This window comes from Rhipicephalus microplus, chromosome 1 (genome assembly GCF_043290135.1).
Source record: "Rhipicephalus microplus isolate Deutch F79 chromosome 1, USDA_Rmic, whole genome shotgun sequence".
In the NCBI taxonomy this organism is placed as follows: domain Eukaryota; kingdom Metazoa; phylum Arthropoda; class Arachnida; order Ixodida; family Ixodidae; genus Rhipicephalus; species Rhipicephalus microplus.
This window is the reverse complement of record NC_134700.1, coordinates 295,872,687-296,016,865: the sequence shown is the minus strand read 5'-3', so window position 1 is coordinate 296,016,865 and position 144,179 is coordinate 295,872,687. Positions and strand designations below refer to the sequence as shown.

Genomic DNA, 144,179 nt, shown 5'->3' with positions numbered 1-144,179 from the left:
ACAAGCGGGAAGCATGCCGCGACAGCGTCCCACCTGTCAGCGCGTTCGCGCGGCAAGCAGCGGCGAGCTGTCAACATTGTCGGCGCCGCAAGATTCTCGAGGTACTCGCCACGCGCGCACCCACCGGCTCGCAGCTTTTTCACGCCGAAAGATGGAGAAAGGTGGCATGGGTGAGATGATGCCCACATGAGGAGTGGACTCGAGCGTTGCGAGCGGTGGGGAGAGTGTAGGGAGAGAGCGCTGACACGTGGCAAGCGCGCCACATGCGAAGGCGAGAGACCTCACCGCACACTGCTAGGAGGACGTGAGCTACTTGGCACCGATCCAACACCTGCGGCGAGGAGAGCGGTGCGGACGGAGAGACAGCGTTACAAAAGCTATTCCAAGAGATACCTGTCAGCACCGCAAGATTCTCGAAGCGCGCGCAGCGCGCACAGTTTCAAAGACAATAGTCTTTCTTGGGGACCTTCTACGAAAAAAATGTTGGTCTGTTTGTTTGTACATTTGTCTGTTTGTCCACCCTTACCGATACCTCAAACGGCACCAAACGGCCAACCTCATCCGCAGTGCCCACCAAGATTGCTCAAGATTCAACGTTGATACTTGTGCAATTGTCCATTAAAGCAATTATTGCACATATCTGAGGCACAATAACAACACGTCGGTGTTTTGTATGTGTGCCTTTATACTAGAAAAGGCACACACAAATTATTCTAAGGATCACGCTGCGCAGACAGTGCAACGCGATGTTCAAAAAGGTAAGTGCTTCCAACGCTTTGCTAAGACGACACGGTGGTGGCACCTGTCCGTCGCCTTGCGTTCCACACCTTATAACTTCCGAGACAAGCGCGCATCTTTCTCCGCGGCTGCGCACACCTTCCTTCGTTTTCGAACTGCCAGACGGCGTTCGTGTCTAACGTGCCTCGATGCGCTCGTTCGCCTCCACTACACGCTCGAGGCATCAACAAAACGCCTCCAAAGTACCATTCACCAATTTTCTTACGCAGAACATCAAATAAACGTTTTGTTCTTTCTCTCCAGACGCAAGATCGTCTTTCGACGACATATGCAGTGTAACATGCAGACTCGGGGCCAATTTTAAAGACTTTAGTCTTTTTTGGGACCTTCGGCGCAAAACTTTTGGTCTGTCTGTCTGTCTGTCTGTCTGTCTGTCTATCTGTCTGTCCGTCTGTCTGTCTGTGTGTCTGTCTGTGTGTCTGTATATTTGTCTGTTTGTCCACGCTTAACGGCACCGGGTATTGAAACGACCGACCCCATCAGCAGCGGCCACCAATGTTGCTCAAGATTTAGCGTTCATACTTGTGCAATTGTTCATTAAGAAACAATTTTTGTGCATGTCTGTGGCACAATAACAACACGTATATATTCTTCATGTGCGTCTTTTACTTGACAGTCATACATAAGTAATTTTAAGGACTCTAGCGCTTATCACGTTGCGCTGACCATGCAACGCTTGCCCAAAAAGGCGAGTGCTTAGAACGCTTTGCTAAGACGAGACGGTGGTGGCACCTACCCGTCGCCTTGGGTTCTACGACTCATCACCTCTCAGACGGGCGCGCACAGTCGTCTCAGAGCCACGCGCTTCATTTTCCAAGAAAACTGCCAGATGGCGCTCATGTCTCACGTGTGACGTGACTTGATGCGGGCGTTCGCCCCGCTGCACGCTCGAAGCACTATAACGCAGCGCCTCCAGAATACCATTCACAGATTTTCTTGCGCAGAACATCAGATAAATATTTCGTTCACTCTCTCCACACGTGACTATCGTCTTTCGACGACATTTGCTGAATAACTTGCAGATACGGGGCCAATTTTTTAAAAGACGATAGTCTTTCTTGGGGACCTTTCACGCGAAAATTTTGGTCTGTCTGTACATTTATCTGTTTGTTCACCTTTAACGGCACCCCAAATGGCATCAACTGGTAGGTGTTCTGTGACGATACTCCAAACGGCCGACCCCATCCGCAGCGCCCATCAGTATTGCTCAAGGTTCAGCGTTCATACTTGTGCGATTGTCAATTAAAAAGCAATTACTGCGCCTATCTGAGGCACCATAACAACATGTCAATATGATGTATGTGTATTTTTTACTATAAAAGGCATACATAAGTAATTTTAAGAATAGTAGCCTTTATAACGCTACACTGGCCATGCAGCGCTTGCATGAAATGGCAAACGTTTTGAACCACGGAGGAAGGAAAGGTAGGAGAGGGCATGCCCAGCCGGCCAACGCCGACTAAATTTAGTCGGCGTTGAGCCGGCGCGCGGCGTGAAAAGTGTGGCGGAAATGACATCACGGCGGCCATATTCACTGGGCACAATGGCGGCGTTGCTATGGTTACGTGTTGCGCAGTGGAGCTGGTCTAGCAGTGAGCGGCCGCGGCTGGCGGCGGCATGTGTATGTACCTGCCCAGGTCTCGTGCTGAGCAGTGGCAGACAATATCCGTGCTCTGCGCCGCGTTATTGGTTACGCAGTGTTCTCCTGTCAGTTACTGTACTCTTAGCAACGTTTTCAAATCCCTGTCCATCACGGGGTTTCAACAGTGCGTAGAACGAGTGCATATCCATGTGTCGTGCGGCGGATGAAGCAGTTAGTGTTCAGCGAAATTGCGTTGGGCACCATGACGAAGCTGAACGACAACGAACGCCTTGCAGGTCAGTGGCAGTTGAGCAGTACTCCTGCTTGTGACAACGGACGACGCTGTTGAGCCGAGCAAAACGCAGTGAGGACCATGTGCACATACGTAGTTTGGTGTTGTGTGTGTACAGTAACAACTTTCATGTGCGTATTAAAACACCTTTTCTGTTCCGCTTTGTACACTCTCCACCAGCATTGCATGTAATCTCAACGTAACAGCAACCACGTTCAAGTGTCACTTGCACCGTGCTCAAAGTTACCACGGTCGCAGAATGCTGACACCGGTGAGTTTCACGTGGAACACGCACACAGTGGCCGGACGCTGCGTCGGCCACGTGGCGGAATGCAACCGTAGAAGGCGCACGACCAATCGTGTCGTCTGTACAGTTGCTGAATTAATGACGTGAAAACACTCGCCGTTGTCAGTGCATCTAGCGTGTGTTCTCTTGTAGTTGCTTCGTTGTCGGCGAGCCGTTACTTCCTGTTATAACTCGGACGAAATGATTTCACCGAAGGTGTCGCGCTGGCTCAGAGTAATGAGCCCCGTTCCATTAGTTTCGGATCGTCGCGAAACACGCGCTGCGCAGCCCACGTGCTTTTCGAGCCGGAGAGGGAGTCGCGCCTTCTGCTTTACATTCGGATTGCAACAGAATCGAAAGTTGGGCTAGTTGGATATGCATGGTATAACTGTCAGTTCAAGCGCACGAATAAACAGAAAGAAAGAGAGGACAAGCGCTTTCTCGCAACTAAACTGTTTATTAGAAAGGGCAGAACATTCGGATGTAAACAAGAGATGATAATTTGCCCAATCAATATGGCCGACTTCCGGCTTCATCGCGGCTTAACGAGGGACGTCAGGGCGTCTCCTACCTTTCCTTCCTTCGTGTTTTGAACGCTTTGCTAAGACGACACGGTGGTGGCACCTACGCGTCGCCTTGCGCTCTACGCCTTATCACATCAGAGACGGGCGCGCACGCCGTACGCCCCTTTTTCCCAGATAACTGCCAGATAGCACTCATATCTCACGTGTGACGTGACGTGACCTGATGCGCTCGTTCGCCTCCACTGCACGCCCGAGGCTCTCTAACGCAGCACCTCCAGAATACCATTCACCGATTTTCTTGCGCAGAACATCAAATAAACGTTTTGTTCACTCTCTCCAGACGCAAGACTATCGTCTTTCAACGAAGTTTGCGGTGTGACATGCAGATACGGGCGCAATTTTTTTTTTTTTTTCAAATGAAGTTGTATCCTCCTCCCGCCGGCTCGCGGCTTCTTCTCGCCCGACAGATGGAGGGAGGGAGCGCCGGTGAGATCAAGGTGTTGGTGAGATGATGCTTACGTGAGAGTGGGTGTGAGGAGAGGTGGAGACGGTGAAGCGAGAGAGAGCTGACACGGGATGAGTGCGCGGAAGGCGAGGGAAAGACGTCAGCGCGCACTGCTAAAGCAACGTGAGGTACTTGCCACCGCTCCAACACCTGCGGCGAGGGTTGGTGCGGATAGAGGGACAGCGTTACGCAGCATAGAGAAAGAGCTGCTTTGCACCCAATAAAGATTCGCAGACTCTGCGGTACCTAAAAGAGGACTGCGAGTCCCTCTGTTCAATGGGCATCCTCTGTCTCTCACTGCCGATTAGTTGCGATTGACATGTTTCAGTGGGAAACACCGGTCCATCACTGCGGACTTTACGCCTCCCCAGGTTTCTCTACTGCGCAGCAACGCGATGAGCGCCAGCGTCAGCGTCACCGCCAGTGTAAGCGTTAACGCCCGCTGCTTCGCACCGCCACATGGTTCCCTTTAGCCAGAGATGGCGTAATTTTTTTTCGCCCAGAACCAACGCAGCTAACACCGACGCCAGAATTTCTGCGAGACGGGCTCTTTAACGCTACCGCGTTATATCTACTAAAGCGGCCTTTTTTTTCCCTTGTAAAGCCCGAGGTAGTTTTCATCAGGCTGAGGACGTACTAATTAAGATAAAAGCCTTTACATCGAACTGCTGTATTACATTTAAATATTTCACGTCACGCTGGGATCTCAGTCACTGTTGAATTGCAATACTAAGCAGGAGCTCACGAGTTCGATGTTGTCCACATGGGACTTTTGTGGGAAGCATTACGAATACGCTTGCATACCTTGAATTTGCACGGTCAAGATTATTCCAGCGCTCCGCTTAATCCAAGTGACTCAATAAACTTGTCCACGATTCTCCTAACTATCATTGAGCACTGACTAGTTAGCGGTTAATTAAATAGCACAGACGTGCGCACAGGAAGCACGGCAGATGGAGGGTCAACCAGGCGTACTTGTGGTACATGTCGCGCTTAAAATTTTATTGGCTTGACTACACGCTCGTCCTAATATACACATTGTACGCATGGAGATTAAACGATTTGTTGCTTTAGATGAAACGTTAATTTATTCCGACACTCTCATGTTCAGTAACCACCACTAAACTAACCATACGAATTGAAATATGCTGATCATCACAGCCGAGGCGACTAACTCGCCGTGAGCGGAGAATGGTAACCATGCAGTTGACATTGGATGCGAGACAAGATGACTTTAACGGTTCCTTACGCTTGACATGAACAACCTCATAGATATATAACCAACACGGGTTTCGCCACTGTGCATGCGTTGTCACGGCGGGACGCATCTGCAATACGTGCACTCCCGTCTCTCTAGTCACTTCATAAACACGCCGACGTCACACTCGATGCGCGTGCGAGGTTTAAGCGGTGATAAAGTATAATTAAGTGGAGCGCGGGCGCAGCGAACTTAAAGATGAATCACGCCGTGCTACACACCGTGACAGGGTCTCGACCCAGTCACGAAGGCGCTCCACTCAATCTGCAACGAGAGAAGCGTCCTGTTTGCCGAATGAAGGCGGCCGCGCGTTCAGTCGACGGCGCCGCAACGTTGTATTCACGCATCAATCGAATCGGTCCACATAGCTCCCTCCTACAATGCGCGTGACGTTTGCAAGCCTTCTCGCCCAGTTTTTTCTTACTGTTATGATAGTTCAAAGAGCATCTCAGGATCCGATGGCGCCTTCGCATGCGGGGGAGATTGTTAAGCGAAGGGTGCCACAGGCAGAGCAGCTGCTCCTCAGTCGGCTACTTATAGGGCACGGGGAAATGAGAAAGGTAGCACGGAAGTGGCGCTCCGTTCAATGTTAGTCATCGGGCTATCGTTAAGCTGGGGTCATTAAACGCCATGGGCTTGCTGCAGGAAAAATAATGAACAGATTATATAGTTGGGCGTCCACAGACGCAGCCTTCCAGCCATTTTCAGTGGCAGACTGCGTCCGCAGAGCCGTTGCGGCAATAAAATCTATATATATATACAAAAAAAGAGTGCACTTTTGCCCCGGGGTGCCGGCGATAGAACCACAAAAGTGATTAGCTATTACCATTATTTATTGCCATTATTAAGAGAGCAGTGACCTCTACACATACACTCAGCAGCTTGTTACATTCGATCTTTGCATGTAAGATAACTGTGCCTCTTTTAGGGGCGAAGCTCCTTACGCCGTGGGTGGTATGTCTCGTGTCGTCGTAGTCGTCGTAGTAGTCAGTTGCATTGCATTGAATATCAATAAATCGGTGTCGCAGCATATCCACGGAATGAATGATGACGAGTGGGGCGAAGCGTCCATCAGTCCATCCGTGCTCCGCCCCAATCGTCATCATTCCCCTCGTGGATATGCTGTGATTTTCTTCATTTAGTTTGACGAACTGTTTTTTATGATTATGGTGATAATATAATTGTCGGAACGATCGCGAAGTTTACTCGGCTTCAGGCAGCACAATAGTGTTTTCGCGGCCTTCTACATGCAATAACGCGTTAGCCCCAGCAGTCTTGCCTTTCGTGTTTCATCAAGGGAGTGAATTCTAGCTTACTGAGCTCGTCGCTGTGTTCCGAAATTCGGGCAGTGGCATAGTTGCCCTGGCGAGGGGCTAACGGCTTTTGTCATCATCCATACCAAGAGACTCGCTTGCAAATCAAAATTTCATAGCTATATTTTTTTTATTCAGCGGTAGTGGAACCGAGTTCTTGTGCGGAATATGTAAAGCCTGTTTTCGCGAAGAACTCAATAACGCCGAATAATTGATGTCGCAAGGCGTTCCGCTCTGTTGACTTCACCGCTGCTTTGTATACGACGACGCAGGCGTAGTAGTGGGAAGTAAATGCGTTGCTTGAATGAGCTAACGAGTTCTACGAAGACTGTGTGTCATCCAGAAGCATTTACGGCTTTCGCGCGCCGTTCAGCGTTCATTATCGAGTACTGTGAAGCTGGGCCGTCCAACGGCAGTGGGCTTGCTGTGCTGTAGACTGTAGTACGGTCGGCCACAAAATAACAAGGGTTATGTGAGCACGCAGCGACATTGTCGTTGAATAGCAAACCATGTGTTGTCGACGGCATAGCTCTGATGGTCATAGCTATACTCTGGAAAGCAGACGGCTAAGACAGCAATTTCGCCACGCGTTCACATGGTCATTCATTTTGTGGCGGGCTGTACATTTCACTTTCAAAGCATAGTCTCGACTCATGAATATGAGAAGCATCTAGTATATAATAATAATAATAATAATAATACCTGGGATTTTACGTCCTTAAACAACGATATGATTATGCGAGATGCCATAGTGGAGTTCTCCGAAAATCCGAAAGTTTTGACCTTCTGGTGTCCTGTGATGTGCATTGACATCTCACTGTACATGAGCCTCCATTTCTCCATTTCGCCTCCGTCGGAAATGCAGTCGCCGCAGCCGGGATTCGATCCCGCGACCTGCGGGTCAGCAGCCGAGCACTCTGTTCCACCGAGGCGGCATCGGATAGGCATAGATCAAGTGTTACTTATAATGTGCGTGTGTACTTATTGACTTCAATGCAACTTGCTGCTTAAGTTTGAATTTCTGTGACACCCATCTTTCTGTTCTTCCATGATGAAAACAATGAGGCAGTTCATTCTTAATATATATATATATATATATATATATATATATATATATATATATATATATATATATATATATATATATATATATGTACGCTGCTACGTGCCAAAGGCGACAACTTCACGTAAGTGGGGAATCTTGAAGGCAAAATAAAGGCAACGCTATACGAACAGGGTGCAGAGCAGACATAAAATTCTTCACCACATTCCTAAAACTGCATTTTTCCCCTTCAAGCGCAGCAGTGTAGCAACGAGCCCAACTGAACGCGCTAAAGAGGAAAATACACGAAATCGCTGGTGGAGACACATAGGAAATCTTTGGAACGACAACAACATCTGCGTGTGAGTCTAAAAGTAGAGGTATGTAGCATCGAACGTCAGCCGTCATGATATACGCGCCTCTCTTAAACGCAGAGATTGTCTCTAGAAGCGCTGTTGAAATGGTGTTTACGTTCTGTAGCACAGACAAGGTATGATTGCCCAAGAAGACAAATTTAAAAAGTACAAGAAGAAAAGACGCATACCAAGCTGACGCAAATAAAAAAAATAGTTTTGCAATAAACAGTTCAACTAGTAAGAGTTGATATTGCCGTAGAATATCCTACGCACACATTTATGCCCACGTTCTACCCTCCGAATACAGAATAACACATCGCTTCGTGCAGGCACTTGACTGCTCGTCAGGCGCTCTTATCTATTTCAGCGTCTGTTGAAGAGTATTTTAAAGCAAGCTGTTCGCCTTTCACTGAGGGTGCTTCCTAGACCATGCATGGTCCAAGTAATTTCTGTAACGAGATGGGGCACTTGTCCAAACTTGCTAGTTATTTTCTAGCCTTATTCTTTCTTTCGCGTAATTTACGCTTTCCAGAAGCACGCTTAAAGCTTGATGACCGCTTGCGTCATTCTAACGAAATGAGAGATCTACTTGATATCGAAACGTTCGGCTGCTGACCCGCAGGTCGTGTCATCGAATCCCGGCTTTGGCGGATGCATTTTCGATGGATGCGAAAACACTGTAGGCCCATGTGCTCTGATTTGGGTGCACATTAAAGAACCCCAGGTGGTCGATGTTTCCGGAGCTTTCCGCAATGGCGTCTCCCATAATCGTTTGGTGGTTTTGGGACACATCAATCAAATAGTCGGTCTCGAAACGTTGGTTATTCGACCTAAATACTATCTCGGAACGTTCTGTACTCCCCTTAGACTCGATTCAGTCAGACAGATAGGCCTTATCAAGTAAGATATCTAACATTTATTTGACTTCATTGCAATTTTCATACATATACATAGGTAAATATCTCTCTTTCTCTTTTTTTTTTCTCCTCAAATGCTTAAGTCGCTAACTTTGCCGTGGTCATATATCGGCTACTTCCCACCCTCTTTTTGCGAATCGCATGTGTTTACTCAAGACATAACAACGTTTTCGTCTGTTGGGTCAGAACGATATCGCGGTGCTGAAAATCTACGGACGATCAAGCTGCTGCTTCCGGGTTGTTGCGTGGAGTTATGCGACCTAGATATCGACAGCTTCCATAGCACAGTATTGTTTCGCGCCTCCTGTCGCTAAACGTATGCAATGACGTGGCGCGAAAACGTTCTGCTTTTCCGACAACAATGAAGCGAAGATTATAGTGACGAGGCAACGGTGCGAAAAGAAAAAAAAATGTATCGACGAGCCGTCTATTGTTGACGGCGGGATGACAAGAACAGTGGAACGACGCACACACGCGCAAGAAAGAAATGCAAGCGAGAAAAACTGAAGTTAACAGAAAAGCCGGCACAAAGGAAAATCATGCCACTACCCACATTTTTTTGCTTTCCCGGCACGAGAGCGGACGAGACAACTGAAGCCACGGCCTCACGTTCAAGGCTTCCGTGAAAAACCGGCCTTCCGACCTTGGCCGACAGTCTGCCGGTATATGGCCGGTAGCGTCGTAAAGACGGTGCCATCACCACACCTTCGGAAAAGAGGCCGAGAAACGAGGTGCGTTCGCGGACGAACCCGCTGGCACATTGTACGCGCACCATGACAGCAAGTTTACCACGCAACCTCTTTAGCAATAAGTTCCTAGCTACACTTTAGGACATTTCTGTCATGGACGCAATACAGCGAGGTTTTGCTTTTACCAAAAGCAGTACACCAATTACTTATAAGGTCAATGCGCTGCATGTTTTCTGAAATATATCGCTATGGTTACCATTGTCTTGACTTATAGCCGAGGTGCACGTGACACCTGTGCATCCCGCCAGGTGCGTCGAAGGACAGCTCTGGGCCGCTGTTTGGGAATATGGGAGGAAAGGGTCATTAGGTGCACGGCGCGAGAATATCAAGAAAACACCAGTTCACGTTCATCCGTTGCAGTAGACGTTCAAAGAGTCGCTATCGTCCGAGTTTGTCTTCCTCTTCTAGACCACACTTGCCAGAGCTGTCACTGTCGGAAGGATTCTTTACGGGGCACCTGTGTATGAGCTGTGCAGCTGTACGATTTCACTATCACCGTAATTCGCACTCCTTCACTCTTTTTCTTTCACTCATCTCCCTTTCCACTACAAAGGGCGTTACGCTAGAACCCATGTTCTTACGGTCAACCTCCACGCCTAAAACAGTGTGCTTATTAGCCTAATCATGAGCCAAGTACGTGTTATTGGAAACGAACTTGAAACTCGTAACTTAAACTTGAAACTGGGAAGCAGTGCAGTAAACGTCCCCTATACTTTCCCTGACTTCGTTTTACATGCTAATTGTTATTAAGGTTCTTTCAAAATAAGCCCTCAAGCAAGCCCTTAAGTATGCACTTCTTTCATTCATAGCGATGGTCTCGTTCTGGCAGTCATGGTGCCTTCAGATATTATACGAAAGACTATTGGTTAGCCGCCAGCTCGTAATAAGATAACGTGCTACGTGACACCAAACAGACAGAAAAAGGGTGTATGCAATAAAGTGGGTGGGGGCATAGCCGCCGAGGTAGCTCAGTTGGTAGAGCATCGGACGCGTTATTTGAAGGTCGTAGGTTCGGTTCCTGCCCACGGCAAGTGATATCTTTTCATCCACTTTTCTTTTTACACGTTTACATCACAAATAAGTCATGCACGTAACATATCCTATACTTTCCTTGGCATGACTGTCTGTCAGATGTCATTAATATTGTGTGTAACACAGAAAACGTGCCCTGAGGTATGCACTTCTTTCCTTTCCTCATTCACTCAGCCTTTTCCGTAGGTTTCAACTTAGTAATGCCAGCAGCACGTGTTGCTACACCCCCTCCCCCCCCCCCCCCCAAAAAAAAAAGAAACTTCCGGTAACTCCATTCATTACTCTTTAACACCGAAGCAGAAATGTTGTGTTTTAAGTTGTGCTAGAGTAAATTGTGCTCTTTCTCCGCTCTCAGATAAAAAGAAGACGCTCAAATTTATAAGGACTAACTCTTATGTTTTATCTAGCTTAAAAGAAAGTGTACATGAAATGTTTGACCACACACAGGGAGAAAACTGTTGAAAATTATCTGACTGCTCGTTATCTGACTGCTCACCAATACTGCTAGGCTAGGCGGCACACAGAACCGAAAGCCGTCCAGAACCACGGTTCACTGCTTTTCCTTACGGAGTACTCGAAATGGTTCAACACTTTTTCTAAACACGCATGTGTTTGAAAGCAGCGATAAGATCTTGCTCCTTGATGCCTTGGTAGTATGCGAGGGCTTATTGTTCAGCTCTCTAGCTAATGATCACGTACTGCATGACGCCAGCTGGCAATGAAAAGAGTGTACCACACCCGTAGTCTTGGCTACGAGCGGCGCTAACACTCCCATGTTTTCATGCACAGAACATAAGAATCCCATAAAGTGGAAGAGCGGTCAACATCCACCGTGGCTCAATTTGTAAGAGCACTGGGTGCGTAATCCTAAGGTTCTTGCCGGCGGAAAGTTATCTTTTTGTTCCCTTGCCACATAACACGAAAGTGCACCAAAAGGCCCACTCACATCGACAGTTCACACGTTAATAAACATCTACACGTGTTACACAGGCCCAGGGAGGCATGGTTTGCGGACAAAGTTAAGCAGAGTCAAATAGCTTTGCTTGATCTGCAGGCCCAACGAGACACTCATTCCAGCGGAGCCCTGGACAGAGGGCGCGACCAGAATTGCCTGCATTTACCTTCTCTTTCTTTCCGGAATAAAGTTTCTTCCCCCTCCTTATTCGTTCTCCTAATTTTCTTCGTGCACAACAATACACTTGAAGCAGCACCATCAACATCTCCTACAACACCACTGACTTCATCATCTCCTGGTTTTCATTAAGGTTCTGTGGAATACGTGGTAAGTACTTTATCACACCCGTTCTAAGGCGAATAAGTTCCTGACTTGTGCTCTGCGCTCTCCAATGTTTGTGATTGATCTAGATTCACGCCTTCCCTCTATGTCTTTCAACTGCCCATTTCAATTCCCATACGCAGGATAGCACACTAAGCAAATTGTAGTAAACTTCACTGGTTGCTCTCTCTCCTTTTATTAGTGTTTCCCTCTTCCTCATCAGTATTAGGATTAGGGGCATATTGATCTTCACCTGCCCACATATATATGCCTCGGCTCTTCTTCAACGCATGGCCGGATATGCAGGTTGCCAGCCAGATAAAAGCATAAACGCGCCGCTTAGTGGTGCGACGGTCCTTCGCGTGTATGTATACCTTGTGGTAGCATAATAGCGCCGACTTAACGGACGCAACGGCGTGTGGAGGAAGAGATAGCGTCGACTCCATTGTCGTGCCGACCGAACGACGTCTCAACGAATTCTCCTCACGTCGTGGCTGACGCATACACCCGGACTCGACTGTCGCGAGGCCGCCTGTGACTGTACCGCGGGCGGAACCACACCCCGGCGGCTTTAGAGAATTTCGTCGGCTGTCGACACGGGCAAAAACAAAAACGTACGCGTATACGTGAAGGTGGTTGTCGGCCTACGTATACCCCACGTGCTGTTGTGTTTTCCTCCAAGGTTGCAAATCGACGGTTCCACGTCGCAGCATGCACGAGTCACACGTTTACAAATTTATTAATCTATTCGTTCAGTCGTGATACCCTCGACACTTCTTTGTGGAGCATTATAAAACGGAGAGGGTACATTAATTTTGTCGCAAGCTATACGGGAGTGTGACTGAGGAAATAACGTGTCAAGAAATTTAAGAGGACGCCTGAGAGGAACACGAAATCAGCGTCGCCTGATAAAACGTACTTTCAAGGGTATATTTCCTCTAATTTAGCTACAAGACCATTATCCCTACAAGCGAAGCAATCGCGCATTGAATTTCGCGCCGAAGCACTCGCGCGAGTGCGTCCATTTGACGGCATGTATGTTTTTACATTTTAGCTGCCGCTGTGCAGTTGTGCAGATATATATCTTTATAATTTTATTCAAACTTTCATTCCTTTAGGTCCACACATAATCTGCTATTTGTGTGCGTGTATGTGTTGGGGTGTAATTGACATATTTATGCTGGTCAACACCTAACTTTTCGCGCGCGCGCGCGAAAGGTGTGTGTGTGTGTGTGTGTGTGTGTGTGTGTGTGTGTGTGTGTGTGTGTGTGTGTGTGTGTGTGTGTGTGTGTGTGTGTGTGTGTGTGTGTGTGTGTGTGTGTGTGTGTGTGTGTGTGTGTGTGTGTGTGTGTGTGTGTGTGTGTGTGTGTGTGTGTGTGTGTATTACCCTCAGCGGCGGTCTGGTGGTTAAAGTACTCGGCTGCTGCACGTACGTCGCGGGATCTATTCCTTGCTGCGGCGGCTGCATTTTGGGTGCACCTTAAAGAACCCCAGGCAAAATGTCGATAGAAGCAACCTGCTATGCAAAGGCCGCGTGATTTGCGACGGCAGTGCACATTTAAACATGCCAAAGTGGCCTAAATTATTGGCAGACCACCTCTGCACGGCGTCTACGGCATCTAGAAACGCTTTGCGGCGTTAAATCTCGTGTGGTGAACGAACGGATGCCGTAAATAGCCATGTCGAAATAGCGGGAGCTGGGGCGGGGACTTAAGGCGGCTGCTTCACCCATATTTCATTTTCATTTCATTTTTTACAGATTTACTTCTCTGTCCTGTTGCTCTCGTTCGGTCTTCAAACCTTCTCTTGCAAGAACAGTGAAACAATTACTCTTTTTTCCTTCTTTTTGTGTGAGATTTTTATGGTATGTTTGCAAGGACTACTTCGTCCTTGCAAATATCCCATTACGCCCCATCACCAATCCGCCACTTCGTCGACCATGAAGCAAATACTGTTGAGAACTAGCCAATATTAAATGCAAAATGGCCATGTACTTGCATCCAGGTACGTGTTAAAGAACCATAGATTGTCCCACATTGTCTAGTCTTTGTTTGTGCGTGACCACCTATAGTTCCACCTTTGCAAACTGCCCACTACTTCATCCTTGCAAACATCCCACTATGCACCATCCCCGATCCACCACTTCACCCACCATAAAGTCGTTATAGTGAAGGGGGAACGGAAGCGGCGTATAGCTATCACTTACGAATTGTAGAATTTCTTGTATAAATATACACAGTATTTGTATATATAACCCTCCAGCGCTTCGCCCCACTCATCATCATTCCCTCCTCGGATATGCTGTGATTTTTTTAACCTCTTCGACCCACCTAACTTTCTGTCTCCCCTCATGCGTTTGACTTCTCTGGGAATCCAGTGAGTTACCCTTAATGACCAGTGGTTATCCTTCCTACGTGCCTGGCCCATGTCCATTTCTTCTTGATTTCAACTATGATATCCTTAATCCCGATTTGTTGCCTGACCGACTCTGCACTCTTCTAGCCACTTTCCTATCATTTTCTTTTCCATCACTCACTGCGTCGTCCTCCATTTAAGCTGTACCCTCTTTGTAAGTCTCCAGGTTTCTGTTCCGTAGGTGCACCGGCAAGATGCAGTTATATACCTTATTGGTGGTTAGTGGCAGATCTCCATTCATGATTTGAGAATGCTTGCCGAATGTGATCCACCCCATCCTTGCTGCTGTTTTCTGCCGAGGCGGTTGCACATTACTTTAGTTTCGTGCATATTAATTTTAAGACCAACTTTTTGCTTTCCGTATCCAGTTCTGTAATCATGAGCTGTAATTCGTCCCCGAGTTCCTCATCAAGTCAATGTCATCAGTGGTTCGCAGGTTACTAAGATACTCTTCATTAACTCTTATTTATAACTCTTCATATCTAGGGTCCTGAAAACCTCCTGTAAACACGCGGTGATTTGCACTGGAGAGATCTTGTCTGCCGGCCTTAAACCTGGTTGATAGTATGAATATGCTCTATTGTGGAGTAGCCTGTACGAAATCCTGCTTGGTGCTTGGTGGTTGATTGAACTCTAATGTCGCCTTAATCCTATTAGCTAATAATTTTTGTAAATATTTTGTAGAGAACAGACAGTAAGCTGATTGGCCTGTCATTTTTCAAATCCTTGAAGTTTCCCTTCTTATGGATTAATGTGACATTGGCGTTCTTCCAAGATTCTGGTACCCTTCCTGTCAAGAGACACTTCGTATATAATGTGGCCAGTTTTTCTAACACAATATCTCCGCCATCTTTCAAGAGGTCCGTTGTTACCTTATCCTTACCAGCGGCTTTGATTCTTTGCATTCCTTCTAGGAATTTCCTTACTTCCCTTGTCGTTACTGTTAAGATGTCGAATTCCTCTGAACTATTAATGTTTCTCACGATATCACCCTGGTGTTTCTGGTTTCTGTACAGCTCTCTGTAGAACTCCTCCGCCACCTAGACTATCACATCCATATTGGTTATGACATCGCCTTCCTTGTTCATAAATGCATACGTCTGATTTTTGCGTCTGCACAAGTTATCTTTCACATCTTTTAAGCTTCTGCCATTTTTTAAACCGCCCGAATTCTCTCCATGTTACTCGTTCTGGTGTCGGCTACTTTACGCCTATTGATTAACTTCGAAAGCTCTCCTAGCTCTATTCTGTCAGTTGCATTTGAGGCTACCATGGTTTGTCGCCTCTTAATAGGATTTTTCGTCTCCTGAGATAGTTTGCCAGTGTCGTGTCTGGTAACTGTACCTCCGACTTCCATTGCACACTCTTTGATGATACTGGTAAGATTATCGTTCATTGTGTCAACGCTAATGTCGGTTACCTCATTTAGTGCTTCGAATCTATTCTGAAGAAAAACTCTGGTGTACTTTCCCTCTCACCACTAGTTCATTATTAAGCTTATTGCGTATAAGTTTTTGTCTTTTCATTTAAATCAAGGTGAATACGAGCTCTTACTATTCTATGGTGACTGCATCGGATCTTGCTAACTACTTCTACATCCTGTACGATGCTGGGGTGTGCATACAAAAGTGAGGTCTCTTTCATATTTAGTTATTTAGTTTCACCATTAGGAATTCGCAACGTCCACTTACGGTTAACTCGTTTCCTGAAGAAGGTATTCAAGATCCGTAAATTATTACGTCCTGCAAACTCTACTAACAACTCCCTTCTGGCATTTCTAGAGCCGATGCCATATTCCTCCACTGCACGGTCTCTGGCCTGTTTCTTGCCTACTTTGGCATTAAAGTCGCCCATCAGAATAGTATACTGAGACTTTACTTTACTATTTGCTGACTCTACGTCTTAATTGAAGCGTTCAATCAAATGATCATCATGACTCTATGCAGGCTCGCAGACCTGTACCACCTTCATTTTGTACCCTTTGTTACACTTATTCATGATACTTGCCACGCTCTCACTGACGCTATAGTACTTGTACATTTTGCCAGCGATATTTTTGTGTGTAAAAAACCACAACCCTAGTTCTTTTCTGCCAACTAATTCACGGTAGTATAGGACGGGCCCGTTCTTCAGCAATGTATAAGCCTCACGTGTCCTCCTCACTTCACTGAGCCCTATTACATCCTATTTGCACCCTATAATTCCTCAAATAGCACAGCTAGACTAGCATCACTAGATAGCGCTCTAGCGTTAAACGTAGCCAAGTTCAGATTCCAATGGCGGCCTGTCCGGACCCAAAGATTCTTAGCACCTTCAGTTGCGTCGCAGGTCAGACCGCCACATTGGACAGTTGCCTCGCATTGTGAGTGATGCAAACTCGTCATTACTTTCGCACGAATTTCTTGCCTTTCGCCGCTTTCTAGAACTATAGGAAATAGTTCGCTCCTTACCTTTTCATCCAGCGTTATTCGGCTAACCGTAGGTGTAATTACTAGTACGTATATCTGACTCCCGACTGAGGGCCATTGTCTAGTTCTATATCTATTTACTAGAGTTTTAATTACTATTACCAAATGCCAACAAAATAGGATACAGCCTTAAAGGCAGCGCCTGCCTATTTTTCAGCACTTAGAAACTTTTCGCGTTTAATTTTGACGCACTCCGACCACGCGCGACATATACGTTCAACGTAACTATGACATAGAAGTAGCCGATTAGCTCGCAAAACAGGAGCGCGGAACTTGTCAGTTGTCAGGAAACGTCATGTCGAAGTGCGACCACTCGAGGCAAAACACCGATATTGCGGAAATTTTGAAGCCAACAATGTCACAATCGAGCGAGACAGGAAGAATTTAGGAAATAAGAAACGCGTGAGAAGAAGGGTCAACCAGAACACTAAACCGGCCGAAGTTCGCATGGTTAGAGGCTCGAAACCACGCCGTTTTTATTATTTTCTTTGTTTTTTAATGGCTTTCAAACAGTTAAGAAAAGAAGGCCAGGCGAGCTACGAGTCAGGTGACGTTTGGAGCTGATAGGTGGTCATGTGGTATTCTACAGCGCTAAGAAAGTGCAACAGAGAGTACTTTGAGATAGCGCAGTAACCTATAAGCATGTAATGACAAAATTCGATTCGAATGCAGATACTGGACCATTCGAAATCGTATATTTAGTTAAAACGCGTGATGAAGTAATCGTTAAAAAAAGAAAAAAAAAAGAGGTGTAAAGCGCAGCCTCACTGGCGACCACCTGCCAGTAATGCACTCCCTCACTAGAGTAGTATTTGTCACCCTGGTGCAGTAACTGTCCACAACCTCTCAAAAACACAACAATTAATAATGCATTACCTATCGTTCAAGTAAGTATTAGCACGAGCGCGTCTCCATGTCCTCTTATTTTCTGTGAAATGTGTCGACCTTAATGGTGCGAATAAATTATGTATATCACTGAAGTGCCAGCACGAGCTATCTGCGCTTCAACTCCATATTAAGGTCAGTATCGTCGATCACAGAATTCGAGGCCTTCACGAATTAGTAAAACGGTTATCAAACCTGCTGCCTGGCACCCTCAGACCCATTATATTAGTTTAGCTTATCATGCGGAGGCCTAATTGCATGATGAACGTAAGTGGCGTGGTTGGAAATTATTCATATTTATTTCATTTCGCAGTTAAAATAAGGAAAGAAAGGATTTCGTAGACATTAATGATTTAAACATAATAAATTACCTAATGAATAATAAATAAACAATAAACGCGATAGTGATATTCTGTTCCTATTTCGTACTTGAAACAATTCGAGCATGAAAACTTTTCGAACTTGCTATGCACCCACTACATGGCCTTAAGGGTGCAGTAGCATGTGTGCCTTTTGTAGTGGGGTACTGGTTTTCAACCACTGAGCCATTATGATTATCACACATTCCGGCACCAATTGGCAATGAACGCTTGTACCACGCATAATTGCGGCAATATTTCTGTTGTGTTGCGAAGCACGTATACAGGACGCGGGTGTTTGAAAAGTTACTTTCATTGCATTTCACTCGAAAACAAGCTCTTTAACGTTATCGCGTTAATAATCATATATGCGCCTTACGTCCCAAAACCACGATACGATAATGATGCACACCGTAGTGCGGGGCTCCGTATATTTCTACTGTCGGATGTTCTACAACGCGCATGGACATCGCGTAGTACACGGGCATCTATGATTTCACCTCCACCGAAATGCGACCGCCACGGCTGGGATCGAACCCGTGACCTTCGGGTCACCAGCCGAGCACCTTATCTTACGATTCACCGTGGCAGGCCGAAGACGTGAGATGTTATAGAGAAAACGACGATGGTGTACGACATCCGAGACGGTAAATTGCCCTTGTGTATTTCTGCTAATGGTTAAAAGGAGAGGAAACGATGACGCATTATAATACAGAATACACAAACATGCAATGTCTCATATCATCGACATTCACACTGATCGTCCAAAAGAAAGAGCCAGAAAAGGTGCGTTTGCACTCACGTGGAGGATAATGTACGAATCTCCAGAGTAGAAGCTCCCGTACATCTTGGGGTCGACAGGCTTCACCTCCAGCTTCTGCAACCGCAAAAAAAAAAGATATTGAAGAGAATAAGGCGCTAAACCCCAAAGCGGGAAAAGACAGGTACGACAAGCATCGCAAGGTCAGAGTTTCTCGTAATGCGAGTGTTTGATCGAGCGCGCGTTTGTAGGCTTCAGCGGGCATCGCCCAGGCTTTTCGCGGTATAGCTGCTTGAGAAAGGCAGACTCGGCTGCACGTTTTCAGGTTTTTATTTTCGTTGTTTCAAGGTCGTTTGCTTTTGTTCGAATGCCATACAACCGCACCACGCTATCTTCCTGAATTGCCGTGTTAGCTCAGCAGCCAAGCTACGGACTATATATACGGCTACGATTACCGGCCACGTGCCCCAGTTTAGTGGGGACAAAACGAAAAAAATCAAAGTGTGTGCTTAGGGTTAACTGTGCATTAAGGAATTTTATATGATCGAATCCTATCTATAGTCACTCAGAAGGGCGTGTCTGGTGATGCATCGTTGTTATCACTCATAAAAAAGCAGCATTTGATAAGTTAGGTTACGCTGGCTGCCAATTTGTCCAGTGTGCAGACTATCTTTATGCTGCGATTTAAAGGTGAAAGCAGTTTTCACTTCATGACTATTTAAGGGACGAAGAGAAGATAGCAGCTCGTAGAAATAGAGTCGGATTGTTGAGCTTTCGATGCATGGTAATGAACACAATGTATCTGGAAACAAAAACATGTCGCGCCACCCTGCAACAGCTTGCGTTCTTTGAAACACAAGAAAGCGCATTTTCCTGTATGTTTGTGTATTTTACCTCTTTTTCTCAATTCAACGAAATCGATATGTGATGTATGCCGTGCTCATTGCGCTGTATTACGATCATTAGAAGCGAATGTTTACTGATCCTCATTACCATAAGAAGAATGTATGGAGAATGCATGTTAAATATACGCAATAAACAAATCCTCGTCTCTTGTGTTAAATCGTTCATCGATCAATTAATTAATTGTGAATACAGCAGTTGGTCTGTGTTGTTATTACAAAAGTGGTTGTTGGAACCTCTGAGTTGTGCTCCACCAGGGGCACTGCAACGAAGCTTAGCATTTCCGACCACACAACACAACGGACGTGTAGAGTAGTGCTGCCGGTTTTCTCGCCATCCCTGGCTCATTGTTTGACGCTAACTGAAAGGAAACACCACACGAAACAGCTCTGCAATACGGCATGCAAGGATACTGAACAAACTAGACACAACCCTATTATAGGGAAGAGTCCGGCGTCTCTATTAGCGCCCTACTTTGCTGTGTATTGTGCGTTATTGTTAGACGAACTCGCTCTGCGTTGCTGATGTGTACTGCGCCTTTCTGGTCACTTGTATTGAGAATCTACTTGTCCGATTCTTTTTTTTATTTAAAAGAAGTGGTGTATTTAGCATATCATTGTTTAGTACTTAGTAACACACAGCCGCTGTACACATCTGTTTACAGCCATTTTTGTGTTGACATTACACTGCTTAATAAATTTGTACGTTAAAGCCATTATGCCTAGCTTCTACAGGAGTTACAGGAGTTCTACAGGAGTTTAAGTTAACTGAGAGCAACTCTATATATGCCACAAATATTTGTTCGAACCTTCTGGTGATTGATATTATTCGCAGTTGCCATCTTACATTTTTACTTACTTTTTTTCTATAACTCACCCTGCAACCTTCATTTTGTTCATGATCGCTTTCACCGTCTTAGCAAGCACATAACATGCTACAAAACCTGTTAAGCTCAAAATTTATGCCAATATCTTCTCCTATTTAACGCTTCAACATTCATAATGACGGATTCATGCCTCACGTTCATGCTGATGCTACGCCCTATTAAGCAGCGAACTTTGTGCATTGTGACCTTTGCAATAGCTCGTATAAATACACACACTTTTGCTACTGTGTGACTATATATGAGCAAAACGAATCCCTAGCTCAGTAACCAATCGCTTGATTTGGCTGCTCATGCTATAGGCCGTATAGCATTCATCTGCTAGAAGTGCAATATTTAGCAGCACGTAAAGCAACCCGAGGTTAACACTTAATCTTGAGTTTCCCATCATTTACGGTCGGTCTCACAATTCTATCGAGGTTCACGGAAAGGCCCATAACTTATTATTCTTTTATCGCGGATAATTGACAGGGCTACTTTTTGTTCTTTATTCCACCAAAAATACCAAAATGACTAGCGTTAAAATGTTTATTGGATGGCACTCGTTGAGAATGCGAAATGGAGACAGTCAAGGCGGAGCACAGACTTTCCAAACGAGCAGCGTTCCTCCAGAAAGAATACGAAGAGCACGACCTGCTATAGCGTTCCAAGGTTCTCTGCACAGTGCATTCACGGATCAGCGGCCTCATCGTTGGGCTATTAGCGCACTTTAAGATGAACGTCTATTTTTAGGGAGCCGCGCGTATAAGACATTCTCACTGCATCAACAGAACGTTTCACGGCGACGCCATGCATGCGATGCCCCCAGACATCTTGAGTAACCTGGCTCAAACAACGGTCCATTGTCTTCACTTTAAGTGAAGATCCACCTTTTGCAAGAAGTCTGTTAATGATTGTTCATTACCTGACGGCACAAAAGAGAACGCCGTCTGTGTTATGACGAGGCTATTGAAACAAACAGCTTTTGCAACACTAAAAGTCACGTGTCGTGCAAATGAGCTGTAAGGCGCATTCTAATTCTACAAAGCGACCGCGACGGGACTCAGCTGCCAAATTTTTACCGAAATACGTGTGTGTACAAAGACAAGTCAGACTGGCCGCGAGACGCTCTCAAGCTCCAGCTGCTTAGCCGCTAAAGCAACCCACTGCGCGAGGGATGATATTTAAAGGGAAACGGCTGGCAAACAGTTTACAGCGAAGTCACCGGCAGCGCCGTCTTTTCGCGCCTTTCCATTTACATTCGGACGTGCGAAAACAAACACGACGCGACGAGAAAAAGTCGTGCTTTTTGTTGCCCCACGACAGGGGCGAACCGCGCCAGAGGTTTCGTGATGGTCGGGTGGAACAGGAAGAGAAGAAAATAAAAATGGAAGCGATGGAGGAAGCTGGGATGTCCGGCGTGCGTTAGGGTTGGTATGCGTCCGCGCGAGTTCTTTGGCGTCGACGGCTCAGGATGGGGTGGCGCGCACGATGCCCTTTAACTTCGAGGGATGTCCTTTTTCCGTCGAGTGCCCTTTCGTATGGCGGCGCAATGCGCGAATGGCTTCACACGCGTGCGTGCGCACGCTCTCTCTCTCTCTCTCTCTTCGTATGTATAGTACAATGACCGCCGCCATCGATAAGCGAGGCAGTAGACGTTCAATCGAAAGTCGTCCACCTCTTTGCTTTCTTTTAGGGGCGAAGCTCCTTAGGGCGTGGGCTGTGCGTCCCCTGTAGCCTGTATGTAGCCACCTCTAGTTTAGTTCTTGCAGTGTTCACTAGATGGCGGTACCGTCCCCTGTATGTAGCCACCTCTAGTTTAGTTCTTGCAGTGTTCACTAGATGGCGGTACCGTCTCCTGTATGGCATTCATTCATAAAAGTACAGACTGGCAAAGGGTCAAGCAGGAGTGCAAGGAACATTTATGGCTAAAAGGGAAAGTGGCAGGTCAAATGACACTCCTTGGTTTCGTGTACTTGTGGACGGGAGCAAAGGCCAGAGAGGAAAACCAGGCAATGGTAGAGTGTATATCAAAGGGCATTCAGGAGTTAGGAAGAGAGTGCGAGATAATTATACTAGGAGACATGAATGCGCACATAGAAGATATAGATGGGTATACCGACCCGACAGGCAAAATGATCATGGATATGTGTGAAAGGCTTGATCTGATCATTTGCAACAGTACCGAGAAGTGTGAAGGGCAAATAACATGGGAGGTAGGAAGGCTTCAGTCGACGATAGATTATGCACTGATGTCACATAGGATGTATGATAAGCTCAGGGAAATGCACATAGATGAAGGTGGCTCCAGAAGTCTGGGTAGCGATCACAAACGTATCAAGCTAAGTTTTGGAAGAGCAGTGAAAGTGGGAAGGAGACAAGATGAGCAACTACAGGAAAATTTTTATCCAGAAAGGCAAATTGAAATAGCCACTAAACAAATTGAGAAAGTAATCACGGAGGATAATAAGACAGTGTGGACATACACGAATCTAATTAGACTCTTTGAGATAGAGCTTGCTAAGACGCGTAACAAGTCACCCCGGAAAAGAAGACGCAAACCCAAAAGTTGGTGGGATGAGGAAGTTGAGAGAGCCATAGCAAAACTCCAGGAAGCCTCTAGGGAACACAGACGTGCTAAGCAGCAGGGTGAACCGACAGATGATGTGGATAGAAAATGGGCAACCTTTCTAAGCTGTAGAAGGGATGCATCCCTTCTTATCAATGAAAAGATTAGAAGGAAGGGAGCTCAGTGGCTGGCAGAAGTACATAAAAAAGATAGAAAGGCAGCTGCGAAATTTTGGAACCATCTAAACTCCCTAAGAAATGAGACGAGCCTAGAGCAGAACTTTATAACTACAGCCCAAGGTGCTAGGCTAGAAGGGGACGAAGCTATTGAATATATAAGAACAAGGGTGACAGAAAAATTTCAACAAAGAAGTACTTTATGCACCACAATAGACAAAGACGAATTAAGTGGTGCAATGGCTCCATTTTCACAACAAGAGTGGGAAAGGGCTGAGAAAAGGGTTCCTAGTAGTACATCAACAGGCCCAGATGGCATTCCAATTAGGCTGATAAAAATATTAGGTCCGAAGTCTAAGCAGGCTTTGAGAGAGGCAGTGAGTACAATAATAATCGATGGTGAAGTTCCCGATGGATGGAAACTTAGCAGGATGAGCATGATCTATAAAGGAAAGGGGGACAAAGCTGACATAAACAATTACCGTCCTATAACAGTGACATCAGTGGTCTACAGGCTGGCGATGCAGATTATAAAGGAAAGACTGCAGGCGTGGATAGAGGATGAGGGGGTGCTGGGGGAACTGCAGAATGGGTTTCGGAAACACAGGAGGTTGGAAGACAATCTGTTCTCACTGACGCAGTGCATCGAAATAGCAGAAAAAGAACACAGGCCCCTGTGGCTAGCATTTTTGGATATCAAGGGAGCGTACGATAGCGTGGTTCAAGAGGAATTGTGGGGAATACTGGACACACTAGGCGTGGAACATGTAGTCACTAATCTTTTAAAGGGTGTCTATAAAGGTAACAAGGTAGTTATAAAGTGGGAAAAACAGGTATCCAAGCCTGCAGAGGTAAAACGGGGGCTTAGGCAGGGGTGCCCCCTGTCACCCTTATTATTCATGATGTACCTACAAGGATTAGAGGCAAAGTTAGAGGGAAGTGGACTGGGCTTCAACCTCTCTTTAGTCAAACAAGGAAAACTTATTGATCAGGCACTACCAGCATTAATGTACGCAGATGATATAGTGCTAATGGCCAACAACAAGGAAGATTTGCAGAGATTGATGGACATCTGCGGTAATGAGGGAGATAGGTTAGATTTTAGATTCAGTAGGGAAAAATCAGCAGTCATGATTTTTAATGACAACGAAGGTAGTGAGCTTAGAATACAGGAGGTCACGCTAGAGATAACAGATAAATACAAATATCTGGGCGTATGGATAAGCAATGGGACCGAGTATCTGAGGGAACACGAAATATACGTGACGACTAAAGGTAACAGGAATGCAGCAGTCATGAAAAATAGGGCACTGTGGAATTACAATAGGTATGATGTTGTGAGAAGAATATGGAAAGGGGTCATGGTTCCTGGGCTGACGTTCAGCAATGCGGTCTTGTGCATGAGATCAGAAGTTCAAGCAAGATTAGAAATTAAGCAACGTGGAATAGGTAGGCTTGCTTTAGGAGCTCACGGGAATACACCAAATCAGGGAGTACAAGGTGATATGGGATGTACATCATTTGAGGGCAGGGAAGCTAGCAGCAAGATAAAATTTGAGAAGCGATTGAGAGAAATGGGGGAAGAGCGTTGGGCTAGGAAGGTTTTTCAGCTACTTGTACATGAAGAATGTCGATACAAAATGGAGGAAGCGAACCAGGAAGTTGACTGGTAAATACTTAGAAAACAGCAGGTGGCCAAACCAAAAAGAACTATCGGTTAAGAAAAAAGTGAAGGAAACGGAGACTGACATGTGGTGAATGGGCATGATTAAGAAGTCCGCACTAGAGATCTATCGAACTTTTAAGCAGGAAATTGCCAAGGAAAGGATCTATGATAATACTCGTGGTAGTTCTCTACTGTTTGAGGCCAGGACGGGAGTACTGCGAACCAAGACATATCGGGCCAAATACGAAGGGGTCGACACAGTATGCAGTGCGTGTGGAGAGGAAGAAGAAACTGCCGAACACTTGATAATGTTCTGTAAAGGGCTTCACCCTATAGTTCAGGATGATGGCGCAGAGTTTTTCAAAGCACTGGGATTTAGGGACAGCGAGGGCAAAATAGACTTTAAGCGGGTAGACTTAACTAGAAGGAGGTTATCTGATTGGTGGCTAAAGTCAAGGCACGAGTGAAAATTAAACCCTTCACTGCGAAGTACGAATCCTCAACTTCATTATTTAAAGGAAAAAAAAGATAAATGTAATGGTTAGTTCACTAAGTATTACGGCTATGTGGCGGTAGCCGCCGCCCGATCTAAAGGGTACAGCCACATCCATCCATCCATCCATCCATGTAGCCACCTCTCGTTTAGTTCTTGTAGTGTTTACTAGATGGTGGTACTTGTAGCTGATGATTAAAAGATGCAAGATGTTATAAACTAGAATGCGGTACTTGTAGTTGATGAAAGACGCGAGATCTTATAAAATAGGAATGATGTCACATATGGCGCGTGTCATTGGTTGAAGGCAATCGTTCGATTTAGTGCGGCGACGTACGCTAGGGGGAGCGATGTAATAAAATCGAGTGGGCAAAATGTACAGAGGATTCATGGTTTACCAGGTTTACCTCCGGAGCTTCGCCCACTCATCATCATTCACTTCGTGGATATGGCGGAATTTTTTCGTTTAAGGGCCCCCACTCTCCTAGTTCGTATAAGCAGAGCCTTGACCGTTGGCAAGTCCTCATTTGCGGAACGCAGTACTGTTGGCGCAGTGTTTGTGAATATACTTAGCGGGAAACCCTTTGGTGCAGTCTCGGCGACGTGGTTGCAGACACGGGAAAAATCACCATACGCCTACTTGTAGCGGGACAGACAAGCGTTATAAAATGAGGAAGTGAAGAAGTCGTCAACAGAGAAAAAACAAGGCCATTTATTTAACTGATAGATTGATTGATTGATTGATTGACACAATTTATTACATCTCCCCACCGTCCACTATCTCTTCACCATCCATGTATATCTTTATCAGGCGAGCGTTAAAAACAAACACAAAAGCAAGTGTCGTCCTGACCGCCATTTCGCAATAAAATGTAGGCATTTTTAAAGGTAAAACAACACCTCGCGCTTATAATACGATCAAGTACCTACTCGTCTGTATGTCACACGCGTGCCATGTACGAATATGAAATTGTTTGGACGGCTACTACTTCAAAACAACTCGCCGTACATATATTTGTCACCTGTCCAGTGAGGAAACTCTATCCGTCTCCACGGCTGAACCTAATGAAAGAACTTGGGCACCTTTCGTGCATCCCTTGTCTATTGCTTTTGTACAATTTGGACACCGTAATTGGCTGAACGAGCGAGCGACGGAGAGAAAACGACTCTGTATCGACGACGGCTCGGTGCTAGAAATCCTCGTGGGTGTGCGCTTTCTTAGCACCTCAACCTCTCTCCTCTCTCATCGGCACTTGCGAAAACTGCATAAGTATGTCTCCGTTCACGGTCACTGGCGTTAAGAGTCAATTGAAGCGTGTTCTACGACGCTGCTTTATATGCAAGCATATACCTCTACCGAAGCGCCGAGCGAGTCGAGCGACCGCGAGCGGTGCGTCCTGCGACCACCGTCAACAGTACACACGAGCCTCGCGGGCGTGTGGATAAATAATGAACGCTTACGTCGCGCAGTGTTATGCACAGTCGCGCAGAAAACGGCATGTCACGGCGAGTAATGTCCCAGCCGCTGGAGCTTTTGTTCTTTCTCAAGTGGATGCGCGTTCGAACTATTCGTACACGTGTGTGTGCCTGTGGATGGAAGGGGCGCAGTCAGGCTTCCCAGCTGAGGCGCTGCCCTTCCCATCGAACGTGCTGAGTACACGTGCTTGCTGCCCCATCTTTGGCGCAGCTCTTCGAGCAACGTTGGTTTCGTGCTCAATGAAACGTGAGCGTCGCGCATAGTGGAAATGCAGGAAGGTGGGCGTGTTGAAAATTATGCAGTGTAAAGCGCGCGGCTTCCATCGTTAGCAGTGGACACAACACCGGATGCTTGAGACATTTCTGTTATGGTCTACTGATAGCTCGCACGTGACGTCGTCGACACAGCGTCTCAGCGTACTGGTACTCCCTCATGACGTCTTCGATGACGTCAAGACTGGTACTTCGATGAATGGCGTCTTAGACGACGTCAAGGCAGCATAGCTGTACGTGTCGGTTAACCCGCTTCGATCAGATAAAGACCCCGCTGAGGCATTTTTGATTCCTGTGTAGGAAGAACGAAAAAATGGGCACGCAAGCTACAAATAACATTAACGTTACGTCACAAACTTCGCGCCCCATCACACTGGAACATGGACGTTTCATTAACGTCAGTGAAAACCATCTTTAATACGAGTTCTTGATTATTGGTTGCGACGGTCGAGTGCAATCAGGAACGGTTATGAACAGAACGTAAGATTGTCCTTCAAAATTCGTTTGCACGAAAAAGCAATAAAAGAGAGCAATACACCTATAGACAAAATTATCACCGGTTCGCATTGAGATGTGAATCATCAGCTCGTAGAAAACGTGCACAACACAATTACACACAGCAACGCGGACTCATGTTATACTTGCCAGATATGACGAACCAGTACCATGGCGTTTTTAAATGGTAGAGAGGAAAGTACTACTTCTTTGCACAGCAGTAACGTTTATGTGCCTCACCATGGGCAGGCGCGTATGTGCTCCACAAGTGCTCTCGCTGGATTGAAAGAAGAGGCTATGTAGGGCGAGCACTTTTTCTCTCTGTTCAGGCGTCGTAAAAGTACATACGCGCATCAGTATTTGAAAGCCCGAAACAGGTGTTTGCTCGTATTTCGAGCAATCGGGCGAGCGAGCTCGCAAACAGCCGTCACCGACTCTCTTCGCCAAGAAAAAGCAGTCACAGAGGGAAAAGGTCTTTTCTTTCTCAAACGGCCTACCTTTTCGCTTTTCTGATAATATGGTCCGAGGTTAGGCAGTATACACTAATTTATGCAACACTTCAGGGAGCACGCGTCGCAGCGTTGTCGCGTGTAGCTGGGCGACGCGGTGTGCAAGATCGCATAGAGCAGCTGAAGGCAGAGACCACCTTCTCGAGAAGAGCCGAGTTGGGTAACTTCGTTAAGGAAAAAACCCCGGCGGAAACTGCTAATCAAGCCCACTACGTTCCGCTGGGGAAGTTAAAAACAGCACACAAATATAGACAAGGACAGAGGAAGAGACGACACCGCGCTAATGTCGCCCTCCTTCTGTCCTCGTCTATATTTGTGCGCTGTTTTTACTTGATTGATTGAATGATTGATTGATTTGTGGGGTTTAACGTCCCAAAACCACCATTTGATTATGAGAGACGCCGTAGTGGAGGGCTCCGGAAATTTTGACCACCTGGGTTTCTTTAACGTGCACCCAAATCTGAGTACTGTTTTTACTTCCCAAGTATGAACCACCAACTAGCCCAACTTTCGCTATTGTTGCCACTACGTCCCGCACTGAAGAAGACTTCTCGAAGCGCTTGACCACCGCGTGCTGTGTGGTGAGCCCCCGTATCTTTTCGCGCTACATCAAATTAGGTTGTTCGGGAGGTTCACCAACAAGCCCACATCATGTTTCGATTCAATCGTTCTATTTTAACTACTCCCTCTCAAGTTCCCTCTCGTTCCTCGTGTGATCACATACCGACGCAGCGCTTCATTGGTTACACGTATATACTATATATATCGACGGCACGGTGCGTCCTTAGCGCCGCATAAAAGAAGCAAAAAAAGTAATGCCCCATCTGCTTGCTAGCGGGTGATGTAGACAAAACAAAAAAAAGAATGCGGCCCCAAGCCACAAATTGTTCACAGATGGGGGCCTCAGGTTGCACTTGCCGACCATTGCAAGTCGCATTGAAGCTATTGGATCACGCATCACCCCCTTCGGCTTCTTCTGTGAATAGCGTCTTTGGTGTGCCGCCTGGCGCAGTGCCTCTCAAAGGGACCCCCGTCAAGTGACACGCCACCTGTCAGTATCAGCGTGGCGCCTGCGACTTCAGTGTAACAATCGGTGTGCGTTCTTTGTTATGGCTTCACTATTAGACTCGTGCTCTTGATTTCATGAAGGATTTCTTTGTTAAACTTTTAGAACATTTTCTGTGCTTCCACGGTTGACAGCTTATCGGAGCGGCTTCACACTCATTCCTTGACTTGTGTGCAACAGTGTTTTATATGGCGATTCACTCCATCTTGCGTTCGATTTCGTTTTCATTCACAGGCCCGCGCAACACGAAGCCGCATACCACCACCCCGATCGGTGCGATGGATGACAAGAAAAAAGAAATAAAATAAAAAGCCGTTACAGACTATAGCTCCGATTCTGTCAACAGGTCATGGCCAATCGATCACAGTACACGCCCTTCACAGTGCATACCAGAAAGGAACGATCACTTCTTTCTGCCACACTAAGGACAACTTGAGCTCAGATCAAGAAACAGCACAAAAACATGACACCAGACAAGTCTTGGCGCTCTGTGTACCTTGTGCCGTGTGTTTGCCCTATTTCTTGTTACGTACGAACAATCTCTTCCATTTGTAATCGCCGTAGGTGGTCGGAGCAACGCCCTGACTCTGCAGCGGCCGCATGACCCGCTTGTCTGGTGTCTATGTATACATCGAGCCCTTAGTCGTCACCTCAAAACAGTGACTTAGTAGGTGCTTGGCTGAAGTGGCTGAGTGGTAAAGCTGTAGACGCCACAGTAGCGTTCTCACTCCATATCTTTCCCACCACCTGACGCGGTATACAAACAGCACCAGCTTCACAAACTTAATTGAATTATGTCAATACTTATTTATTGGCACGATTTTACTGATTCTAGCCCTTCTTGCAAGTAATACAATAGACATATATATCAAAAACCTCGCGCGCATGTTTCGTCGAATGACCATCGATAACCTATCTGTATCGTATAGCGAAGTGCTGATGCCTAAACATGATGACCTGCCGCATTTATTCATTCTTACCTTATCAGTTAGATACATAATTGAAACTGTTGTGACTCAGCGGCAATGTACGATTTACGTTGGATATCTGACTCATCGGCTGCTGCCGACAGTCTTTATCTGAATAAAGGCTAGCTGACGAGAAACACAGTTTTCAGCAGCCGCAATACAAGGAATTATAATACACATGCAGATCATGGAAAACTGCGAAGGTCTGTGCTATATTTCTGAGCTTTATTAAATTACTGTCATCATGTTCAACAGTGCATTTTCGGCGTAACTATAGCTTAAGTGGCATTTGACAGTTTAAAGGCCGCCATGCAAGCGACATGTCAACTTGTGTCCGTACATACATTCTCTATCCTTCACGCTTTTTCTGGCGCTCAAAATTTTTCATTAAAAAGTATGGCCCTCACAGTATATGCACTTAGTGCGATGTCATTTTTGTAAGTCCTAATCTTCGTTCATACATACCTGCTTATATGGGTTTGGTTGTTTTTCAGTGGGTCCGTTCATCGCGACCTCATGGCGGTTTGGTCTACAGGGGTGGTGAAAAGTTCATGTGCCATAGAGATACATGGGCCGACGAGCCTATAGCGGCCTCCGCGGTAATGTGTGCGGCCTGCATGCTGCTGTTCAGCAGGTCACGAATCTATATCACTTTCGAATGACAGCTCATAAGAAATAAATAAATACCGCACTGCTCACCTACAAGTAAAACTGCACCGGTGAGCCGGCTCGTATTACTGACGCCGCCTCAAATTCCTTGTGGCAACATCTATAACGAATTCGGCGAGTACCGGGTTACCACCTCTGATTTCAAGGCTTCCAAGACAGGCCTATGTTTATTATATATAGACGAGAAACCAAAAAACGGCTGATGGTTCGTCCTATTCCGGAATATCATAGGTTAAATAAATGTTCAGTGCAAATGATAAAATAAACACACACACAAAAAAGACTCGTTAATTTTGTTCTCTCCTTTACTTTAAATTCTTCGCGTTTGAATCTATTGCGATACTACAGTTTCGCACGATACGCTTGCAACTTCTCAGTTTTCATTGCCATATACCGTATTCACTGTAAGCTTGAATTTTCCTTTAACTTCTAGTATAACGACTGGCACCTCGAGTACAACGCCGCTAAAGACTGCCACAACAACTGCCGCTAAAGTGCAATGATGGCTCTGAATATAGTGAACTAGAACACACACACTCACATCTATGTTCTATGATGTAAGTGTAAGAGTCTAAACTACGTTGATACAACTCAACCTGTAGACACCGCAAGCGATTGTACGTGCATTACTTAGATTTTGCCTTGAAATCCGTGAGTGTCTTTACACCTACACAGCCAATTAACAACACGTAGTAGATGTTCACTTGATTTACCGTGCTATAGCATGAACTCGATGTGTCCAACAGCGGTTACGTAGAGTCACTTTAAGCATGGGTGACGAAACTGGTCGTGCCCAGGTATCTATCTATCCACCAGACTGAGCGAACTCAGATGTCTGCCTTCTCATTACTTCAACAAGAGTCGAGCAGCGAGCCAAACACAACCATGCTAATTGACGATGCACGAAGCGGGAAAGAAAACTCGCACAGGATAAGACGAGCGGAAATGTCACGTCTATATACTTGGAGCTCACGATTGGACGAGTTAATGGACAGAGTCGTGACAGGTAAATAAGAGAAATGTATCTCACGCATGATCCTGTCTCTACGTGGTGCGCGTCGGGAGTACATGGCATGCAAAGTATCATTACGACTTATTTTTTTTTTGCAAGTACGACTATATTATTATTTACTTGCAAGGCTATATCTTAGAAAGATTCTTCAAAAATGGTCATGATAGTGGCGAGCCCACGGTGAACGTCATAAATGGGCATGCTGTATATGTATTTTAAAATGTATAAGCTTAATTTAACAACGAGAGTGACAAATTATAGTCGTGACATTGTACTGTTGTATAGGCCGTAGTTATAGTAAAATGTGTTTATAGTATGGGTTATAGTATAGTGTTTATGTGTGTTATAGTAAATGTGTAAAATGTGGTTACCGATATTAAAATGCGTACGCCCCAGAAGCCAATACATCAGTAAACGTCTTCGTGTCTAAAAAAAAATCTGGCAGCTTCGCACTAGCGGTGTCAAGCCTTAAGGAAAAAGGCAGCCTTACTTGTTTCTCTTCACTTTCTCTTTCTTTCTATTTGCTCCTTGTATCTCTTTCCCGTCTCCGTTTCTTTCTTTGTCTTCTCTCTCTATTATATATATATATATATATATATATATATATATATATATATATATATATATATATATCCCTTTCTCACTCTATCTTTACTTCTATTCTCTTTCTTTTCTTTTCTTTCTCTCTTGGTATCACTTTGACTTTTTTTGGTTTTTTTTATATCTTTTTCGTGTGTGTTTTCTCTAACAACTATTTCCCTATATTTCTGTTTGTCCATACAATTCTAACTTTCTTTACGAGCTCTTTCCCTTTGTTTTCCTCCTTCTTTTTCTCCCTCTCTCTCTCCTCTCTTTTTCACGCGTTCGAGTGGAGTGTTCGGTGGTGGGGCTTGCCCCATTGCTGGGGCGCACACCCACCTGTGGAGCTTTGCGCTAAGCATGCAAGAGTAGATCGGGCTATAGTTGTACTCCTTCGAGCTGTGCACGACGGAGACGACTGAGTGCAAGCTACGGATAGCTTAAACAGTTTCGCGGTTAAAATCTTGTAGAGTTTTTTTTTTTTGATACTTTAACCACATTTCGGCATCAAGGACGCATATACTGGGTCTGTCCCAAAAGTACCGTTTTAAATGTGAATGATTTCTTAGCGAACTTCGGCGACTTTGAGCGTATCTATCTATCTAGCCGCTTACGTTTGGGTGATCTCGTGGTGACCCCTTTAACCTGGCGTGAACCAAAATTAGCATGGGAGGGAAATATGGTTTGACGAATATGACGCGCTGGTCAAGACATGAATAATGTCACAATCCCATCGCGTACGTCATCAAACACTTCTCGCCAGACAGTGGCACATACTCACGGCGGGTATGTGCCGCTGGTAAGCGGGTCTGTGCCACAGGTGATTGACACTTAGTATATACCCAGGAACGACGAAAACACACATGGGCAATATTAACACGCGAGCGTTAGGAAATACCCGACATCGGTAGCGTTGACCCGACGAATGCAAAGAACAAATGTCAGGGTCCCAGCTGGAATCGAACCCAAGCATTCTGCGTGGCAATGAAGCATTTTACCACAGAGCTACGCCAGGTCTAGGAACTAGTTTTCAAAGAGGCGCTAATATTCGTGAAACGTCAATAGTGGTCGCAGTGCTGCCTACCCAACTTTATAGACAATACATATCTACTCTTTTATACAGCCGTCACGTCGGGTTAACGTCAATTGAGGTTAGTTGCCATGCGCTAAAGTTTATTTGTGTAGCAGTGTCCAGTGCCAGCATCCTCGCGAGCATCAGTGCTTTATATCAGCTTCTGGTGTTGTCAATACGCATGTTCCAGTAGGCATCGTTGTGCAACTGCAAACAACTGTTTATATAAACGTCTGCAACTATTCAACTTAATTATGTGCGTGCAACGTTTGCATAAATATTTAGCGTCATTTCTTGGCGTGTCGCTCAATAAAAAAATTGCAACATGGTCACCTTCCTTCCGCATGCTTCGCATAACGTCGATTCCCAGGTACATGGGATCTGCCGAATTTTTAAAATAATTTATTCATTATCAGTTTGCAATCTTTTCAGAACTTCTCAAAGTACTCTTTCCCTGGTTTATTCTACCGTTGCCAAGGCTTCACCCAATCATCAACGAGAACCTCCTTCAAGTAGATCGTCGAGGATTCAGCGTCCCGTGTAGAGTTCTTTTCAGGGTTCGTTTAATCACTGGGGACCGAAAATGTCTAGTGGTTCCAGATCGAGGCCGTGGAGAGCAGCTTTTCCACACCCATATTGGCCTGCAGCTCGGAGATAATCAGCACGGCGTCCCCCTTCCTTTCGTCACGGCTTTTGGTATCGCGAACTTTCCTCATAAGTCGACCATACGTCAAGACATAACGAACGATTTTTTTCATTATCCCACGCTCCTCCGCAATCATCCGAACCCTTAATGCCGATCTAGTACTTGACCCAGTCCCTGCCCCGAGTCGTCCATTTGTAATTTCGATGGCCCTCCAAAGTGTTCGTCGTCGTCCACAGACATCATACTTCCCAGAACCTCCTGTTCTACATGGAAGTGCGTATTTATTTGTTTGTGACGTCACTGTGGGCTTCCTGAGGCATTTTGAATGTCTCTGCTATGCTTTTATTCAAGTTTCACACCAAAGTTGATTACATGATACTGCTGCCAAATCTCGTCCATTTGTTGTTGTTGTTTTTTTTTTTTCGACGAGGATGCAGTATATACCTCCGCGAAACGGCTCTACCAGCTTTAACAACTGCTCGCAGGCAACCTATATTAGACTCGTTTCAAATTAGTTTATATCCACTACTAACTTTTGCACGTGAAGTGCCGCCCGCAAGGTGGCACTGCCGACTACTAAGAAAAGTTCCGGGAACTTTTGGCACACATCCTGTACATCAAAGCATTCATTGGCAGTTCCTGTCATTCGTAACTATGAACGTATTCTGCATGAAGGCAATAGTCGCCACGGGCAAGGAGTGAATTTCAGCTTTTAATATAGTGCTCGTTGCGTACCGCCTCGAGTATTTAGCATTCCCGTTAGCCTCGACTTGGTCTTCATTACAGATGAATTGCTTAAAAAGGATACCCGAAGAGACACACGGAGGCAACGCGGAACGAAATATGGCGATATTCCGACCCATCCCCAGTGTTTGCCAGGAATGAGGTAATACTGATAAAGAGTTATCGCTAGATGCGACTCACAACGTACGATAGGTGGTGCAGAGGAGTTGCCGTTTTCAATGCGATCGTCAAGACGTTGCGAATATTTTATTCAGAGCATTGCGATAAGCGTCGTTCCGTTTAAAAGCTCACAGGACAGGTATCTAGGAAAACGCTGATGAGACATATGGGACAAAATAAGAAAAAATGGTCATTCTGCAATACAGGCGTAATCTCATTTGACCTTTTCACACCGCGCCTGGAGATTCGCTTTGAGGAAAGCGTGAAGCCCCATCAAAGCGCTCTGCGCCACGGTCAAGGTGAACGTATTCCTTCTAACTGCGTTGAGTACCCGCGTCCCTGCATGAGGCTCCGTACCAAACTATGCTGTGCCATCGAAGTGCTGCAGCATTTCAATAGCAAGTTCTGCACCTGTAATCTGCTGCGCCTACGATGATGTCTGATGTGTACCCGCTGCGCGACTCCCTAAATCCGTGCAAATACATCCCATATAAACTCACACAGGACCCCTATTTGCACACGTTTTCACACGTTGGTCTATTAGGCCCATTATATCGAAAGTGCGTCGCAAAGCAATGAGGGTCCTTCAATCAACATTTTTTTAACCATGACGTTCGTGGTGATGTGGCTAAACCAAGAAATTTCAAAATGCTTACGAAACACGAGACTTACTTCGCTGCCTTAATTTTTTTTTTTTTTTGCAAATGGAATCAAGATGTGTATCTGTTGACAGGCAATTTTACCACTCCTCCTTCATTTATTATTATTATTTCAATAATATAATAATATATTATTATTATTTCAATGAAAGAATAATAGATTTGCATGCCTCACTGTTCATCTTGATGTACTCCTGCCTACTCAGAAGGTACTAATGTTGCCGAGGCAGGCATCGAAGGCTGCTGATGGCTGTTGTAATGAACTAAGTTATATCAATAAGTATTAAATTTTTTCACATTTTTTGAAATTTATCAACTCTTCGTACATTTTAGACTGAAAACACAACAACACGAAAAGCTATTTTTCTTTTCGTTTGGTTTATTTGAGTTCATTCCACACCATGAATTCCGTATTAGTATTCACAGCTGCGTGAGGCGCTCTCTGCTCGTTATTCTTTCTCTTTTTTTCTCTCGCTTCCTGCATAGCCTTCAAAGAAAGGAAACATTAAACAGCCTATTTGAGAGAGAAAGTCGTAACCGAAGTTATATTTTCTGTATACAGCTGGAAGAACAAAAGGTATACACACCATGCCATAATATTGAGCGAATTAGGCCATCTTGCCAATCAACTCCTTTCAAGCATTTTGAATTTACTTATTTCTTGATCGGTACCTTTCTGCGAAAATTCGTTTTATACCAGACCATTCGCGCGTTTCGATTTATCTTTGTGCTTTCTCTGCGAGAGTATTACTGTCTACGTTGACATTGCGGAGCCACATCCTAGCTGCGAGAAGACGCCACAAAGAAGCCAGAGAACATTAAACAAGTGTTAGGCAAATATTTCCGCGAACAGTTATGTAGAGATTGACTACGGTATGCCTAAATACGATAGTGAACCGACAAACTAAATGGAACTTGAAGTGTATTCGCCACGGTGTTGTCCTATGGCGATATTGTCGCATTCCCGTATACCGATATTCTCATTACTTTCGCGCCTTCAATAATAATAGCCTCAGATAGAGGATATTTTCACTGTTCTTGGAACGGCTTGAAAAACGTGACACGCTCAATCAGCATATTTCATCCTACCGCATCTGTCACTCCAATCAGTGGTGTCAGCGGTGATGAGAGCACAAGTGGTCTATTTTACCTGCCAAGCATACGTAATTGTAAATACCACTTAGCGAGAGTATAGAAAGGGAGGCGTTCAGTGACCGCGGCTCACAATACACCTCTGCGTTTGCTTGTGTAATAAGAATGCGTGGTGTTTTACGCCGCAGTACCACAGGGGATGCCGTAGTGAAGGGTTCTGATAGTTTCGATCATCTAGTGTTGTTTAACGTCCTCGCACAGTACGAGGGGCTCCACCATTTCGCCTCCACCTAAAGTCCGGGATCAAACCCTTCGGATCAGCAGCCGAGCACCCTATAGCAGCTACACACACCACCGCGGCGGACCATTTGCTTGTACAACTCTTACATTCCTATTTCCGACCACTGTTGCTAAGATACCGAACTGTCATCTTTGCTACTTGTAATAACTAACGCATATAGAGTAAAACCCGGATATATCTCATATGAAGGGGATCACCCCCCCCCCCACACACACACACACACACACACACAAAGGATTTTTTAGAGGCAGTTGGATATTATACACATCGAAAATACATTCAAGGGGGTGTTACAATTGTTCGATACATGCAATAATTCACTATGTACGAGTTCTATATATCCTTGCTCGACTGCACTGTAAATTTCAAGTGTCAATTCCGTGACAAGCTGCATAGCGGCTTTTTTTTTTTTTTTGAGGCTGATAAGTAGACGTAGAACTCTTATCCTGCGACGGACGTCGCGTCGTATGGTACACAAAACAGCATTTTATGCGACAATATATTGTGATGGAGAGGTTGACATTCCGTACAGATGCTTCGCGGGGCGTAAGTGTCGCAAAAGCGCCTTTTTAAAACCAAATGAACGCCTTTTGCGTGCTGGCAGGGTGTTATTTACGGCGCGTAAAAGCTTCAGTGGGCACTTTTGATTTTGAATACGAGCACGAAGCTGGACTGTTGCAAGAACCGCGCCTTGTTCAGAGAGATGAAAAAAAAGTTCAGAGAGAACATAAAGAGAAACCAAGAAATACAATACAAAAGAAAAAAATAGAAACATCCCAGTATTTTTTTTTTCTTTTACGTTGTGAATCCCATACGTCTTTCAGTAAATAACGCTTTGAGCCCGACTATGTAGCCGCAAATTTTAGTCTACATTATCGTTTATAAATAGACAAAAACAATTAGGTACACAAGCTCGACACAGAACGATATTCACGAGATGATGCAATTGGCGGAGTACCAAGACAGCAAGAATTAACAAGCACGAGCAGCTTGATTCAAGTTGATTGCTCCTAATCATCCCAGCTAAGACATCATAAGTATACATGGTTATTTGGTAACATAACATCGTTTTCTAAATTAGTTCCATATCCAACCTAAATAAGATACTGCACCTAACTCATAACTTAATTCTTCCATGCAGTTGTAAACAAATGACCACGTAAGGCTCTTCCATTATCTACTTAGGTACGTACATAATATATTACTGACTATCAATGACCGTGGAAAGCTGAAGTTGGGCCTGGTGAAATTCCTGCCTCTCATGAGATTGCTCAGATACTCGCTCAATGTACCTCGATCCGCTATAAAATGTTCAATCATTATGTTGATTCACTTCATTCAAGCAAATATGATCCATTAATTGATATATCCTCACTGATAATTAAATTCCAATACATATTTTTAAAAATCCATCGCTATACAGCGCCATGTAAAAGTCTCCCGCTGTCAACATTATATTCTCGAGCATCACTGTGCAGTGTAAAGCTCAAATCAAGTAATTCCTGCCGCTCAAGACAATGCACGTACCTCGATCCTCCAGATTGTCAGGCCAGGCTGCACACCGACTCCTTGAAACGCCGGATCTACCGTGACGCCCATGTTTTCTTGCGCCGCCTGTTCTTTTCTTTTCCTTTCGGATCACACAAGTGAACTAATAGCGGCGGCTATACACACTCGGCGCGTGCGGCAAAACAGTAGCAGACGACGCGCAATGGACGACACTTAGCGCCTGATCCGAAATAACGCTGCGCTGCTCAGCGAGTCGACGGCAGTTATCAGTCACGTTTCTCAAAAGCCGCAACGAAGAAATGAGTCTACAGCGACTGCCTGCCGGCAGCTAAATAGGCCGGGGGAGCTGGTGTTGCAGCCGGTTCACACGCATGGCCCCTCATGCATGATCAATGAAACAGTGAACAAAAAATGCCCGCCGGATGTTCCGAGGAAGCCTTTGTGCCTACGGCCCTCTAGAGGCCGCAAGCGAAGCTGACTCGGCAGTGCGCTTTCTTGGGATCCTCAGTAGATGGCGCTTCAAAATATAATAGGGACAGCAATACTTTCTTTGCCTTTTATTAAGAGTTAATTTCACCGCCCCGATTTCTCCACTAAATAAAACTTCGTTATGGTTTTATCAGAGAGGCTTTAAAAATGACACGGAAACACCACGATTTTCAAAATGGTTGTTAAGCGATTGAGCTTGTTGGAACGCACGCATATATTTATTCCAAACAGCGCAGAAACCGAACACAGATGAGACAATACAGGCGCTGATTTACAACTGGATGCAGGTCATGGTAAATCAGTCGCTACGGTGTTCGGATGGTGACCTGAAGGTCGCGGGTTCGATTCCGGTGGGGGCGGTCGCATTTCAATAAAGGCAAAATGGCAGAGGCCCTTTCACAGTGTGATGTCAGTGCACGTCAAAGGGATATCGTAGAGTAAACCGCCTAAAAAACTTAATTTGTGATTTTGACACCAAAACTTTCACTGTACTCTGAGGAATAAACCTGTGGACGCCCGACGTCGAGTGGCCCCTCCAAGCGGTTTGAATGCAGCGCTGAATAGAGTTACTGTATATGCTACCTAAAGGTAACATATACGGTAACTCTATAGCGCTGAAGTGTGCCGCGCCATCTGGCGTAAGCAGTATGCGCACGTGTAACTTCGCTTTTAAATGCGAAGTATTAAACGCGAAGCATTTCATAGCGAGCTTCGGCGACTTTGAACGTATCTATCTATCTATCTATCTATCTATCTATCTATCTATCTATCTATCTATCTATCTATCTATCTATCTATCTATCTATCTATCTATCTATCTATCTATCTATCTATCTATCTATCTATCTATCTATCCGCCTACGACTTATAGCTTTCCTGGCCGTTTCAATAACGGTATTGATACCAAACTTGGTATGTCATAAAATGACTTTATGAAGAACATATTTGACTAGTCATAACATGAAAAACATGACATGTATGTCATGAATGTCATGATTTACATTTCATGGTCGTGCAGCTCTTGCGGTGGTTTTGTTCACATGGCATGTTGCAAAACTGGTATGGTATGGCATGATTGCATGGCCAACACAAGCGACATACTCTAACATGAAAATCATGACATGCGTGTCATGTAACAACAAGACTACAGGCCATGCTCATGATGCGCTAGCGTCACATATACCAAATTAGGTATTACAGTACGTGAATGGATGACGAAGGTATGATACTGGTGGAAACATGATAATAATGAGATGCGTGTCATGTAACAACATGACTACATGTCACGCTCCTATGATGCACTGGCAGCCGTTTTGCTAGCCTCACTTATACAAATTTTGGTACTACGGGACGTGAATGAATGACGAAGGTATGATACTGGTGCAAACATGATAAACATGAGATGCGTGCCATCTAACAACATGACTACATGCTACGCTCATGATGCGCTCGCGGCCGTTTCGCTAGCTTCACATTGTAAAGGGTAGGAAGTTGATGATGGCAGGAACGGCGGGTATCTCTTTAGGGTAGCTGGCACCCCGCCGTCGCCCCGCCACGGTGGTCTAGTGGCTAAGGTACTCGGCTGCTGACCCGCAGGTCGCGGGTTCGAATCCCGGCTGTGGCGGCTGCATTTCCGATGGAGGCGGAAATGTTGTAGGCCCGTGTGCTCAGATTTGGGTGCACGTTAAAGAAACCCAGGTGGTCGAAATTTCCGGGGCCCTCCACTACCACGAGTGTTGAAGATTGGGCGAGTTGGTTCGTCGTACTTGAACTGGTATAGCGCCGTTTCTTCTTCCCCGTAATGCGCTATACCAGTTCAAGCCCTCCACTACGGCGTCTCTCATAATCATATGGTGGTTTTGGGACGTTAAACCCCACAAATCAATCAACCCCGCCGTCGTCCGCATAGGCGATCTTCGCCAGTGAGGAGACGCGTTCGTAAGATAGAACGAAAGATTTACTTACACTATTGAAGAAGGAGAGGAACTGTACAGGGATCCAGAATATCCCTCAATATGTACAACAGAGGTTCAGCTCATGATTCAGCAAGATTCAGCTCTATTTACAAAGATGCTTCGGCTTTTATAGCCCACCGTCACCGCCGTCCGAAGAAGGCGCTGATCACCCCTGCCTAACAGCAGGGGCTGAAGTCTTAGTGGTCCACCCACCGGAAAGGGTGCAGATATTGCACCACTCGGCTGGGCAAAACAGTTCAATGGTAACAGGAACGCCCCACGCAAACAGGCACCTGGCCTATGCCTTGAAGGCACCGCAGGGCGAGGAGGTAGAGTGCGTTTCAGCGCGTCCGGCATCCCTCTGTCACGAAAAGAGGGAGACGCAGTGTTGTCGGGGTAACGCATCGGCATAGAGTGATGTTACTTTGTGGCATCGGCGTGAAATGCAGCATGTCACATTTCGCGCCGGTCGCCGTCGGGCCGCGCCGACGGACGCTAGTCGCGCGTGGCGTCAGACTAAAGAGTGCTCGCGTTTTGCTAACGTAGCGTCGCTGTGCCCAGTGTGCTCGAGCGTCAACGCTACATAGAGTATATTGGGCCTTTCATGATGCGCCCGCGGCCTTTTTGCTAGCTCCACATATACCAAATTTGGTGTTATGTGACGTCAATGGATGACGAAATATAGGACTGGTGCAAACATGATAACCCAGACACGCGTGTCATGTAAGAAGATGACAACATACCACGCTCATAGCGTGCTCGCGGCCGTTTTGCTAGCTCCACATATACTAAATTTGGTATCACGTGACATGAATAGATGACGAAGGTAAACGATCGACACATAAAAACATTATAATCATGACACGGAAGTCATGTACAGCATCATTTAGCTCCACCTCGTAATGTTGTCCCTATTTTAAAATGGCATATCAACATTTCTCATTCATGCTTCGCATATCATCGCTTCCCCTGTACGTGGGATCTGCCAATTTTTCTCAAACTGCCCTTTCTGTACATTTTTGTAACTCCAATGTTCCTGTTCTCAAAAAGCATTGCTTTGATATCGATGAAACTTTGTATGCGTGTACTGCAGCAAGTTAGAAACAAAATGAAAAAGTGAAGCTGTAAAAAAATTACGCAACAATACACACCCTCCGTGCGTTGTGCAAGCAGTATTCACTTCTAACAAAACTTCATGAAAAATCCAATAGTTTTAAAGCTGAGATGTAACCTATCAGTCTCTACAACAACACAGCTAAGTATGGTTACATTCCTTTCGGCAGTTGCAGAAAAAATGTTCATTGGTTAAACGAACCCCATTTAAAAATTCGGAGTGTGCCATAGGAAGGATAAGCAACCTAGGCTTAAAAAAGGGTGTCGCTTGATACCCAGTGGTATTTTTTGTGAGCAAGTAAAATTTTATGTGAATACTTACAGCCGTGTCGAAGATAATACGCTAAAACTGACCGTTTAACCAGCCACCATACCCGCTCCATTAACACGAATTGACAAGTCAAAATTTTTGGAGCCCTCCACTACGGCGTCTCTCATAATCATATCTTGGTTTGGGACGTAGAGCCCAAGATATTATCATATTTTCTACACGGTGTTATTGTCCGAACGCGAAATATATAGGCAGAACAAGACAAGCGAAGACACGTTATAAACATGATAAAAATGATCAATAGACGTAACAGGCCATTCAAGGCGTTAATCTTGTAGATATGTGATTTCTTAGTCAGGTAACTGCATGGTCGGTGAACTGACCATGAACATTCATAAAAAAAAAAAACTACAAGTGCCTTTAAAACGGAGCTTCAATGATATACAATTTTGATTGATACATGGGGTTTAACGTTCCAAAACTACCATATGACTGTGATAGACGCCATATGGAGGGCTCTGGAAATTTCGGCCACCTGGGGTTCTTAAACACACTTTAACGTGCACCCACTTTAACGTGCACACACTTTAACGTGCAATCTGAGCACACGGGCCTACAGCATTTTCGCCTTCATTGAATGCAGCCGCCGCAGCCGGGATTCGACTCGCCACCTGTGGATTCGCATTCGAGTGCCTTGCACTAGTCCACCGTGGCGGGGCAGTTTTACAATTTCGGATGCTGGAAATGGTACGGGAAAAAAAAAAAGGGGGGGGGGGGCTTTTATCAGTAAAATAAAAAAAATAGATGACTAACTTTAATCCCCGATGATTTTAGGTGCTTGCTGGTATACTGATAATTTAGCCTACGAGAATATATATTCCGCGCACCTCCACCACTTATGGGACCACGTACGGCACGGCAGTAACCAGATTATAATTTCAATCCAGATGTACGAGCCAAAGAGGCCCAGGCCGCGTGACATACGATGATGATCACTACCAACGCCTCCTAGATTTCCTGTGCCTGCCGGATGAGCGCTAAACGCCGGTCATCTATGGCGGTACTGCCTACGTAGAAATAAGGGTCTTTGTACTTGGCCTTTGAGATCAGCCCTTTTGGCGTTTGCTACTAATTTTAGAGGATGCCTTGTATTTAAAAAAAGTTGCTAGCTGAATGATGGCGTCATTTACGTAGATTTATTTATACTTACGTTTACGCCTTTTAAATACTTTTTTACGTTATTTTTGTTTCATATAGGCTTCAAAAACGTAAAAACCTACTTGAAGACACCCCTACTTGAGTGGCGCCACCACCGCAGTTCCGACGACCGCCGCTTCCCAAGTGACCGCCGATAATCCGGCAGGCACGGGAAATCTAGGAGGCGTTGTCACTACAATGGTTTGGTCATACAGATGAAGATGAGGTACATAGTCAGCGCTCACAATATATATTTCTCTCTTTCTTTCTTTCATTTTTAGTTCTTTCTTTTTCTTTTGTTTTGTGGATGCTCGCATTGGTTTTAGCGGTGTGGCAGCTTGGGCTAGTTGGTGTTCACGTGAGTGTGTCGCGGGTGCTGATGACTTGTAAATAACTGAATGCAGGAACAGCGCAACCTAGAAGTAGTTACTTCGTAACCACGGAAGCGAAAAAAGCAAGGACAGAAAAGAGTGCTGACTTTCAACAAAAATTTAATATCGGAGTGGTGTACATATATAGGCGAAAATCAGCGCTCTTTTCTGTCCTTGTTTTTTTTTTCGCTTCCTTAGTTACGAAGTAACTACTTCTAGGTTGCGCTGTTCCTGCATTCAGTTATGCCCTACCAACTTGCCCAAGCTTCCACGCTTCATGACTTGTAAAAGCTTATTTTGGAAGCTGCCTCCTTCCGTGGACCATTTCGTTCACCGTTTTGTCGTATGGTGATTCACAGCGCAGTCACTATGATCAGTGCTTTCTATCAAATATTTAGATTTTGTTTGCTTCATAGATTATGCGGTACATTGCGCTCGCGTGCTCGTAAAAGAAACCGAAATTACAGGGCATACCGCAGCGCTACCGCAGCGCTGACTGCTAGCGCCCTCTTGTTTGTCAATAATTTCTTCTATGAAAGCCAGATGGAGCCAGGGGCTGGCGGCGCGCCAGTGGCCTACACACCCCGTTAGATAGTGGCCGTGCACTGGGGATACCCGCTTACAAGGTCCCGGCGAATACATTATAGCAGTTTACCGAAACCAAAATTGGTCTGACCGCCAGGTCGACACTGATACAACGCACCCAAAGCAACTGAGATCAAGCGACGTGCTGCTCGGGGCAAAGTTTATTGCGGTACTAGGCCTTCCAGCGACGCTGGCCCCTGCATACACGGGTGAGTGAAAATGAAACCAGCCTCTTTAATTATACGTTCCCCTGAATTCTCAACCGCGTCAAAATTGTAGGAGTAGGCTCTGCCGTGACCCTGCTTGGGTCTCGAATACCGGAAGAGTTCCAGTTATCGGTTCCTTTTCTCAAGCTATGGACCCATCTAGCATCGCGTGATACGTTTGTAGGAGGCACCTGTCACAGCTCTTCTTGGCGTTGAGCGCCTGTGTACAGGCTGTCATGAGCAACTGCACAAGTGTAGCTTGTTTACGTCTTATTAGCGCTGAAGTATCGTGCTTGTCCTTCATAAACGAACACCTGTTGGTGGCCTAGCATTTCCTCGTCAGCGACTATGGTTCGTCGAACCGATTTTCTTTTCCCCTTTTCTTTCTTACTTGTCAGTCATGTGGAAACAATATCCTACCGGCTCACTCTGCGAAACCGTTGAAGAGCGGCAGGATGTCGCTGCCTGTATTGCTCACGCTAGATATACGATAGCACTATCCTTTGGCTTTCGAGGGTGGGGTGTCAGGTCTGAAGGTCGCGTGCACTTGGCATCGAGTAATTACGCTAATTGCATTTACGCGATCGATACGTGAACATCGGTGAATGAGGTCTACGTCCGCTACCTTTACCTGTCACTTCTTGCAGCCGCCATAGAAAATATTCTTTTTTTTCTATCTAACTTAATACGCTCGTCGAGCTGCACACTCTCATTTATGAACATGCAAAACACCGCGGTCCCTTATCTTGATCTTTGGCGTTTTTTTTTTTATTAACTTATTCAACACGATTGCGCTTTTGGCTGAAAGACTTGATGAAGGTGATCACACTTGCAAATACTTGTACAATGTACGGGAGTAGCACGAGTGTGAATGGGTTAACATTTCGGTAGCATAAGTAGGGGATTTGTTACAATTTCGTATCACTTTAGAGGCCTACCTTCTGCTGTATTACTGCTCAAGTTTTTTTGTTTGATTTTATATGACGGCACCCTGAAAGAATAAAAAAACTATAACAAAGCATGCACTTGCGATACACTTGTTGAAAGCTGAGTTCACCAGAGATAGTTGAAGCCGTTGCATGGATTCTGTATGCCATCAACTTTTCATATTTATTACCATAGAAGTGGCAATTTGCAAGTTGCCTATTGGATCCGGCAAAGCTGACTTGCTGTATGTACTATTATTGCAGCTGTATTTGCATTGTGCAACATATTTCACAGCCTGTCCAAGCGCTGCTGTGCTGAATGTAGAATGATGGAACAGCAGCTTGTGCAAACGGTAGCGGACCATCGTTGATACGAAATATAGTTGATGTTTTCTAATGGAACACCTGTATGTAGCCTTCTTTTCCGCTGTGCACTAGTTGGATTATCAGTTTCTAGCTTGCTGAAAATTTTGCTGATCCAGAAAGCTTGTTTCACCGACATGTTACTGCACAATTCTGGAAAAACATACCCTGAAAAAAAATATATATTTTTCATCCCTGTGTAAAGACCAAGGCAGCGTAACTAGTACGCAGTCTTTCAGTTATTCGGCTACTGAAACCCAACTGTGTACTATGGCACGCCTCCTGATTGGACCATTGTTTTGGCATATAAAACCCGATAATTTATTTTTCAATTGGGTAAGCAGAAACTTTCTTGTTGTTGATGTGCTCACCAGGGCCAGAATGTTCATTTTGTTATTTTTTTATATACCTATCGTAATGTAGACAGTGTAAGTTCGGAAGCTAATGCTTTGTGTTATTCCAAATTTTGTATGTTTGTGTGATAAGGGAAGGGGGGAGGAGGTTTCTTAATTGCCAGCCTCAGAATATTTTCGTGCTAATTTAGCTTATTGCATACCTCTACTAATTATTGCTCTCTAAAAAAAAAGATTTGCAGTCTAAAAGATACCAATGCTTGTCATATAGTGACCTCATTCGTAAAAGCATTGAAATTTAAGTTAGGCTTCAAAAACTTCAAAGGCTCTGATTTTTCTCTTGCGGTTATGTAATGCAGAAGGATTCTAGAAGTCAACAGCTGAAGAGGATGTGTGCCTCATGGCGGACTCCATTGTACGAGATTTCCTTCTCGATTGTAAGGTGAGCATATGGCCACTAAATTCGGCTTGTTTCAGTTGAAACAAACCACTTCTAATATTTTAGTGCCATCTTCCAATCATATTGTGTAGTGTAAATTGTAACAGCCTTTAGAAAGGCAAATTCCATGGTGAAATATTCAAAAGTCAATTGCCGTTTACTTTACTGCCGTCTTGATAGTCTAGCTTCAGGTGCCTCAGAAATGGAGTGTCCTACGTGTAAAATATAACACTTTAAATAAAAGTGAATGCATCTAAAAAGGCTCTTAAAGGTTGGTGTTCTTGATGTCAAAAAAAAAAAAAGAGTATATGAAAGTATGCCATCATCACTTCTCACTGGAAACGACGCATTACTTGGAGTGTTCCGAGACCAAAGTGGTGCCCATGATATACTAAAAATTTTTGGGAAGAGAAGCACCTTAACTGCATGTCATAATTGCTAATCTGCGTGCATCGTTCAAGTGACATTCGAATGATTTGACTGAGAAAGTCTGCCAATGGCTAGCTCTGCAGCCTTCGCTAAAATTGTTTCTGAAGTACTTCGACCATGACTTCACGATATTGCCAATGCATCACAGATGCTTTTTGTTGCAGTTAATATTTTAGTAGATTAGCGGTCGACTGAAATAACCCATAGTGACATCCCTAAATATCCTGTTTTTGCAGTCAGTGACAGAGGCTGAAGTTCACACGTTTGCCAACACGATACGTGACAACAATGAGCTGATTGAGGCCATCATCCTGGTGCTAGAAGATAAGGAGTATCACCGGGATGTAAGTATGGCGATTCATTACTACCATATTTGCTAGCATAATTTGCGCACCCCTAATATTTTGCAAGGTTTGCAAAAAATATATATATATTTACTCTCATATTTTGCGCTCCCCGAGCCTGCTCGCTCGCATGTGCATGAAGAGTCTGGATTTTTCTATGCTTCTGCCGGGTGCGTGCCTCGCTGAGCAGACGAGCGCAATCAAACGGGCTGCGAGTGCAAAGTCCCATCTTTCAAGGACTTCCCCCGAGCTAGGGTCTTGAGAATACTGTACCCAAACCTGTTGACTTGACGGGTCACTGAAACTGCTCAAGCCTTTGGCTCCCCCTTTCTCCTCATCTCCACTACCACTCTCATCACACCACGGACATTTCTGCATCAGAGGCATGCGAGGGCCTGTCACGCCAACTGTTCCCCGCGTTCTCCGCTTCCGCGCTGCAACGCATGCTTGGTCGATTTCGGAAGTTTAGGTTTCGCCATCGGGCCAACACGTTTTATGGTAACCTTCCAATGTGCTATAGTAATTATATATATGGGGAAATTGAAGCTCACGGTTGTAAATTTCACCGAAGAAAACTGAAACCCTGCCGCCGCAAAGCACTTCAAGGGGACGTGCTTCAACTTGACGACCGGCGCGATCGGTATGCAAGAAGGCAGAAGACTGCATGCTTTCTAATGCAAGTTTCTTGCCTTTGACGGAGGCCTTTTCAATTATGTGCGGATGCTTAGTTTTTCTGGCATCACTGTGCCGTGGGACCTAGCTTCTCTCAGCATTGTCGAAAGGGCTTCAAGAAAAGGGGGCGTTCGAACGCGTTTGACGGAACCGAGGATGCTGCGCTTTGAGAGGGCGATGGCAGTGGCCGCGACAATTATTCCCAATCGGATGTCATGATCAGTGATTCCCGTTGGGCCGCGCGTGACCGGATCTCACTGGTTAAAGTACATGCTAATTCTTTTAAATTAATGTGTACGCTTTGTTTCTGCTCCAATTTATTATTTTTTGAAATAATATTCATAAGCGCTCGTGAAATCCTCATCTAATTTTCCCCTTCTTGGGGCCCCAAAATCACGGAAACAAGTGCACAAATTATGCAAGTAAATGTGGTAATTCTCAGTTTCATGCTTTCTTTTCTTCTGTTTTTGTTAGTGTCTGAGCAGATTTCTTTTTGATAACTGAAATGCAAAATAGCGAGCTTAACGGTTAGTCACCACTGTCTAACCAGTGTAGAACTCATCCACCATTTCGCAAATTATCCACAACAACTGTAAAGGGAGCGACAACAGATTTTTGTTGAATTAGTTTTTACAGCGCAACAGAAGTAGTGTTTGTAGCTGCATCGATCGACCCCAAAAGTGCCTGGTTGTTTTATAAACGGTATTTTTTTTTTATCTGAAAAGCCTTTTAAGTGCATGTAGGCATTCTCCAGCTATACTGTGAGGCAGTGGCAATGCTGATAGCCCTCTTTACATTGCGCTCAAGGTTCTGCTTTCACAGGAGGGAGTGAAACTGTGGTTAACCACCTTCATGTTGACATTTTCACCTATTATTGCATATAAACAGTAGGTAGAATAAGTTTTCTGAATGCTCATTGTCATGTGAAGTCCCTTTACTGCCTCGCAAGCCAGGTGCTCAAAGCCTCTGAGATCAGATCTGGCCGGAGCTATTTGCGGGACCGCAAGGTGCTCTTCGAACTTCACCAACTTGTCCGCATAGGCCACTAGGCCCTCAGCTTGATTCATGCTGTCGCTTATGAGCCCCAGATCATACCTCCAGCAAAGGCAGCACCACTGTTCTGTTCACTACGAACAAAACCACATATATGTGTTCAAGTTAGAAAAGATTGTCCAAATTGTTGTCCATTTCAACGCTAATACCAAGGAGGTTCAAAAAAAAATTGCTGGATTGGAAGGTCCCACAATGCCTTGCCAGTCAAAGTGAAGCCAGCTTTTTCCCTCTAAAGATGTCAGAAACGTGCTCTTTACTGGTATGGCTCACTTAGAGATCAAGTGCCTTTGATGTGATAGGGTAAATGTTACGTTAATTCTATACTAAAAGATAGTTGTTCCCGACAAAATAACACACAGAAATGAGTATGGGCGACTGAATCTCCAATGAACTTTTCCTCCAATTAGAGGCTTATGAAGGAGAACTAGTAACACTAAGACGTACTTGGAGCACTATGTGACTCAAAAAAGTTTCTACATTAAACTTGTTTGGCGCCGGAAGGAAATGCTTCATTTTAACACGATAGCGTTAAAGAGCTCGTGTTGCAGAAAACCCGTAGCCGGCGTCGGCGCCGTTGGTTGTGAGCGAAAAATCGTCTGTACGTCTGTGACCGAAAAATCATGTTACCGCGATAGCCGTGGGAGGCCGTTACTTGTCTACGCGTGCGCGCGCGATCACACTGAAAAGTCCCCCGTTTGAAGATAAAAAGTGCTCAAGGTCACGAGGCGCGGTAGTTTCTTTGCCTGCCACCCCTCCCTGCTTAGCTTGCAGCGCTTTCGTCGGGACGAGAGAAGAGATAATGCAATTGCAGCATGCGACTAACCTTTGTAACTCCACTCACACTGGACGGATTCTTAAAATTTTTGCGGCGTTGAATTCGTGAGGCAATAAGCTCTTCTAGTGAATTCATTCCATGGTTACTTGAAAAAATGCTCATGGCCCCTTTAACGCATTTTGTTTGACAGGTGTCACGACATAAACGAGCCCATTCGGCGATAATAGCACGCGCTGGTCCAGTCTACTGTGTGCGTGTGCATGTGTGTGTAACAAAACGTGAATAAGTATGCACTTAAAGGTTGAAGGGTGCACTAGGAGCCGGATTTTGCTAACGCGTTCAACTCTTAAAGGCGAAGCTTAAGGGTCCCCCAATTTTTTTTAATTGCTGATTGTTGATAGTTTATTATGCCCGTAGTAATATGGCTGCTGCAGCTGCTGTCTTGCCATAGGCACGGCTTCACTCCTGGGCACTAATTTCCCCTCCGGATTTTTAAAGACGATAGTCTTTCTTGGGGACCTTCGACGAAAAAATTTTGGTCTATTTGTCTGTACATTTGTCTGTTTGTCCGCCCTAACGATACCTCAAACAACACCAAACGGCCAACCCCATCTGCAGTGCCCACCAATATTGCTCAAGGCTTAGCATTCATAGTTGTGCGGTTGTCAATTAAAAAGCAATTATTGCGCATATCTGATGCACCACAACAAAGCTTCGATGTTTTGTATGTCTGCCTTTATACTAGAAGAGGCACACACAAGTAACTCTAAGTAACGTAGTGTTTAATCGCGCTGCGCTGACAGTGCAACGCGATGCTCAAAAAGGTGTTTCCAATGCTTTGCTAGGACTTCATGGTGATGGCACCTGCCCGTCGCTTTGCGTTCTACACTTTATCACCTGCGAGACTGGCGCGCATCTTTCTCAGCGGACTGCACGCCTTCGTTTCCGTAGATAACTGCCAGATGGCACTTGTGTCTTACGTGCCTCGATGTGCTCGTTCGCCTCCGCTACACGCTCGAGGCACTCTAATGCAGTGCCTGCAGAATACCATTCAGCAATTTTCTTGCGCAGAACATCAAATAAACGTTTTGTTCACTCTCTCCAGACGCAAGACTATAGTCTTTTGACGAAGTTTGCGGTGTAACATTTCAGAATTGGAACCAAATTTTTTTTTTTAATACCTGTGTCACACGTTGAACTGTTGATTGCATTTAAGCCTCATCGGGACAGAATTTATAAACTGTGATTGGCTGGGGATTTGGCAGCTCGCGTAAAGGAGCCAATCAAGATCACGAAAATTTGAACCGGATCAAGCTCGATCGCGATCAAAAGCGGCAGTGTGACACCGGTATAAGCCTCCTTGGCTATTATTGAAACAATTAAAGGTGCACACCAGTAAAAGGTCACACGATGGCGTAAAAGTGCATATTTACTCCTTTGCCACGCGAGGGGCCATAAGTAATTTTGAGTGAGGAAATAATAGTATAAATATTCATTTAACGAGCAAAACATGGTATGTTTTAGACAATGCAAGAGGCAGTCTTTAAGTAGGGGGTTATTTCAGTTCATCTTATGAGTGGTTTTCCCTGTATGCAGCTTCAAATTATAGTTTCAGGAAGACCGAGATAAATCTGTGAACAAGACAAGATAGTAAAGCAGTTTCACCTCTTCAGTTGAAATCAAGAGGCATCACTTGCATGAAAACAAAAAAAAAACATTTTTATCTGTTTTCTATGCACTGGCATTCATAATTCTCTTATTTGATGTACCTTATGCTGCTAATGCTTTGTGTATTCTGTTCTCACTAAGTATTGTATCTTGTTTTGCTGCTTACATCACCTTGCCTGTAAGCATGAAATACATATATTGGTACAATGTACATTGCTTAGCTGCATGGTGGATGTAAGTGCTTATAGTATTTGAACCCCTTTATAAATGATATTTCTATTTCCTGCATTTTAGAATGGTCACGTTAATTTGTATACATCATTTTCTAGCGCATAAGTCGCAACTTTGTACAAGACGCACTCCCTACTTTTTGAGACAGGGAAAGAAGACAGCCACCTGCTTGTAGCACAAAACCACAAGCTTCGTGCTACAAACAGGTGGTTGTCTTTTTTCCCTTTCTTAAAACCTTTCACCACCTTGCGGGTTTCTACAGAACTCATTTGCAATATTTATCTATTTTTTACTACTCTCGTGGAAGAAAATGATATATCATGCGCACCTTTGCATAAGACACACATATTTTTTGATGCTGTCAGAATGATAGAACTCAATGACGTGTGCAGGGTACATTCCTTTTACAGCAACATAAAACTTGTAAATAACACTGCCTTGAGGCACAAAAAACCAATATTTATTCCACTTGATTCAAAGGTAAATCTTCTGGTGCACTGTCAAACGTTCTTCCACCGTGGTTGGCAGCATCATGGGCTTGCTGTTGTCGGCCTCTGAATAACTCTGACGCGGGTGGCGTTGAAAGCACTTTGCAGCACATCATTGGCATTGCTTCTTTGTCATTATAAGGCTTGACGATTGTGTTGCGCATTTGACACCTACACACGCACAAACGTTACATAAATGGCAACTGGAAGCTGAAAGCTCGGATTACTGCAGGACTACAGCAATGCCTTACATGGAACCTGACGATGACAGCAGGGTAATACTTTCGTTTCAGTAACCGGTATTTGGGCACTACGACATTAGAATAAAACATTCTTTATTTATTGCCTGTGTTCCGTTGATTAATTTATTCGTTCAAGGAACAATTAAAACAATACAATAGTTTTGTGATGACTGTGCCTGTTATTGCGACATTAACCTCCGTTGTCGCCGCAGCGCTTGAACGGCTGACATCCGAGACCACACTTGCTCTAATGTTATCGCAAGATTATACATCTTTTTACGAATGCTCTCGTGCTTGGTTTATTGTAATTGGGAATGAAATATCAACATAGTGGTCCCGGAGAAACACGTTCTTTTTTGCGTATACATTTAAGATGCACCGTTGTATGAGATGCAACAGCAAAAATATCTGAAAAAATTGTGTTTTATAAACTGAAAAATGCATCACTTGCAACACACTCAGCCAGTCTGTGTCATTACTGCAAGTTTTGTGGCCTCATTCACTGATGCACGGAGTTAATTTCCTCCTCCTCGACTAGTTTCAATACTAGCTAAGGAGGGAAGATGTTTGAGGTTCGGAATGGGTCCTCTCGATGACTCGAGTGCACGGTGGCAGCGCGAAGGAAGAGCCGTAGTCCGGTGAAGAGACGCTTTATTGCGGCCTCAGGCTACTGCCCGAGTCCAAGCCCGAACATCCGCTCCAATGTTGACCGGCAGGCTTGTACCGAATGTCAATGCTGCTTCTCGCAGCGCAACAGCAGATCCCGAAGCGATGAGCGTCTTCTCAGCTTCCCGGACTTCAGCGCCTTCCTCGCTCCGGGCTCTCCACTCCACGTCGACTGCGCCAGTTAATTTTCTGTCGGCTGCGCCAGTTAATATCCTGTCGACTGCGCCAGTTAATTTCCTCCTCCTCGACTAGCTTCAACACTAGCTAAGGAGGGAAGATAGCGGAGGTTCGGGCTTGGACTCGGGCAGTAGCCTGAGGCTGCAATAAAGCGTCTCTTCACCGGACTACGGCTCTTCCTTCGCGCTGCCACCGTGCACTCGAGTCATCGAGGGGACCCAATTCCAAACCTCAAACATCTTCCCTCCTTAGCTAGTGTTGAAGCTAGTCGAGGAGGAGAAAATTAACTCACGGGCTGGTAATATTGATGTGTGATTGGTACCACTGAGCCACAGGCTGTTGTTTTCACAACACAAATTGGGATGAGCTCTGGAATATTGATCTAGCTTTGACACAAATTCCAGAGGTGTGATTCGTTCGGCTAGTTGGTCACATGTCACCCCGTCACGGTGGTCTAGTGCCTAAGATACTCGGCTGCTGACCTGCAGGTCACGGAATCGAATCCTGGCTGCGGCGGCTGCATTTCCGATGGAGGCGGAAATGTTGTAGGCCCGTGTGCTCAGATTTGGGTGCACGTTAAAGAACCCCAGGTGGTCGAAATTTCCGTAGCCCTCCACTACGGCGTCTCTCATAATCATATGGTGGTTTTGGGATGTTAAACCCCACATATCAATCAGTTGGTCACACATTGTAAAAGGTGAAACAGTGCATATTAAACGTTACACAGCTGTGTTACCGAACTAATTACCTTCACTGCTGTGTTTTTACCTAGCTTAGATATCGTAGGAGAATATCTGTTTGTGGACTTCTTGTCATTTCCACATTTTGAAATGACCAGTCCACTGCAAGAAAAAAGAGGGGAAGGGACGTCTGTTTATTTTCATCGTGCTTGCAGTTCTTACAGGAAGTGAGCATTTGTAAAAGCTCATGTTCTGCTGTTCTTGAAGCTCTGTAGCAGTAAACAAAGGCTGTCAAGAAACAATGTGTGAGCTTTGTACTTGATTGCTGTATTAAGTGACCAACTTATTGACTGAACTTGAAATCTTACAATAGTATTTTTTCTGTCCTTGTAATAATTCAGAAAGCAAGGAGCTTTATCAAACTTTTTGATAGCCTGAGAAATTCAGAGTGGCCTGATTGAGGGAATAAAAAAATTGCTTGTGGTGGTGTTCGCAGTTTGACTTTTCTAGTTTGGCAGTATTTTATTTCGTTTAATGTCAGGGTGGCTCAGTGACGTACGTACAGTTGCAAAGCAAGAGGTTGTGGGTTCAATTTTCAGCCAAGGTTGTTTCATACAGGCTTTTGGTGTTAGAGGTTATAAGGTTGTGCATAAAGGACACGGACACAAGAAGAAACTATGTTGTAACACGTAGGGGGCCCCTGGAGTTACATAGTCTCTTCCTGTTTTTTAGACATCAGCAAGCTTAACACGAACGCTCCGACGCTTGGCCTGGACTATTTTATAGGCTGGTGCCAGCCGCCAAGCGCTGGGTGCTGGTGCTAAGATAATGCCTCGGTATTCTCGGATAGTACATCGGCATGCATGGGTAACGTTTTGGCAACAAAACCCATAGCTACGCGGCGCTAGCATCAATCAAACTGTTTCAGGACTTGCTGCGGAGCCTTTGTGTTAAGCTTGCTGGTGACTGTACACCCAATAATGACAAACCAACCGGCCCAAGCTTTTGCTGTGTGTTATACAAGCCCAGATGATCTAAAGGGGGCCAGAGTTTGACAGAGCAGCATTCTTAATCATTTTCGAAAATTCTAAGTTGCCTTTAAGAGTTGAATGCGATAGAGATATGCTGTTCCTAGTGCACATTTCAATGATTTAGTGCATACTTATTATTGCGTGATGTTACTGGAAGTTAAAATTGGCTTGTCAGTGAAGCTTTTGCACATGGCTGCATTCTGTGTAAGAGGTAGCATTCACGAGCAATTATGCACATGGAAAGTTTTTGAGCTTGCTATGCATTTTAAGGCAATATGCTCTGTAACGTACGTGTGTGCCATTTGTAATGGGTGGCTGGCTTTAAACCCCAGTATTTATTATAATCACATGTTCTGACGTCCAATGGCAATGTACGCTTGTACCCCGCAATATTACTGCGAAATTGCCTGTTGTATTGTGTTGTATTGGAAAGCATTAACATTACTTTCACTGCATTTCCAAGCAGAAGCGTGGCTGTGTGGGAAAACATCTGCTTGCCATGTAAACAACCTGGGTTCGTTCTTCATTCCGAGCCGAAAATTAAAATTTTTATTTTGTTCGCATCTTTCTCTGTTTTTCGGTCACAGACAAGATAATGATGTTTTACTCGCAATCAATACATCGACGCCGGTATTTCTGCAAAATGAGCTCTGTAATGTTATTGCATTAAAATCTCCTTTCGCAGTTTCTGGAGCCCCTGTGCGAGCAGCTGTTCATCTTCTTTCAAGCCCAGGAAGAGGCATTGCGTCAGTTCGCTCACTACTTCCTTCCATGCGTGATTGGCCACTACCTCAGCAGTGTGCACAGGAGGGACCTGCGAAAGGTTGGCTGTGCTTTGCTTTTTTCTTGCCATTTCAAGAGATTGTTAGTATTGTATAAATCTTGGCAACAGGATATCTCTTGTTGAGTCTTGACCATTCTGCCTATCACCAGCCATAAATTGTATTGCAATGATTTGTTCTAAACGTTGCTTTCCCACATCCATGAATAATCTTTTTCAACTTCAAGTTTGTAGTGGTGCACACCTTTGCTCAAGTAGAAACACTAGTCACGAGTTGTTGGTAATATTGTGAACCTGATGCTAAAGCCGACTTGTGCCCCTACTTACAAGTACGTTAGCATCACATTTATGTAGTACATAGAATTGTAAAAAGTGAACTGTGATCTTATACTTTCCTATAAAGAGCATGAAGGCATTTTTTTTTTCTTAACCAGTCTTTGCAGAAACATCGCTTGCGGGCTTGGTTGCTGGTTCCATTGGCTGCATTTCATCGCAAGAAATTAAAAAAAAATGCATTTGTACTTAACCCGAGGCCCTTCTCTATTGTTGCTTCTGTAGTCAAAGTGAAGATTAAGTTTCAAAACACTCTACTTCATGTCCTCTGACTGTCCACATGCACTCCTTTATTGGTGTATGTTTGCATTATCTTGCAGTCCCTCAACTGCCTGGAAATCCTTTTGCTGGGTGCTTATAATCTGGTAAGTTTTTTTGTACACCTATAAATCACAATGTGTAAGGTGCTGCATTTAGTATGTATAGATTTTTATAAACATTCTAGTGGCATGAGCAACAAGTGACTTGTCAAGATGTACTTTTGGAGTAGTGGGTTCATATTTGTTAGTTGAACAGCACCAGCAAAAACGAGACCAGACAAGGAGGAAGACGCATACAGAAAGTGCCTTGCCTACATGTCTTGCCTACATGTCTTGCTTGGAGACTGGTCTTTCATTTTCAGTGGCACTGTTTTACTTCAGCAAGTGACACTCTTGTTTCTTTCTAATAACTCCTGGTTGAGCACTCATGGTACTTCCAGTTTTCTAAATATGTATTGAGAAAATTTGGCTAAAAAATAAAACGTACAAGATCATTGGTTCTGGTTCAAGAGTTATGTTGATTACATAAGATATCGGACCATCAGTTTGGTTGTCATAAGTGCCAGTTAGTTGGCAGTATAAGTAGTGAAAATTCATTGAATCGGTTCATAGGAAAAAGCAGGCACTTATCTTATGAGCTGCTGGGATTGTTGCTGCACTTGACGAAGCAGATTTTAACTGCGTGCTCTTTGCTACATTGCCTCTGAGGTCTTTGGCAGTGTTTGAAACACAGTTAATGAGAAGTGTGTGAATGTTGGAAATTTCGAATATTTTTCTAATTGGTCTGTCCTATTCGATTTGATTTGCAATTTTACAATGAATGGAAAGAACTTTGTTGGGGAACCAACTTTATTGAATTTTACTATTCGAACTGCAACTTCTTGAAGACAAATACGGTCAACGTCCCATTGGCAGTGGCCCTTCAGACATTAAATATGCTTCATCCCATCATGCTCTTGTGCAGTGGCAAAGTTGTCGTTCAGGCTCTGCTGCGGTTGTAAGTCTCATATAGATGATAGCAGAGGCGGTGCTTAATTTGTGCTGATTTAGTCCTGAAATTTGAGCAGGTGGATGCTGAAAGTTATTAGCATTCAATATCACCTGTGCTGATTTATTGATGCTTACGGGGCAGATTTGAAACTCTGGGCTCGAAGGGAGCACACCCTTGTCTGCCACATCAATTTGACTTCCACAGAAGTTGAGGAAGGAGGAGAGGCTGCGGGAGTGGCATCTTTGTATTTCATTGTAAGGTGTTGTCAACAACACTTTGGCTGAACCAAATCATGTCCATGCATACAATCCGGCCTCTGCATGGCCTCATTCTTGATAACACAACTTTGAAAGACCATTCTCCCAGCACTTCATCAACCTAGCCGGAAAAGACTCTTTTATGTTGCTATCTCGTAAAAATATGCTTAGGCATCCTCTCCAATGTTTTTTTTCTCTGATTCCGCTTCGAAGTATTAAAAAAATATAGTAGAAATATACAAGAAGTATTTGAAAAATATTCATACGATTCGCACTCGCACTTCAGTGTTTGAATTCACTCTGCACCCAGAATTTCGCTATTCGCACAGCTATAAAACTAGTAATGGAATCAGTTCACTGGAAAGAGCAGGTACTTTTCTTGAGAGCAGCTGGGATTGTTGCTGCACTAGATGGAGCAAATCTCAACATCGTGCTTCTCACTACATGGCCTCCGAGATCTGCTTCGGCAGTTCATGAAACGCATTCAACTCGAGGAATACCCCAGGGCACACAAACCTCCACATGAGAGCACCACTCCGTACACCTTGGTCAATGATTAGGGTTTTCTTCATATACTTTTACAATAATGTTTTCACCTTGCTGTTGCTGCATCACTACACAAGCTCCCACGACATTTACGCATAGCACCTGATGATGCTGTGAAGGCTTTGGTCTGCACTTTGATCTGAAAGGCTCCAGCTATTCCTGTTCAGAAAATAGGACCACATATTAAGCCCCATACCCAGGGTACTTCAGGGTTTAAGTAAACAAAAAAAAGTTGTATAACTTAGTATCTAATAATTGAAACCTTATTGATCAATCGTTCAGTCCTAGATATAAATGATATAAAAATTGTATTACTACTGCTCTTTCTTAATATTTGAGGTATTTGTCATTATATTAATTTTTCGAGTGACTTTGCTCCTTATTGAAAAGATAGATCCCACGCGGGTGGGGGCGTTTTTTTTTTAGTTTGTCGCTGTATAAATTCATGTGAATTAGATACAGTCGCTGGCCGTTTATTCAGACTCGACGGGAACCGCTGGAAAGTCCAAATAATCGGGGTTCGAAAAAAACATTCACTCCAAAAAAAAAAAAACACTTTTATTTTCCCGATCACCAGAAAAAAACTGTCTCTGCACGTTGGAACACACGCGCGCTTACGGGCGACCACGTTGGCCTGTACCTCTGCGAGTGTATGGCCTGCGCTAAGTCCGCATTTGATGGCTGTGGTGCGGGCGGTCCGTCATCATTGTAATCACTGTCCGCCAGCGCCGGCTCGCAGACCTGGCGGACGATCTTGTCATCGTTCAACTCTGCGCAAGGCAAGGCGACACTGTCAAAGTTGGCTAACTCTTCAAACGTACTCGCCCCCACATCGACCCCGCTAGCACGGAGGTCGTCCAAAATGTCCCTTGCTGCAGTAGGTGGACTCTTAACCACGAGGTCCTGGCCTGTGACACTGTCCTCCTCAATCCCAGTCATAAATACTGCGTGGCGGATGCAGCTGTGGATTGCTTCCCGAGTCACTGACTTCCAGGCATCAGACAACATGCTGATGGCCGTCGGAACATACATGACGTAGTTTTTGTTACTGTTGACACATAACAGCATGCGATTCAGGAGGCGTGACCGGTAATGAACTTTCAAGTTTTTGATCTTGCCCTGGTCCATGGGCTGCATCGCGCTTGTCATGTTAAGTGGCAAAAACTCCACTGTGATAGCCTTCAAGTTGTCGATATGCCCATGGGCACCTCAGTTGTCGGCGAACATCAGCACCTTGTGATTTTGCTGTTCATACAGCTGGTTGAGCTTGTGAAGGTACTGTTCGAAGAGGTTTTGCATAATCCATGCCTTCGAATTTGCTTCATACCACACAGGTAGTGATTTGACGCCTTTAAGACATCTTGGATTCTTTGATTTCCCTATCACGAGAAGCAGAAGTTTCTCCATCCACGTCATGTTGCCTCCCACAACTGTCAGTCGCTCCTTGCTATGCTTCCCCCCATGACAGGGTTCGCTAGACAAAGCTGGCGTCTTATAGGGCAGCATCTTATACAAAAGTCCAGTCTCGTCACGAAGACGTTTTCTGGTGGATACTGGCGCAGCAGTGCACACAGCTTGTCGGCGCGGTAGTTCGTCACTAGCATTCGGTCGACGGAACCACTCTCACCGCACAGTCGCTTGAAGGCCAGGCCGTACCTTTTCTTGCAGTTGCGCAACTAGCCGCCGTCACTGAACTTGCAGCCAGTAATACCCATGCACAGGGCGAGCGCCTCTGCTTTTTATCTCAGTAGATCGCCAGACACTGGTATTTTCCTAGTCACCGTGGCATTCAACTACATGTTCAGCGCCTCTTCAAGCTGCGGGTGGCTGCCATCCCGGAAATTTTTCTGCGTACCCGCAGACTTTTTTCTTAGCTGCCTCCAGGATCTTAGCCTTCTGCTTGAGGTAGTCCGAGATGGTTTGATAGGAAATTGAAAATTTACGAGCAACTTTAGACTGTGGTCGGCCACCTTCTACCTAGCAAATTATCTCCGCTTTCTTCGCCATCATGAGCGTCTAGTAGCTATCACAGTGGCTTTCATAAAGAAAGTGACAGAATCCCAATAAAGAAGAGTGTATGGCAGGGAGACGAAGATCTCTCCAGTGCTATTCACCGTGTGTTTACAGGAATTTTTTTAGGGCCCTAGATTGGGAGAAGTTGGGGATTTCATTTCATTTTTCATTTCATTTTATTACCTTAAAGACCCTGTTAAGGGGTATATGAAATAAGAGGTGGTTAACATAATAGCACAATACAAGCAGATGTTATGGTGGGATGCATGTTGGCAACGTGACCAAAAATTCGGTATGACTTTTATGTCGGCAGTGCGGTGAGGCAGGTCGTTCCAGTCTCTGGCAGTATGAGGAAAAAATGAGGCTTAAAATGTTACTGTTCGAGTTCGTGTACGGGTTGCTTGCAGTTGATGGCTGGTGCGTAATGACGTGCGTGATGATGACTGCATGATGTAAGGTGGGTGGTTCAGCGAGCTGTAAAACAATTTGTGAAAGAAAGGGAGTGTGACAACACGACGAAAAGCGAAGGATGACAAGTTTGATTCAGTCTTTAAGAGGGAAATGTTAACGTTATATGAATATGAAGAAGGAATGAATCATGTGCCACGATTCTTAAGTGATTCGAGTGCATTGATGATGTATGCTTGATGAAAGTTCCAGATGGCAGCAGCATATTTTAAATTTGGTTGGACAAATGATTTGTATGCGAGTAATTTGGCTTCTTGGGGCGCATGACGAAGGCGGCATTTCATAAATTCTAAGGTCTTGTTTGCTGATGAAATGACATTCGTTGAGTGCACAGTCCAGGAAAAGTCATGTGTAAAAGTTGGCTAAGTACTTATACAAGAGAGATGATTCAACTGGGATGTTTGCGATTGAGTAGGTTGAGAGGAATGGATTACGCCTGCAAGAAATCGAAATTTTCATTTTTTAGGGTTAAGGATCATTTGCCAATGTATGCACCAGTTATATACGTTGTCGAGGTTGTTGTGAAGTCATTCTCCTGAAGGTATAAGAGTTAATGGAGAGTATCTTAGTTACCTCTGATTCACTGATGACATTGCATTCATGAGTATCTCGGGGGTTGAATTACAACTCATGATTACTGAAGAGGACACTGAAAGCAGAAGAGGTGTGAAAATTAATATGCACAAAACCAGTATGCTTTGCAATTGGTGGTGAGACACTGTAAGTTGTAAAGGAATACATTTACTTAGGACAGGTAATAACTGTGAAGCCAAATCATGAAAGTTCCCCGCAGGGGCGCCTGCGCAAGTAGGCGTTTGGTGTGTAGCGACACCACCGACCCGAGCTAACGGGGGAGTTTCTACTCCCTCTCACGCCTAGCCGTGCGTGGCTTTGCCGTGTCTGTGGAAAAGGGGATCCTGGGGGTTGAGCCGACGCTGGGTGATTGGACCGTTAAGGCCCCCCGGCAGAGGCAACACACCCCTTTGGCCCCGGCTTCACGTAGACGGCACCCCTGGGCTGACCCAGCCAGGGGAAATCGGCAGTCGCCTTTTCCTATCTCTCTCCCTACATCTTCGTCTTTATCTCTTACTATTTATCTGTCCTGTCTTCTACTCTCTTCCGTTTACTTCCAAACTTCCTGGTGGCTAGGGTTAAGCCTGTGCAAATAGCCTACCTTGGTCTAGGCGCATTGGGTTATAGTGGCGTTGTACGGCTGGCGTCTGCAGGTTGCAGCATCCGCAAACTTGTAGCGTCCCCTCGTTGGGCTCCGTGGTGGGTGGCCGCCAACGCTGCTGAACAAAAATAAGACAGGAATGCATAGAGCATTCCCCCTACTGTCTGATCGTACCGGCTTAAAGCGGGTACGCAACGCTGATATAAATTTTTTCAACCAGCCAAAAGAAACATATCCTCACTTTCATGTTATCCTCTGTGAAAAAACTGAAAAGCAAGCCAGGACCGTCTCTCCTTTCCTAGTTTCTAGATGTCTCACCGAAACTCTTGGCACTTGGATACAAGGTAACCGAAATGGCTAGCGGAGACCTTCTCCTCGAAATCCGTGACAAAGAACAATTTGAAAAGCTAGACCGTCTTTCAGATTTCGGTGGCATACCAATAACCATAACACCACATAGATCAATGAACACAACTCGCGGAGTGGTATCTGACATGGACTTGCTTGACTTGACTGAGACTGAACTTTTGGAGGGGTGGAAGAGCCAAAATGTCACTAATGTACAGAGAATCATCATCATAAGAGATAATAAAGAAACACCGACAAAACACTTAATATTCACGTTTGCATCCAGTAAACTACCGGAATCTATTCAAACAGGGTACACGAAGACATCTATCGGGCCGTACATACCAAACCCTCGTCGTTGCTTCCAATACCAGAGGTATGGCCATGGCTCTAAAACTTGTCGTGGTTGCCAGACTTGTGCACAATGTGGAGTCCTAGGCCACGTGTCTGAGAACTGCAAACAACCGCCACACTGTGTAAACTGCGAAGGAAACCATGCCGCATATTCACGCTCCTGCACATACTGGAAAAAAGAAAAAGAAATAATTACGTTGAAGGTGAAGGAGAACATTACATTTAAGGAAGCACGGCGAAGAGGCGCTCCATTCTATGGACCTACATACGCTGATGCGGCGCGTCAGGGGGCACCGCCGCTCCAGCCCTCGCCACCCCTTCTGCCCGCGCATACCGAGCCGGTGGTTGTGGCACCTGCCCCCAAGGCGGCTTTAGCCCAGGCTACACCGCCTACTCCCAAACAGAGACCGGAGACTCCAGAGTCCTCGGGTCTCAAGGCGTCACCTCACCAGGCGAGGTCCGAAATGCGAACAGCCCGCACGTGCGGGCATCCAGTGCCTCCGAGGAGGCAATGGATACGTCGGTACCCTTGGTGCCGAAAGAGCGGCGTAACTCCTTGGAGCGCGCCAAGAAAACAAAAAGCAGATAACAGGGCCTGGTGACGGCCCTGTTAAGTGAACTCAAACTCCCTTTCTAAACAGCCACTCGCTTTTCGTACACACAGCACTATTTTACATTCACCATGAACACTCAAATTATACAATGGAACGTCAGGGGCCTTCTCAGAAACCTTGACGACATCCAAGAACTCTTACACGAACACTCGCCAAAAGTGCTGTGTGTACAAGAAACACACCTTAATTCAAAACACACAGATTTTCTTCGCAAATACGTTATTTTCCGAAAGGACCGTGTTGATGCCATGACATCATCTGGAGGTGTTGCCATCATAGGGAATCAAGGAATTGCATGCACACACTTACAACTCCAAACATCCCTTGAGGCAGTGGCTGTTCGAGCAGTTCTTTTTGAGAAACTGATCACAATCTGCACTATTTACATTCCTCCTAGATATCAGCTGCAAAAACGTGATTTACACTCTTTAATTGATGAACTTCCGGAGCCTTATGTTCTCCTTGGAGACTTTAATGCGCATAGCAGGCTATGGGGTGACTCTCGGTATGACGCGCGAGGTCGACTGATCGAACAGTTTCTTCTCTCGTCGAGCGTGTGTCTCCTAAATCGAAAAGAACCAACCTATTATAATCTCGCTAATAACACCTACTCCTCCATAGACCTAAGCATAGTATCTCCATCTCTTGTGCCTCTACTCCAGTGGAAAGTCGTCAGTAATCGGTACGGATGTGACCACTTCCCCGTAGTTCTGAGCACAACTACAGTAACTGAGTGTCCACCACATGTTCCCAAGTGGCTCATAAATAGAACCGACTGGGAACAGTTTTATACCATCGCTCATCTAGGTTGGAATGACATATGTACTTTGAACATTGATGTTGCTGTCAACTACTTCACAGCGTTTTTGATTGATGCTGCAACAAAATGCATCCCACAAACAAATGGACACCCTGGAAAACGGCATGTGCCATGGTGGAACTCTGAATGCCGAAACGCGCGCAAACAGCAAAACAGAGCTTGGAGGCTGCTTCGGAACTCACCGACAGCCGAAAGTCTTGACACCTTCAAGAAAATAAAGTCTCAAGGCAGGAGAACGCGTCGGCAGGCCAGAAGAGAAAGCTGGCAGAAGTTTTTGTCAGGGATCAATTCATACACACAGGAGGCTAATGTCTGGAACATGGTCGGTAGGATAGCAGGAAAACAAGTACACACACTTCCACTCGTAAACACTCAGGGTGATACCTTGGAAGATCAGGCAAACTTCCTCGGTGTACACTTCGAACAGGTGTCCAGCTCGTCCCACTATACTGACACTTTCCAAAAATACAGAACAAGAATAGAAAAGCAGAAACTCGAACACAAATGCACTAGATACGAGGCATATAACCAAGCTTTCAGTCTAGCTGAGCTGCGAACGTCTCTAAACTCCTGCAGTACTTCTGCCCCAGGTTCTGACCGTGTGGTGTATGAAATGTTAAAAAACCTACCAATCGAAACACGAAAAACCTTACTTTGTTTGTACAATGCTATCTGGTTTTCTGGCACTATCCCTACCTCCTGAAAAGAGGCTATTATTATTCCCATTTTGAAAGAGGGCAAGGACCGTTCTTTGCCTTCGAGTTATAGGCCTATTGCACTTACAAGCTGCTTGTGCAAAGTCTTCGAAAAAATGATAAACTGCCGACTTGTACATTTCCTTGAAACAAACAATTTGCTCGACCCAATTCAGTGCGGGTTTCGAGAAAGTAGATCCACCACAGACCACCTTGTTCGTATTGAGGCACAGATCAGGGACGCCTTCGTCCATAAACAATATTTTCTCTCTGTATTCCTCGATATCGAAAAGGCTTATGATACAACATGGTGTTTTGGAATTCTAAGAGACCTGTCCCACCTTGGCGTGCGCGGAAGAATGTTTCACATAATCGAAAGTTACCTGTCAAACCGGACATTCCGTGTCCGAGTGGGCATGGTTCTTTCTGGTGCATTGAGACGACGGACCGAATCCGGATTTGTCGTGGACGTGGACAGCTAATCCGCGAATGGTCCGCCTGCAGGCGCATCCACACGACGGATGGTGTCCTAGGGGAAAACAGCCGGATTACCCTCGACAGCAGATTCGGCGCTCACCTGCGCCCGCTGGCAGCAGACCGGTTTGAGAGTATTCAACATGGATGCCCGTAAGAAGCGAAGCTTGGCTGCGACGTCTGTCGTGTTGTGACAAATGAACGAGTAGTGTTATTCTTTCAGGAGAAAAGGGAGTTGCTAGCAGGATATTCTTTCAGCTACATTATTCCCCACTTGTAGAACTTCTAAACGTGTCTCCCGCCTTTTTTTTTTAGAAGCGGCACGTCGCCGGTTGCAGAAGTTGGAATATTTCACTACCATGACGGCTAAGAATCTCGCGTGTTAAGCGACGGCGGCGACATTTCCCGAACCACCAAAAGTGATTTCTGCATATTTAATCACCTGAGAACAAAGTCTCCGGAAACTAAGTAAACAATGCTCAAGCGTAGATGATGCCGACCAGTCATGCAGCTGTCCGCGAGCCATGGAGGACATGCCGCGAGCAGACGAAAAGTGTACTGGTTGCCACCGACCCCAAGCTATTCCGCTGAAGTACCGGCTCTCCCCCGCCAGAATCCCGATGTGAGAAACAGGTTGGGTTCATCCGTCGAGTCGCGGACGAGGGGAATCGCTGATGTGAGGTCACGTGACGCGCCGTCCGTCCCGCTACATCGGGATTCGATCAGTCGTCTGAATGCACCATTCCCAATTATTTGTCCAGGAAACAGGCGTGCCACAAGGTGGTGTACTTAGCTGCACACTTTTTCTCATCAAAATGAATTCCTTGCGCTTGTCCATTCCTCGCAATATGTTTTACTGTACATATGTCAATGACGTCCAGCTTGACTTTAGATCTTGCAATCTGGCAATGTGTGAGCGGCAGGTTCAGTTAGGTTTAAACAAGGTCTCCAAATGGGCAGAGGAAAACGGATTCCGACTGAACCCACAAAAAAGCACGTGTGTCTTGTTCTCCCGAAAGAGAGGCATGCACTCAGAACCCGACATTGAACTGAACGGTCAACGTCTGTCTGTTAATACGGAGCATAAATTCTTATGATTAATCTTGGACAACAAGTTGACCTTCGTACCGCACATCAAGTATCTAAAAACAAAATGTTTAAAAGCCATGAATGTTTTAAAAGTGTTGTCACGTACTACGTGGGGTAGTGACAGGCAATGTCTCGTGAACCTATATAGAAGCCTCATTCGCACCCGCTTAGATTATGGGGCCGTTGTTTATCAGTCTGCGACTCAAAGTGCTTTGAAGATGCTAGACCCCGCGCACCATTTGGGCATCCGCCTTTCTACGGGTGCTTTTCGCACCAGCCCCGTAGAAAGCCTTTATGTTGAGTCAAATGAGTGGTCGCTTCATCTGCAGAGAACTTACATGTCCTTTGTTTACTTCCTTAAGGTGAAAGCAGACAAGAAGCACCCCTCATACTCTACAATTAATGATTTGTCGAGCTCAAATCTGTTTCAAAACAGGCCTTCGATGAGGCAGCCCTTCTCAGTTCGCCTGAAGAGTCTAGCTGAGGAAACTGGAGTCTCACTTGAACACAGTTTTATGGCTCCTGTAGCATACCCCCCACCGTGGCAATGGCAGACTATAGACTGCGATGTGTCTTTTCTAGAAGTTACAAAACATGCGCCTATTGCCCATATCCGAACATACTTCTTGGAACTTCAACACAAATACACACATCCTGAGTTCTTTACAGATGCCTCCAAGTCTAACTCCTCTGTGTCCTACGTTGCTGTCGGCCCATCCTTTTCGGATGCTGGCCCTCTACATCCAGGCACAAGTATCTTCACAGCAGAAGCTTATGCGATACTTGTGGCGGCTAAACACATCAAGCAATCACAAAGACAAAAAGCAGTAATTTATACGGACTCCCTCAGTGTGGTAACGGCTCTGCACACTCTTAAAAAACACAAAAACCCAGTCCTTGTCTCACTTTACTCCATTTTGTGCACACTCTACACATTCAAACAACATGTTGTAGTGTGCTGGTTGCCAGGGCACCGTGAGATTCAAGGCAACGTGAGGGTGGATCAGCTCGCTGCATCCGTCCACAAAAGCACTGCCCCTACACCCATATCAATCCCGGCCCTTGATCTTAAGCCGTCTCTCAAACGAAACCTCGGGGTATACTAGCAGAGGAACACTTAGAAACTCTAAGAAAACAATATTTTTCATTACCCTACCTACAACATATACCTTTACACCCTGCAATGTTCGTCGGTAGGGAACCGCTTTTTAGTCATAAATCATTGTTAGCGTTTTTAAAAGAAATTCATAGTTTTAATATTATATACCCGGGCATTCCGTAGCACGACCTCTCCAGAGAGGTTTTTGCTGTGGTGGCTACACAAGAAAGCACTTGCCTCACGGCCCTTGGACGCAAGGGTATGAACGAGTGAGGCACTTGTGCTAATGCCATACATATCCGCCATCGTCTTTTATTATCACCAACTTTTGTCATCTATTCACACCACACACACCTTTCACGGCATGGTCATGATTTTATTACGTGTATGTTCTTACCCGCCTTACCGCGAGGAATTTTATGGCCCTTATACAGCCGCTTATCACAATCATTGTCCATATTTTTAGTAAGATGAACTGGCGCTCTTTGGCCGTGAAATGGCCCTTGCGCCACAAAACATCAAACATCATCATCATCATCATCATCATCATCATCATCAAATCATGAAAGTTAAATAACTATGATTGATTGATTTATTTGTAGGGTTTAACGTCCCAAAACCACCATATGGTTATGAGACACGCCGTAGTGGAGGGCTCCGGAAATTTCGACCACCTGTGGTTCTTAACGTGCACCCAAGTCTGAGCACATGGGCCTACAACATTTCCGCCTCCATCGGAAATGCAGCCGCCACAGCTGGTATTCGATCCCGCGACCTGCGGGTCAACAGCCGAGTACCTTAGCCACTTGACCTCCGAAGCGGGGCAAAGTTAAATAACTAGAAAAATAAGGATGGGGTGGAGCACATACGGCAAACATTCTCCAATCATGAAGGGAAGTCTCAAGAGGAAGATATATGAGAGCTGCATCTTACAGGTACTTATTTTTGGATAAGAAACCTAGTGGCTTACAAGAAGGGTTCAACTTAAATTGAAAACTACGCAACGAGTGATGGAAAGAAAAATGAAAGGTGTAATGTTAAGAGACAAGAAGAGAGCGAAGTGGGTCAGGGAACAAACTGGGGTTCAGGATATCAAGGTTCGAATCAGCAAGATGAAATGGACATGGGCCGGGCGCATAGGGCATGTGCAAGGTAACTGTTAGTCATTAAGGCTAACTGACAGGTCTCAGAGAAGGCAAATGCATGAGGGATGAGATTAAGAAGTTTGCAGATACCATATGTCAGCAAAAAGCATAGGATCGGGCTGATTCGCGGTACACATGTGGGGCCTTTGCCCTGCAGTTGGCATAGTCAGGCTAATGATGATTTCACATGTAACTTTTTGTAAAGGGGATTTCACTGCAGTGGCGGAATGTTATACTATGAATACACATATCCAGGGTAGATCCACATAGTCATGAAGCCCCACTTGAAGGTTAAGTGAACATATTGCCCCACATTGATTAACCTTTTTTTTAATTTTGAAAGCTCTTTCTACTGGCTTTTGTGTTCTAAGTGTAGTGTGTAACATATTTTACAACTGATTACTTACATTCTACTGAAAGCCAAATTCTGCTGCTACTCGAATTTGCTTCTGCTTTTTTTTAAACCAAACAGAACAGTTGCATGTCTTGTTTCAATTTTGAACAAAAAAATTGTGTAAGTTAGTTCGGCCTCAACAATAGTGCTCATTTTCGTTTATTATACATGATATACAGCATTCAAGTTTAATTTGAAATTTTTTGACCTAAGCACTATTCGCTATGATTTCGCTTCCAACGTGAAATGTACTGTTTGCATGAGCCTAAAGTTATCACATACATAGGCATGTGCCGGGTTATCCGTATAAGGGTGAGGGGCGAGTTCCACAGTTGCCCATCAGTTGAGTACGAAAGAAGCTAAGCATTCACTAAAACTGAAAATAAAGCAATGACTTGCTTCCCACAATGGCCTGCATTTGGTGCCTGCCTTTGTGAGCGTAGTAACTGGCTTTCCGGGAAGTTACTGGCCATCATTCTTGTCGAACACCTGGGTCACTGTAACTGTGCAGATTAAAAAGCAATGAGTAGAACAGGTCAGACAAAGTTAAGGTAAGGGGGACACTCTTGGCATAATTGTGCGCACACCTGTGGGTGGTCCTTGTCTTGCTGCATTGCTTTCTACTAGCTGTGTTTGTTGCCCGACATTATTGCCAAATTTCTTCCCATTTCTCCTAAACAGCAAATTCTGGACAATGAGGGCAAGCCGACGACGACGACCTACCACATCCCAAGCATTAGCAAGCCTTCGATATACCACGAGGTGTGTGTAAGTACGGTCTTCTTGATTTCTCTCTCCCACCGTCTGCCTGCTTCCACTGCCATCACTGCTGTGTCCTGCCGCTCCAGTTCTGCGCACTCTAAGGAACGACGCACCGCAGTGGCGCACGCTGTTATGTTCACGCTGTCGCTCGCCCATCGTCGTCGTCTGCGCGGCCTGCATTCGTGAGTTAACTGCAGAGGACTGCTCCTGCTGCTGCTGCTCGTCTCACAGGCCTGAGGCACCTGACACTGCGTGTCCTATATCGTTTTCTTATTCTGAGTGTGTTTATGTTCAGTTTAGCAGTAAGCAAAACCAACAAAATAGGTGGTAACCAAAGTGCTCCTTATGACAGGTTCTTGGAGAATTGTACCAGCTGACAGTTCCTTTAGGCAGCATACGCGGGCTACCCTGTCACGGTGGTCTAGTGGCTAAGGTACTCTGCTGCTGACCTGCAGGTCGCCGGATCGAATCCCGGCTGCAGCGGCTGCATTTTCGATGGAGGCGAAAATGCTGTTGGCCCGTGTGCTCAGATTTTGGTACACGTTAAAGAACCCCTGTGGTCGAAATTTCTGGAGCCCTCCACAACGGCGTCTCTCATAATCGTACAATGATTTTGGGATGTTAAACCTCGCATATCAATCAAGCATTCGAGGGCTCATTGGTCAGCTGCTAATTCGAAAAAATATGTTATGTTACACCCGCTGTTGTAACGATGCAATTTGGATGCTGCCTATTGGTCAAAATGAATTTCAGAAAGGTCCTCAGGGCTGCACATAAGAATGTCAAAACTGAGTTGCTGTAAAGCATGGTATGTGTAGCAGTTGTGACTGCATAGACATTTATTTAGTTGCACGCTTAGTCCATGCATTCTTAGGCGTAAGACGCTGTAGATGTCTTTGCTTCTTAATACTTGGGTATGACTTCTGGGCTGAAATGAAGTGAATTTGGCTTTAGCTTATTTGAACCAAGTCAGTGCTGTATTGAAGAAAGGAAGGTGAAGTTTGTTTGCTTCTACATAGCATGACACCTGGAGCAGCTGCAACTACTGTCGAACCTGTTTATAAGGAACTCAAAAGTGCTGCAATGAATGGTCGCTATAACAGTAGTTCATGGTATATGGACCCGCCTGTAAAAACATCCTTTTAGTAGCCAAAACTTTTTTTCCTGTGTATTTTTATTCGAGAGTCTGAATAGCCCCCCTTCTGACAAGTTAGGCCTTTTCGTGTGTTAAACCACGCCCGTTTGCTCACTAGTGAATTCAACCATGTTTGCAGTAAAATCGCGCGGTGATGCCATTTCACTGTGGTTCCACTGAAGCGCGGCACCGCCATGTCGAACCAATCAGCCCTGGCTAGCTGCGTGCAGCACGTCGCTTACTCGGCTCTCTCCGTCGCATGCCAGTTCACTTGGAGTCCAATGTATGCGGGCGTCCGTGCTTTCTTCACACATGCTTCACTCGGTATTGTGCTCGGGTGCGGCAAGTAGCCTGTTCATTAACGCAAAGAAGAATTTGGCGAGCAATGCATGCAAGCGGCCTCACACGACGCTGCGGCAGTGGCAAACTTGGGAACGGCAGCCACACGCTTGTACCCTAGTCACTCCGCTGAGGAGCTATCTGCAAATGACTGTGATAAAGTTGCTCGCCGAGTTATTGGCACGTTCAACGCCACCGGCCACCTTGCCCAATGACCTCGCTATTGCACTCTTGTGATGCTTATCCGTGAAGGCACCGTCGCAACCACGCGAAAGTCATTATCGCTAATCAACCGGTTTCTGCCGTTATCGAAAAGTGGAAAATTTTTTGCAGCACATTGTGGTGTCGAAGAGTTGAGCATCGCAGTGAACTTATACGTGACAAAAGTTATCGCTTCTGTTATTTATGGCTTCTTGCGTTCAAAGGCATTGTTGATTAGTCGTTGCCGGTCATAGATGGCGTGAGCGGCGTCAGCAAAGTTTGCCGTGCGAAAGCTGACCACAAGTCTTTATGCTGTCTCGTATTTCTTTACGTGTTTTTTTTTACTTCCGTTTTGCCGATGAAAAAACGTCTGCAAAGTGAACGACCCTGCTCACAAGGTCCGAAATCTGCGTGCGGTGCTTGCAGCGATCTATGATATCTTTGTCGCTTGTAAACTGCAGCGAGGCACATGCGAGTGCGCACTTATACGCTTTAGAATGCCTTTTTAAAATTTTGTTTTCACTTCATATGTGCCATATCTTTACCGTAAATGTGTTGGAAGTGTTCGTTGTAAAAGTAGGGTGTTTTGAAAAGTGTTCTGGAAGTAGGGGGTTTTGAAATATGTTCGCAACATGTGGACTCAGTTTTAAAGGGTAGCATAGGAAAATCGTAAGTGCACCAAAATATGGTCATTATAACCAATAAATCGTTATATCTAGGATTGTAATAAGTGGGTTGACTGTACTTATATCTTTTTATTAATGTAGTTTTTAATAGACGTTTTTAAATCACACTAGCACCACCAGCAGGCGTGCAAGCGCTAATGGGAAAAGTAGGTACGCCGCAAGAGCAGCAGCGACGAGCGCGCGAGCCTGTTGCTTCAGCTTTTTGTTTGTACTGTGCCAGCGCTTCTAAGATCAAGTGAACTCGGCAAAGTTTGTTATATTACTGTGGGATACTCTCACAAACTGCTGTGTTAGGGTGAGATTGTCTATGATTTACACTACCCCCTCCCCCGTTCAACGAGCTGAGCGGCTCAGAAGCGTCTGTTAATTATCCTTTAGAGTCAGTCCACCTTCGGCATACATAGAAAACAATGCAACTTAGTTGCCTGAAGGGTGCAAGCACAGTCCATAAATTCACGGATGCTTAAGGAATCAATATGCTTTGACGCTGTTTACGAGTAAATTGTACTGTTCTGGTATATTTAAAGAGCGATTTAGAATAGGCTCAATTTCGTGTAATAAAATACATTGACTAGACCACTGTGCGCTGCTCACAGCATATGCATCTACCGTCTTCCCCTGGCAGTGTAACTTCAAGAAAGCCTACAGGAATAAAAGAGAGAAGTACGACTAGGAAAAAAAACGGAAACGCTCACTCAAGGCTGAAAGGTGTTCGCACGTGTTAACAAACATATATAAAAAATGGGGGTGCATTGCACATGTCACAAACAGGCACAAAAAGTAAAACAACCAAGACTCATGTTTACAGTTGATTATTAAAGTCAAGTTTCTTGTGTTGTAGCGATAGCGAAGGTTAAGGGACTTCAACAAAGTGGGGGGCTCTTTATGATATGTCTCTGAGATTTGTCGCATGGGTGATCACCACCTTTAAGATTACCAGATCTTTAAAATTAAAATTGCATTTGCATGACTGAGAATGCGAGGTGTGATGCGATGACTTCAATAAATGAATATTGATGCTCTCTGAGGCGTGTGTTGGTTCGTCAACCAGTCTGACCGATGTATATACAGTCGAACCTCGCTACAACGAAACTGACGGGGATGAAAAAAATTTTCGTTGAAGCGAAACTTTTGTTGTAGTGAAATCGAAAAAATATAGCTTATCTGAGCTAGCAAAACGAAGGAACGTTTGTTCTCAAAATTTAAAAAGTGTCCGCTACTTCTTATTCTTTCCCGACAGCGTCGCTACATAATTCTCACCCATGCATAGCGAGGCCATGATGAAAAGCATGCTGAAACAAGGCCTACAGCTACTTTTGTGAATTAACCGAACAGCTGCATTAACACGTTAACACCAGCAGCTGTCCGCCGTCTAAGTGTATCTGACAACGTTGAGATGGAGGTAGGGTATCGTGGAGCGGTGACTTTTGCCTTATTTTGTGCCATTCTTATCATCCACCACTCGTGGCTAGCTGATTTTGTTGATAATGCGGACGAACAGCTGCTCTGATTAGTTACCACAATGGCAAAGTGCGAACGAAATGATATGCATTTGCACCGAAAAAGGCATCGTTCCGCACAGCTACGTGAAAGAAAACCAAGAAGGCCATAAACTGGGTGACTGAGCTTCAGCTTCGGAACCTCTGCGGCTCAAAAGCAAGCCAGTGGCAAAAGCAGGGCAGTCTCATTGCCATCGCTATCGAGCAATGGCGGCGCCCATGCTTGCTGAACAGCAGCGGTATAACGGCGGTTTCTGGTGGTGCCAACGCGTGTTTTGTACTTCGTCGACATAGTTTCAAGTTCTGAAAATGCATCGAAATGTTAAAGACTGTGTTTATTGTATAGCAATAAATATCTGGGCCTGGAATAGCATCGCGAAATTTTGTTGAAGCGGGACAGCAAAGTAAAAAGTGTTCGTTGTGGCGACAATACTTATGCATTGACTCCTATGGACTGCAAATGGGGAACCGTGAATTTTTCTCTGTAGTGGAAATATTGTTGAAGCGGCGTTCATTGTAGCGTTGTAGTTGAACTGTATGGGAACACAAAAGGGATTCGGTTAGCAAGTTTTGCAAAACAATTGAAACAATTATCATACCCCTCATGGTACTCTTCTTTGCCCACTGTTAACCCCTGCGACTGTGTGTGCTCTACAGAAGAAATAATGCAAAAAATAATGCAAAGCTTATGGTGTGGAAAACACAACCCTCACCTCGTATCACTTAAGTTCCTTTCAGACTGTGCAGAACATATGCTTAGAATAAGTGCAATATTTCTAGTTTATTCGTGGGTGAAGCTCGTCCGAATTAATCTTTGTTTGCAGTGTGAATGAGCTGCTCACAAATCGATGCAATATGATATAGGCAGGGCACCGCTGCCTTCTTGTAGCTCAGGTAATGTGCCCAAGTTTGTTCTTGTTTTTTTGCCTAGCATAAGTACAATATCATTATTCCTCATTGAACAATATTTGAATGCGCCAACACGAAATTCAATGATGGTCTCACTCAATGCGGAATATATATTGCCAGCAAATATGCTCCGCAGATACACTTGAGCATCTTATAAGAAACCACAAATTATCAGAGAAAGGTATTTCGCAAGTGAATTCTAGTTCCATCTCTTGTTCTAAAGACGTTCAGAATGTGTTTATTTCTTTTTATCAGTGCGTGTTCTGTACATAAAAAAATTAAATTTTTATGGTATACTTGCAATAATTCAAACTCTGAAAATTCATACTTTTGATTAATTCAAACAAAATCCAATTTTTTGGTTGGCTTTCTAATCTTTCAATGTATTTAAAAGCCTTTTACTTTAAATTCCATCATTTGGTTGATTCATACTTTTTTGCAGTACCATACCAGAAAATATCTGCTGATTTCCCACTACTGTTTAAAAATGTGTGCTTTTATAATTCTAACAGTCTAAAAATGAAAAATAAGCACCTCAGGCCTTCAAGGAAAAAGTCTTTGCTAGTAAACAAATGTTTGAAACAAAGTACATGCACTGATGCTTCTCAACTGGTATAGAGTGTGTCGTGCTGAAGACACATACCTATAGCAGAGAAGTTGGCAATTCACAATTTCTGTAAAACGTCTGATCAGCAGTGAATGGCCGCCCCACCGTGGTGGTCTAGTGGCTAAGCTACTCGGCTGCTGACCCGCAGGTCGTGAGTTCGAATCCCTGCTGCGGCGGCTGCATTTTCGATGGAGGCGGAAATGTAGGCATGTGTGCTCAGATTTGGGCGCACGTTAAAGAACCCCAGGTGGTCGAAATTTTTGTAGCCCTCCACTATGGCGTCTCTCATAATGATATGGTGGTTTTTGGACGTTAAACCCTTATATCAAATCATCTATCAGCAATGAATGGCCAATAAATTTGTGGACATTACACCTCTGCTTTTTCTTCATTGTGTGCAGTTAGGGTTTAAAAACTCTTTAAAAATTTTTAAATGTGATAAAATGAATGCCTAGCCATAATGTGTGGTGTCGCCTCACCTAGTTTCGCTATCTGAGAACTTCTGATAATTCAAATTTTTCAATAATTGATACAAAGTGCACAGGTTCCTTCGAGTTTGAATTAACCAGAGTCGACTGTAGCATTAACACTTCTGTGCAGTCCTAAGTTAACGGCCCGATCAAACCGTGATGGTATTAAAAGCCATAGCGCTTTGTGAGCTGGTCATCGTTGAATAACTATGAACTCAATGTTCCAGCTCACATTCCTCACGGTAGGATGTTTTTACCACATGTATCAGTGTGCAACAACTCGCATGCCGCTCATCTTCTGCGTTCGATGTACACCTGTCCAGTGATACCTACACTGGCTGCTTTTTTCATTTCTCATTTCATGCATAGATATTAGTGCAGGTGCATTCAAATCCTATTCAAAAAGCGGTGACATGTTCTCTTCGTTTTGTGCTCGCACGGCGCCAACGAGCAGCGAGCGCAGCAAGAGCCCGTTCTCTCCGCGTACAAGGGCGTTGTGGGATTGTTTGAAAAGGGTCTATTAGTAGCCTTTTTTTTTTTACTAGCTTCGTTTGCTGAGCCGCTGGTAGTTTACGCAGTCTGTGCTTCTACGTTCTTGGCACCAGGTTTTGAAGTGTGAAAGATGCCCTCTGCAAGAACATGAAAAAACTATTTGCAGAGAAAAAAGCAAAGGTGCAACATTTGTGCAAGTCATTACATTTGTATTGAGTGGTTCCGGTTGAATGCAAGCACGCCCCGCCGCGCTGGTCTAGTGGCTAGCGACCTGCTGGTCTGCGGCTGCTGACCCGCAGGTCGCGGGTTCAAATCCCGGCTGCGGCGGCTGCATTTTCGATAGAGGCGGAAATGTTGTAGGCCCGTGTGCTCAGATTTTGGTGCACGTTAAAGAACCCCAGGTGGTCGAAATTTCCGGAGCCCTCCACTACGGCGTCTCTCATAATCATATGGTGGTTTTGGGATGTTAAACCCCACAAATCAATCAATCAATGAATGCAAGCATAAATTTTTATGAAAATTAAACCAAATAGGCATTCAGACATGGATCACAGTATTTTATAAATGTACAAAGCAGCCAGCAAGACTTTGTAGAGCATATACATATCAATATTTATTGACTTAGTTGGCTTGGCAAATCAAGTGCTAAATGTGCATTAATTAAGGTACTGTTGCTTTGACTGATAGTTGTAGAGATTATCTTCAATACTGTCAATGCAGTTTGTGAAACTAGTTTTTCTGTGAATTTTAAGTAAACATAAATTGTAAGTAAACCATGTCTACTGCATTGAAAAAAAATTGCAGCTTCAGTTTGAGCTTAGAGCACTATTACCCATGAAGACGGAAATAGGTAGGTTTTGTCGGGTCTGCAAGTTATGTAAAGATTAGCAAGATTGATAAGGTACAGTAGAATGCTGTTGTAAAGACAATGATAGAATATTTAATTTCACACATGTCGACTGTTTACCAGCAGATTACCAGCAGTACCGCATGTACTAAAGTTTCTATAATGTTTGCAGTGTGTTTGTAATCAAGTATTGTGCAAATATGAATGTCACTTGTGTTTCCTTCATAGCATGTGCATTGCACAGAAGTGTTTTTCGAATGTGTGTTGTTTAATGCACAGTCATCCACCTTTGTAGTTAACTGTTTTTGTTTTTGTAGTCTTTGGTTTACAGAAGTAAACATTACAGGGTAAAACAGCATGTGGAGTTCTCCATTATTTATGTGTGAAATCAATTTTTGCATAATACCTCAGCCCAGTGCATGTGAATATACCAAATGATCGACTATAACAAAGTAATGATATCCTTCTTCTGTGAGATCCGACGTTGTGTTGGTTATAGTGAAACAAATATTGTTTCCACTTAGCCAAAACATTTATTCTAGCTGCTAGATAGTCCAGTTATAATATCAAATATAGAAAATCTCTGACGCCGGATGTTGCTTAGTGGGCCACTCAATTGCCAGGTGTGGTCTGTGGGGCTGTAAGTGTAAGGGTCAACAATGTTGCTGCCACGCCTCAATGAAAATGCTTCTTTATCAGAAAAGGGATATCAACCGAGGATTGGTATATTCAGTTTTCCGTGGAAATCCGTGTTTCTATACTCGTGGACAACTTTTTTTGGCAATGAAGGGGAGGGGAGCTACCACAAATGTAATTTTTTGTGAAGTAGTTCAATTCATTTGCACTTAAAATTACTTTCATGTCAATAATAACATTGCATACTATTTGATTTGTCTGCTTAGACAGCCATTGTTAGTGAAATTAGTCGTAAACTCCTTTGGTGCATCGTCGATATAGCTGGAGGGGCGACGAGTGCTCACCCTGAGTTGAAGATGCCATTGTGACTGCGAGGTACATACATTTTTGGTGCACGTAAAACATGCAACTTTCCCACACATATAAAAACGAGAAATGACATTGCATCTAGTAAAACAATGAAGATGCCTCCTTGGTGCATGCTGCGCTATGTAAACTGGATCTTGTAGAAAATAAATTAGTGTCATCTGTAAATTTTCACATGCGAAACACGAATGCAATTGTGAGACTATATTCTTCAGCAGTGGCACATGCCCAATTTGGCTCCATAGCCTTCCTTTCATTGCCAAGGAAAGTTGTCCCTGTCTATAACTGTCAGTAATCAGCCCAAAAACAGTTTTGTAGAAGAAACACTTAAAAGAGAGACTATTTATTGCATGTTAGCAATTTACAATTTCACAATACAATAAACATTGCTCCTACTGTGAGAAGATGCTCAGTAAGGGAAAAATGCACAAAAATAAAATGCAGGTAGTGACACCACCTTCAATTTTCCGCACCAAATGCTGTGATGTAATAAATTTTGACAGCATCTACTAGGTCATACATATTTCCTAAATGGTAAAAGTTAGGTACATTGTTCTCTGAGGGGGCCATAGACCTAATGCACTAAATTTCAGTAAATGTCATTGAGCCAATATCTCCAAAGTATGAAGAATGCACTTCGAATAATGTATAATCGTGTTTGGAGATTTCGGTGCAAAATTGACAAATGAAACTGTGACCTTCATTTTTTGTGTTAATAAATATATGATAGTTAAACTAAACATCATTAGTGTTTTCAAAGTACAATTATATAATCATTCTAGGTGAAATCATGGTTTCACTCTAGTGCCCCTTAAACTTAAAATTTAAATAGAGCACACTGGACTTTATCGCACTTTTGTGTGTGTGTGTTTGTGTGTGCCTGTGTGCGTGCGCAAGCGAGGGAGTGCACATCAAATAATGACACAAATTGCAACGATGAAATAAAACAAGAGGCTTTTTGTTCAGGACTTCTATTTCTGTTCACTTTTGTTGCCTATCAATCTTTCTGCTATCAACACAAATTGTAACGATGGAATAAAACAAGAGGCTCTTTGTTCAGCACTTCTATGTCTGTTCACTCTTGTTGCCTATCAATCGTTATGCTGTCAACACAAATTGCAATGATGGAATAAAACAGGGACCTCTTTGTTCAGCACTTCTATTTCTGTTCACTCTTGTTGCCTATCAAGCTTCATGGCTATCAAAGCAATCACAAAAACATTGACAGGCATGTATAACCAAATACCAATACACTCAAGCCTGATTATAACAGAGTTGCATCTTACACAAAAATTAAGTTTGTTATTCAGGAAAATTCGTTATAAAGGTATATTCCTAATACTGTATCTATCGCAAAACTTTTTTGTATTCACTTCATTATAACTGATAATTTGTTATATCCATGTTCATTATATCGAGGTCCGAGTGTATTTTTGACTGGTGTTTCGTGCCTATGCAGCCTATATCGCTGCCGCAACCTCAGCTGACTGAAAACATGCTGTCCAAACTGGAGCATGGAGACAGCAAAGTGGTGCAAGGCCCGCACCCTGCTGTTGATGTTATGAGTGCGAGCAACAGGTGAGGATTGCTTCCTAATGCATGCTAAGTTCTTGTAGCCAGCTTTGCTTGGATCATGCATATGCCGTTTAGTGTTCCATTGTCCCAAATGAGTGCTTAATCAGATGTGTGCCACCACTTTGAGATGACAGCATGTAATCACGCCACCAACAGTTTCTTCAATGAGTGCACAAAGCAGGGAAAAAAAAAAAAAGTGTCAGAAGGCGGTGAGAACGTCCTCCATACCCTATTCGCAGAAGACAGAGACACCACCGAGACAGCCTAATACACGCGGAAGAGCGGAAGAATTCGAGAAATGAAAGAATGTGCTGTCTGATTCTGCAAACAAACCTGTGAGAAGGTAGATCTAGCCCTTTCTCTAGCTTTTTCTGTGTTACACACGAATAATGTAGAACCTAGGTGTGGGGTGTCAGTCAGTGAAGTGATGTTGTTCAAGTGAGAGTGTTAGTGAAAGAAGGCTTGTTCTATAATTGCCACGGTGTAGTGAATTCAGCGTAGCAGGTTCAGAAGAAATCAAAAGGACAAAGCATGCATTCTTGGTCACACACACACACACACACACACACACACACACACACACACACACACACACACACACACACACACACACACACACACACACACACACACACACACACACACACAGACTTTTTATAAAGACTCAACCAACTCGCATTATACACAATATTCAACAATACTCGTCGTATGTACATTAAGTAGATATCGATAAGCATTTACTCAGTTCACAGTTCGTGTAAGGAAGACATAGTCAAGGTGCACACATCACTGTTGGTGCCAGCCGCAGAAATCGGGAGCGTCCCAGACGCAATGCTTCAGAGTCGGGGCTAGTTGTTCCTCTGATAGTCTGGTAGACAGGTGGGGTGTTGTGAACGGTCGTCGTCGGTGTACGGTAAGGCGACTGGTGCCCAGGTACACTACCCGAGAACTTCCGTCAACCCTTCAGAGTCACAGGCTCAGAGGCAACAGGCATCGGCAGGAGCCAGGGTTTCTTCTCCGCATGGCTGCTTCTTCCGCCCAACTCTGCATCTCCCCCGCGCGCTGCTTCTGCATTTCTCCTCTCCCTTCACTCTTATTTTTTTGTTCCGAAATTTTCGTGCTACGAGGGTTCCTCGCGTCCCTCTTCCTTTTCTTTAATCTCTGTTGTTAGCGTTGCATTGGCTTAATGCCTTTGTCTTCCTTACTTCACCAGCGTCCTTATAAGCAACACATGACAATAATGTAGTGCTGTCAGTGGATCTTGAAGAATTGAGTGATGACCCTGAGGGAGCAGTGAAAACTTTTGAAGAGGAAACATAAACGGGCTAACAATGGAGGGAACGATAATGATCAGCACTGGAGTCTGCATGAGTGGTTCCTGAAAGACAAGAGAAACATTCGGGACAAGTACCAAAAATTCGTGGAATGGACATAATATTTAAAAGCGACCTTTAATAGTTTGTAGTACAGGAGATTGCACTGTAGTACGTTCATGAGATTTCCTGCTGGCTTCACATGCTAGTGGCATCAACTAGCAGAAAAAGTTTTGTTACCATTGCTTTATACACAACTTAAGATATATTGTAAGTAGTAATTGGTACCAGCCGAGGGTGCATGTTCGTGTGATGCTTGTACTGCCTAAACTGCTAATATATGTTGCTTGTGTTATAAACTTCTGGCTTTGACTTGGGCCTTCGAGTCACAACCAGCGTTCGCTGGCGCACTAGGACCTACCCTTCAGCTGTTCATGCTTTCATGATACCGTATTTAGTTGCATAACAGGCGTACTCCCAGTTTGGTCATGAATAATCAGATTTTTTTTTTATTTCCCGAACATGGCCATGATCAGTAGTTCTGTACCGTACTTGCACAGTTGCAGTTCTACACCCTCTTATGTTAACTGGAATGAGGAAAAAGGAAAAGAAAAAAAGAGCGCGGCATCGCTGCGCCAGCTGCGTGAGGGCGTCGAGTAACCTTTGCGTCAGCATGGCTTTGGCCGTGCGAGCTCCGCATGGAACGTGCGATCGCATCCTTATCAAGTGCACTTCGAGTTTCTTGTCTGAAAAAGTGTCATCGTTATCGTGTTTGTTAGCTCGTCCGCAAATTTAAAAGCCTTTCGAATTTTTGACGCGAGCTTTGCTACCCCTATGCAGACTTGCACAAGCTCGGCGGACTTTTGTCGCCATTGATTTCCCAGCGGCGAACCTAAATGTTGTATCACTGTCATTGTTTAAATCTTGTCCCCACAAAATGCAACAAAGTTTCACAACGCAAGTCTCAAGACTTGAAGAAGCAGGATGGTACCCTGATTGGGTTATCACTAGGACATGCGAAGAAGTGGCAAAGATAGTAAAAGCTTGGCTGGAATAAAAGAACATAATCACACTACCACTCGAAAGAATGTAGCTGCGATTCCTTATGTGCATAGGTTGTTGCACAGGATTGAAATTGGGGGTACTAGGTACCGAGTTGATTCTGTAGTCAGCGTTGGCCACAAGTTGCAGCAGGTATGTCCAGCTGTGCATAGGCAGTTGAACGGAGGAAAATACGACATGTGGCAAAACTGTGCGGTAAAACCCAAAAATAAGTTTGTAATTTGTCGAACGAATGCAGTATTCTATGTTCTTGCAATACGCTTTACTTTGGGCAAACTAGTCGGTGCATAAATATCGAAGTGTTAAAAATGGCACAGGTTCCCATTTGGCCATTCATTGTAGAAGAAATGCTTGTAAGCCTTGTTTTGATATAACGGAAATCTTGCATTGGCACAGAGACCAGTGCTCATGGGAAATCATGGAGGCCTTCTACGTGTCAGTGGAAGGCGACAAAAGTATCCATTGGTCAACTTTGTTGGCACTACCAGATGCAGAAGTATCATACCTCAAGGAGAGCTTGTGTCATGTCCATGTCTCATCAGCCACATAGGCTGTTGCTGTTTCTTTTGTCACATTGTGCATGCACAATGGTTGTTTGTTTTTTTAGTTTTTCCGGATGCTATTTATTCTGCTTTTTTTTGGGATAAAATTTTAGTTTCGAGTCAGCCCTATAGTCTGTCTTTCCTCTTTTCATCCTCGTTTTTTTCACACTAGTATTCGTTCAAGATGGAAGCCCACTAACTTGCTCAGTTGACTTTCTGATGACTCTTTGTGGCCTGAATCCACTCCGGCGGTAGACAAAGTTCAGCAAAAATTTAGCAGTTACGCTTCACCATTTTGACCTTTTAGGCTCACCAATTCAAATCGGCTCATGAAGTTCACAACAATCTGTTTTTTGTTTACAGTCAAACCCCTTTATAAGAGACACTGATATAAGAGACAAATGGGTGTAAGAGACGCTAATATGCCAACAATCAAATACAGGGTATAGGAAAATGCATATTAGGTTCCCTGCTTATAAGAGACATCTCGTATAAAAGACAAGAATTGCTGCCCCGAGCATGCCTCTTATAAACAAGTTTAACTGTGTTTGAGACAAAACCAAAGCAAGGCCGCAAGTGCGTTCGAAGCCTGCAAGCAGGAGGATTAGGCAAATCCATGTACAACTGATCATTCCCATGGTGGCTGAACGATTGCAGCACCATAGTTCTCTGTGTGTTTTTTTTTAAACTCTATGCTCAAACATATGCATTGGGCATTTGATCTTTGTTGAACAGTCGGCATCATCCAATGGAGGCGGAAATGCTATAGGCCTGTTTGCTCATATTTGGTGCACGGTAAAGAACCCTAGGTATTTGAAATTTCCGGAGCCCTCCGCTATGGTGCCTCTCATAATCGTATGGTGGTTTTGAGATGTTAAACTCCACATATCTTTTACGAACAGTCGGCATCATGAAGTGGCATGCAAAATGAGGCGCGACATGTGCCAAGCAGTAGAGTGAATAAAAAAGTGAAAAAGGCGGTCTCCGTGAAATGAAAGAAAGCAAGTACATCTGTAAGAATTATGTAATATGTAATTATTCTTAATTTGGTCTTTTCTTTAGTTTGCATGCCTGCATTCTCTGTAAAAATAATGCCAGTTGAGTTTTGGGTCGGAAGTGCGGAGTTGTGCAGATTCTGCAGTGGTGTGTAAATAAATCCACCCAATAGATTGTATAATTCACTGGTCCTGCTTGCTTGCACACTTTGATTCTTTTTAAATTGAAATTTTGTTGTTTTTTTAGGCTGCAGGTGGCCATTGTCCTAATGCGCGTCTACAACCAGTCAATCAGCTCCATGCCTCAGGCATCCAGAGCCTCATTCTGCAAAATGTGCTCAAGGTTAGTGTGATTACTAAGCAATGGTGGCCACCATTCCTGTTGCCGGTCCAGGAAGCTGTAATGAATAGGTGGCATTCTTGTGTGCCCTGCTTTTGAAGGAAGGAGCAATCGCAGCAGAGAGGATGTGTGTGATGAACAGCCAGGGATGTGCATTGCTGGTTCACCCCAACTCTTTTGCTGTATTTTCTCGGATCTAGGCCATGCCCCATTCTAAGCTGACCCCCAAAAGTTCAGAGCCTGGGGAAAAAAAACAAGCTTACCTCGAATGTAGTCTGAGCAAAACAGCGAAGACAGCGTTCACAAAGAGCAAACATTTATTGAAAATGAAGATGAAACAAAGCAGTTGTGTCATGATGCAAATGACTGGAAAAACATACAGCTGCTAGTCCTTTGTGTTTCTTCGTCCTTGTTTTTTTTCTCGCTGCTTCTAGTTATTTGCATCATAAAGATGCCGCGCTCATTCCGAGTCATTGCCGCCGCCGCTGACTTCTTTGTCACTGTATTCAAACACTGCACAATCCTCGGTTCCATCAAGCGCATCGGCTATGTCGCACTTCTTAAAAAGAGCGCACAATCAAAGTTTTGGGGATGTCGTCCCATGCTGTAGCCCCTACAGCAACGCATTTTTTTTTTACACTTCAAAGTCCCGCCCGGCTTGAAAGTTAGACGACGACTTTGTGGCTAGGACAAATTTCCTTGTATAAGTGGCACTATAATGACACTGTCTATTTGGCCCCATTTAACTACACCACACAGACAACTCAAAGCGTGACTGAAGATGACAAAAGGCTTATCTCAACACTTGCCACAAAGATCAAAATGGCGGTCTCACGTGTGTACTTAAGCCAGGTGTTGGGTCAGCTATTAACAGCTACAATATCGTCTAGGGGGCACTAGTTGTGCACCACTTTTCTCAATGAATACTGGTGCAATTTTCAAAATCCTCGAATCTAAGCTGGCTCTGGAGTTGGATACAAAGGAGTAAAAAAAATTATTGACTTAGATTCGAATAAATACGATACTTTTGCCCCCTCCTTCCCTGTCTGCATCAGTAGCACATCGAAGATGCAGTTTTTTTTTTTTTGCGGCGAAAGTTTCATAGAAGTTTTTAGCTGATATCAACGGGGGGGGGGGGTAGCAATTTATATTTATTCATACGACGGCAGCATCCACAGCGACGTAGTCGTCATACGTTGTACCAGTGGCGCCCAGTGCATTCATTGGCCCATTGAGCTCTTGCTCACAAAAGGATGCTTCTGATTGTTGTGCTTCGATGGCAGGCTCCCCTTTGCTGTCCATACGGAACCCACACCTCGCGAAGCAGTGTTCTACAGTTAACGCACTCACTGCACTCCACGCTGATGTGTCGTAATGCATGGCGTTGAGTTCTGAAATTGTCGTAGACTGCTGTCTACAATCAATGCGTGCGAGAGAGCACTTGATGATGCTTTTTCTGTACGAATGCTTTACGCATTTTATGGCCCCGGCACCCAACGGCTGCAAGTAGCTTGTCGTAATGAGTCTATTAGTAGCAACGCTGCCTTATGATCACTGCCATGGGCAACGCTAACATTACGACCCTAAGCTGAATGGTAGCCCATGGGCACCACACAGCCATTCAGCCTCTACTCTGGTTGCTGTTGAATTAAGAGGCCAGAGGCAAGAAAGAAACAGAGCTGAGTAGCCAGATATTAAGGCTACAACAATCCGTCTACATTCATAGACAAGCTCAAGCAACTGACAACAGGTTGCATTTTTCACGCCTGTCACCTTGGCTGAAGATGAGAGTGAGCATTAGACTTCAGATTTTAACAGCGCCTGTTCAAAACATAGGCCATGAACGCAGAAATCACACCACATATGGAGCTGTTCTTGTTTATTTCATGACATTTTATTGTTTAAGCTCTTAAATGGTGAAATCACATGCCATAGTTCCTTATTTTTCGACACTTGCTTTTGCTCTGTGACAACACATGTAATGCTTTGCGAAAAAAACGAATGATGACCTATATCCCTGGAAGCAGTCTAGTGGCATTTTATGCTTTTTTTAGTGCATGAACTATAGGCTTGTGCATAATGTGCAACGCCACTAAAAAGCACCAAGCATCGCGGAACATTAGGCACCCAAGCCTAATATTGCTCCTGGCAAAGGCTTCTCTTAAAAATCAGCTTTGAGTTAGTCAAAAAAGCAAACTCTCAGTGAAGCGAACGCCATGATGACATAACGATCTTTGACGAATTACTGGCATGAGCTATCTGGTATCAGCCTAGCAGACGACGTGTGTGCACCTCGATCAAGTAGTCATGAACGACAGACACATGCCTTTGAAATGAGCTGGGTGTACAGAACAACTGCTTCACGATTCTCGTTTCCAAGTTTTTATTACACCTTAAACAGTGCGAATACAGCCAGAAACTGAGCCGTATAGCAGCTCCGAATACAGCTGCGGCATTCGTTTGTGTGAGAGATGATAGAGCGTCATGTCTACTCCAGTCCCTGGCGGCGTATTGCCACACTTACGCCAACGGCTGCTTCCCATTGAAAACTGCTCCTTCACCTGAGCACTGAAAAAATAGAGGAGGCGCTGTTCAAACAAAGCGCACGTCCTCCACGCACGAGCATTACTTCTGTGGTGGCATGATGGCAGGCGAATGTTTTTGAAGCACCGTGGGTTTCTAAGCTTGCCAATCACCCACCGGTTTAGTTTGTCCGAGTCGTCCATATTGCAGCAAAGGCGCATCGTCAGCCGGTCTTTGCTACATTTGCTTCTGTGGCACGCTGTGCCCTTCTGGCTTAACGATTTTGATGGCTTTACATGAAAGAGCAGGCCTGTTTCATCAGGGTTGTAAATGTCACAAGGCTTATACCCCTCAATTAAAGCAGGTAATGTGAACTTCCAATCATCGGCAGTTTCCACGTTCCAAGTGTATAGCAGTAACAGACTAGAGTGCATGTTGTGTTCCCATTTGCTATGTTATTGTGTGATTTAATTGGTGTAAGAACTTTTTTTTTTACAAATTGAAGCCCAAGTTCTGAATGTTGTTGCTATGTATGGTTGCTAATTTCAGCAGGCAAGCTGAGACAACATATGTAAGCAAGCTATTAGTACTTGGTTAATTATTAACAATCTGATATTGTAGGGCTGACTCTCAGCCACTCTGCATCTTGGATATCCTGCACATCTTTTCATTGCCAAAGTGAAACAAAATGACTCCTTTTAACATCATCAATTGGACATGAGCATTATACTTGGTGTTGGCACAATCATAGATATACATACTTTCGAGTCGCAATGCTTTGAAGGTTGGTGTCATAGCAGGCAACAAAAAGCCATTTCCCAACACAGAATGTGAAGCACAGTTTTTGTTTGCATTCTTCATTCATAACACTAGTCATCTGGTGCCCATAAGATTTCTGTTCTAGACTGGTCTGTTGGATTCAATATTGCATTGCTCAGACCATGGCTAAATATATAATACTTTCGTGAACTGTGCAGGGTGGTGAACCAAGGAACGCTCGAAACTGTTCGGCGGATGTCTTTTGACAGCAGCCTGCCTTCCAACTTTGCACCACGTGTCAATCTGAACCCGCAGATCCTCCTGGAAATGCTACAAGCTATATACTACTCCATGTGAGCTGACAGCCTTGATGCTTTCTGTATCTGTCTGGTCTTAGCGGATCACCTACTGGGCAAGCAGAATAAACACAAAAGTAATGTAAAATTATGCTGGCATTTTAGCCTGCCTGTCTGTGGTCTGCTCAGTCAATACATGAGTGCATACTAATCTCTTCTCTGTGATCCTCCGAATCTGAGTGTACCAATTGTTTCAGTGCTCTAGGCTCGAAGTACAGATGTCTTATAAAAAGTGAACTGCTCACTTCTTTTGAAATCAGCGAAAGGGAAGGAAGCTGAAGCTGAAGAAACACTGGACACGACCGGGACCAGTGGTACTAATTAGTGCCGCTGTGAAAAGAGCAAGAGTTGCCATGCCACTGCATCCACGAGAAAGAGGATTTTCGCATATCTCAAAAGCATCTTATTTCTCAGTTGCTTTGAGACATACCAAGACCATCTCTCATTGCTTTGGTCTGGTGTCCAATCATCAGAAAGGTACGATTGAATGTAGCTGGAGACACGTATTTCTGACCATGCAAACAGGCTTGGCTTTGAAAATATGCTGTGCAGCCCTCTGGGATGGCTAGTGGGATCCTCTTAGGTCAGAAAGTTTGGGAATGCTTGGGAACTCATGGAAAGTGCTGCAAAATTCATACTAATGCGACAGTATCACAGAGTAAAATTTGTATTATTTTGTTCACATGGACAGGTTCAATGGTCTGTTTGCCCTTGCGCATCAAGCCCTGAATGACATTCATCGGCGAGCCATGCAGCAAATGTACTCTGATGTCTTAGTGGTGAGCATTTCCACTTCTGTCTATTGTTGAAAAGTAACCTAATTAGTTGATTCTTTCCTACTCGGTACTCTTGCCTACATCTTAATTTTTTTTCCAAGTTTGGTTGATTTTAATACGCCCAAACCTTACTATTGCATCTTACACGAAAATAAATTTGTTATATCTGAAGATTAATTGTAAATGCATATTTTTAACTCTACAGCTATTACAAGACTATTTTTCAATTACTTTGTTATAACCGATATGTCGTTACACCTGAATTCGTTATATAGAGGTTTGAATGTAATTAAATATTAGGCATGTGCAAATATTCAAGCATTTCAAATATCCCAATGAATATCTCTGTATTATATTTCAGTTTGACACAAATTAAAATTATTCAATGTTTCAAGGTATTCAAAATGAACTAATAGACATATACACTCAGGCCTCAATGAGAATCTTGATAATACGACCATGGTTCATGGGAATTACGTGATTTTACGAATTTTAAGGTTGTTCCGAATAGACTAAATTATATAAAATATGCCATGATTTGGTATTATACGAATGGCTTCCCCAGCCACCTCGAATGATATGAACGTGCGATTGACGTTCGCAGCGCAACTCAGCTTGTCTGTGGGAGGACCAGGCGCATTCACACTTGACCTCGAAGGGAGTTAATGTGGCAATACTCACCAGAATTTCCCTCGCTTTAACACTTTCGTTACCGCGAGAAATTTGGCCACTCTTGGGTAGTCTAGAAACATTATTTTTTATGGCACCCAAAGTTACTGATGTTAATGTTTATAATGTCAAATTGTACAGCTAGGAGTTACTTTTCAATCACGGTTAGTTTGAAACCACAAATTTGCTAGCAATAGTGCAAAAAAAAATCATCAAACAAAAAAGGTTGTAAACATGAACAAAGAAATTTCATAGAACCATCAACACTGCTCTGAACAGGCTAAGCATAAAAAGCAAAGGAAATATACATTTTAAGCACAAGGAGCACGCACAATTATCCTGCAAATATAAGCGCTGTAAATACAGAAGATTTTGTGTACGTAAAATAACATTGCACGTAGTGTCTTTCATGCCACCGTGCGAAGCAGTTTCCCGATGCGGTAAAACACAGGATTGCTACGCATGTTTCAAAGAAAACACTTGCTTTCTGTTCAACGTTTCTTTGTTCATAGCATAATTCACAGTTCCTGGTATTTCTTTTTGGCTGGTGCTATTAGCCCTGAGGAGTGTTTCGTGTAGGGACATCAAGATGGTCTGTGGGACCTCCAAGAACAGTCTCTCTCGCTGCACCTCGGCTTCTGGAAAATGTGCGTTCAAGCTTATTTATTTGTGCTTTTGCATAGCTTCTCAATAACTTTAACAACAAAAAACAAAAAGTCGACAGCGCTCACAAATCGCCGCACGACACTACGTAACACGGCTCCAAGGTTCACTCTCGGCTGCATCCGCACACGAAACTGCACTCCCTGCACTGCCGCCGGCAAGTAGTCTTCCCCGAAGAAAGTGGACGCCCTGCAGATAAGAGCTCTAACCTTCAGAACACACCACATCAACTTGCACCGTTGCCTGCCGGCAATAATGCGGCCCGAGCGCAAAGCTAAACTCATCGGTGGATGACTGCTGATGTTCCGGTGCGGTTTGACGAACTCTCGTCGTCCCCGTTGAAATCAAAAGTGTCAATGTCGTCTTACGAGCTTGTGCTGTTGTCGTCATTTGAATATTTCAGCCCAGATGCACGAGAATCCACCAAAATTTGCCGGTTTTGTGAAGCGGTCACACGCGACGTAGACGCCATGATTGAAACTATGCATGCTCACTCGTGCGCATGAAAAGGCGCTAATCACCACAGGGCGAAAAAAACAAACACAAGAGCGAAACTGATAAAATACTTTTTTCTTTTACGCGTTAGATAGCCCAAGGGGTCAAAAAGCATTCAAAACAGGGCAAATATACAAGTTGTAAACATCCAAAACATACCATCGATGGGGATGGGCGCGGTCACGAAAGTGTTAACTGACCAAAAACTACGGCGCAAAAAAATCTGTTGAAGACCAACGGGGCTTGGCCTTTTCTAATAAGCACAGCAACTCAAGTGAAGATCACAGAAACTAAAACTGATGCCCCTTCAACTACGATATTGTCTGCCGCATGCTGGTAGGCAATCTGGAGGCCTGCATTCGCGCCTCCCTTTGAGGCAAACATTTGCATCTTTGTGGTTCCAGATTGTTTGGTCTGCACATGCTGTCGTGCTTTGGCCGCCAAGAATCGTGATGCGTGCCTCCTGTTATGCCTTGGTGTCCAAACCGAACTTCATTGCTTCTGCAAAGGCAACCAGTGTCAAAATCAGCGAGCGTGCTCCGCTAATGCCATCACTGTCAACAGTTTGTCTCGCGCAACGCACAGCAAGCTCCCTCCATCCATGGGTCTGATTCCAGCCTGGTGATGAAGTCGACGTCATCTAACCCGATGTGTCTTGCGCAACGCGTGGCAATACCACTCGCCCATGGGTGCAATCCATCGGCGGGTTTTAATTGGAAGCTGCTGACGCAAGGAACAACGGCCGTTTCGCATTGGAGGCTGCTGACGCAAGAGCAAGCGGCAGTTCTGATTGGGGGTTTCTGACGTAACGGTCCCCAGGGCCTATAAAAGAACCAAGCAGCAGACGATAGCGTCGGAGCATACGACAGCGTCAGAGCGTCCCAAGACATCCCGGCTCTTCGAGCTCCTTAAGCTATCGGCCCCAGTGCCGAATATGTAATGCCTCTGTTTATTCTGTACATAAATGTTGCCTTAACTCACCATCCTCTTGTCTGCTCCGTCTATCAGCTCTGCGCAGTTGCAGTCGCGAGCTAAGAAAAGGGCACTACCCAGTAGTGGTGGTAGCTATACAGTACGCAACAGTCCTCAAGGCTGGCATCCATACGCGCACTACTTACCTGAAAAAGGCCAATATTTCTGCCACCCGATAGCAGATCATCTTTTTGATTCACGGTTTTGGCTACACTGGCCGCACTAGCTCTCAAACTATGTGATGTAAACAACCAGCAGGCTACAAATTCAACATGGCGGCAAAGGCGTCAGCGGGGAATCGTGTTGGCGCAATCGTGAACTACCTGTGCAGCATGTCAATGCTGACCGCCTTGACAAGGACTTGTTCATCGATAAATCGATAGCCTGGTTTGGATTACGATCGCTAAGAACACTGGAAGTAGAAGGTGCAGCAGCAGCGAGTCAGCATGCCCTAATGTGTCTCGCTTTTGTGCTGCCGGCTTAATTCATCGCCATCGCTGCTGGTGCGTCTGCTCGTGTCGTTTCTACTGGTGTATCTCCAAAAACAACGTTTGTAAAGCTGTAAGCTGTTACTTTTCAGTGCTTCGCAAGCATAACTTGAAGTTGGTACGAATTTAATGCTCAGGAAACAGGCAACATGGAATTAATTCACAAGCGGCAATGGCGGCGGCGGCGGTGTCATATCTAAGGGGCTCAAGGAATGTGAATGTTTTTGACGAGCGCGGACATGGTTTTCCGGCTGCTCTGGCATTTTCGCTTGAATTCTCCAGTGTAAATTCTCCAGGACTGTTTTTTTTCTTTGACGACTTCGCTGCGTGGTTTTCCAGCCACTTAAGCGGCAAAGTGAGTGATATTTCTTATGAGTTTTGCCGCTTTCACTCTCTTTGATGTCATGTCTCAACGCACATTTAAGTGCCAGCATCATGAGTGAGGAAACCGCTGCATTTTATTGAGAGACCGGGAAGGCAGAAAAGTTCAAAAGAACAGCATGGAGTTATTGTCAGAAAGAAGTAGCTGTCCTCAATAAAGCTCCTGTTCATCTTCTTGATCAGCTATAACTTGTTTTTGGTTCATAAAAATTCGGGATAATACGAATATTTTGTGTGCTCCCTTCGAATTCGTATAATCAAGATTCCAGTGTATAGCAAAGTTGCATCTTACAAGAAAAAAGCTTGTTATATCCGAAAATCCATTAGACAGTATAACTTCATTGTAACGGACCTCCACAGTGAAGATGATTTTGGTCTGTTGTAAAAGTAGAATGTAAAATCCAAGTACTGTTATGACGGACTCTTATGAAAACACTGAATGGGTATGTTACAACCGTAGCGAATCACGAGTCATATAGTAATGTAGAGTCGACTCCTTTTAAACGGAACTCGAAGGTGTCCAGAAAACTTCCATTTATTAGGAGTTTCATTTAAGCAAAGTACACTTATTTAATAAACCAAGACATTTATTCAAATTGCACAAACCTCACCTTACTCATGTGGATGAGTAGGAGAAAAAAAAAAGTCGCAGCTTTGCCACAAAGGCAAAGCAATAAACGAGATAGCAACAAATTGGAAGCACACGCACAGAATGGCGAGCAGATCGAAACATGCCCCGCGTTTCTCACGCACAAATGACGCAGAAAATGTACTCACAGGTACAGATGATCGCGAATAAGCGTCTCAGTTGTTACATCGCTCTGTCTGAAAAGCCCGCTCTTTTCGCAAACGGAGACTGTGCAGTGGTCATAGTGACCTTTGTGCACCAAATAACTGCAACAGAATCGTACCGGTGAAATCTCAAGGCCAGCCAAGGCGTATGATCTTCCCCACCACGAGATAAGGACGTAGGAGTGAGCGTCCACCCCCACCACTGTGCGGAGCGAAGTACGTGTGGGAGACGAGAGCACGCGCCCCCATGTCATGACGATGTGGGGACGTGCACTCATTGTGCCATCTTGCTGGTAATGCTGAAAACGCGGTAGTTCCCCCCCTCCCCAAGATGCCCGTCACCAGCAGTAAGTGGTAGATACAAATAGCTTGGCGTTCAAACGTTGAATGACGTGCTCCTTCGTGGCTCAGTGGTTAACGCCTCGCACTCACGTTTCAGAGGTCCTGCGTTCGATTCTGCGCGCTGGAGTCTTTTTCTGGATTATTTTTCTTTCTTACGTTTTCATATATATGACGTGTATACATATACGGTGAATGGCAGCGATGGCAAAATTCAGCCGAGAGTGTCCATATACCGTATTTATTCGAACATAAGGCGAGGTTTTTTCCAAAATATGTAGTCTCAAAGTCATACCCCGCCTTATATTCGAAGCTCGGCATACCAATATGCAGATTTTGGTGCGACAGTTTTGGTTTCCACTTTTCAACCATTTCCAAGCTTCCAAAAGAGCCCGACAACACTGTCGGAAATGTAACAAAGAGATTTCAGAACAAAACGCATAAAATTTTACACAAACGCAGGTTGCAAATAGTAAATACCGAGTTTCGGTCGCTGCAAGGTTATTGAATAGCTCGCGATACAGCAGAGGCCATGGCAGCGGACGCCTTCGACCGTGTGAACATGCTGAGCTAGCAGTAGCCACTCCAAGCCAGTAGTAGCCGCAGCCGCAAAGCTTGTAAACAAGCCGGGACACCATTTTGCATTTTTTGTTGGAGTGCTGGAGTCCCTGCTGCAAGATTTTCTTTCTCAGTGCTTGTTTCTTATTTATGCGACCAGAGCAATGGCCATTCGTCGTTGCCACTACGATGCAGCCTTCCAAGAGGAAAGTCATAGCAGAGGCGGAAGCCACTGGAAACTGCGTGGCGGGTCGGAAGTTCGACGTTCCGGAAAACAACGTGTGTCGTTGGCGCAAACAGAAGACGGCGCTCTTAGCATTTGCCGCTGCGAGGAAGGCTTTCCGTGGCCCCCGAAAGGGAGCGTTTCCCGAAGTGGAAGAAGTGCTGACGGACTCTGTCAAAGAGAGAAGATGCCGCGGTTTGGCCGTTACTGCCGGCATCGTGCAGATGAAGGCGCACGAAATCGCAAGAGAACGTGGCATCCCCGCTTTCAAGTTCAAAGCCAGCCGGGGCTGGGTGCAGAAGTACATGAAGAGGGCCGGGTTTTCGTTGCGAAGGCGGACCTCCGTGATGCAGAAGTTGCCAGAAGACTACGAAGAAAAACTAATTTCTTTTCAAAGATATGTTATTGGCCTGCGACACGACCACGACTTCCTATTTGGGCAGATTGGCAATGCCGACGAAACTCCAATTTTTTTTTTTTACATGCCGTCGGCCCAGACAATTCACCAAAAAGGCGATCGCCAAGTGATCCTGCGCACTACAGGCAACGAGAAGGCTTGGATAACCGTGATGTTAGCCTGCACCGCCGATGGGCGGAAGTTGCCCCCCTACATCATCCTGAACAGAAAGATCACGCCAAAGAACGAGGTGTTGCCGCAGAACATCCACATTCGTTGCCAGGAGAAGGGGTGGATGACGGAAGAGCTTGTTCTGGACTGGGTAAAGTCGGTGTGGTACCGAAGACCTGCTCGCCCGGATGTCAATGCTGGTCCTCGACGCATTCCGCGGGCACCTCACGGAAGGTGTGAAGAAGAAGCTCATCGACAACCGGACGGAGCTGGTCGTCATCCCGGGAGGCCTGACAAGCCAACTACAGCCGCTTGACGTTTGCCTTTACAAGCCCTTTAAGGCACACGTCAGACGGCTGTACAATGAATGGATGGCGTCTGACACTGTGGCCCTGACGCCTTCGGGACGTCTAAAGCGGACGTCCTCATCCATGCTCGACGCTTGGGCAGCGATCGCCGAAGCCATGGTTGCGGCAAGTGCTGCATTTCAAATGCTCTTGACGGCACCGAGGATGACGAACTATTTGAGTGCGCAAGTGATAAGGAAGATTCCGGTACCACCACCTCTGAAGATAGTTTCTAAGTTGCACTTTCGTCTCGCTCGGAATATATATCTTTGTGCGTTTCTAAGTTGCACTTTCGTCTCGCTCTGAATAAATATCTTTGTGTACAGATAGTTCATGAATATTTGGTGTCTGCTTTGCTGAAAGGTAAGGAACTTAGTTGCCTTTTTTCTTTCGTTTCTTTCGCACTATATTAGTGTGCAAACTTTTTTCTTTTTCTTGGGTCTTTCAACTTCCACCTCGCCTTATAATCATGACCGCCTTATATTCGAATAAATACGTAATTGCTATCGCAATAAAAGGAGTGAAGGGTGTAGTATTGTTTGGCAAGCTTGGCTTGTTTCGTCACAAGGTATGCACCCATGCCTGACAAAGTAGCCAGAAATTCTGGACAAGCCTCGTGCTCAAAATAGCACTGCAAAACCACTGCAATGTTCAAAAGCGTCTTTAGCTGATCTCTCTGGTGGTACCATTGCACTGGCAATATTGTCATCACATTTATCGCTAGAATGTTTATCCTCATCTTGCACTTCCGCAATCATTTTCTTGACGATCTTTTCATGATAGGTACGAACATTTTCATAAATTGATTCATAGTCCTGCAGCGTGAAAAGGGCAGAGGGCGCGACCTGATTGAATACTGCCTCAATGTCGGCATCAGCAGGGCTTTCTTCATCAGATACTGCTTTTTGCACTTGAAAGCCAGCATGGTGAAAGCATCTGTGTATTAACAGTACTGAAAGTTGGGCGAGTTGCTACTCATTCATGACTTCTTTGCGCAAACACGTACACGGACACAAGGAAAAGAGGCAAACAACACGGGCGCGAACTCACACCTAGTTTATTTTGAACAACGAACTGTACTTATATCTTCACGTAGCCCACACGCCCCCCCATGGGCGGATCCAGGAACAAACGAGATAACCTAAAGACAGCTTATTCAGCATGACGTCATGATAAGAACCACAAAACAACAAAAATTGAAAAGTTCACGCATCTGCAGACGGATTGTTGCACGTGCCTTTCAAAAAGTCAAATTCTTTATCGGACATGGTGACGGAAGCTTGGCCTACACATTTTTCTCCCATGTTTCTAATATGGAATCTGCAGATGCGTGAACTTTTCAATCTTTGTTGTTTTGTTGTTCTTATCATGACGTCGCGCTGAATAAGCTGTCTTTAGGTTATCTCGTTTGTTCCTAGATCCGCCGATGGGGGGGCGTGTGGGCTACGTGAAGATATAAGTACAGTTCGTTGTTCAAAATAAACTAGGTGTGAGTTTGCGCCCGTGTTGTTTGCCTCTTTTCCTTGTGTCCGTGTACGTGTTTGCGCAAAGAAGTCATGAACATCTGTGTATTGTTGTTGCCTTCACTTGCTCCCAGGCACGAGCTAAAATGTGGATGGCTGCCAATAAATCTATGGTGTAGCATTTCCCGCTGTCTGCACAAAGCAGCATTTGATGGAGCAATGGTCGGCGGTAATGAACCTTTATGTTCTGAATAACCCTTTGATTCATTGGCTAGATCACTGTATTGGTTGGCAAGAACTGCAGAGTGATGGCTTGGAGTCCTTCAGTTTGGAAAGTGGCCATGGTCATCTTTCAGCTTTGGAAAATGGCCATGGTCATCCAGGCTCTTGTCTACCAAGCCCGCAAGGCGGCTGAGGAGCTCGGCATCTCAGTTCCCACGTGGGAGCTGCACTCAACACAGTGATCTGTGTTTTGAAGGACCAAGTAAAAGTTTATCCAATCCAATCCGCGCTCTTCCGTTTGCATGGTACATAGTGGGAAGGTGTCGAACGCCTTTGAAACAGTGTGAGGGCCTTGATTTTTCTATTACCAACAGCTTCAATTTCTCACCTCCTGCCATGTTGGCACCCACCAGCACAGCGATGCGATCTCTACTGCATTTTCCTCCACTACAGGCTTTGCCTTTGAAAGCGAAGGTCCCTTATAGAAGCACCTTATAAAGAAGACCTATCTCATCGACGTTAAAGAGGTCTCGTGGCTCAAAGCTTGTCAAAATTTCCTTAAGCTGCCCCTGTTACCAGTCGGTGCAAATGTCCTTGTTGACGGCAGCCCTCTCACCTGAGATTGCTTTGAAGACTAGGCCATGGCTTGTTTTTAAGCGGCTGAGCCATCCGTTGCTTAGTTCATTTCTTACCACGAGGAAAGTGGCCGATTTTTGCATGTTTCAGCTAGGAATTTTCCGTGTGGTTTCTGCTAGGTTTACGGTGTTATCTAATACACCAAAATAAAAGTGAATGAATGTACTTTCCGATGCTGTTTATTTTATAACAATAAAAACTTATTTGCCCCAAGAAAATTTCCTTTAAAAAAATCTGAATTTTACAAAGTTTTTTGAAAGTGATGCGACATCTCCTACAAAAAATTTTGGGGGGAAATTCCAAAATATATAAAATCTTCAAAGTGACTAGGCAACATTATTTAAGGAATTTTCAGGAATTGTGAAATTTGATAGAGTTGTCATTGAGTTGCAAAAAATTGCATCATGCTTGGTGACATAGCGAAGTTTTATTTTTTTCGAAAGAATTTTTCCAGAAAAATACTGAATACCAAAATGTAAGTATTAAATGCACAGTTTGAAAGGTACATTTGACAAAAGAAAAGGCAGCTCTAAATATGTACCAAAAATTGACAAACACAAATGATTAACTAAGTTTACAACAAAGTTCATAATGATAAACTTATATCTTCTGAGTAAAAAATTACGGAAAAAATATGAGGAATGTACAGTGGAATGGAATAGGAATGAAAAAGTGAAAGCTTTAGCTCAAAAAGGTTTTGAGCTACAAATTGTTCTTTCAGGCAGATCAGTGTGCCAGACACCAAAAAAATTTCTCACTGTGAAGCACAAATGGACACTGCATGTGCGGCAGAAAACGTTCGTCTTATGTTGAATTTTGTTCTCTTGGTAGCACTTTGTAGAGTTGCGCCGTATGTCCAATCTCTCAGGCTTATGATGTACACCTGTGGGTGGCCGAACTGGAGAACTTGCACGCGACTTACAGCAGACATTCCCGGTTCATCTGGTGAAATTTCTTCATCTGAGCTGAACTCTGACGTCGCCACGTCATTGTCCGAGTCTTCACCTCTCGACAAGTTCAAAAGATTGCTCGTGGAAGCATTGGCATCGAGCGAAATTGCTGTTTTCTGAGAGTGCGTTGTTCCGAACGTCGACGCCATCGCGCGGCTTACATGCGCTTCAATCTTTGAACTCACGCGTCCACTAAATATCGCTGCCCCGTGGTAAAAAAAGCGAACCCTGCAGGAAAAGCATTGCTAGTGTGTTGACAATCGCCTCGATAGAGTCCCAAAGCGTGGTAGTTGTTCAAAAATAGTCGCGCGAAATCATCGGTCACCGGTGAATGATGCCTAGTGGCGTGGTAAGGAAAGAGTTAGGGCAAAGTTCTGAACACCCATTTACGTGGCAATGTTTCGAGCTTTCTGCTTGAGGATATGTCGGCTTATGGGCGAATGGGAACTCTGTGCACACTTGAACCACAGAAAAATATAATTGTTTATTAGGCCTCATCAGCATTTGTTTAGAGGTAAAGGTCCCGTTCTTTACAGCGCCTTCAATCCTTTCTCTGTTTTTCAGATCCGCGACAGCGTCATTTCAGGATGTTGTATTTTTTTACCACCTCCATCTTGGGCAGGTCGCTTCTGCTTGAGCTTCTGAAGAATTTAGAGTGTCTTTTCTAGCGAGAGTGCATGGTGTAGCTGCTTCCTTTCCATTGGGCTGAAATATACACCCTGATCAACCGCACCTAGCCGCACAAATAGGCCTAATACACAAGTGGGGCTCTTCGATTTTCCACTTCTGGCTACCTGCAGGCTGCCAGAGCGCACTCGTTCTTCTCGGGCTGCTTCATCCCCCCGCGGCGCACTTCCGGTCGGCGTTCGTTTTTCTCGGGTTGGACGTTCTGGCGACCCTCGGGCTCCCCACGGGTCGCCAGACGCTTCCAGGACAATTTAGTCGTGGAAGATCTCTGGAAGGCTTTGGGCAGCTAGGAGACGCCGGAAAGATACGATGCGCACTTTGTGCCATCTTTGTGTGGACTCGACGGATCGCAAGTGTGGGCGTTGCGCGACCTTCGGCTGTCAATTTACTTGGCATGGCAGCGGGTATTTGAAGCTAATATTTCTGGCTTTTTTGTTGTGTGTGTCCTGTGAAGCTTTGAATTTCTTCCATGAACACCGGCGCGCTGTAGTCCGCTGACTGCGCTGTCTCATGAGTCGCGGCTCCTATCGAGTTTACCTTTATGTGTTTGTGTGTGAGGTGTTTGTTTTCATATATTTCGCATTGATGCTTTTCATGACGCCTGCTTTCTGTTGCTGTGGGTTGTGTCCAAGTTAGGAATTTTATTCGTTGGGATATGTTGCATTGCAATGAAATATCTGATTACAATCAAACATGGCGAACATTCTATTTTAAAAGTATTAAAACCAGCTGTTTCAATTTAGTAGGTCATAGAATTCACGGCCCCTTTCAGACCTCAGCTTATCACGGTGGTGTAATGTTTTCCTTTTCTTGTTGCTTTTTTTCTGCAGTTGCATAGCGAGGCGGGCGCAAGAACAATGATTGTTAGGTTGTTTGAAAAATAAATAGAACTGCCTAAAACTCAATTTATCAATTTATCAATTTATCATAACCATTAAGAACTTTGTCGGTTAGTTTCGCAGTCGATTCTTTGTGCACTTACAGCGCACTTATTCAGCGAAATTGGAGTACTCGGTTGATGACATTATTCTTTTACAATAAAAATGTATATACAACCTTGTGAGTATTCTGTACACTTTGCCACGGTATAAATTCAAAAAAAAAACATCACCTGCATATATGTTATTTAATACCCAAATAATGTGGAGGTTTATTTGGTATGAGGTAGTTTTTAAGGTAGCATAGTGTTTAGTTCGTGTTTTTTCGTGCACTGAAAAAGTACGGTAACTTTTATGGGCTTCTCAAGCATCGTAAAGCGTCGATATTGTATATTAAACATATGTCGTTTCATTCTAAACGTTAATATGTAAAATTAGTTTTTTTACAAAAAGAACATATTTAATTTCTTTAATTTCTCTGGTTAAAATCGGACGTTGTCCAGCATTCTGCAAAAAAAAAAAAAAAAAAAAAAACATTGTGTGGTTCGGCCATCTATTGCGGTACAATGCGTCAATGAAGTGTGATTATGACTAGTTCAGCACCTCTCCATCGATAATATATGCGCTTCAAATCAAATGCAGGTCACTGAAAAATAATTATGCCACAAACATAGTCGCAAAGGAGGAAGAAAAGGCACAAATTCGCTGCCCGGTTGATAATGCGGCAAGGCTGGGAATGTTACTGTACAATCAGATGATATTTTGTATTTTTGATACAAAATCTGACAATGAATTTGCATTATTAATGGAGGAATCTAAACAGTTCCACACAGAGTATGGAAAGAACAAGTGCTTGAAAATGTCATTGTGGTAATTGTGCTCTTTTAGTGGGAGTGAATGTTTGTGTCAGGTTATGCGGGATTCGAATGAATGGATGCACAATAATGTGTCAATTTTATAATATTTGTGTAGAATAGAAGCTGGAAAAGAAATTTTATGTGCGCTTGCTGCACTCTTATCGCCAATGTTTGGAGGCCACAGCTTGTGAGCATATTTGTGGGAAAATCAGTTCTTTTATATTTGTTGCAGATAAATCTCGTGGCCTTCCCTCTGCACATATTCTAGTTTTTTCATGTTAGTGACTGTGTAAGGAAACAACACTGTGTTGGCATATTCTAATACCGGTCTAATGTACGTGGTATAGGCTAAAACGTTGGTAGATTGAGGGGTCACTCGGACGAATTTGGGAAGATAAAATAGCTTTCGCAGGGCAACTGCAGTCATATTGGTGATGTGCGCATCCCATCGATGATCTGAATTCAATATATACTGTAAATTTTGACACTAATTCAAACAGTAGCAGCGTTTCAATAGTAGCAGGCTGAAAATTCTATAGGAAATACAGGTTATGTTGAAAAAATTCTTATACTGAGCTGGCATAAGTTAATATTTAAAGGAAAAGCGAATGAAGTGCAAAATTGAGACTTCACGGCAGTACGGAATTTTTCTGACAAGGTGGTTTCATGACAAAGCAAGTCTATTGCACAGTGAAACAATCTTTAGAGCGGGTGACATGTGGTGGAATGTCTTTTCAATTAACTACTTTCAAAGTTTGAGTGCACGTCAGAGGAAATTTCACAACTGTAATATTACAGTTGTCAAATTTGCTTTGTTACAGTTGTCGAATTTCCTCTGACAGTTAGAGTTAGAGATATTAAAGTTATAGTTAAAGATAGAGTTAGATTAGAGTTACAGTTGGAGATAATAAATTATAGATATATATCTGTAATTTAATATCTAGCTGTAACTGTATCGATAACTCGATTATTTGCACACAACTATTCAAAAACTAACTGACTAAACAAAAACTGCGTGTGGACCGTTAAAACATGTCGGTGGGCTAGTTTGTATGCATCCATGAAGACAGGGACATCATGAGGAGATGCCTTCATGCGTGCTACTGCTCTGGGCAATGCTATATTTCTTGTGCCGCATCAGCGAGGGAAACTGTCGTTATTTGAACAGTGAGGCTCGACTCTTCGCTTCATACGATCAACAATGGCGAGCGGAGGCACATTATCGGGTGCAAGGTGCTCGAAGACTGCACACTTTCAGCCTTTTAACAGGCACCTTGTGCTCTTCAGACGTAGTCTAAAGCGTTTCCAGTTAAGTCTCAACATGCATTTTTTTTTTTTTTTCAGAAAAGTAGAGGTACTAATCTTGTAAAAACAGGCGAAAATAAAAAATCATTCGTTTTGAAGAAAACTCGCATTTTTCAACCTGCATCTCCCCTTAACCTTTGATTCATGCTCATATATCAAAGTGGCATGATAGGAAAATAACGAACAATATAGGCATTTGCGTAAAGTCTGGTCTCTTGACTTACCACTTGCATTCTAATGAAAATAAAGTCCTGCTACTATTCAAAATTGGTTCCACTTCCTTTAAACCCAATAAAATGACATCTGCTCATGCCTTGCGTTCATTTTTAAAATGTGCAGGTTGGTTGGATCATGACAAATCGTGACATTTTTCTTTAGACGGGGTGCTATATAATATTTCAATTTGATTTAAATTTGTTGACCCGAATCACTATTTGCTTCGAACCTGAACTTTTTGAACAAGCCTATTAAACTCCATATATTTTTATATTTATATGAAAGCTTGAAAAATGCTGTGCTTTGTATAGTATTTACTGACATGTGTTTGGGAGTGCTTTCAGAACTTGGCAGTGTGTATTTCCGCAATATGCTGCAATTGTCACGTGATTTGTTAAGCTGGTGCTGAGGGCTCACAAATAAGGTTCATATTTTTTGGTGAGGGTCTTTCTTTTGATGTTTGCCTGTTGCTCGCAGGTGACAAGTGCTGTCAAGAACTCGCTAATGGCTAGTCAGTGTGGACAACCAGCTGAGGGCCCCATGGGCATCAGTGTTGCTATCTCGCCCACCACTTCTACGACTACAGTTTCAAAGGCCATCATCACGAATGCCTCCTTCCGCACCAAAAAGCTTCCAGGTCAGTTGCAGAGCTCGGCCTGTGCTCAGTGCATCGTCTGCCTTCCTTCGATCAGTTGCACATAAATTTATATGCTGCGAAAACCGCATATACATATTACAAAAGCATTCATCTTCAAATACGGTAAAACCTTGCTGATCTGACTCTCAATAATGCTGGAAAAATTTGTTAATAGAAGAAATTCATAATGCTTTCTGATCTGGCAACACTGGGTGCGTCTGCCATGTTTCGTTGGGCACCGTTGCGGAGTGGTCTGGTAGTATCTCCTTAAAGATAGGTCACTGAGAGGCTGAGCTGCCCTTGTCAGCGGAGCTTTCCGATTAAAAAATCGCAGCAAATCCGCGGACTGAATGATGATTAGTGGAGCGAAGCATCCGTCCGTTCGTGTATCCATACGTCCGTCCAACCGTGGCTCGATCTGTCCGTCCGTGTATCTGTCTGGCCGTCTAGTGAAGACTCTAAGTACCACCATCTCTCACCTTTTCATCATATATTTATTATACACAAGTACCACCATCTAGTGGACATTCCAAGAACAAAACGAGAGGCAGCTACCTACTACATACATCGAGGACTCACGGCTTCAGGAGCTTCACCCCTAAAAGCCTATCTCCTGTGGCACATACGCGCTCTCTCGGGTATGTGCAACCATTAGTTACAAACGATAATGGGAGACGAACGGGGGACACCATAAGGAGCTTCGCCCCTAAAATGCAGCTTTTTTATTCGTCATCTAGCGCCAAACGGTTAGTGACCCTCTCTGTGCTGCAATAAATTGACAATAACGCAATAATGGAGCACCGGGCTCTGCAAAATTTATCCGGACGTGGCAGCTGCACAAGGCGCGATGCTTCGCAAAGCCGAACAGCTGTTTTCTATTGGCATGTGAATGAATCTGAGGTAGTCGTTCTAGAAAAGGGTGCATTGCGGAGAAGATCTGTTTCTTGAACTTCTCAGATAGCCAAGCGCAGCAATACATCTCTATTGTATTTACCACTGTGATATCGTACAGTCAACTGCCGATTTTTCGGACCCTCTAGGGAGCGAAAAACCATCCGTAAATTTGGGCAGTCCGAAAAAATGAATGCAAGAAAAAAAAACGCATTATTTTACTGATAATTTCCAATGCAAGCAAAAAAAACGCACCATTTTGCTCATATTTCTCAATTCAAGCAAAAAACGTACCATTTCATTGATATTTCTCGGATCAAGAGGGTCAAGGTCCAAGTACCAGACTTCCGGAACTCTGCCAAAGCATCAGTGGGGTGGCTCTGAATAGAGCCGATAAAAAAAATGCATGCAGCTGACAGCGAGTGCCGCAATTAAGCCACACGACGAGAGCGTCCTCAAGCTTCGGATGAACACCTTGTATTGCATTCATCTTTTGGGCACCAGACGGTTTTTCGGCCGCTTCCAAGATCTTGGCTTTGTTTCTCAGGAAATGGGAAACTGCTTGGAAATGCCGAACTTCTTGCTCACGTCAGCCTGCGATCGGCGACTCTTCACTAACTTAATAACGGTGGCTTTCTTCTCCATCGTTAACCGACGGTACTGTTTTCCGCGCTTCGATGCTATCGGCGAGGACGACGAAGGTGGAGTGGGGGCCATCGCAGGCAAGCGAAATCTTCACGATGTGAACAAAGGAGTTTGTTGACGAGTGTCGAAGCACCTAGGCTTAGCGTTGCAGATCACACTTCACACGATCGCACAACCATGCACTAGGCTAGCCAAACACCATGTGGGCTGCGTAAACAAAACGGCGCGACGGCAGGCGACGGTGCCTCGGGTACTCCGAAGGTGGCGCTGGTAAACATTCAAGATTCCAGCGTGGCCAGACCTAATCTGTGTGTGACGGTTAGTTCTAGTTCGAAGTGGCGAAACGCTTCGCGAAAGCGCTGCGCGGGAAGCCAGAGTGGCACGCACGAGTACAAGCGCTAAAGCGAAAGGAACTTTATTGGCGCCAAAAAATTTTACGGTGGATAGTTTCAATTGTCAGCGAAGCACCCTTGCACGATAAACATGGCCAGTGTTAGGAATCTCGGAGGCCGTGTGTGTTTCTCCGCTAACAATCAAAGAGTCCAAGCAACAGATGCCACCACAGTAGACTGGCGCGCTCACTTATGCGATCGTAATTGCGTATGACGCAGTTGTGGTGGTTTTCATTGGAGGTCAGTGGTGGTTTCCAACCTTTCGTCGCGTCATAAAGTATGGAAAATTGGACTCCGGGAGGTTCGAGCGTCCGAAATTTCAGACTTCCTTATACGTTGATTCTATGGGGCTCTTGGCGGTGCCGCGAAGATGCCCGAATTATCGGGCATGTTCGAAAATTCGGGTGTCCGAAAAATTGGCAGTTGACTGTATACCGAAACACTGTTCTTTTTTCTGCATGACCTGTGCGACGCTGCACTGCATTCTGCGACTCATTTCTTTAGCCATCCTTCTCAACAGCGTGTGTCATAGTTTCTATAAATAAAGCAGGTATCGATATGTGCGTGAGCAATGCGCCGCACACCAAACTAAAATAGTGATCGCACATTTTGACTGTATATGTAGAGAGTGTCCTGAATAAGCTGTTTTAATACACACTGGTTGTTCACGTGTAAAATCTGTTAGCGTCTTCTATTCTGCTTTTGTTAATTGTTAGGGTTTCGCATAGATGGCCGTAAAAACCAAAATAGGATGGAAAATGCAATACACGACGCACGCATTGTTAAAAGATGAAAAAGAAGCTTGTATTTAATAGAGCAAACTTGGTTACAATATTAATCACACAACTGTTCAATACCGCACAATGCACAGCCGCTCACGTCACTCGCAATTCGCAGACTCCTCTTCGCTCGCTGTTCTCACTCTGTTTCTGGCTCTTCCCGCGCTTTTTTGCTCTGCTCTTCTGACCTCAGGTTCGAGCACACATACGCGCACGCCGACACAAACACACAACGAACACATGTGCACTAATGGTTTCTCGTAATCTAAGGGTGTGGTCTTTTGCTTCGCCATTTGGGGAAGCAGTGTCGAACATTTTGGGAAGCAGTGTCCTGCAGGACAGGAATGCGCAAAGTGTCATGTTTCCCCCCTCTTGCATCTGAACCAGCAAGGTGCAATAAAGCGGGGCTGCCTCCTTTGTCCCGACCTGGTGCCTGTCGCAATGGAAAGCTCGCCAATCGCAGCTGCCCATAAAAGGGCCCCCTTCAAGTGGCCAACGGACACTTGCAAAACACTAACAGACGTGCCAAAAAAAAAGAAGAAAACAAAACTTGAAGAGATGTGGAGTAGTCGCAAAACACTAACAGACGTACCAAAAAAAAAGAAGAAAACAAAACTTGAAGAGATGTGTAGTAGTCGTGTACAAGTCACAGCTGTCGTAAAGCTGCTTAGGACGTCAGCCGTAAGCCTCTGCGACTATTTTGTGCAAACACAGCTTTTAAACCACTGAGAAACAGTACCATGCTTGTCTTTCAGATGACATTCCAATCCCAGAAGACAATATAGACAACCTACCACTGCCAACTGACGCGGGCCTCTTGGGCATTATCAGGGAGGAAGGCGAAGAGGTGGCTGGAGGTGCGATTGCAGGTGCCAAGGCAATGATGCACGGCCTGCCTGGCATGCGCAAGCTCGTCAAAGGCATCACACGCAAGGAGTCCATGGACAAGGCTGCCCCTGCAGCTGCTAGTGGAACGGACTTGAAGAGCCCCATGTGAGTCACAGCTTCACTTATTCGCTATGTACCAAAGAATTTTGGTGAACTGGGCACATTTTTATGAAGAGTGGTGTAAATCACAGGTGTAAAATCTGGAGTCGTGACAAAACCGATTTTTACGGCCAACTCCAGCAGCTTTTTCAGCTCAGGGCATCTCAATAACATCTATTGGCTGCATTATTTTGAACATTTCCGTTATTTTTGCCAAGTTGCAGACTGGAATGCCGTCCAGACTATTTACAAATGAATTTTATTCATTGCCTTAAATCGCCCACCTAGTTTCCCACAATTACAGTGAACTCCCATTGAAGGAGTGTAGTCACTTGTTCCATAGAATTTCGCAAAAATTATCTAGAGGGGGCTCTTTCACTGTGTTGGTGAGACACCATGGGAACGATGAATATGTAGTATATGGATTTGCCTAGTCTTTGTGCTTGCGGCTTCAAACGCAGGCGGGGCTTTATTTATTGTTGTTTTGGTTTTGTTTCGAATAAAAGAATGGACGAATGTGAATATTGTGAGCTGATTGGAATGGGCGCTGAAGGTGGGGAAGCGTAACGGCGAAACTTTTGCTCAACTTTTTTTTGAGGCAAAGCGAATTGACGCCCTATGAAGCCATGTGGAGCAGACAGAACGGAGATTAGACAAATCCATGTGCTACCCATCATTCCCACGCTGGCTGAAGCACCGTGCATTACAGCTCCTATTGCACCAAGAGTTCCCTCCTATGCGTATACAGTAAAAGCTCGTTAATTTGACGCCCGTTAATTAGGAAATTCGGATAATTCGGACGGCTCTATTGGTCCCGGCCAAAGTGCATGTTAATCTATGGGACCAAACCTTCGTTATTTCGTCGGAATTTGGCTCCGCACCGCTTAATTCGGACAAATGCTGACGGCTGCTGCTACACAAAAGTGTGATAAAGCAGCGCTGCCACCACTGGAGTGAAACCGAAACCTGAGTGGCATCGCCATCATCAACTAGTGGGGGCGATCGCAGCGTCACCGAACGTCGGCGTCTTCTTTGTTCTCCACTCAGCGCCTCCGACGCCTTTTTCCCTTGTGTTGTCGTGTCGGAACCATCTCTTCTTGCGGAGTTCTCTTTTTCTTCTATTGTGACCGTATTCGCATGTCGCTACCATCGTGCGCTACAGTGATGGCAACGCCGAAAAAGCGGCAGAGTCCACCGACCGAGTCCACTGACGATGACTGCCCGACTTTCGATGCTGTCCTTCCCACAGATGTGACCTTTCAGGACTACATCGCGATTGATCATGGTGTCGCCACGAGTGGTCTCCTGACCGATCAAGAGATTATTAATGATGTCACGGGCGCCCATGAAGACCACGATTCTGACGAAGAATCATGCGAGGAGATACAGCCGCGACCTCATCGCACCTCACGGGAAGTCTCGGAGGCGCTGTTAATATTACAGGACGCTTGCCTGAACACTCCCGACAGCTTGCGTGCTGTTGGCCATTTGGAACAGTTAAGAAAAATTGTGATGTCAGCCGGAATTTGCGCGAAAACGCAGATGACAATTACAAAATACTTCAACAAATAAAGGTATGCTTCTGCAGCTTGATTTTAAATGTTGTTTTCCCTGTTCATTCCTTAATTCGGCATTCGGTTAATTCGGACAGTTTTTCCGGTCCCGTGAAATCCGAATTAATGAGCTTTTACTGTATATGTACAGATAGGAAACTCCAATTTGCTCGTCTTATCAGAAGCGCTCCCCAAGAAAATATGCTAACAGGCTAAGTGCATTGAACTTTGTCACAGTGGCGAAGAAATGACTAGCAAAAGCATTTATTTGGCTCAAATTGATAGAAAACTATGCCTTCACGTGGACTATTTAGACGAATCGGATGAGCGCTCGACCTGGCAGGTTCAAAATAAATATGCTCATAAATATATTGCCACCACATTTTAACAATGAAACTGTGGCAAACCTCTGTATTGACAATTGAAAAAAAAAAAAAAAGACGAGCACTATTTTTCTTCAAAGAATGAAAAATTTATTCTTCTGGCAGTTTATAGTCTTCTGTGAACCTGTTAAACTGGCTCCAATGTCACTTCTAAAGATGCCTCGATTGCATGCCGTTACCATGACAAAGCCAATCTACGCTGGGTTGCTTAAGAAAGTCTGTAAGCTTTTCTTCAAGGTCCAAATATATTCTAGTTTGCAGCCCCTAGTAACTTTTCGTTATTGGCGTGCAGCTGAAACCACCATTTGTGCAGCTTATGGTCACAAGCCCTGGCACACAAACAAAGACATGACACAGCTATATTTGGTGTGTGACATAACCTTCCTTTGTCATGTGCTTTCGTTTTGCACCTCATGATGTGCACAAGTCGTATGCGAAATAATCTGAATTGTCCACAATAGGTGCTGGGATTCCATGGTATGACAGCGATGACTACACATCTGATTAGGATTGTGTTAATATTGAAGTGCTTCAAATATGCAGATGAATATCACAGGATTTGAGTTCACTTTGACGATTCGAATTTACACTATTAGAAATTTCGAAGTATTCGAGAGGAACAAATAAATGTATACATATTGGTCTGCATGTAACTTTCTGTAGATGTTACAGACGGTATACCACGAAAACACCTACCCAGGGTAAATTCGCACTGCTGTGAAGCCCCACTTCAAAGTTAAAGGGGCCCTACAACACTTTTTGAGCATGGTCAGAAAACGCTGCCGATCGGCAGTAGAAGCTCCCGACAACACGCGAGCCAACTAATATAGCGCAGCTCACGGCCTGCAATTCACAACAAAAATTATCAAAATCAGCTAGAAATAGCTTTTTCTTCTCTTGACAAATCAAGGAATTAAGCCCAGTAAGCCCATCTATCAGCCATTGGCTAATTTGAACATGGCACGCTCAGTTGTTAAAGAGGTCGCCGTGAGAGACCGTCACTTGTCCACGCGCACGCAGGCGATTGCACTGTAAAAGCCGTGTATTCTAAGAAAAAAAAAAGAAAGAAAATGCTCAAGGTCACGAGGCGCGAGTGACGTTTTTTGTTTGCCCTCCCATTCCTCTCTACTCGGCTATCGGCACTTTCGTCAGGACGAGAGAAGAGAGAATGTGATTGCAGCGTGTGACAAATCTTTGTAACTCAGCTCGTACTGGACGAATTCTTAAAATTTTTTGGGCATTCAATTTGTGAGGTAATACCCTTTTACAGTGAATTAATTATATTGTTACCCAAAAAAATGTTTCAGGGCTTCTATAAATCAACATAAGTATTACATTACGCCATTCATTTTTTTAAGTTGAGTATTGGGGGACCCTGAAGCTTCACCTTTGCGAGTTCAACGCGATTATCTGGACCTAGTGCATATGCTTCAACCACTTAGTGCATACTTTTAATGTATGATATTACTCGAGGAGTTCAAATTGTGGATTACTACAATGTGATCTATAAAGTTGACAGGCGGCTTGTGTCGGTGAAATCTTTCCATATGGCTGCATTCAGTGTAAGGGGTAGCATGCTTTAAACCATGAACAATTATGTGCTTGAAATCTTCTCAAAGTTGCTTTGCACCCACCACGTGGACTTTAGGGAATATGTACAGTAATAGACAATCATAGTTTATCATTAGCGTGATAGGGGTAGTTAGAGAGTAGTGTTGCTATGCCGCAAACGTTCATTCTGGTAAGCGACTTATACGTTTACTTGCTTTACGTGCCCCTGCTGGGACGGTGGCACCATGTAGCAGAGGGTGAATAAGTTAAATAACAGGATAAAGAAAAAAAAACGAGAATGTTTACATGTGTCACCACAGCAAGCAATCTTACAAGTCCTTTTTTTTTAGCAATAGTAAAAGTAAATGAATATGAACCATGCACCAAACACAACAATATTTATATATATTGCCAATTTGTTTTCATTTTTCTTCCCTAGATATGTTTGAAAAGGGAAGCTATCTCGAAAACTACGCTAACTTATCCCTAATACTCGGTCATCGAAGCCAGCTGAATACAAGCAAAGCCATTTTAAGCAGTCGTTTGCTGCGAAGGGAGTGATTATTTCAAAAACTACGCCAAAATCACTTTATAAGTGGGCGCCTGAAATCGCCATGTTCTATGTACACTACATAAGCCACGCTAACACAATAATGTTAAATCTGAAAAGTAGCATCTGTACGGTGAGTAATACGGGTCACGCACATTACTGCACATGCGCACTTTGATCCCACTATCTCGATAAGTCCGGTATACTATAACTGTCTAATGCCCGTGCCTTCTGTAATGGGTGGTTGGCTTTAAACTAGGAAGTCGTTGTAATAGTTGCATGTTCTGATGCCCGATGGCTATGTACACCTGTTACATGCACTATTGCTGCAACGTTACATGGTAGTCAGGGCTCTTGAGAACACTCGTGCAAAATATTGTAGTGCAGCATGCAGTCTGGAGTTTGTAGTTAATTCTAAAAGTCAGCTAGATATTGCTCGCTCATCTGTCGAGAAATGATGCCGTTAGCCCAAGTGCCATCATCCCAAAGTCTGTTTGAGCTTCACCAGCTACATAATTATCGCAGCCGCTGCGAGATGCTGGCGCATGCTTGTGTGCCTGCGATTACGCTGAAAATTATCCGTCATTAGAGGGAAAAAGAGAGAGAAAAAGAAGTGCTTATGGTCATGATGCATGCAGACGGGTGGATGTAATTTCTTGCCTCTTTGTTGTCTTCCCCCATACCCACGTCTCCGTCGCTTTCAGCACGTTGATTGGTACAAAAGGAGAAAAACGAAATGCTTACATCAAAACACTGTTACTTGAGCGGTTTTAAAAACATTTGTGGCAGTCAATTCATGAGGCAATCAACTCCGTTAATGAAGCTATTCTATGATTAGTTAGCAATTATTACTTAGTCTCTTAACTAATAATAATAATAATTTTTATTTCCATCAGCGATGGAGGAGACTGCGGGTAAAAGTTGCTTGAAAGCACAAGCAACTTGACAGAGGCCCGCAGCCACCCCTACAGTGCAGGCAGCGATGGCAAACATTCACATAAAGAGAAAAAAAAAAATCACAAGAAACACATATTCGGAATACAGATATGTCTAAAAAAAAAAAAAAAAACACATCAGTAAGGAAGAATGAAAAAAAGCAATATTTTACACTATTTACTATGTTAGCATGAATTGATGAAATGCTCGCGCAGTGTTCGTGCAGAAGTTATTTTCAATTCAATGTGTAATTTATGAAATGAATTTAAAAGGGTTGGCAGCGTGTATGATAACTTCTGCGTAGAATAGCTTGTCCGCGCAGTGACCACCTTCCACTGTTCTATGTAACGAGTGCCGTATGAATGGGTGTTTTTGGCAAGATGAGATAACTCGTGGAAAAACTTTAGGTTTTCTTTTATCTCTCGTTTGAACGCTATACTTAACTTGTAATTGTATAAAGTAAACACGCGGATGACATTTCCCTTCAAGAATAAATCTGAAGTATGGGAATTGTAGGGTACATTGAAAAGCGCCCGCAGAAATTTTTTCTGCAGTACATGAAGTCTTTCAAGATTTGTATATGTCGTCGTACCCCATACCAAAAAACAATAATACAAGAAAGAAAAAAAGAGCGCATTGTAAACAAGAAGCTTTATTTTAAAAGGTAATATCAATCTGTGACGCGCCATCATACCAACCACACGAGATAGCTTGCCTAAAACTGATTCGATGTGTAAATCCCAAAGCATATTTTGTGTGAAGGTAACTCCCAGTATTTTCACACTACTCACTATTTCTATTTCTTCATTTGTGTAAAGAAGGGTGATGTGATCGCAGGTTATCTGTTTAGATTTTGGTCTGAAAATCACGGCTTTTGTCTTTTTAGTATTAATTTGCAAAACGTTTGCTGCTGACCATTCTTGGAGCGCCCTTAGAGCAGTGCTGGTGTTATTCTGAAGGCTACCAAGTTCAGGTGACGAAAAAAATAGACTAGCGTCGTCAGCGTACATAACGTATTTCGCATCACTGTAGATATTTACTAGGTCATTGATGTAAACTATAAAAAGAAATGGGCCGAGAATACTACCTTGAGGAACGCCTCTGCTGATGTGTTTTAAGTCTGAACGGTAATGCTCAATCTGGACGTACTGATGGCGATGATCTAGATACGACTTCCTGATACGACTTCCTGATGATCTAGATACGAATGAGACTTACTTTAAAACAAGTTCATAATGAAAAATTTTTCCTATGAGAACTGATAGCAGTTAGTTATAGTACCATGAGGTAATTTAGATTACAAAGGCTTGTCTAAATTTGAATTCTGTATTAAAGCTGAAGCGCCTAAAGGTCAATGTGACATAACAGAAAGAAATAAGTGCAAATTCAAGATCTTGTTTCCCTTGTTAGAGACTATATTAATGAGAACTAACTTACAATAATGCCAACAAAAGTACAGGAAATGTTATTAGAACTAATTGTGATGTAAATGTGAATAAAGTAAAGTGAATGAAAAGATAACTTACTGTGGGCAGGAACCGCACCTGCGATCTTTGAATAACGCAATGCGTCCAATGCTCTATTGCTAAGCTACGGTGGCAGTCATCACTCTATTTACTTTATGGAGTATGTATGTGCAATAAACGTGGGAGCATGATTCAGTGCCACGTGTTGGTGTGACATAGCACATGATCCTATTAGAAGATGGCAGCTAATTAATAATTCTTCGCATAGTACCTGAAGGCATCAAGTCTGCCATAACGACTCTCTCTCTATGAATAAAGGAAAGAAGTGCAAATTTTATTAATGTGACATCATAGGCTTTCAAGTCTTCTTTTTTTTTTGTGAATTGGCCACATTTGCTCAATAATTTTTTTCTGAAACATTTAGCAATACATATGTGAATCCATTAAAATGCAATGCAATTCACTTTACCTGATAGACAGTCAAGTAAACCCTTGTCAGTCCCATCCAAATTTATCATAATGAGTAGCGGCTAAAGCTAAAAAAAGTTCCATTGCTACTCGTATTATATTTTTGTCCGTTCCATGCCTTATCAAGCATATTTTTATTGCAGAACATTGTGGTGAGTGGTAGAGTCATTAGAACAAAAGAAGCTTTGCTTTCTTTGGCATTTTTTAAGACATGCTGTAGAGCAGTACTTGGTTTAAGGCGGCAGCTGTGGGGCCCAAAATGTTTCAGTAGCGCTTGTTGTTTGTTGCATTCATTGTTGTCACGAAGGGCAACTTATTGTAAAGTTTGTGTGGTCTTCGCAGATCCTCAGATTCTCAGCGAACACACGAGAACATGTCGGGCCACCAGTTCTTGGACCAGGCGCCAGCTGGTGTCGAGCACGTGTCGGACACTCGGAAAAGCTCATCAAAGAGCAAAGAGGCAGACAAGCAGGCTAGCACACGCTCAATGTCTGCATCGCGGAGTACTGCGATGAAAGAAACCACGGAGAAAACGAGCAGGTCAGATCGAAAAGATTCATCACGCAAAGAGACGCTCGACAAGAGCAGCAGGAGTGAACGGAAGGAACAGTCGGATGCCACCGGAAGAAGCAGGCCAGAGCAGAACGGTGGCAGTGCCGATTCCCAGAACAAGGTCTCGGCGAAAAACGAAAACCTAGAGGCACGAAATGGCATCGACAAGCGCGAGTTGTCGCATGAAACAGTAGGATCCTCGGAACTTAAACATATAGCCACAGCTGAGAACGCTTCGTACCCGGGCAGCTCTAAGAGTGAGGACAAGCCACATCGAACCACACAAGTGTGAAGAAGATGTGTGTAGAAGTGACCACCTTGTCTCTTAACAAGCTTACTAGTTGTGTTTTTTTTGTTTTTTTTGTATTATCACGTTCTCTCTTTCTCTTTTTTTGCTACATGTGAAGGCTGGCGACACTTAACAGTAGTGTGGAGTGTGAGCATGTGGTGTATCATAGACGTACTCCGGCCGCTTTAGCCCGTACTTACAGATGCCTTTCCGAGTGGCTTACTCTCACTTTAACGTAAAAGATTTTAAACGGAATTTCAAAGCAATACCTTAACATTGTGCCATTTCTGTGAAGGACTTTCACACTGATCGCATATGGGGAATGGATATGTGCTTTAGGCTATGAGCAACTTCAGACCACCTAAAGGAGCGCACTAACTCCATGCTCCTTAATATCGGTGCCAATGACAGCAGTGTCCCTAGTGGGTGCAAACGTATTGCAATACAGGTGTTCCTTGTGATCTCTGCACATACTGTTATGTGTTGCACTTCGAGTGCTCGCTTGTTTCTTGTATTGTTCGTAAACGTAGAGTCTTCTATTTTATTTGTTTCTTTTCTTAGAAACTGCACGCCATGTTATATGTACATAGCTTTATGGGTAACCCACATTTTTGTTTCCCAAGCATGCAGAGGCTTCGAGTCAGCCTTCACACTTTTTCCAAATACTCTGCTGAGAGCACGAGCGTCCTCGTGTTACTCACTGAAGCTAGAGGTAAACCCTGTGTATATACATATATATGTAGTCCAGGTTGATGCACTTGGCTAGACACAGGAACCCAACGAAACAAGGGATTCACTGCCTTTCCCCATGTGTGCCGACTCGTAGAGAAAAAAATGAACCGGTAACGTGACAGTTTCCGAGTGCCTACATTGTTTCCTTGCTCTCTTTGCGGAATCTAGACGTAGACTTAAAAAACCTGTTCCAAACAAGGATCTGTGATCGATGTGTGTTGACTGCCCACTTTCTTAGTTTCCTCGCACTTGCTCCGCAGTGACACATCTTAAGTTTTGCACTCTTGCTCATTCATTCCTATTGATCTGGCTAAATTTGTCATGCTTGCGCTAGTGTTGGTGTGATGGCCTCAAGCAGCCATCTCCTGCTGTCAGCAACACTGTACTGCCATTGATGTCGACAAACCGAAAACACCATTAGAAAAAAAGTTGAACCCTGTGTTTTTAGTACAAGCACATCTGGGTTTGCTTGCATAGGTGCTTGCAAAACATATGGCTGGGCCCCGAGGTTATTCCAAGTGTAGTATCAGACGCAAGTGAGCCATCAAATTTCTTGAAACAAACTTCCTTATATAATCTATATTGTGGTGCTCAAGCTCCTACGATTTCGCCCTTCGTTTAGACAATGGTGATTTGCTCATTTTGATTTGGGAACAGCCATGATGCTTACAAGTACGATGTGCAGGAGAACACTAAGAGTGATTGTCTCATCAGATACGTCGCGCGCTTGAGAAGATATTGAGCAGTGTTATCTATTTTGTCTGTAAAGTTGATGTCTAGCTTGAAGTGTTCGTCTGTCTAACTATTGGTAGGTGTTTGCTGCTAGCGGTGTATCGTCTTTGATTGCTTGAAGCATTGGTGGAAGGAATGGCGACTCGAACTTGCTTGCATGCCACATTTGCATTGAAACAAAAATTTTTCAGGTTTTTATTCTCGTGCTTAGTAAAGGTGCTGTGAATTCTTTGAAATGCAGCAGGTACGCATTCCGGATGCACCTGGTGTAGCCCTCTTTATACGTTTTTTAAGCTTTTTCCTGGTTATGTTTGGCATTGATTATCGTACTAGGTGTGCTGGAAAATGTTTTTTTGCGTGAGTGCTCAGCTGCAACCACAACTTGCTGTTAGAATGGTGCTTTTGTTGCCTTTTCTTTTTCTTTTATCATTACGCATTGTGGCCTTTACTATAAATAATACTGCCCTTGCGTGTTTGCTACATTTAGCTATTACATGCTGCTATGCGCGATTCTTTGATGACCATTGAGAGGGAAAGGGATGAAGCTATGACGGCGGAAGAAATATTTAGGAGGTGACTCACCTGTTAGAACAGCCATCGACTGGCATCCAGCTAACGTCACACATAATACAAAAATAACATGTTCTAACCGAGACATTGCAGTTGTCGGTGCCTTGCGGTGCAATGCCGCAGCCACAAAAAAAGAAAGAAAAGGAAACACTATTGGCCGAGCATTGCCGAACGCATGCCGCGACGCCGCTCTGTGTCTGTGGTGAAACATGAGCAACGTGCAAGACCTGAAACTGAAACGGCGGCAATTTTATTTCCCGTCGTGATACGCCGCCAGCAAATTGGCTCTCCAGCATTGTGACATAATCTGGTCGCCTTAAGAAGCAGAGTTGCACCTCTGAAATGTTTCTTCCTCCATGGCTGAAGGCGAATTGGTTTCCTTAATAACACACCCCTCGCACCTTTATTTGCAAGCTTATGACGAAGTGTTCAGTGGTGAAAGGAGCTATCATTCAAGAGTTGATTTTCTTGTGTTGGCACACAGGCTCTTATTGTTGACAGGAGTGAATGATGAGAGAGTATCATCTAGCTCGCTCTTCCATGAACATCTATAAGTCACAGGCAGCTTCTCTCAAAATGTGACAAGTCAAAGCGCTAGAGATTTTGTGTAAATTGCCCTGCATTTTGCTGGTGCCGTATGTTCTATTCAGTTAAAATGTGTGTGAAAGAAAAAAAAATTCTGGGCTGGCACTCACATCTTTGCAAAGCGGTAAGAGCAGTAATGGCTTTTGTGGCTGTGTGATTCCTGTTGAAAGAGCCTGCGTGTATATATATATGCACCAGCCCTAGCATCTGCCACTTAATGGCAGGCTGCCTGTTGCGACTACTGCTGCTACATTCAGGCCAACATGGCCTGAATGACATTGAAACACGAAACATTTATCAACTTCAATTGTGGGGACATGTCATAGGCGTGCCAACACAATTAGTATTATGCCAGATGCAAATAAAATATTCTGTCAAACAGTTTTTAAATAAGTGAGAGCTTCTTTATTATTAATGTTGAAATTTACCATCTTGGTATTGAGAACATCATAAAAAAATTTCATTACACTGAAATTTGCAAAAATATTTTAATTAAAAATGATAAAGGGCATCATGAATTTACAAAAAGTAGCTGGATTAAAGGTTTAAGATTTTAGGAGGTGACAGTGGTGTATTATATTAAGTCAGCTTCGTTGACGAAATAATATCAATGTACACTTCTATAGTTTTGTGGCCTAGGAAATGATGTGGGTCTTCTGTGGTGATGTCACTAAATAATGATTAAGAATGATAATAGCGCACTAAAAACGAGGACACAAAAAAGGCACACACACACACATACATAGTGTACTTAGCGTGTGCCTTCTACATATATAGTGTGTTCCTTCTTTGCGTCTTCATTTTTACTCCACTATTACCATTCTTAATCATAGAATACCAACATGCCCAGATGTCCACCTTAGTCACTAAAGAAAAGTGCATTTTGGTTCAAAGGCTCACCGAAGCATTATCTTTTTTATGTCGTGTGATGACATTATTTTGGTATATTTAATCAAATGAGAGTACTTGAATGCCGCATTGTTGATTAATAGTACCTAACAATATTCACTCCAACATCTTATTATTTATCATTGCGAGTGGTTTTGTTCATTGAGGAGGTCTAACCGAGTTGTGTAACTTGCTGCACATTACACTGAGTTTTATTATTGTAAATATATAATTCATGCTTAGTTCATGTTTGATTGGGTATAGCTCATAAAGTAAAGTGTTTGGAGGCCACTTGAATGGTTTGGACATCTTTAGAGAAACACTAAAGACAAATATCAAGTCGGCGTTGATTGTTAAAATAGCAGTCCAGAAACCACATAGTGCAACTTTTGTGCCAAGGAAGTGCTTATTTTGAAATAAAATCACATTTTAGTGGTCTTCATCCTATTAGCATACTTGTAAAACAAAAATGAGAACAATTAATTATTAGGGCTCCCTTCTTTTCCTCTGAGTAAAAGCTAGTATTTTAGCAAGTCCTGAAATTTTAGTTAGTTGGTACAGCTTCGAATTCTGTGCTTTCATCAAACGCTACGTTCTCTGTGCATTCTGAAATCTTCACTTCAACTGGGTCTGTTATATGGATATAGACATGTACAAGCTGTGAACTAACAGGTAGCCACCAGTGGATTGAAGCTTGGACTTCTGAAAATTGTTCTGAGAAATGTTTATACCAATACCAATAATTTTAAATCTCCTTTTACTGGCTGCCTCCGTATATAAGCTAGAAGGTATGAAGGCTGTTGCTAGTCTTGAGTGCCCTGCAATTCCCAAGATGCTTATGCACGGGCACATTACGGTATTGTGTCACGGATGTGTCTTTGGACAAACATGGTGCACGCATGCTTCAGCCATCAGCCACCATATTTGTCACTCCAGTGGGCAAATGTATTGTGCTCACCATTTCCTTTCCTTCAGACAGGTTGGCCTGTAACGGGGATTTCTCAGTGGCATAGTTTCATGCAGTGATTACTGGTGTTCAGTGGAATGCAAAAGCAGTATATCAGCTTCCACGAGAGACAAATATGCTTGCTGCTTTTCAGGTTATATATTGAAAGTGTGATACGTACATTTGCTGCACAATTTTCATTACTGTAAGGGTGCGTATTTTTTTTTTTTACATCGAGAGATTGAAGTGATCTTTAAAATGGCATCAATTGCGGGCCTTTGAAAGCAAATTTTTCTGTGAAAACATTTGTTAGCAGGGTAATGGTAGTAGAATAAAAAAAAATATATGATTTTTGCCAACCAACACGTTTGTTACATCAGCTTAGGAAAGGTTCCCGTAAATTTCAAGCATTTAAAGTTAAAGCCGCTACCAGAAAAAAAAAAATTCTGCAACCCATCATTTTCGAGCTGGGCGTGCTACTGGATGTGCTGAACCCCTAATTTCCCCTCGCAATTCCCTATATTATACTCCTACGGTTTGTGGTTATTGTTCTGCATGTGTTCTCTCACCATCAATAACCATTAAATACACAACACAGCACTGTTGTTTCCTTATATGTTAGATTGGAGCCTTGGTATCTGCCCTTGTTGATGACTTGCTGAATATATGCATATATTGTGTGGATATTACAGGAAGCAAGTGTATATAATTATAAATATATATTATATTATACGATAATAAATTGTTGGAGATGTTGATCCTTGATTCACATAGTCACTCCATTATCAACTGCAATTGCTCCACTTTTTATTCCTCAAGCATTGCGGTGGTGTTGATGTCACTGATCGAGATGTCTGCTTTGTTCTTTCATGACGTAACTGAAACCCTCCATGCAAATAAATTTTATTGAATGGGGTATTCGCTGCTATTGCAGGTGTTGAAACATATTTTGGGGAAGCCCTTGAACTTCGCAGTGAGAACACCATTTCCTGCTCAAAGAACACTTTGCAATGAGATGTTTGCTTTCTAATGATTAAGGCCTAGTTCAAGGGGCTTCCTGCATATATGTAGACATATGAAGCACCATGAGCGTTCTTCCATACTGAAAATTCAAGTAGACAATGTACTGAATGTTGGTATAATGTGTGTGCCCGACATTTCACTAGTTAAGAGCTAGACACAAACGTGTTCATTCTGCGAAGTTTCCGTGCTGATATAGCAACACAAAAAGGGTAGAAATTACCTTATGAGTCATCATGACTCCATGGACTGTGATAACAGCTTGATATTGTACTGATAGTGTTCAAGCGCCCCCACTTGCGATGCATCGCGTGAAGCGGCGCATGTAAAAGCAAAACTCCATCCGCGAGGTGGCGCTGCTGCTACCTTAATCGTATATGGTATATGCAACCTATGTATATGGTATACCTTTAAGTTGCATATACAGTAACTATTTAATCGAAGCGCGCGGCCCTTTCAGAGTGCAATGAATTTTTTGAAAGGGTCGATGCCGCCTTGCCACGCGCGTCCGTCATGTTTTGGCCTACGCCACGCTTCTTTAAACCTGTACGCGGCGCCTGCCGCCTTGTCACCTGTCTGATTTGTCACAAGTCCCGCAAGATGACTGCATGCTGCGTGCCACACAGTGCATGAACCACTCAGAACTTGATTAAGGGTGGTTTTTTTCGCAAACGACCCTAAAAGAAAGCTTTTGTTAACAGTGAGAATAAAGAGTGAGAAGTGGCAGCTGACGAATGCCTCTCGTGTATGCAGTGTGAATATTGCAAGCTTTGTTGTTGTTTATCACCTTTCTTTACTTGGGTACTTGGGGTACGATTTTCAAAACTGCACGTATATTACCAGTAACACAGTCACAGATCACAGGTTTTGACTTAGTGTGCGTACCTGTTGCACCTTAACATGATCAAACGTTGAGCGAACATGTTAACCCCAATGTTATTATGGCATAAAGTTTCAAACTGAATGTTTCATGGCATTTGAACCATTCTCAGAAATTTTGTGTTGTTTTTGGGGTATGCTTTTAAGTAGTACTTAAGCTGTCGTGGCGGGCTTCTCCTTTTGTTTATATACATCTGCTCAGTAATATATATATATATATATATATATATATATATATATAAATAAGGGAAAGAAGTGTATACCTAAGGGCTCGTTTTTCCGTGTTTTAACACAATATTAATGAGATATAACAGACAGTAATGCCAAGGAATGTACAGGGGAAGTTATTAGAACCAATGGAATGTAAATAAGAAGAAAGAAGAAAGAAAAGTGGATGAAAAATCCACTTTTCTTTCTTCTTTCTTCTTATTTACATTCCATTAGTTCTAATAACTTCCCCTGTACATTCCTTGGCATTACTGTCTGTTATATCTCATATATATATATATATATATATATATATAGTCACGTTTCTTAAGACAAACTTGGTTTAATGGGTTCGTTGAGTCGACTAGCCGAGCAGCAGCTCAGACAGAGCGTCTTTGTCTTCTTTCACTCCTGGATCTCACCCAAGCATATCATGTGGCAATAGTCCCCCCTTTGAAAGCATCGACTCGATGCTCGTAAAGAGAAAAAAAATGAAGGCATACTTACGTAGATACAGAGAACCAAAAGAAAGAGAGTGCCAGTACTCGCACCGCAAATTCTTGCGCCAAGCGCAAAAAGAAAAGGCATAAAAACACAGGAGAACACGAACAGCAGCAGCAGTAGCACAATGTCACGGCATGTCGCAACACGTGAACCACGAGGGCTACTGTGTGAAGTAGGGCTTCAGCCTAACGACATGCACGGTTTCGGGCCGAAGCTGTCGACGAGAAGACGCTGAGCCGTCCAGAAATACCTCGTAGGTAAGATCTGTGACACGTCTAAGAACCTTTTACGGTCCAAAATAACGGCTTAGGAGTTTTTCGGATAAGCCTGGTCGCCGGACAGGGGTCCACACCCGCACTCGGTCCCCAGGGTGGTAGGTGACGTTTTGATGGCGGAGGTTGTAACGTTGTGCGTCTTCATCTTGTTGGTGACTGGTGTTTATGCGAGCTAGATGACGAGCTTCTTCGGCGTATTGAGTGTATTGCTCAGCGTCTGGAGCGATTTCATTGCTTTGGTCACACGGAAGCATAGCATCGAGCATGGTTCGCACGTTGTGTCCGTTAACGAGTCGGAAAGGCGGAAATCGCGTTGTTTCTTGCGTTGCCGTATTGTATGCAAACGTGATGTATGGAAGAATTTCGTCCCAGGTTTTGTGTTGTACGTCAACGTACATTGACAGCATGTCCGCTATGGTCTTGTTAAGCCTCTCTGTCAGTCCATTCGATTGCGGGTGATAAACTGTCGTTTTTCCATGACTTGTGCAGCTCAATTTAAAAATGTCCTCCATCATTCGGGCTGTAAATGACGTCCCTCTGTCCGTAATCACGCATGACAGGGCACCATGCTGTAGGGCGATTTGGTGCACGAAGAACTGCGCGACTTCAGAGGATGTGCCACAGGGTAACGCTTTTGTTTCAGCATAACGAGTAAGATAATCTGTCGCAACTATAATCCATTTGTTCCCAGAGGACGACAAATGGAAGGGTCCGAGAAGGTCCATTCCCACGAGGTCAAACGGTGTCTGTGGCGGTGCGATCGGTTGGAGCAGGCCCGCGGGTCTCACAGGCGGAGTCTTGTGACGCTGGCACTCACGGCAGCCTTTCACGTATCGATGTACACTAGTTGATAGTCGCGGGCGGTAATACTGTTGGCGTACTCTGGCGAGAGTTCGCGAATAGCCCAAATGTCTTGACGTGGGCTCGTCGTGGCACGCAAGGAGGATCTCGTCCCGCATTTCGGTAGGAACAACGAGTAGGAAGGCTTTGTCGCTACCACGGGCGTTTTTCTTGTAAACAATGGCTCTTCCTAGAAAAAAAGAGGACAGTGCGCGAGCAATGTGTCGAGGGACCTAAGAGTTCCGGCCTTCCATGGAATCAATAGCTGGGCGTAATTCGTCGTCTGCCCGCTGTTTTGACATGAATTCGGAATCGCTGACTGCTCCGAGAAAGGCATCTTCATCCTCGGAGCCCCTGACAGCGTGCCCCACAGGCGCCCGAGAAAGCGCGTCGGCATCTTCGTGTTTGCGCCCTGACCTGTACACAATCGTAATATCGAACTCCTGCAAACGCAAACTCCACCGAGCGAGACGGCCGGATGGATCTCCGGGATTTGCCAGCCAGCAGAGCGAGTGGTGGTCAGTCACCACTTTGAAAGGACGACCGTAGAGGTAAGGCCGAAACTTGGTCGTCGCCCACACGACTGCGAGGCATTCTTTTTCCGATGTAGAATAGTTGGTCTCGGCTCGAGAAAGAGTACGACTGGCGTAAGCTATTACATGTTCAACGCCGCCGTGTCGTTGTACAAGGACAGCGCCAAGTCCGACGTTGCTGGCATCTGTATGAATTTCTGTAGCAGCGTCCTCATCAAAATGGGCAACAACAGGGGTTGTTTGCATTCTCTGCCGTAGCTCTGTGAACGCTGCATCTTGTTCTGCGCTCCAAGTAAAAGGCACGTCATCTCGGGTGAGTCGCGTAAGAGGTTCAGCTATCTTCGAGAAGTTGGCGATAAATCGGCGATAATACGCGCACAAGCCGAGGAAACGGCGTACTGCTCTCTTATCTGATGGAACAGGGAAGACGGCGACAGCAACAGTTTTGTCTAGATCAGGTCGCACTCCATCCGCACTAATGACATGTCCCAGAAATTTCAGCTCTTCCTAGCGGAAATGGCATTTTTGGGGTTTCAGCGTGAGTTTAGCTGTGCGAATGGCGTTCAGAAACTTTCTCAGACGCTTCAGATGTTCTTCGAAGCTCTCGGAAAAGATGACCACATCATCGAGGTAGACAAGGCAGCTTTGCCACTTCAAGCCAGCGAGAACTGTGTCCATTATTCTCTGAAAAGCGGCTGGGGCAGAACAGAGGCCGAAGGGAAGAACACGGAATTCGTAAAGTCCGTCTGGAGTCACAAACGCGGTTTTTTCTCGGTCTCGTTCATCCACTTCAATTTGCCAATAGCCACTCTTTAGATCGATGGACGAAAAATACTTCGTGCGTCGTAATCTGTCGAGAGAGTCGTCGACTCGTGGAAGCGGGTAAATGTCTTTTTTCGTGACGCTATTAAGCTTCCTGTAGTCAATACAAAATCGCAGCGTTTCGTCTTTTTTCTTCACTAGAACGACTGGCGAGGACCAAAGGCTGCTGAATGGTTGAATGATCCCGTCATCGAGCATATCTTTTACTTGTGTCTGAATAGCCGCACGTTCTTTGGAAGAAACGCGATAAGGTTGCTGCCGGATGGGGCGGACGTCATCGTCGGTAATAATTCGATGCTTGGCGAGGTGTGTTTGACGGACTTTGGAAGAAGAGGCGAAGCAAGACCGAAACTCCCTTAAAAGGTCATGAAGTGCAGCCTTTCTCTTGCTCGACAGCGTCGAATTAATGTCGATGTGGTCTAGAAATTCTTCATCCTCATGTGTTTCCTCGGACGCGAAGCACTCCGTGACGTCGGCAACAGGGTCTCCATAGGCTACGGTGGTTCCGCTGAAAAGATGCCGGTGCTCGTAGTTGAAGTTCGTAACTAGTATTTGCGACTGTCCGTTACGGACACGCACAACACTTCGGACGGCACATACACCTTGGAGTAGCAGAAGTGGTAGGTTGCTTTCAGCCACCACGTCACCGTCCCGGAGGTCTTCACAAATGACTTCAATGGGAACAGTCGCTCGAGGCGGCAGCGTCACACTGTCGTCAGCAACACGCAGCGCAGGTCTACGGCAGTTATCAGCGTCTCGATCTGTTGCGCCTTGAGTCGAGAATGTCACAATGCGCTCACGAAGGTTTATGATGGCACCGTATTCCCGAAGGAAGTCCATGCCGATAATCAGCTGACGTGAACAGTCGCGCAGAACGAGGCAGCTGAGCACAAACGTTGACGCATGAATTTTCACTCTTGCCGTACAGCGACCCAGTGGTGTTACAACGTGTCCTCCAGCAGTTCGAATTTGCGTTTCATTCTATGGCGTAATCACTTTCCTGAGATCTTTTGCTAGCCTCCCGCTGATAATCGAATAGTCTGCACCAGTGTCTATCAATGCATTGACCTGAAAACCGTCAATCAGCACAGGTATGTCAAGTGACACGCGGTCACTGGTTTCAGATGGGGATTTCGGCGTTTCTTTGATACTGCGATTATTCTCTGATTGAATGTCTTCCGTGTTGCGTGCAAGCGTCGATGGGAGGTCTTCCGCACATTTAGTCCCAGCGACCTCGCCCCCGAAGGCCGCTGCCTTCAGTTTTCCCGATGAGGGCTTGGAGAGCGTTCCCGTGCCGTCACCTCGAAACGTGACCCAGTGGCTGCGGGTCTCCTCGGAGATGGTGACCACGATTGCCGTCGCGTAAAGGGTGCACGCTGTTGCGCGAGATACTCTTCGATATCCCTCGGCCTTTGACCAATTTGGGGACGAGGTGAATTGACGGAATATCCACGCAGGCCAAGTTGCCGGTATGGGAATTCGCGGTAAATGTGACCAGCGTCACCGCAATGATAGCAGAGGGGTCGTCTGTCCGGCGTACGCCAGAGATCAGACTTGCGCGTCGGTGCACGGCGACCATCGATGTCCAAACCAGCGTGCGCCGACTGAATCGCGACTGATGGCATCATTGTCTGGACCGGGACGTATGGCACTGTCTGAAGCGGAACGTGTGGCACTGTGTGGATCGGGACGTGCGGCATTGGCTGGGTTGGGACTCCTTGAACAGAACGAGGCGTGGCAGATCGCAAGGCTTCCGCGTACGTACGACGGCGACTGTCAGTAGACACAGGAGCCGTTTCCGAATCAACCGACATCGGCGGAAAACTATGGGCGTGCAACACCTGCTGGACCTCGTCACGGATGACACTGGTGATAGAACCAACATCGATTTGCCTTGTCCCGTACATCTTTTCCATTTCTTCCCGGACAACAGATCGGATGATCTCGCGAATCCATTCGGGGCTCTTGCTCCCAGGGGTGGCGAAAATTTCGGAAGTTGAGGCAGCATTCACTTGACGGTCAAACAGGGCAGACCGTTGGTGCAGTACTTGCTCCATTGTTGCCGCTTCAGTAAGGAACTCAGCAACACTCTTGAGGGAACTACGCACCAAACCAGCAAAAAGTTGTTCCTTCACACCACGCATGAGGAGGCGCAACTTTTTTTCTTCTGCCATAGCAGGATCCGCTCGCTTGAAAAGCCGTGTCATGTCCTCAACGTACATCGAGACGGTCTCGTTTGGCATCTGGATGCGTGATTGAAGTGCACGCTCCGCCCGTTCGCGGCGGTCGGGACTCTTGTAGGTCTCCGGAAGGCGACGCTGGAACTCGCGCCAAGATGCCAGAACATCTTCCCTGTTCAAAAACCACGTCTTGGCACCGTCCTTTAGGCAAGTGTACACGTTCCGGAGCTTCGCGGCATCATCCCAGTAATTTATCGCTGCGACACGTTCGAACTCATTCAGCCAGTCGTCAACATCTTCATGCTGTTCTCCATGAAAGGGGCTAGGCATGAGCGGGTTCTGGACGGTGCAGTAGATCGGCGTGGAGGGTGTCGGAGCTTGCACGGGATCTTGTGTCGAAGTCATAGTCGCTGCGTCAGTGGTTGGTGTCTCAGGTGGTAGGCCTCGTTGGCGGCGGCTTACTCTGTGAACAGGAGTGTCGACGGGTGCAGGGCTTGTGTTCCGGCTGCTGGGTGGGGTCTTGGGCCCCGGGTGGATCGTGAGATGTTGTACCCAGCAACTCCACCAGTCTTATCACGTTTCTTAAGAAAAACTTGGTTTAATGGGTTCGTTGAGTCGACTAGCCAAGCAGCAGCTCAGACAGAACCCCTTCATGATGCGACGCTTCGCACGTCACGTCCGGAGGATCCTTTTGGCGCACCAGCGACATCTGGCACATCGGCGGGACTGCATAAAAGGCCGAACATGACCCGCGCGCGCTTCACTGGGCTTGGTGGCACCGTTCGGAGCATCATGCTAAACTACGTGCTCTTCGTTATACAGGTTGGTGATAAACGGTCCTTTGTTAAATGTACTAAAACTAGTTACGTTGGACTAGTTGTGCCGCCAAGCCCACAGTACATGTTGTTTTGCTACCTGCAGTGTGTTCGCGTGATATTTTTGTTATTGAAACTGAGTGGTGACGTAGAAGAGAACTCAGGTCTTGACAAAATAGATCAAATACTAAAGGCCGTCAATGAACTTAAGACATCTCGTACAGCTCTTGAGACGGGTCTTAAAGATGTCCAGCTAAGGCTATCTCAGATTGAAAGTACCCTTACGTCATTAAAGCAATGTCAGGAGAAGATAGAAAAATGTGAAGCAACCGTATCGGCTATGCGCCGTGAGTTCACTGAAATGCACAACAAAATAGAAGAACTAGAAAATAGAAGCCGCCGAAACAATATCATTATTTATGGTCTTAAAGAAACAGAACAAAAACCAGAAATGGTGCAACAACTTGTGACGCGAGGGATATTTTCTGAAATGTTGGGCATCGAAGTGAAATCTGTTGAGCGTGTGCACAGGCTCGGTCTTCGGAAGCCTAACCGCGACCGACCGGTTATATTGCGCTTCTATGATTTTACAGAAAAAATGCTGGTATTACGAAACTGTCATAAACTAAAAAATACAGCCATATCTGTATCGGAAGACTATTCTAAATTTGTTCGTGAAACTCGGACGAAGCTGTGGCAGGCGTCTGCGCTGAATCGAAGTAACGGAGATAAGGTGACACTAGTTTACGACCAACTTAAAATCAATGGAGAATGCTTCACATGGAATGAGGTAGAAAATAAAATGGTAGCTGTGAAACGTGCTCGTACCGATGGTCACAAGAAGGCAAGCACTTCTCAAGCGTGACCGAAAACAAAAGAGCCACTTACGCTGCTTTGCTTTAATGCAAGAAGTATCGTAAACAAAACACAGAAGTTGGAAGAACTGTTGCTGTTGTACGGCCCTGATGTAGTGGTCATTACGGAAACATGGCTAAACTCTGATATTCACGATTCAGATATGGTGCCACCAGCATACGCACTGCTTCGTACAGATCGGGATGACCGTGGTGGGGGCGTGACCATCGCCATTAAACGGAACACGCCTTTTTATAAAGAAAGTGGCATTGCTGGTCACGAAAGTGTGTGGTGTTCAATCCTTATTAATAACGTCTCTGTGTTGATTGGTGGTGTATACTGGTTTCCGGGTGCTCCTGATGAATACCTTGTAAAGCTACAGAACTTTCTTCACGGCTGTGTAGTGAGCGAACGAAATTAATACTTACTGGTGATTTTAATATGCCGGGAATAAACTGGGACACTTTTGCCATCGGAAATACTGCTGTTAAAGATTCAGATATACTTTTTGACATTATGCTTAGTCACTCGTTGACACAGCTGGTGATAGAGCCGACTCGCATCCACGGGTCGGCATGTTCAGTGCTTGATCTTGCATTTATGCCTGGCTCATTAACACCACAAATAAGTATTGAATAGGGAATCTCTGATCACTAGCTGATTCTGTTGACATTTCATGGCATGGGCGGCCGCGTGTCACATGCAACGACGCGCATACCAGTTAAAGATTACTACAGAGCGAATGACGAAAGTGTTATAGATTTTCTTGAAGCGTCACAAGACGATTTCTTTAATACGTCATCGGGTGTCGTGGATCTATGGAACAAACTAAAATCTGGAATCACGCATTGTGAATCAACCTTTATACCTACTAAGCTAAAGAAAACTAAGCGCGAAACGCCGTGGATTACGAGAAACATAATCCACCTAAAGAAGAAAGTATACAATGACTCCGCAGACATAAAAAGAAATCAGCTGCGCTCAATGAGCTTTCACGCCACTTAAAAACGGAAATAAAGATGGCAAGAGACCACTTTTTCTCAAGCACTCTGACTGAGTTTATAACAAATCAACCACGTAAATTTTGGAAGTACTTATCAAAGCCAAATATCATAGTAACTAAAATGGAAATATCGGGTAGTCTTGTTGAAGATGCACGGATTATTGCAGATGCTTTCAACATTTACTTCCAATCAGTTTTCACGCGTACGCAGCCTTTATTTTTACCGTCTTCTAACAGTGAAAATCACATGCCATAGTTAACAATAACAGTGTCTGGCATAGTTAACCTGCTTCTTCAACTCAATGTCAAAAAATCGCAAGGCCCGGATGAAACTTCTAATGCTTTTCTTAAGCGCTATGCCGCTCAGCTAACCCCTTTTCTGCAAAAGATATTTTCCTTATCATTAGAAACAGCTATGCTTTCTGATGATTGGTTGTGTGCAAAAGTAATTCCTATCCATAAAAGTGGGAACAAACAACTGATAAACACATACAGGCCAATATCACTGACAAGTACATGCTGCAAGCTAATGAAGCATATAATAAACAAAGCACTTATGAACTATCCAGAGGAAAATAATCTGCTTTATCCGAACCAACACGGTTTTAGAAGGAAGCTTTCGACCACTACACAACTTTTAGAGATTACTCATGACTTCGCTTTAGCTATTGATTCTAGACTGCAAATAGATGCAATAATTATTGATTTTTCTAAGGCATTCGACCGCGTTCTGCACTAGTTGCTCATACAAAAAACTTAAATCATTTGGGGTTGACTCAAAAATCGTCCACTGGATTGCCGCTTATTTTTCCAACCGCACCCAGTAGGTTTTTTTTAATAATGGTGAGTCCGACCATGCCGACGTGTTCTCTGGTGTTTCCCAAGGGTCCGTACTAGGACCAACACTCTTTCTCATATACATCAATGACATCTACACTGCTATGGAACCAGGTATTACAATGAGGCTTTTTGCAGATGACTGCGCCATATACTCTCCCACTAGCACTGCAGAAGACCAGGTGAAACTTTACAAATCTTTAGAAAATATTGGGCAATGGTTTAAACAATAAAGGTTTAAACAATGTATCGCGCATGTGCTCCCACATTGCTACATGTGCTTAACCGCCTGCATCTGCATATCAATGTTACCGTTGATGTTATCATACTAAGTAGTTTTTTTCAGTGAAACACATGTGCATTGTTCATTTATTGCTTTATACTGTTATATTGTTATTTTTCTTTGCGGTATGAAGTGTTATTTGCTCTGTATGCCCTCTCCTGTATAGGCCTGAAAAGGCCCACAGTATTGAATCAATAATAAAAAAATATTAAGCTCGTGCTTGCTGCACTTGGCCGAACGCTGCTGACTGCTTCGCGTTCTGCGTTCTGCTCTGCAAATAAACCCTGTTACAAGTGGTGGAGTCTGCTGTGTTTCGATCACCCTGGAGCTTCGGAATCGCTTTTTACGGTCCATTATGCCTACCGACGCAAGCGCCGCTCCAACTCCTCCACCGGCACCGCCTACTGTTCTCTGCGCCGGTTCTCTGCGTCTGCGAGATCCCCCTGTTTTCTCGGGCACAGAAGACAAGGACGTTGACGACTGGATTTCAATGTACGAGCGAGTGAGTACTCACAACAAATGGGATGACGCCGCCAAGTTGGCCTACGTCTCCTTCTACCTGTCGGACGTGGCCAAGCTGCGGTTCATAAACCACGAAGCGGAACTTCCTACGTGGTCTGTCTTCAAAACAAGCCTCAAACAAGTTTTCGGACGGCCTGAGGTACGCAAACACCGTGCAGAACAACGCTTGCATACTCGGTCCCAGCAGGTTCTTGAGAATTTCACAAGCTATATTGAGGACCTTCTGGGCCTTTGCAAGCGAGTCAGCGAGTCGATGTCCGAAGAGCTTAAGATCAAGCACATCATGAAGGGCATTGAGGACGACGCTTTCCAAATGTTGCTTTCTAAGAGTTCTCGCACTGTCGTAGAACTGACCGAGTTATCCCAGAGTTTTGACAAGTTGCGCAGGCAACGTCTTTCCACCCGACGTCCCTCGGTACTCGACAACTCTTTGTCCAGCCTTTCCACCCTTGGCATAGGAAAAGACCATGCCCCTCTTCTCTCCAAGATCCAAGAGTTCATCCGCGCTGAGGTCGTCGTCAACTCTCTTTGATGTCCTGTGTACCCGATCAACCACGCAGATTGACGCCTAAACTCCGCGACTTCATTCAAGACCAGGTCGCATAAGTTCTTCTTCCCGCCCGTGAACCACCGCCAGTCGCCGCACCTCTCACGTACACCGAGGCCATTGCTCGACCTCGACAGCCTGCGTTCCAGCCAGCGCCTATGTATTCGCCGCCGACCTATTCACCGCCGCCTATGTGGATACCACCTCGGCCGCAGTTTCCTGCCCCCAAGCCGCAACTCGGCGTCTACTCCGACCAATGACAGACCTACGACAACCGTCCGATATGTTTTGCTTGTGGCGGTGTTGGCCACGTGGTGCGTTATTGTCAAAGTCGCCAGGCTGCTCAGAACATTCGACAAATGTCCTCTTTTGACCCTCAGCTTTCTTCTACGCCTTCAAGCCCTCCTTCCCCTTTCCTTCTGATCGTCCACTCGGCCCCACCCACTGCTCCCCATCTCTACGTCGACGTTCTCCTTCCCCTATGCGCCGCCGTTACGGACCCACCGACCAGGAAAACTAACGGCCGCAGTTCCCGAGGTACGAACTGCGTCCTCATCGCCATGCACAAGTCCTTGCCCCTGTCCAGCTAGCGTCATTGAAGTGTCAGTCGATGGTATCGTCGTCATGGCGCTTGTCGACACCGGAGCCGCTCTCTCCGTCCTTTCCGTCAATCTGTGCCACAAACTCCGCAAAGTTCTGACAACATTATCCGGCCTCTCTCATAAAATGGCTAACGCACAAAGTCTAACACCTCTCGCAGCCTGTACCACACGAGTCAACATCGAAGGGATTGTGTATATCGTCGAATTTGTAGTGCTGCCCCCGTGTTTCCATGACATGATACTCGGCTGGGACTTCCTTGCGAATAATAATGCCGTCATTGACTGCTGTCACGCTGAACTTGAGCTGTCTTCACTTCCTGATGTTGACGCTGTCGAAGCCTTCCTGCCGTATTAAAAACTGTCTGTTTCTGACGACACCACTGTACCACGGTGCTCTTCTCTGCTGGTGACTGTCATGTGACGCTATTTCCGACGGTGATGTTCTATTTAGGCCCTTTGCCCTGTTAATTCAACGCAAATGTTCTCCACTGCCCGTTGCTCTTCTTACTCTCCACCATGGCGTCACGAAGACGCTCATGTACAATACGCTAGAAGGGCCTTTACCTGCATCCGGTCGACGCCCGTCACATTTTTGACGCTCCGTCTAGTTTACTTTCTACGGACCTCAGCGCACTCATTTCTGACTCTGTTTTTGACCAGTCACTCCTTGACGCTTTCCAAAGCTCTATCGATGTCGCAACGTCTTCTTCAGAACGAAACCAGTTGGTCAACCTGCTGCAAAAGTTTCGTACTTTTTTTTGACAGCCACGCTTCTGGCATCGGTTGGACATCGAACATATCTCACAAGATTGACACAGGAAGCCATACGCCTTTACGGCAGCGTTCCAACCGAATCTCAGCGTCAGAGCGCCGTGTTATTGACGACCAGGTTGCTGACATGCTCCAGCGGGGTATTGTATAGCCTTCTATTAGTCCTTGGGCGTCATCTCTCGTTCTTGTTAAGAAGAAAGACGGCTCCATTCGGTTCTGTGTGGACTACCGACGCTTAAACAAGACCACCCGTAAGGACGCTTACCTGTTACCTCGAATAGGCGACGTCCTTGACTGTTTGCAGGGATTGATTGATATGTGGGTTTCAACGTCCCAAAACCACCATATGATTATGAGAGACGCCGTAGTGGAGGGCTCCGGAAATTTTGACCACCTGGAGTTCTTTAACGTGCACCCAAACCTGAGCACACGGGTCTACTACATTTCCGCCTCCATCGGAAATGCAGCTGCCGCAGCCGGCATTCGAACCCGCGACCTGCGGGTCAGTAGCTGAGTACCTTAGCCTTTAGACCACCACGGCGGGGCCTGTTTGCAGGGAGCAGAATACTTCTCTTCGCTGGATTTAGGGTCTGGATACTGGCAAGTTCCTACGGAAGCATCTGACCGACCGAAAACAGCATAGCAGATCTTGTATCATCGCTTGAATCTTCTCGAGCAAACAGACATTCAGTGTATGTTCCTGTTCCTTGACATACAGCAAGTTTCTGGCTCGGTACCCCATAGGGTGATTGTTTGTGCACTCACGACTGGGGGAATTTCCGGTTTACTGTGGCACTTTGTGCGTGATTTTCTATCTGAGCGCATAATGAAAGTGCGCATTGGAGAAGTACAGAGTGAACCTCGCGCTGCTAAATGTGGTGTCTCACAAGGCAGCGTCTTGTCACCGCTTCTTTTCAACAGCCTACTTACTGGATTTCCAGGCCGATTACTGCAAGAATGTGACTTTCCTCTAAGCATAGCAATTTATGCCGATGACATCGCACTATGGGTCAGCGGTCCATCACACCGTGGTCCACATCTTCGTGGTATATTGCAGCGAGCTCTGAATGCAACTTCAGAATACTTGGTGGAAGTTGGCCAGCATATTTCACCTGCGAAATCAGCCGCGATCACGTATCATCCTAGGCAATGCGTTCGTCAAAGCCTGAACAGCCTATACCACCGATACAGTGGGTACATCGCTACCTGGGTGTGATCATCAATGATCGTCTTTCTTGGTGCCCTGCTGTTAAAACTCTGAAGCGCAAATCGCTGTCTCTGCTCAAGTATGTGGCTGCCTTGACTTCTAGGGGTGATGACGTTGACCAGGAGACGGCACTACAGTTGTACCAATCATCTGTACTCTCTTGCATGATGTATGCGTTGCTAGTCTTGAACGTACAGCCTACTTTATTGTCTCAGCTGGAACGGGGTCATCGTGTTGCCCTCCGAGTAATGTTTGGCTTACCTCTTGAAGAACAATCCATCCCACTACTTACTGAAGCACACCAGTTGCCGCTAAAGCTGCAAGCTGGCCAGAGGGCACTACGTCATATTGGGCGTATGCACCGAGCCCCAGATGGCAAGACACTTGTTAACAGGCTGTTGTACACTTGCTCGGATGGGTAAAATGGCTGCTTTGTTCACCGACATTACTGTCGCTTCCAACGAAACAATTGCGTTGGCAACATCGAAAGAGCACAGCCAATGTACCTTCTCTACCTATCTGTCAATTCCAGGAATACACAAAAAGTGTGACCAACCTGTTTTGTAACTATACCAATTAGACCATTCACACTTATTTGAAAATCTTGAAGACTATGCAAAAGTATTTATGGACCCTTCTGTACGCAGCGATGGCCTAAGCGCTTCTGGAGCTTTCTTCTGTTTTTCAACTGATACCTAGCGGTTGTTTAAAATACCGCACCTCTCATCGTTGGTGACAGCCGAGCTAGCAGCGATTGATGTTGGGTTACCAGCATCGAAGGTTGTCATCCTTACCGACTTTCGTAGTGCCCTTAGCAGGCTCGCCCACAAGGAGGCCGAAAGCACTATTCTATGCAGCATCACGGAATCCGCCAACAATATTATCTCACGTGGGGTATGCCTACCTGCTGAGTGGGCACATTCGCACGTAGGCGTTGCGGACAATCTAGAAGCGGATCGCCTTGCTTCTTCTTGCAACCATGATGATTGTGACTGTCGAGGAATTCCATTTACGATGGACAATGCTCATCTGCTTATACGCCGACACCTCCTAAAGCAGCACTCAGACCAGCGTGTGGCGAACGCATCATTCCCCCCCTCCCCTCCCCTCCCATGTTCGTGGATGTAGCTTGCCTCATCGTTCCAAGGCGCTGTTATACAAATTAAGAGTGGGCTTTGTGCTGCTGCGTGAACAATTACACCGTCAAGGGCGTGTTGACAGTCCACTGTGTGCTGCTTGTGGCTCCTGCGAAAGCCTTGGTCATCTCATACTGCTCTGTCCCGCATTTGCGTCGGAGTGGGCTTTGCTGAATAAGGAATATGAATTCCTGGGGCACGACCCTCTTTCCGAGAGCTTGTGCTTCCCGACACGACCAGGCTCTTCAACACATGTCTGCACGAGCAACATTTGTACACATAATTAGCGCCATTTCATGACGTGTCGCTCAATAAAAAAAATTGCAACATGGCCCCCTTCCTTCCGCATGCTTCGCATAACGTCGATTTCCAGGTAGGTGAATCTGCCGATTTTCGCTTATACTTGTCTAAGTCTTCGTCATTTTTTTTTTACTTCCCTCTTTTCTGTCCTCTTTCGCCCCTCCTTCTTCTTTTCCTTTCCTCCTCCCGAAAGAGTGAGCAGGCGTTATGCCCCTCCAGGTGGCAGTTGCCAGCTTGCTCTCTCCCTCTTTCCTCTGTTTACTTGTGTATCCGTGTATGCAAATCAAATAAATAAATAAATAGGAGCAAGATGATGGAATGAGAGTGGTCATTGTATCCAGATCTTCAGTGCCTCGCTTATCTTTCGCTTTTTTTTTTCCCATTGTCCTTTTCCCTACATAGAAGATAATCGCTAAGTTAGCTATAAATATACACTCTCAAAAGAACGCCGCGGCTCATTGCAAGAGCAGAAATGAAATGTAGTGCCTACATGATGTTCTGCGTGGTTCCGTCGTTCTTATAAGGAACATACGCTCTAATCGTCGCTTCATCTGCTTTCATAAGAACATTGGGAGGTTGTAAACTGGGAGCAGGCATTTCTATAAAACCATCCATATAAAGCAAGCGACTGATCCGCCACCTGGAACACCATTATCACAAACGAGCAGATTGAGCTTCTATAGCACACTACATATGATTGCATATTAAGTGCGAATCATTTCTTAGCGATCTTCGGTGACTTTGAGCGTATCTATCTATCTATCTATCTATCTATCTATCTATCTATCTATCTATCTATCTATCTATCTATCTATCTATCTATCTATCTATCTATCTATCTATCTATCTATCTATCTATCTATCTATCTATCTATCTATCTATCTATCTATCTATCTATCTATCTATCTATCTATCTATCTATCTATCTATCTATCTATCTATCTATCTATCTATCTATCTATCTATCTATCTATCTAGCCGCCTACGACTTTTTGCTCCCTTGGTCGTTTGTATATTTGGTATATACCGAAATAGGTATGACATAACATGACTTTATGACAAGCATTAGTGACTATTCCTAACATAAAAACCGTGACATGTGATCCATGAATGTCATGATTTACATGTGATGGTCTTGCTGCTCCTGCAGTGGTTTCGTTCACCTGACGTATTGCGAAACTGGTATGGTATTGTATGGATGCATGGTGAATATAAGTGACAGGCCTTCACGTGGAAATAACGACATGCGTGTCATGTATGAACATGACTACATGCCACGCTCATGATGTGCTCGCAGCTGTATTGCTAGCTTCAGTTATACCAAACTTCGTAACAAGTAAGTTGAATGGATGACGAATGTATATATCTGGTGCAAACATGATAACTATAACATGCGTGTCATGTAAGAACATGACTATATGCCACGCTCATAATGCGCTCGTGATCTTTTAGCTACCTTCACAAATACGAAATTTGGTATTGTGTGACGTGAATGCATGACAAAGGTATATAACTGGTGCAAACATGATAATCATAACATGCATGTCATGGCAAAACATGATTAGAAGCCGCGCTAATAATGCACTCGTGATCTTTTAGCTACCTTCACAAATACCAAATTTGGTATTGCGTTACGCGAATGGATGATGAAGGTATATAACTGGTGCAAACATGATAATCATGACATGTGTGTCATGGCATACATGATTAGAAGCCACGTGCATGTTGCGCTCTCGGTCGTTTTGTTAGCTTCACATATAACAAATACGGTATATCGTGTATATCGTGACGTGAATGTATGACAAACATACATGACTGGTGCGAACTTGATAATCATGACACGCATGTCCTGTAAGAACATGACTACATGCCACATTCATGTTGCGCTCGCGGTCATCTCGCTAGTGTTACGAGCCGCGTCAGTGGCTGCAGCGGACCCAGCAGGTAGCATAAAGCTGGGTGGTGGTCGTCATTCCGCAGGCCACGGGGACGTTCAGAGCTCTAGAGAGCTGAGGCAGAGGGACAGGCGTAAAGGAAAACTTAAGAAGACGTTTATTTGGAACATGTTGAACAGTAACGTCCGAACGACGACTCTTCTCGCGACACTCCTGTTTTCTTCCGGCGGGCTGCTCGCACTGTCTCGCCGTGCAGTTCCGAAGATAGGGGTGGAATGTCACTTCGGGGAACCAACCACTCATGGAGAGCACAACACAAGACAACTATCTTTTCACGCACGTGGCAGACGGACGTGGCACAGGCGTGGGGACCCGGAGGCGACCACTCTGGAGAAATTCACGGCAGTCGCTCCTGTAGCACACAACCGGCCTTCCGCACATTCCTGAGGGGCCCGCCCGTAGCCACTGCCCCGCAGGAGAAGCGCACAGCCGAGACAAATACAGCCGGTGCAGGTGACAACCCGCACCCCACAAAAGAATGTCCGAGATGACGGGAAGGCACGCTTGGGGGCAGCGGTCCCAAGGACTTCGTTACTGCTTTGTAATAGCTTCTCCGGCGGCCGGCCGAGACCTCGACGTACAAAGGTCATCCACCTTTGTGGGGAGAGGTCGATGAAGACAATGCTGGTGTGCTGACGCCGTGGACACCTCGATGCGGCTCTGCTGCATTCCTCTGCCACCCCCGCTGAACTGGAGCCTCTGGTAGCGTCGTCCAAATTGGGAGAAAGGCTCCCACTCTGCTGGCCAACATTCCTTCTCGAAAGACAGCACCTGTGTCCACCACGCGAGAAACACAACCGCCAAGCAGGCAAGTGCCCATACTCTCTTCCTGAGACCCTCCAGGCTTTTACTTCATCCAAAACGACCTGTTCTTCATTACAATAGCAGCAGCACTTCCAACAACCCAACCTGAAATAGGCTGCTCAAATTCACAAACACGTGTCGTGATAAAGCACAAATACAAAAAAGCACTTGTAAACCTGTCACACACAAAAAAATAGAACCTAAATACCCAAGCCAGATTACCTGACACCATCAAGATCCCTAGAAACAATGACTTAAGCCGTCAGCGTTGCCATTCAATTCGCCTCTCTTGTAACGAATTTCGAAAGAGTATTGTTGCAATAGCAAGCTCCAGCGAAGTAGCCAGCCGTTCTTAGGCGACATCGTTTGCAACCACGTGAGGGGACAGTGGTCCGTCTCCATAATAAACTCTGATCCCGCGAGATAGCATGCGAGCTTCTGAACCGCCCATACAACACAGGCGCATTCTTTCTCTGAAGCGCTATAGGCTTCCTCCCTTACAGTAAGTTTGCGGCTTGCATATAGCACGGGATGTTCCTCTCCTGCGTCGTTTCTCTGACACAATACTACGCCCATGCCGCGGTCACTTGCATCGCACTGAACCACGAAGGGTCTAGCGTAGTCGGGGGCTTGAAGTACAGGTTGGCTCATGAGCGCATTTTTCAGCGCTAAGAATGCCCTCGCTTTCTTTTAATCGCACTCCAGAATCTGAGGTTCGGTTTTTCTAAGAGCGCCAGTAAGCGGGCTGGCAAGCTCTAAATAACGGGGAATTTAATGCTGGTAGTACCCTGCCAATCCTAGGAACGACCGCACATCTGTCTTTGTCCGGGGCTGCGGAAAATTATTAACTGCCGCCACTTTGACATCGGAAGGTCTGCGGTGGCCTTGCCCCACTATGCGACCCAGGTAAGTAACCTCTGCTTGGCCAAGTTGGCACTTCCGAGCCTTCACGGTCAGACCTGCTTCGCGGAAACGTCGAAGCACTGCTCGCAAGTGGGTGAGATGTTCGGACCATGACCCTGAAAATACTGCTACATCATCCAGATAAGGCAGGGCAAACCCCTCTAAACCCCGCAATACCTTGTCCATGAGAGCCGAGAAACAGTAGGGGCATTCTTTAAGCCGAAGCTCAACACCTTAGGGCGGTACGTTCCTATGGGAGAAATAAACGCCGCATATCTGCTGGCCCTTTCGGTCAAAGGCACCTGCCCATAACCCCGAACGAGGTCGAAGGTAGAGATGTACTTAGCACTGCTTACTGCCTCAATTCTTTCCTCTATATTTGGTATGGGGTAGGTCTGATCCTTCGTTATGCGATTTAACCTCCGGTAATCAACGCATGGTCGCGGATATTTCCCAGGAACCTCCACTAATATAAGCGGAGAGGTATAATCGCTTTCACAAGCTTCAATCACATCGAGCTCGAGCATTCTTTTAATCTCGGTCTCAATAATGGCACGCTGACGCGGCGACACTCGATACGCCTTTGACCACACGGGCTGAGTGGCCGTAAGCTCTATGTCATGCACTACCAAATTTGTTCGGCCCGGTTTCCCTGAGAACATGTCCTCATATTCTATCAGGAGGCTTTCTAGGTCACGCTTCTCGTTAGCTGTGAGCTCAGCTACCTCAACCATGGCCTTGAGCATTTGACCAGCGTTATCCTCCTTTCTTTCCGCTCCCGAAAAGGGGAAATCTAATGGTGGCTCTTCGGGCACGTTTACCGCCATGTTTACGACAACCTCTCTGTCTAGATACGGTTTGAGCAGATTTCTGTGGTAGATCTGCTGCGTCTTACGTCTACCTGGCATCCTTACCAGATAGTTTGTGTCGGACAGCCTTTGAACGACTTCCGCCGGACCTTCCCATTGGACATCTAGCTTATTCATTGGGGAAGGTTTCAGCCACATTACTTGATCTCCAGCTTCAAACCGGCGTGATCTTGCCGACCTGTCGTAGTAGCGTTTGGCATGAGCCTGTGCCTTGCTCATCTCATCCCCTGCCAGCTCCTGTGCTCTATGCAACCTTTCTAGCAGAGTTAGCACATATTCAACCACCGTAGGGTCCTCTGCTCGCCCTTCCCATGACTCCCGAAGAATACGGAGTGGGGATCGCAGAGAGCGACCGTAGACCAATTCTGCCGGGGTAAATCCAGTGGCTTCATGAGGTGCAGTCCTGAGCGCAAACATGGTTGCTGGTAAGCACACATCCCAGTCGACTTTGCGCTCGAAACAGAGTGCTCGAAGGACGCGTTTCATTACCGAGTGTAACTTTTCTACTGGGTTTGACTGGGGGTGATACACCGAGCTGTGGATTAATCGGATTCCACATTTCTCTAAGAAAGTTGTAGTCAGTGCACTCGTAAAAACGGTCCCTTGATCGGACTGTATTTCAGCGGGAAAACCAATGCGTGCGAAAATAGACAACAGCGCGTTTACCACTTCTACCGAGCTCAGTTCCTTTAAAGGCACTGCCTCAGGAAACTTGGTCGCGGGACAAATTACTGTTAAGACATGACGGTAACCGGATGTTGTTGTAGGAAGAGGCCCTACTGTGTCGATCACGAGTCGTCGAAAAGGCTCAGTGATCACTGGCACGAGCTTCATTGGGGCACGAACCTTATCCCCTGGTTTTCCTACACGCTGACAGGTGTCGCAGGTTCTGACCAAATTTTCTATTTCCCGGAAACAACCCGGTCAATAGTAATCCTGCAGCAGGCGATACTTCGTTTTTTGACCCCCAAGTGACCCGACCATGAGCTACCGTGAGCTAAGTGTAAAAGATCACGGCGGTAACGTTCCGGTACCACTAACTGATCAAACTGCACCCGTCTGCGATCTAGATACTTACGATAAAGTATCCCGACCCTGTTCTGATACAGCACGTTTTTCTTTGAAATACCCCCCTTACTCTGACTCCCTATATATTGAAGAGTGGGGTCTGCTCTTTGCTGTGCTATAAGGGACGATCGATCCACTCCCAGCAAAGTCTGCAGGCTACTAGATGCAGGAGTAATCATTTCCTCACACACACTTCCAGATTCAAGAGGGTCTTCCTTGTTTTCATCCGCGCCTTCATCGCTCACTTGATCAGTGCTTGGTGTGATCGTGTCTACCGTGTTCGTGAGCTCTCCATCTCCGGCTTTCTCGGTGATTCTTGAGGGAACATCGAGCGGTGCGGCTCTAGTTGCGAGTTCTCGCGCCTTTGAGCGAGTGAGCGCGCACACAACCCCATCCCCGTACGCTAGGTTCTTCTGTCCTAGTAACCAATCGGATCTGTTTGAAAACAAGTATGCATACTGCTTTGGCAAATAAGCAGATACTGCAACCTCTGTGTGCAATGCGCCAAAGGGGCCCTCGATGCATACCTTAGCAATCGGAAGGCATACGCTTGATGGTTCCGCTGCTTGTTTAATCCAAGCGCACTCTCCTGTGAAATGTTCAGCTTCAACGTACGAGGGATGGACCACGTCCATTGTCGCTGCCGAATCCCGCAGCACGCGACACTCTTTTCCATTTACTATCAGCTCTCTGATATATGGCTCCAGCAGTCGCATGTTTTCACCCTCGCTGTCGACTGAAAAGCAAACAACTTTTGGACTCTTGCAGACGGCCGCAATGTGACCTGGCTTGTGGCATTTATAGCACACAAGTGGTCACCTCTTTTCAAACGCACTGTTTTGGTGCCTTTCCTCAACCGTGGTCTCATTACTTACCTCCCGTTGCTTTTCGGGATCAGTGTTGCGGTCTCGATTCTCTTGGACTGATTGTCCCCTTCACCCAGTTGCCTTTTTGATCTGGCCCTCCCGCTGGGGAAGTTCTCTTCTATCAAGCGCGCGGCGCGAAACAAAATCCTCCGCTTGCTACGCGGCCCTCGACACAGTGGTTACCTCCTCCCTGTCTTGCACCCAGACCCTAACGTCTTGGGGCAAACGACGGTAAAACTGCTCGAGTCCGAAACACTCCACAATTTTCTCTTTATGCTCGAACGCCTTAGCCTCTTTGAGCCACTCCCTCATATTAGACATTAATTTGTATGCGAAATCAGCATACGACTCGTCTTTCTGCTTTACGGCGTCCCGGAACTTCTGCCTGAATGCTTCTGCTGACAATCTATATTTCTTTAGCAGGCTCGACTTAACTTGGTCGTAATCATCTGCTTTCTCTTTTGTCAAGCGGGCAATTACCTCGGCAGCCTCACAGGGTAGTAGGGTAAGCAAGCACTGTAGCCACATCGCTTTGGTAACACGCGACTTCTCGCATGTGCGCTCGAAATTTACCAAGAACAGACCCATGTCCTCTCCGGAGCGGTAAGGTTGCATTAGGTCTTTCATCCTGAACGACTTCCGTTCTACTCCGCTAGACGCTTCGCTACCTTCACTACTACCTCGAGCCTTGAACAGCTCGATTTCAAGACGCTTCATCTCAAGATCCCTTTCTGCTGCTTCGCGTATGAGCCTCTCATTTCTCTCTTCAGCTTTGCGCCTTTCATGTTCGTCTATCAGCTCTAGACACTCTGAGAGCTCGTCGTCGTCTGCGTTAAGGTTCTCAATAGCCTCGATAATCTCTGGCTTTCTCATTTGTTCACGAACATCCAAACCTAAACTTTTAGCTAACTCTAGCAAAAGCGGTTTTTTCAGTGCCTTCAGATTCATGGTTGCCGCAAGTGCTGCTAACTTCACTACTACTAGGACGCTACGTTCCCACGCACACGTCAACGTAGAGTAGTTATCCAAATTTACCACCTTCCCTACAAAACTCTAGATAAAGCCTGGTAAAATCTCAGTGAAGAAAAGTCAAGCACTCACCACACCCTGCAGCCATGATCTCGGTGGAGACGATCCCGATGCTGGCCCGAGCTTGTTGCGACTTGGCGTGAGCAGAATCCCGTCGCTGCCACCCAGTTGTTACGAGCTGCGTCGGTGGCCGCAGTGGACCCAGTAGGTAGCATGGAGCTGGGTGGTGGTCGTCATTCCGCAGGCCACGGGGACGTTCAGAACTTTAGAGAGCTGAGGCAGAGGGACAGGAGTAAAGGAAAACTTAACAAGACGTTTATTTGCAACATGTTGGACAGTAACGTCCGAACGACGACTCTTCTCGTGACACTCCTGTTTTCTTCCGGCGGGCTGCTCGCACTGTCTCGCCGTGCAGTTCCGAAGATAGGGGTGGAATGTCACTTCGGGGAACCAACCACTCATGGAGAGCACAACACAAGACAAGTATCTTTTCACGCACGTGGCAGACGGACGTGGCACAGGCGTGGGGACCCGGAGGCGACCACTCTGGAGAAATTCACGGCAGTCGCTCCTGTAGCACACAACCGGCCTTCCGCACATTCCTGAGGGGCCCGCCTGTAGCCACTGCCCCGCAGGAGAAGCGCACAGCCGAGACAAATACAGCCGGTGCAGGTGACAACCCGCACCCCACAAAAGAATGTCCGAGATGACGGGAAGGCACGCTTGGGGGCAGCGGTCCCAAGGACTTCGTTACTGCTTTGTAACACTAGCTTCACAAATACCAAATTTGGTATTGCATGACGTGAATGGATGACGAAGGTATATAACCGGTGCAAACATTATGAATATGACATGCGTGTCATGGCAAAACACGATTAGAAACCACGCTCATGTGGCGCTTTCGGTCGTTTCGTTAGCTTCACATATAAAAAATTTGTTATATCGTTACGTGAATGGATGACAAACGTATATGGCTTGTGCAAACATGGTAATCATGACATGCGTGTCATATAAGAACATGACTACATGCCACGCTCGTGATGCGCTTGCGGTCATTTCTCTTGCTTCAAAAATACCAAATTTGCTATTGCGTAACGTGAATGGATGACGAAGGTATATAACTTATGCAAACATGATAATCATGACATGCGTGCAATGGCAAAACATCATTAAAAGCCACGCTCATGTTGCGCTCGCGGTCCTTTCGCTAGCTTCACAAATACCAAGTTTGGTATGGCGTGATGGGGTTGAGGACGAAGGTATATAACTGGTGCAAACATTATAATCTTGACAAGCGTGTCATGGCAAAACACGATTAGAAGCCACGCTCATCTGGCGCTTTCGGTCGTTTCGTTAGCTTCACATATAAAAAATTCGTTATATAGTTACGTGAATGGATGACAAACGTATATGGCTTGTGCAAACATGGTAATCATGACATGCGTGTCACGTAAGAACATGACTACATGCCACGCTCGTGATGCGCTTGCGGTCATTTCGCTAGCTTCACAAATACCGAATTCGGTATTGCGGGACGTGAATGGTTGACGAAGGTATTAAACTGGTGCAGAGAGAGAGAGAAAACTTTATTTGCGCATAACGCGGAGCATTCCAAATGGTCGGGCCCCTATTCCAGGGCTCCGCTGGCCCAAACCATCATCTCTACGCGTTGGACCAGCCAGCGCTGATCAACAATGGCCGAGCTGGACAGCAGCGCCTCCCATTGCTCCTCTGTGTTGTTCATGTTGTGGTGTTCTTCATTGTGATGCGTACACTTCCATGGGATGTGAAACAGAGTTGGTGTGGCCCCACACCACGGAC

The 144,179-nt window shown here is 44.9% G+C and overlaps 2 protein-coding genes across 4 annotated transcripts in view; one reads left to right on the top strand and one right to left on the bottom strand.

Moving 5' to 3' along the window:
- The window catches only part of Gel (Gelsolin), a 154,902-nt gene extending 115,866 nt beyond the window's left edge, over positions 1-39,036 (bottom strand). For all 3 annotated transcript variants that reach the window (XR_012883872.1, XM_075865294.1, XM_037412205.2), the window contains exons 1-2: positions 38,734-39,036; positions 18,860-18,934 (exon numbers count right to left, since the gene is read on the bottom strand). Coding sequence is in view for 2 of the 3 variants with exons in the window: in XM_075865294.1 (XP_075721409.1) it covers positions 18,860-18,934; positions 38,734-38,805 (147 nt within the window). In the remaining variant the exon portion in view is untranslated. The remainder of the gene's footprint in view (positions 1-18,859; positions 18,935-38,733) is intronic.
- Positions 39,037-44,678: 5,642 nt separating this feature from the next.
- Positions 44,679-114,329, top strand: Hyccin (PI4KA lipid kinase complex subunit hyccin). Its single transcript, XM_037412204.2, has 13 exons — positions 44,679-44,905; positions 46,904-46,986; positions 47,649-47,756; positions 56,125-56,262; positions 56,874-56,918; positions 69,976-70,056; positions 79,703-79,821; positions 83,978-84,073; positions 87,571-87,705; positions 88,400-88,487; positions 102,671-102,830; positions 106,293-106,530; positions 113,774-114,329. The coding sequence occupies exons 2-13, from the start codon at positions 46,945-46,947 to the stop codon at positions 114,273-114,275; spliced, it is 1,752 nt and encodes a 583-aa protein (XP_037268101.1). The 5' UTR covers positions 44,679-44,905; positions 46,904-46,944; the 3' UTR covers positions 114,276-114,329.
- The last annotated feature ends 29,850 nt before the right edge of the window (positions 114,330-144,179 follow it).

Excerpts from the sequence above, each read along its gene's own strand:
- Hyccin (XM_037412204.2), top strand. The coding sequence starts at position 46,945 with ATGGCGGACTCCATTGTACGAGATTTCCTTCTCGATTGTAAG. Across the intron at positions 70,057-79,702 it reads AGCCTTCGATATACCACGAG|CCTATATCGCTGCCGCAACC; the intron begins GTGTGTGTAAGT and ends GTGCCTATGCAG. Across the intron at positions 79,822-83,977 it reads GTTATGAGTGCGAGCAACAG|GCTGCAGGTGGCCATTGTCC; the intron begins GTGAGGATTGCT and ends TTGTTTTTTTAG.